Source organism: Thamnophis elegans, chromosome 4 (genome assembly GCF_009769535.1).
Source record: "Thamnophis elegans isolate rThaEle1 chromosome 4, rThaEle1.pri, whole genome shotgun sequence".
Taxonomy (NCBI): domain Eukaryota; kingdom Metazoa; phylum Chordata; class Lepidosauria; order Squamata; family Colubridae; genus Thamnophis; species Thamnophis elegans.
In genome coordinates this window covers 15,034,659-15,178,837 of record NC_045544.1, presented here as the reverse complement: position 1 = coordinate 15,178,837, position 144,179 = coordinate 15,034,659, and the positions used below count along the sequence as shown (strand labels likewise).

Sequence of the window (144,179 nt, the reverse complement as noted above, 5' to 3'; positions counted from 1 at the left end):
TAGAAATTACTTTTTTTATATATTCCAGGGGTGGGTTTCAACCGGTTCGCGGCGGTCCCTGCGAACCAGTTAGTCGGCAAACCCGGAAGTAAGTAACTTCCGGCAACGGCGAAGGGCCCACCCGCCCGCCCGCGCTCCTTACCAGTCTTTGAAGGCTTCTGAACTTCCACGCAGGCGCATGGCACATACAGCACCTGCGCGATTCTCCGCGAGCAGTTGGATGGTAGATACAGCGCCTGTGTGATTCTCCGTGAGCTGCTGGAGCATCGCGCAGGCGCTGTGACGCATGCGTGAAATGCGCACGTGCATGAGGACGCCGCCGGCCCCGTTCCAACCGAAACAACCCACCACTGATATATTCCCAGAATTAGTTTGCACAGTGAAGTCTTATAACACCCTTATTCAACAGTCCAGAGCCCAATGCACCATATATCTGTTTCCAAGTGAGACTAAATTAATTTGGCCATTAAAAAGCCTACTTTAAAAAAAAATACACTAGTTTTTTTTTTCTGTGTTGGTATTTATAAAAGATACATACAAGGCCCCTTTTCTTTTACTGGTCAGCCTACCGCTGCTGTATTAGAAACCCTCTTTGAAAACTTCCAGAATTTTAGGAGTTTCCCAGGGGATATGCAAAACCTGTTAGAAAAGCAAAGCCCCCTACCCCCCCCCCCCGTTTTTGTTTTCATTTTTTATAAAAAAATATACAATAGTTTTTAAAAGATTGCACACTAGGGGGAACTAGAGGAAACTAAAGATTACAATTAGAGCATATAGACCTGCCTTAAAATTGCAGAATGAATTGGATATATTTTTGGATACACATTGGGTATATTTTTTCACATTTTTTAAAAATTCAAAACATTTAAATACAATCTCTAAAAAAAATTATACAAAACAAAACCCAACTAAGCAAGACTTACACGAAAAATAGAGTGCATAAAATAAATAAACAAAACAGACATATACATAATTTCTCCCCCCAGTTGAATACTGATAAATATACTTCAAAGATAATAATTCTTTCCTCCTTGTGAAGCAGGCACATGATTTATACATTTATATAACAATATTTACCCAACCCAGTTAGCCTGACATCCATCTATCCACTATGGAAACATAGTTAACATATAAAACTAACAACTAAAGTTAAACTTCAAAACTTCTGTTAACAATCTATTTATTGTACAGAAAGGAAACACATTGGACATATAGAAGGATATTTTTCAACAATGGAGTCAGAAGTTAATTTTAATAATGTCAATAGAAATGTCTGCATTTAAAGACTGTGTCTAAATGATGTTATAGAACAGTGATGGCGAACCTTTTCAGCACTGAGTGCCCAAATCAGAATGCACATGTGTGTACTGCCCATCTGGTCTTCTGGTTTCCAGCGTGCGCATGCGCAATCACCAGCTGGTCTTCGGGTTTCTAGGGCTCCGACACTTGCAAAGATCAGCTGGCCACCGGAAATCAGAAGAGTAGCTGGCGATGGTGTGTGGGCTCACAGAGGGGGCGCTGTGTGCCACCTCTGGAACGCGTGCCATAGGTTCGCCATCACAGTTATAGAAGAAAAGAAAAAAGAAAAAAACATGACATATGCAATGAATAAATCAAAAGAAATACTTGGATACTTTTTATATATTGAATTTATAAAAGAATTGTGAAGAATCTTGTGGGAAGCGACGAAGAAGAAATGAAAAGAAATCAAGTTCTACAACATCATGTTTGGGAGATAAAAAACAGAATAGTATTTTATTTTTCATCTATGACATAAAATTTATGGATCCTCCAGCTCCATCTTCCAGCTCCATGTTCTAGGATGGTCTCCTAGAAGAACCTGAGACATTACTTTTATCCAGATCAATGCAATGCAGTGAACCCTTTTGATTTAAATTGTATTAACTATTGCTGATCTACTATACTATAGATATATTAGACTTCAACTCCTATCATCCTTAGCTACCTTGGCAAGAGTCATGCTGGCTAAATAAAGTTTTAAAGCAGAATGTAACTAATTATGGCCTTGAATCCTCTGTCCATACATTCTTCTTGCAATAACTACAGTGATTTATACAAAGTCACCAAATTATTAACCATTTGACTTTACAATATTGCATGAGTAAAGACATCTGATAATGAATCATCAGTGTTGACATTAGGAGTAGTAATTATTGCAAGCAAAGCATGGTTTCCTTTTTCCTTTTTGTTATTGTTCATTCCCACAGAAACATACCCCCACAATGTATATTTACCACTCAGGTGCCTGGCTGATAGAAAGGAATCAAAATTTTGAAAGCCAGAAGAATGTGGCTGAAACGAAAACAAAGGACTAGGAAGTTATGTTGGAGCAACTGGGGAAACAATCACTCCCCAATGCAGAAGTCACTGCAAGGAGCCATTCCACACCAGTTGGTTGGCTTCTGCCATAAGGAGAAATGAATAGCAGTTAAGAGTGGGCAGGGAGCACAGAGTGGGGAAGGAGAGAACAGTTCAAACTCAGCAACTGGACCAGAACCACATTAATTTCTTAATAATGCCTAAGTGAAAAAACTGTTGAAGGGGGTAGAAGCATTTGTTTCAATTTTTTTTAAATTTTAGTGCTTTACTTTTTTTCTAATTTACCGTATTTTTGGAGTATAAGACGCACCTTTTCCCCTTCAAAAAAGAGGCTGAAAATCTGGGTGCGTCTTATACACTGAATACAGCATTTTTGCCTCCTGAACCCCACTGTGCAGGGCATGGATAGCCTCTAGGAAGCTTTTGGAGAGCTCCTGGGGGCTGGGGAGGGCAGAAATGAGCAAAAAGCAGCCCATTTTTTGCTCAATTTCCCCAGCCCCCAGGAGCGCACTATAAGCTTCCTAAAGGCTATCCATGCCCCCCCTTTTTTTTTACAAAAAACAGGTGCGTTTTTGCAAAAAACAGGCCATTTGTTGCTCATTTTTGCCCCCTCTAGCCCCCCAGAAGCACTCTGCAAGCCCCCTAATTTTACCCCCCCCAGCCCCCACCAGGAGCATTCTATAAGCTTCCTCCATGTCTTTTTTGGGGGGAAAAGAAACAAGCCTGTTTTCATGAAAAACGGGCCGTTTTTGGGAGGTTTGCAGAGTGCAAAAACTTTTTTTTTATTTGCCTGTTCAAGCTGAAGACGCACCTATTGGTGCGTCTTATACTCCAGTGCGTCTCATACTCCAAAAAATACGGTAATTGTTCTCACTGTTAGGAAGTGTCTCCTTAGTTCTAGGTTGCTAAGGGAGAGAAAACACTTCCGGGGCAGAATAGCAAAAGGCTGTTCTTGGGCTTAACCAGCCACAGAGTAACCCTGGGATGCAAGCAGATCTTTAAGGACAAATGTGGTACACATTATGAGTGAGCTGCCTTCAGGAGTGGGCAAAGGGACCATATGAAGCTGGCTTCCTTAGCCCCTTGAAAATGCATTAATGTTACTTTTAGACTCCATCTCTGCATCAAAGCACATGTGTACAAAAGAACTCACAAAAATATTACTGCATGTTACTCAGTAACTCTTCCCAGTAGAAGCAGGGCAGTTTTAGTGTATCTATTTTCCTTCGTAATCCATTACCTGTCATAAATAATACATAAATAAATACAGAGCTATTTTGGCCCAGCTTTATTGCTGAAATTTTACTCTAAAGAGCCACTTACATGCGATCCCTAATGGCATTTCATATTGAAAATGCAATAAATAAATCCATGTCAAATTCAACACACCAGGAAAAGTAAAAGTTTATCATTTTTATTTCTCCATTACTTTCCTCTCCACTCCTATTAGTCAGCTTTCATTAAAAATTTACCAGGGCAAAGTATCACTTTTCTCTCTTTGAGGTCCAGAAGAAGGAACCTGGGCTAGCGTGAGCTATAATGGATGTTGAAGAGCTGGGCTAGGACTGGGAGACATTCCCCCACTGCCTTTCTGCCAGCCATTGTCAGCCCCATTCTACCTTACAGGGGGAAACTGGATAAGCCATTCTGTATCATCTGCCTTGGGCTCCTGAAGAAAAACGCAAAATATAAATCTAGCAACAAATTAAAGTGGAAAAGAAAATGAATAACCAGATAAGCTAAGAAACAGCTACTAACAGAAATTATCATGCATCACAAACATCTAAAAGAAGGGGGGAAGCAGCAACAGACTGTCAGCTCTGAAACAATTGGTGTTAAATTTCTACTATGACCACTATCAGACTCTTATTAAGAGAGCCGTTTAACCTGACTGGAGAGAGTGATTAAGGCATCAGGCTACAGATAGGGGGTGCTTAAGCTGTACTCCCATCTTAAGCACAAAGCCAAGCTTTTGGGCCAGTCACTTTTTCTCAGCTTTAGAAATTAGGCAAAGGCAAACTACTTCCGTAAAAAGAAAAAAACCTTCCCAAGAAAACTGCAGGGACTTTTCCAGGGAGTTTCCAAGAACCGGACACCATTGAATGGAAGAAGAAAAGAATACGCTTGGCAGGCTTGAGCCAAAGATTTGCTAAGTCAGCAAATAAAACGGCAGTGCAATGTTACATGTACAAAAAGAAAAGAAAAAATGTTGTAAAGTGCAGCACATTCACAGGGCCACTCTCCATGTAGAATGTTTTCAAAACATTTCTCACAGATGCATTGGGAATTACAGTTTCCAGAATTCTCAAGTTCACCCTGGCCCTACAGTAATCACTAGGCAGGAAAAGCTTGCTTTACATTCAAGCCACACAGTTTTGCTATGAAGAAATTAGGAGGGGGGAAATTGTCTTTGATCCCTGGCCGAAATTTGTTACTGAACATCTTCAACAGATCCTTGTCTACTGAATATGAAACTTTACACCAAGATAAGAGCATGGCATGGATCCGTGATGACGAAGGGCATGCGGAGCCATATCTGAGAGCACGCAATGCATTGCCCTATGTCAACTCCAGGACGCTTATGAGCCCTGGCCACCTGATTTTCAGCATTTTGGAGGGTGTAGGGAGGCCGTTTTCGCCCTCCCCACGCTTCAGGAAAGCCTCCTGAAGCCTAGGGAGGGTGAAAAACATGCCCAACAGGCCCACCGGAAGTTCATTTCTGAACTTCCGTTGGGCCATTTATCTTCCTCCCCAGGCTCCAAGAAAGCCTCTGGAGCCAGGGGAGGGCAAAAAATGGGCCCACCAGAAGTCAGGAAATGTGCTGTCTCCTGCCTCCGGAGGGCTTCCAGGGGGAGGGGGAGGCCATTTTTGCCCTCCCCAGGCTCCAAGAAAGCCATGTGGCATGTGCAGGGGACAGCAAGGGGGTCACACACACATGCACAGGTGGGGACAATGCAGGGGGGACATTTAATTACAGGTGTGGGCAGATTTTGGCATCTGAGAGAAAACGGGTTCGCCATCACTAGCATAGATCAACCCAACTACTCCAAAGGAGAGGTCAAAACAGTGTCTTTTACCTACTACTGTTTCAAGTGAAAAGTACAAGCAAGGGCAACTTTCAAATACTCAGACCAAAATCAAATGCAGATTTACCAATTTTAAATCCCCTTATTCGTGGTTCTAGAATGAATTCTTATTAAGAGCTGGAAGATAATACAGTAAATTGAGATTGGCTACTGGAGAAACCAACACACCATCAAAGACTTGCTAGTGCCTAAATTTGCAAAGCAAACCAAAGCCACCACAACTTGATTGCAAATCAAGTTCAAGACATGTAACTGTCAGGATTAAACAAAACCTTATTACAGCACAGCAAATGAATGAGTGTTACAATGCATGAACTCTTATCACACATCACTGCCCTAACTCTGAAAGGGGAAACATTCCTATGTACCACAAAACAGGCTAAAGAATTTTAAGGAATGAGAACTGTGATTGATGTTGATTCTAAAGGTTGCTTTTTTCAAGTGGCAACTTGGACATTCTGGTTTTTCTTTGAAAACATTTCACTTCTCATCCAAGAAACTTCTTCAGCTCTGACTGGATGGCGGGGAATGGAAGGACTTCAGCTCTTGGATGAGAAGCGAAACATTTTCAAAGAAAAATCAGAATGTCCAGTTGCCTCTTGAAAAAAGCACCTTTGGGACAACCATGACCTGGATGACTCAGAATCTTCATAGACTGATGTTGCTATTACTTAACTACCAGATGCACATTTACCATTAACTTCTTTCCACTTACACCAAACAGGAAGCTTGTTGCAGACAGTGCACAAAAACGGTGATCAAATCCCAGGTTATGATGTTCATGCAAAGCAGCTAAATAAACAATATGCTTCCAAGCTGCTCAAAGGAATGCATAGTCTGCAGCTGTGCCTGTTTCAATAAAGTTTTTGTCAACTGTTAAGATCTAGAAAGAGAACGATGTAAACCCTTCTTAAATGAGGCAAGTCAGGTTTTTTAAAGAAAACTTTCCTCCTATCCTCCCCCCTGCACTTGAGAAATTGACTTAAAATCATCCTAGAAATATTTCAAATATCTTCAAATATACATGGATAAAGAAATGTTTTAGGAACCCTTCTTCGATATATTTATTAGCATTTCTCTCTCTTTTTTTTCTTTTTTCTCTTCTCTTTCTCTCTCTTTCTCCCTCCCTCCCTATTTTTTGTTTCACTTGTTCCTAGTTTTTGAAGTGGACCACAAATCTGAATCATCTTTTTCTAAAGAGGAAAATAAAGTGGTTAAGATTGACAAGAATATCTTTCTAAAACCACTTCTGCCTCTAGAATGTCTTTGTGTATTCCTACAGATTATGATCCCCCTCATAATATTCATATTTCTTCTAAAAGAATATATTCTTACAACTCTTACGATCATTTATGAAATGTTTAAGTTTTAAATTTCAGTATAAACTCTATTTTGTTATCCTTTTCTCCCATGTCTAAGAAACTTAAAATAAGTCATGCAAAGTAAGATCATGCAAATTTACAGAAATTATATAAACTACAGACACAATCTGGCATCTCTTGTTGTAGAATTTGGACTTATTTTAAGCCCAAAAGATCTTGACCGAGAATTACAAGAAAGAACTACATCACAGTGAGGATTCCCACCCACCAGCAGAACGCATATCTGTCTACTGTTTTAACATATAAACAAATTATTCTTTGGAAACTTAATTCTTGGTCCCCTTCATCTTTTTTCCCATACAATCCCAATTTGAAGCTACATTACATTCTAAGTTCTTCAACCTTTCCTTCTTTATATGGTTGGTTATTTTACTATAACATCTAATCCAATGAATTTTTCAGAATATTTAATAATGAAACAAGTATGGAATTGCAGATTGTTGTGCAGCAGAGTACACTTCTTTTTCATTTTTCCTTTTCTGTACACTGAGAGCATATGCACCAAAGACAAATTACTTGTGTGTCCAATCACCCTTAGCCAATAAAGAATTCTATTCTATTCTATTTTATTCCATTCCATTCCATTCCATTCTCTCTAAGCAACCCGGGTTAGTTTCTATGCAGGCAAACTGGAAAAAAAAGGGTTGGACAAAAACATAATATAAACTATTTTAAAAATGAGCTCTGTACTCTTCACCAAAAAAAGTGAGCAAGGTTTTAACATATGTTAACCATGGCATACCATATTTTTCAGAGTATAAGATGCACCGGAGTATAAGACGCACCAAGATTTTGAAGAGGCAAATTAAGAAAAAAAGGTTTTGCACTCTGACGACCTCCTTTCAAAAAAAGAGCGTGAAAAGCCTTTGGGAGGCTTATAGAGTGCTCCTGGGGCTGGGGGGGGGGCAAAATTGAGCTCATATCTGCCCTCCCCAGCCCCCAAAAGCACTCTGCAAGGCTCCTAAAGGCTACGCATGGCGATTTTGGTGAAGATGGCGGGGGTTTGGGAGGCAAAAAAATGCTGTATTCAGTGTAAAAGACGCACCTAGATCTTCACCTTCTTTTTTGCAGGAAAAAGGTGCATCTTATACTCCGAAAAGTATGATACCTTTGGACCACCTACAAGCTATTTAGAAGCTATTTTGCTCAAGAGGCAATACAAGCTTGCCTGACTTAAAAAACCAAGTCTTCCAAGAGGCTTGAAGTTGCAACAGAGTTGCCTCCTTTTTGTACATACATCAGCACATTTTTATCAGTCCTTTCATTCGATGGAAACAAAACCTATCCCTGTCCCTGTGCCCATAACTTTATTTCCAGCTTGCAAAGATATCCTTGATAGCCACACGACCTTGTCTGAAAGATATCTGCCAAATATGTCTTATCTTTAAAAAGGAATGAAGAGAAAAAGATAAAAGAGGGCATGGCAGTGTGGCTCTTAATTAAACTATTTCCTTTTCTAAAGAAGCTGTTCTTTACCTCCCAGGTTTTCAAATAATGCCTAAGGTAAAATCCAAGTGGAGTTTTCCATTATTAGGAGAGCATCAACCGATAGCAAAGGGAAGAGTTATCACATACAACAGAATAGCTTCTCTCAGCAAAAAAAAAGTGGGGGGGATGGATGTTAGTGATCCAACAGGGACACATTAAATCACCTCTATTGATTCACCATTTTAATCAGTTCTGTATGGGGGGGAAAAACAGTAATACAGATTGACCCGAATTATGCACTGAGCCATGATATGGCAACTTTGGCTGTTAGCCAAAGTAGATGCCTTGATGCCTAAGCAGAAGATAGCAATAGCAATAGCAGTTAGACTTATATACCGCTTCATAGGGCTTTCAGCCCTCTCTAAGCGGTTTACAGAGTCAGCATATTGCCCCCACAGTCTGGGTCCTCATTTCACCCACCTCGGAAGGATGGAAGGCTGAGTCAACCTTGAGCCGGTGAGATTAGAACCGCTGAACTGCAGATAACAGTCAACTGAAGTGGCCTGCAGTACTGCACCCTAACCACTGCGCCACCTCGGCTCATATTTAAGATGTTTAATTAAAGAAAGAGGGGAGCAGTAGAAGTCTAAGCAGATCCCATCCTGCCACCCTCTGATGAAGAATGGAAACATCTATAGCCAACATGATGATGATGTTATCCATTCAGTCCTGTCTGATTCTTGGCGATTCTATGGACCAGGTCTATTCACATCTTCCAATCTTGCACTACTTCTTTGAGTTTCTCTATGCTCCTGTTGGGTGTCAACTTTAATAGTGTCCATCCATCATGTTCTTTGGCAGCCTGGCTTCCTTTTACCGTTAATTCTTCCAGACACAATTGCTTTCTCCACTGAATTCCCATGCATAACATGGCCAAAATAAGCAAGATGCAGTTTGCCTTCCTGTGACATGTCTGGTGTTATGCTGGTCCAAGGAATACGCAAGAGCCTTCTCCACCACCATCACAAATAAAAGCCAACATTATAACAATACAGAATCCAATGAGCAGAACAGGCAGAACTTCTATGCCATCCCTTTGATAAGGGTTGGTAAGGATTATCAGATACTCTGAACATCTTCCAGCCAATGCTTCCTCTTAACACATTGTCCAAAACGAACTCTCAAGGAGGGAAAAGGTAATCCTCACTCAACAACTGCTCTGTTTAGTGACCAAAACTATGACGGTACCAAAAAAAGTAACTTTACAATCAGCTCACAGCTTACAACCAACTCACACGACTGTTGCAGCATCTCCATAGTCATGTGATCAAGATTTGGTCACTTCACAACCATCACAGCATTCCACAGTCACATCATCACCATTTCCTTGCTTCATAACCAGCTTCTGACAAGCAGAGTCAATGGAGAAGCTGACAGTAAAATAGAAAGTCATGATCACATGATGTCACGCTTAATGACTATGATGGAAGTGGGGTTGTAAATCCGTTGTGGTCATGTGATGTCTTGTTTAACAGCCATATCACTTAGGAACATAGTTGCTGGTCCCAATTGTGGTTGTTAAGCAAAGTTAGTGATTTTGATTCTGTTTGGATCTCAGACTTCAGAGTAGGATTATGGATAAACATAGATATGTCCTTCTATTTTTCAAGACTGAGATAGTTTCTGCTTACACCCTAAGTTTTTTGCTGCTTTTTTCCCACCTTATTAGTCAGTAACAAGAGTCTCCAATGCGTATCCCTCTGTGTTAGGCACAGTTTACACAGTGACACTTCTATTAAATCAGTTTATTTAACCATAACTTGCTAAATAAGGAACATTTGAAAAAGATCAGAATGAGAAACTTAAATAACTTTCCTGAGAAAGTTATTTAACGGTTCCGTTTTAAGCAAAACATATTTCAGAATCATTTATTCCCTGTGGAAATCGAAAAAGGTCACTAAGCCTTTTTAATTGTGTTGTTTTTCAACTTTTACAGTTACTGGTTTGGCCTCTTGGATAGTCAGCAACTTAAGAGAGTTTTGTGGTTTTTTCATGTAACAAACTAAAATATAGAATGCAATAAACTGTCTAACAACCAAGCCACTTCACAGATTCTGTTGTGAAAGGATTCATACATCAAGAATATTAAATCAGCAACTCTTTGTCTTAAAGCACTAAATGCATGTCTTTAAAAAATATTTGCAATATTTTTCCCTAATTTCAACCTAGAGGAAAAAGTAGCAACTTAAATGGTTTATCATCCTTTCCATTGTTTCCACTGCTTTACTTCCCAATAACGGCACCTCTGCTATTTTTGAAAAATCCATTTTAGGAATTGTGATTGAAAATAATGGTGCAATTCTATAAAAGAGGGAGAGGGAGAAGGAGAGAGAGGGAGAGAGGGAGGGGGGGAGAGAGAGAGATATCAAATAGCCATCAAGAATTTATAACAGTATTCTGCAGTTGGGAGATCTTTTGTTCCAGAAAGTAGATTGGAGAGCAAAGTATCACTTTTCAAAGGCCTGTTAATGTGTCATACTTGCAGCACAAGAAGACTTCATTCAGTTGTCAACCTTTGTACTCTCCTGAATTTCAGCTCAGGTTCACGGATCATTTTACAACTTAATGGTTTCACGAGCTGTGTGAAAAATTATCAGAAATGGCTTTGTTTTCTTTCTTTCTTTCCTGCTGTATGAATTGCAAATTTAGAGATCAGATGCTGAAGTTGTGGTTACAAACTGAACAATATTTTATCTTCTAAATCAATTAATGCAACATATTGATGGCAGTTGTTTATTTTCTTCTGTCCAAAAGAGAAAAGCAATTCCCAGTCATTTTACCACTGGGACCTGATTGCTGGAACCTGTATCTCTAGGGAAAATTCTGTATGTAAGTTTTTTTTACAGCAACAGGTGTTTCTTGCACACACCACTCCCACCCTGCATTAAGAGCCTTTTTGGATCTTTGTGCATACATACAAAATATAAGACTTCTGTCTAAACACTTAAAAAAACCAAGGGAAGATTATTTGCAATTTCTATAAATATAAAAAGCAGCCTTTCCCAATCAGATGCCTTCCAGGTAAGTTGGAAAGCAAATGTAGATTCCAAAATTTCCAAATAGAACATTCAAAGTTGGGTGACTTATAAATGTATTTTATCATCATCCAAGATAGTATGAATATATCACAATGGAGAAATCTACCCCAGGGGTATCACATGGAATACGGAGAAAAGGTGGATAACAGATGTCCAAAAAAAAGCAATTGTGTTACCTTTGAAAGATAGAGAACTGGTTTCCTACTCCTTTAACTCCAAGACAACATTTCACGATCACATTTTATTTACTGGTATAAATAATTTTAAAATTACCAAATTCAAAACTAAATAAGATGGTATGAGAAATTTGTTTAGGGAGGTAAGGGAATTTAAAGACATCAACATCAACAGAGTGATCTTGCCACAGAAAATACAAGAACTTACTGATATGTTAAGAAGCCCCAATTTCTATGTGGAAATCAAAACTTCACACACAAAAATCCCATCAATTTTGGAAAACAGAATTGTATAAACTGGACTAAACTGTTAATACCAACAAATGCAAATTATTACCTGGTTCATTTTATTGTAAATACTATAAATTTAAGATAATTGTCAGTTTTTTCTTCATTTGTCCAATTCAAAATTATCTCTGCAGTTTAAAATACAGTTTCATAATTTCCTGCTGTTGGTTCTCACCTTGTCAAGGGTGTGCTATACAACAAATTACAATTGTCATGTAAAGACCTCATATTTCAGCCTTTGACTTCAGCCACTCTGCCTTTTAATTCCAGCAGATAGACTACATTAAGCAGGTGCAGTGAGCAAAGGGAAAAAAAGCACCATTCATTCAATGCAAGCACATCTATTTCTAAATATTTTGAGAAAGTCTGTGCTCTAGTGGCACAAAGATAAGAAAGTCTTATCTTTTCCCTGACTGCAATAAATCCCATAGCATTTCCTCTTTCCCTTTTTTTCTTCTTCTCTGTTCTACCTTTGGTCAAGGCTCAGGATTTTTCTTCTCACACCAGCAACACAAGTTACACACTAATCAGCATATTCTGAATTTGTTCTCAGATGGCATGTTGGTTTAGGGAACATGCAGGTAAAACACCATCCCTATGAAGAAATCACCTTTGAATAACTTTGGCTCCTCACGCTGAAACTGTTTTTAATATTTTGCAAGAGTTTAAACTTAAGAAGCACCTAATCCTGGACATGAGAAAACATTTTTAAAAAATCTCTCCACCTCAATTGCAAATACCAGTTAGTTGGTAAGGTTAAATAATTCTTCCCTTCTTTCTTAAATGCCTCCCTTACCTTATTACTCCAAGGAAGCAAACTGAGGGAAGAATTGGAAATTATTATTTTTTTCAAAACGGAAAGAACTTCAACTTTTTCTCTCGGGGATTAAAAAAAAAAAGTTTTGCAACCTCTCCCAGCCCAATCACTTCCCTACCCAGAACAAATACTCCATTTAAATGCAAAAGGTGAGTCATTATTTTTCAATAATTGCCACCCTTGGCTTCTATAATCATATATAACATTCATATATACTTATGTGCGTCAGTTTCCTTGAACCTGATATTTTCCATACACGTTGAACTGCAACTTCCATCACTCCCACCCAACACCTTGAATAAAGAGAGGAATGCATCGGGGGAAGACTGAAGACAAGAGAATAAAAATCCATTTATTTCACAGTCTGTAACCAACACCCCTCCAGGGCCAATGAATAAAACGCGTCCACACCTTCGAGGATAGAAAAAAAAGAATAATACGCTGGCTACAAATGGCTTTTGAAGATAAAATACTCCTTTCCAGTGGATCCTCCGTGTCATGAATCAGAATAGCGCTGGAAGGGACCTTGGGAGTTCTTCTAGTCCAACCCCGTTCAAGCAGGAGACCCTATGCTATTTCAGACAAATGGTTGTCCCATCTCTTCAGGATAAGAATAGCAATAGCAGTTAGACTTATATACCGCTTCATAGGGCTTTCAGCCCTCTCTAAGCGGTTTACAGAGTCAGCATATTGCCCCCAACAACAATCCGGGTCCTCATTTTACCCACCTTGGAAGGATGGAAGGCTGAGTCAACCCTGAGCCGATGAGATTTAAGAAGAGACTTAAAAGCCCTGGAAAGTGCGGCGACTAAAAGCAAACAGAAACTTCTTCGAAGCTTTTTAGAAGACCTCCTTAAACTTCTTTTTTTGAGTGGGGGGGGGGGTTTCCCCAACCTCCCACCTGTCCAAACATCAAACCAGAAACTCCCCCGGGGGGCAATATCGAGGGGGGGGAACATCCAGGGAAAAGACCCGAAGAAGCTCAAGAAAGAAGGAAAGAGACGCGTCGGCCGGGAAAGAGGCGGGCAAAAAAAAAAGAAAAGTCGGGATGCAAAACGGGACGAAAAGGCAAGACGCACCAGCGGGTCAGTCGGGAGAAAAGAGAGAGAGAGCGGGGAAGAGGCTAGTAGTTCCCGCTGCGGCTCCAGCCCGGCTCGGCCGCCCTGCCCCAAAAAAAGTTTTACCTGCCACGACCGTCGCTCCGTCCCTCAGCTGATGCCGCCTCAACTCCAGCGCTGCGCGGCTCTGGGGTTTCTCTTGGCTCCGCCCTCGCGGTCTCTAGAGCAGGCTTGCATTGGGGCGGAGCCTCCTCTGACCTCACGGAAGACGGGGAGGGAGGGTCAGAGAGAGAGAGAGAGAGAGAGGAGGGGTGGTTTTACTCAGGACTAAATACCGAGGATTGCTGGGCATGCGCAGACAGAGGAGCGAAGTTTAACGCGCGCGCCTCCCCCCCCCACCCACGCCCTTTTTTTTCTCTCTTAAGCCCCGTTGTTGGACCGCTGATGGGAACTGCGCGCGCACAGCGAAGAAGTCTGGATAGTGCAAGCGCTGGAAGAAGGGGGGGAAGAGGGAGGCGGGGGGGGGGGGAGTATGCGATGGTTGCCGGGCAGAGCATGCGCAGTCGGCTTGGCTACCGTCGGCCTTGCTCAGAGGATGAGAATATGCGAGCTCTTGTAGGGCAGTGTTTCTCAACCTTGGCCACTTGAAGATGTCTGGACTTCAAGTCCCAGAATTCCCCAGCCAGCATTCGCTGGCTGGGGAATTCTGGGACTTGAAGTCCAGACATCTTCAAGTGGCCAAGGTTGAGAAACACTGTTGTAGGGCTTAGTTGTGCCGCCCCCCCCCCGCCCTCGCCTGTTCTTGATGATTTTTAATTCGCGTTTTCAAGACTAGATTAGATATTCGTTTGCCCGGGCCTGGTAATATAGCAGAGGGTTGGACTAGAAGACCTCGGAGGTCCCCTTCCAAGCCTTGTGGTTGTAAGACTTGTATGACTTCTAACTTAAAGACGCCCGCCTGAGCTCCCTACTGAGAATGCAAAACTTTTCCGTTCCATTTTCCCCTTTTTTGCGGGGAATTCTACAGGCGTCGAGGTCGGAACGGAGAGCTTAACCGCGGAAAAGAAAAGAGACGCAAAGTCGGGTATTTCTCTCCACCGCTCCGGTCTCGTTTGCCTCGCGAGGACGTGCAAATACTAAGTTGCATCGCAATTGAATGGAATTCTTTCTCGGCCAAGTCTGGTTGGACCCACAAGGAATTTGTCTCCGGTGCAGGAGCTCTCAGTGTTCACACAAGCAACAAGTGATAAACCATCCTCATAACCATCATGATTGTGGACTGTCATCTGTCAGAAATGGTGTAGTGGAGTCTCCTGCTTGGGGAGGGGTGGGGGATGGACTAGATGACCTACAAGGTCCCTTCCATCTCTTATTATTCTGTTATGCTGTCCCTTAAAAAGACAGCCAAGAAATGTTGAGAAAAAGCCGGCTTGCTTTGGCTTTCTTCAGTTTGGAGAAGTCTATGAAAGCAATAGCAATAGCAGTTAGACTTATATACCGCTTCATAGGGCTTTCAGCCCTCTCTAAGCGGTTTACAGAGTCAGCATATTGCCCCCAACAACAATCCGGGTCCTCGGAAGGATGAAAGGCTGAGTCAACCCTGAGTCGGTGAGATTTGAACAGCCGAACTGCAGAACTGCAGCCAGCTGAAGTAGCCTGCAGTGCTGCATTTAACCACTGCGCCACCTCTGCTCTTTGTTGCATGGTGAAGATTCCTCTTAATCCAGCTATATCTCTGTATAGTTTTGTAGGAACTGCAGGAAATTGTTACTGCAAGAATTAAGGACATCTCTCCTTAATGGGAGAGGGGACGTACTCCAACGGGACCCCAGCCAGACTTAAATGTGACGGGAAAGTAAGTTCAGGACCTCCAAAAGATGTACAGACTTAGGCTGGTGAACTTCTGCAGTATTGAACAGAATGCCTCCATACCTCCTAATTTTTTTTTAATGGGGTCAAATAGTTAAAGAGTGGTATCTTGAGAACACATTATTAAATTGAATATTAACCCCAGCTGATTTAAAAACATAAATGGGAGCACCCAAACCTTTCTTAGTCTATTATTCCTGAGGTGGCTTACTCTATTATTCCAGAGGTGGGTTAGAGGTGATTAAGGTATGGGATAGAGTGCCCAATTTTTTTTTCCCTATGTGCAGTCCATAAATAAGCAACACCCATTCTAATAATGGTCTTGAAATGTACTTGTTCTGTTTAGCCTAAAATTAAGGTTCTCTACATCCTGTTTTGTGGGGACCAGGGTCATGCTATATTACGTATTTATTTATCCATAGCTGCTCAATTCAACTAAGTGACTCTGGATGGCTTAACAAGTCTAAAATCATAAAGCAATTTAAAAGTCATTAAAACAATAAAAATATACACAAAGTAAATAAGTACAAACAATAGTCATGATGATTAACCAACTAATAGTAAGGCCAAATAAAAGGGGTCTGAATCCCAGCTTGGGCACATAATCAGGTTTTCATAGCTTTGCAAAAAGTCGACAAAGTTTGGGCCATTTTAATCTCCCAAAACAGAATATTCCATAAGGCAGGGACTACAGCAGAGAAAACCCATCTTCTCACAAGTCAACACTCTTGTTGATGGATCTGCAGTGTGGCCAATCTAATTGGATTGGACCAATAAAGTGTTTTAGAAAAAGACAGTCTTTTAGGTAACGCAGTCCTACACCCTGTAGAGCTTTAAAGGTGATAACCACCACTTTGAATTGCACCTTAAAACACAACAGCAGCCAGTGCAGCTGACAAGAGTAGTATCAGATACATATGTCATGTAACTGGCTCCATTTATTATCCATGCAGCTACATTTTGTACCAGTTAAAGTTTCCAAATATTCTGGAGTACTTTATTGTTTCCGAGTGTCATTGTTTTACTCCAAGGACAATTAATGTTTCAGGTAGATTTTGTGGAATGAGATTCATTTGGTAATAACGCTTGAGAGCAACACATCAACTGACATGTTCTAACTTGTGTTTATGTTAATTCCATAAACATATGTATGACACTATGGTTTTCCCAGTTGTAATACATGACTGTGAAAGTTAGACCATAAGAAAGGCTGAGGAGCATCAAAGAATTGAGGCCTTTGAACTATGATGCTGGAGAAGACTCTTGCGAGTCCCTTGGACTGCAAGGCGATCAAACCAGTCAGTCCTAGAGGAGATCATCCCTAACTGCTCCTTAGAAGGCCAGATCCTAAAGATGAAATTATAGTACTTTGGCCACCTAATGAGAAGGAAGGACTCACTGGAGAAGAGCCTAATGCTGGGAAAGATTGAGAGCAAAAGAAGAAGAAGATAACAGAGAACGAGGTGGCTGAATGGAGTCACTGAAGCAGTAGGCATGAGCTTAAATGGACTTCTGAGGATGGTAGAGGATAGGAAGGCTGGAGGAACATTGTCCATGGAGTTGTGATGGGTCGGACATGACTTCGTGACTAACAACAACAACAACATGACTCTACAGTTAAGAGAGAAATAGGAGGTCACTGTAAAGCCAGTTAAAAAAAAACACATTCTTTCCTGCAGCGCAAGAATGCAGGTGGCTTTGTGTGGAAAAATAACATCATCAAAACATCATCCTATCTCAATTGAAAAGTTTTTCCTTTGGCGTAAAAAAAAAGTTGGTGATTGTTTTAACACCACTTTTACTTACATTATCTGTAAGCAATTTGGTACATATAGGAAGTACATGCACAAAAGAAAAAGCTTATTAAAGTAAGATTTTATTAGGGAGAGACAGAAGGCTGAAATTTAGGAGAAATGACAAAAAGAAACCAGTGAAATGCAAGCAGAGTCAATAATTGCCTAACTCAGCCAATTCTATTTTGGAGAAAGAAGCTGCTATGAAGCTTCTTCTGGTACCAGTTACTCAGTCAACATACAAATGCACCAACTCCATGTCAGCGTTCCAAGTATCATGCAGAATTAAATCAGAGTCCAAGGCAAAACGATCCTTAAAGTTCCAATTTAATAAGTCAGACATCTTAGCACATCTGTGGAATCCCAATTCTGGAAGTTACCTAGGATTCCCACCCAGTGGAAAGTTCATGATCTTCTCCCCACACCCACAAATCCATCACATGGTCCAATCTTCTTCTTCCATGCTGGCATCTCCACCCAGCTGGTTCCGGTCAGGTGCCGAGGTGCGAAGAAAAAAGATGACCTTGGGCTTCTAGAAAAGAATGACAACAACACATTCTACAAGTCTACTCCTTTCTATTCCCCACTCCCAACTACTACACTAATGAAACAGCATAATGAAATAAGAGAAAGTGTGGCAGGCCAAAGATTCTAAAAGGGATATAATTGCAGGCCTGACACTCCAATCATTATGAAGGGAAAAAAATTAATGTTCTCAAAGCATCTTCCAGATTTATGATCTCCTTTTCAAATGTCCATGTGTGTGCAAAACTCTCCTTCAGTCAGTCTTGACATCTGATGGATACCTTCTGCCGTTCTCTTGCTAAGATTTTCAGAAATGGTTTACCATGCTTTCTTCCTTATGGCTGAGAGAAGTGATTGGCCAAGGACACCCAGCTGGCTTGGTGTCTTAAGGCAGAACTAGAACTCACAGTTACCTTAACATGAAACTAACCACTATATCAAACTGGCTCTCATGCCTCCTTTTATATCCAAAAACACCAATTTAATTAGGTTCTTTGGAAAGATCTGGCCAAAAAATAGAAACCCACCACTGAAGCCGACAATGTACATAAATTGCGAGCAGCATCTTCTGATCACAAGTGTAGAGCCTGGAAACAGCTACAGAGCACATTCTTTATAGTTTCTTCCCTGAATAGATATTGTAGCTATAGATACATAGTACTTGGCTAGTTCTTGTGACTTAAAATATCACAGAATATATTCATTATATCAGTTATGTTGGTTATTTCAGAGACCATTTCTTTATCCTCCAAAATATTGGGGGGGGGGGGAGCTTGTTGTCACCACCAACATTTATTGTTGTTGTTGTTTTCAGTTCAGCACGATAGATAGGTCTTCCCATTCACCTATGTGAGCAGGATAATATATTGCCAAATTATTTACTTAGTTATCAAATTTATATAGCTATTCATAAGAAATTACTCTGGGCAAGCTCCAGAAAGAAATAAATAAGCACAAAAACAATATGCAATGTAAATATTTACTAGGGAGAGAAAAGGGAAGCCGATCCAAGTAGGTGGTTAATCCTGTAGTACAGGACAGCCAAGAGGGTGATCAATCCCGACTGCTCAGTCCAGAATTTCCTGTGCTGTTCAAAGGCAGCCCTGAACAAGTTTATTTCCTTTCCATCTTGGCACGTGACCCTTTCAGCTGATGTACATTCCTCAGTCCTTGTGGAGAAAGGGATTTGGGGATCTCTTTGTCCAGGGACAGAAAGACGAAGCTTAAAACAATGCCTCCCCCCTCAGATGGCACTTTTCCAGTCACCGTAGAAGTAACATCATTTATATGGCAGCTCTAAAACCAGAGACAGCCTATAAAGTTCACCTTTCAACTCTGGAGTTTCACTTCAAGGCATTCCGTTTTCTTTCACGTTTCAAAGGAACAATCGGGACAAAGTGCCAACAGTAGGCCAGGCCTACGTAATTCTTGAGGTGTGACATGGGTATGAGGAAAAGAGCTCAAAGGATTCTTCTAGAGATGATTACAGTTAACAACTTGGCTGCACCCATGTTTATTTTTTTAACTCTGTTTTTGGTGACTGCCTTATTTCCTTGTCACTTAGCAATAGCAATAGCAGTTAGACTTATATACCGCTTCATAGGGCTTTCAGCCCTCTCTAAGCGGTTTACAGAGTCAGCATATTGCCCCCAACAACAATCCGGGTCCTCATTTTACCCACCTCGGAAGGATGGAAGGCTGAGTCAACCCTGAGCCGGTGAGATTTGAACAGCCGAACTGCAGAACTGCAGTCAGCTGAAGTAGCCTGCAGTGCTGCATTTAACCACTGCGCCACCTTGGCTCTTCATTGGGGCTAGCTGGGCTGGGGACTGGGATGGGAGAAGTGGGGGTTGCATTCCAGCAATTAGATTTATTTGATTGCCAGGAAAAAAAAAAGAGTTTTTTGTGGGACTTTATTCTGACCTGGCCAAGCAAATTTTCCTTCTCTTTTCAGGCCCTCCACTCTGGGAACAATGCAAGTTTTGCCACCCAGGAAGAGCCTCCTGGATAGTGGAAGCCAAGTCTACTCTCATCTCATCCATTGTTCAGTGTGTTGGCAGCGTTTCCAAGACTTAAAACCTCTCTTCCCTGTGAGCGTCCTTTTTGTGTGCGTTTGTGTGTATTGTGCCTCTTATTTTGTGTCTGTACTCAAGGGACTTGATCTTTAAGAAATCATAAAAGTGTTAAGATTCTCCAGAAGCTCAAAATAACATTTGCGGTGTTTGTAAAATGATTTCTACATCTGCACACCTTTCCTTTTCCTTTAACAAAAGCAAGCTTAAAATTAGTTTTCATTTATTCAGCGGAGACTAACGTGAGCTGGCAGGAATATAAATAAATCAAAAAAGGATACTAAAGAGGCTTTTGGCAGCTAATGCTGTCCAAAGAAAGAGCCAAAAAAAGAACACATTAATTCAGCTCTACTTTTGCTTGTGCTAGCAATAAAGCACATTCTGGTGCACACTGGCCCCCATGTGTTGGCAAGGAAAAAACTTTGAAGGCGGCTGTTAAGACTAGACTAGTACCTTAAATAATTTTCTATCCCTTGCTTTTTCCATCTCAGAAAATGAGTAAGACCTCATTTACCTATTCAATTAGCAAATCTTAAGAAATTCCACTAAAAATCTGTGATACATTATTTCTAACTATAGAACCATTAGACTTCCCACCTTATTGCTTCTTCTTTCCTGTACCTGCAGGCAAGATATGGCAGTGTAGGATGGTCAAGTTTTAAGAATGAATTTTTACAAGAACAAGAAACTTTCTTAAAACAAGGAAGATACATGTTTCCTCATTCCCAATAGGTTCTGGGTGACACCCAGCTAGCATCCCTGCAGCAGCAGAAAGATGTGGCAGACAATAATATGTTTTTGTTAATCATTTTCCACCCAGCAGTCTTTCACCCTGAAGAGTCCTTCTCTCCTGAAAAATCCAACCACTACAATATGCTTTGCAGGGTAGGAAAACAAGTCTTTGCAAAATGGGCTGTCGTCTTCCTGGTATGATTTGGAAATGGTTTCTAAGCACAGATGAAATTTTCAAGTCTCGAAAGGTTTAATGTATTTTATTTTATACCTACTATTGTAAAAGAGAGAAAGAGAAAGGAGAGGGGGGAAGAAAGAAAGAAGAAAAGAAAGTAAGAAAGTAAGAAAGAAAGAAAGAAAGAAAGAAAGAAAGAAAGAAAGAAAGAAAGAAAGACTGTCCCAATGAATTGTGGAGCATAAGGCTACATGGCCGACCCATTATATGAACCGGAAGGAGATGGCAAAATGATCCCTAAACTTCTTGTGCTTGTTTTGGAAGGATGCTGTTGTATAAGTCTCTGTTTTACCTACTTGAACATGTTGTGGAGGAAAGATAGGAGGTAGCTTTATGTAACACTGGGAAAGTAATTGCTAAGACTTTTGTTGAAAAAAATGTGAAAGGCATGCAAGCTGCTTTGAAAGTGGAAGTAATCAACATACTTCAATCACAGCATTCATGTATATAGATTCATAGCATGAAGCAACAATGTCAACAGATGCCAATAATGTAAACAGATACCTGTATTGTGTGTATTGCTGCTTTGGTGTCTCAACTGGGACAAAGGTTTTTCCATATTTTGTTTCTGCATCTCCTACCGTAATGTTTCTTGTTTGACTCCTTTGCTCATGTTCCCAGTATTGAATATCATTAACTCAGGCAACCCTACCAAAACACATGGATCTTGACAGTGGCAGCCCCTCAGTTTAAAAACCATTATCATAGGGGCTCAACTTTGTCACCCTCTGAATTTATAGGACTACCATAACATTGTATTTTTGAGCTGTCTGCCAGGCATGTGTATGACATGCCCACTTGTATTTTAAGTGCTCCTTTGATTATTTGGAGCTGGTTTTGCAACACATTTTTACGTTTCAAATTTGATTCCTGATTATGTTCTTTAGGATTTGCCTCTCTCCATCACACACTGCATTACTTGAACATTTATCTGGAAAGAACAGGAACTTGTGGTAATACCTTTTCCAACTATTGCAAATGTTCTATCCAGAACCCATTAAAGACGAGCTGGAGGCTTCAATTAGTATAAAACATCATGGCTGAGCAGTATGGACCATTGGACACACAGTAAATTCACTTTCTGTGTCCCACATTTGATTTCTATTGACTTCTAGGAGCAAATTAAGGAGCATTCTTGAATGACTTACCATTGAGTCACCTGCTTCCAGAGTTTTGTGGCCTGATGCTTGCACTATATTGGGGGTTTAATTATGTTTATATTTCATTATATATTCATACTTTTGTGAACTACTGAGATCTTGTGATTGTAGCAGGATAAAATTGAGGAGGGGATGTCAATGTCCAAGAACATTTTAATGAAAATCTCAAGGTGACCGTATTGAAAAAATGAAAATTTAACAATAGATAGCAGAACTCAATATGAAACAAAAAGATAGTTTCAGGGAATACAACAATTGCTTTACATACTGCAGTTGCTAATTGGTAGTATGCTTGCAATTTGTTCTATCAGATATGTCATTTCTAGCTACCATAGATGTAATACAGCTTTCCTCCCACATTGTCTGGAAAGAGGAACTGATATTTCTTAGGTTTGTATCAGGATAATAATCATCATTATAAATCTTCATGTGATAACATATTCACGACCACGGGTAATAGAGGAATGGAGGATTTTATATTCTCCAATCAGTACATTTTAAAAAAAGATGTGTACAGGGGTGGGAATTATACTCTGGATAAGTTATTGTAGTGTTATTTTTTTTTTGAACGTATAAGCATTCTTTGGTGACTTAGTCAAGGTTCCTTTCATTTGTAGCAATTTATAATAAAAGAACTATCATCTTTTACTGAGTCTAAAGAAGCTATCATATTGCATACAACCTATATTGTATAATACGTGTTTTATTTTGTAAACCAGTAGTTTTAATAAAGTGATCTGAGGAGTGTTTTGTGTTTGTGTGGGCTTGTTAAGCATGTTATCACTCATTTACTATGTACAAAGCATCCACATCCTATTTCCTGAAGCTCTGGTTTCTGACCAAGGCTACAGTTGAGGAGCATTTATGATAGAAACTACTATTTGAATGGAATTCCTAAAATTGTAGTGGAAAGTCCACATTTACTTAATTGCATGTCAAGAATTTAATATATAAAAATTAAGTTTGACATCACTATTGGTTCTAGCCCTAAGGAGAAAAAAATAGGCTGAGAATGTCTCTTTCTAGTAAAGATTTATTTAACCACAGAAAAAAATGCAGGGAGTGAAACATAGCTCTTGGCTTTCCTGCTGAAGAAGAACAATGCAGCAAGATTAGCAATTCAATAAAGTTAGATTTCCTGGGGGAAAAAAACCCTAATATTTTGCTTGCAGAGCTGCTAATGCACAGTGTAAAACAAGCTCAACCATGAGAAATCACAGATGAGTAAAAGAAAAGCTTCATTTTGGTGATCATCTGTAAAAATAGGAATAAGATTATTATTGGATTATACTGCTTCATTATATAAGCATGACATTCTTTATATGCTTCCTGTCTCAAAGCTGACTGCATAACGAAAGCAAACAGGAGTGAATGAAATAAATTAGTATAGGGTCCACGTCCTCCACACATTCTATAACCAGATTTGAGACTGCAAACTCTGTATTTGAAATGGATAAATTTAAAATAACGTGCATCACATTATTCCCTCCCCCTATGCTTTAATGGATAATCTTAGGGAAATGAAGCAACAACATTCAGCCTGCAAAATCCCAGTAGTAAATGAATATGGAAAATGTGGAGTTAAGACACTGAAAAAGAAAATGCTAGAAATATTGTTTTAAGTCTTTTTATATAGCACTAAAGGTAACTTTTACAAGACAGGATGTTATTTTATCCATTTGCAATAATTTTTTCTTCTTTGAAAAGAATGAATTCTTAGGTAGGAAGATACAGACATCTAAAGAAGAAAAATATGCTGGTACGCTGGGATAATATATTCTAGATTTAGAATACTCCCTTAATATCCTGTTCATGTGAGCTAGCAATCCCTTAGCAAGAAAATTAAAGAAGACCACAAGGGAATATTAAATGTCATCTCTGCATCTGCTACCAGCAAATGTTTACCAGAGAGTCATACATTTTTCATGCTAAGTAACCTAAAACTTTTATAAGAATTCTTGACTGCTATTCTATCCAACATGAAAACTTACACAAGATATATATCTAATTAGGTTGCCACTTGATATTCTTGTCTAAACATTCATTTATTCATATTCCTTTTAGTGAACTGAACTGTGTCCTTGCGCCATCATAAAAATAGATACACAGTAACTTTTAAGAAAGAATCCAATCAAATAAATCTATTCAGAAGGCTAATATTTAACAAATCTTTCTCCCAAATATAAGATTGCAAAAAAGGGAAGATGGAGGAGAGAGATGAAATCTGAAGGTACTAGAAAAAAACAACCAGCCCAATGTTTTTAAATTTAAAATTATCTTTTATAAATGTTAAGTATAATGAATGTATTCTACCATAGGTAAATTTTAAAATGAGAAGGGAAAAAAAACAGCTCTAGAATAATCTAATACCTGAATTTAGGTGCTTGTTAATCTCCAATGGACAAGTTATATTTAAAGACTGTTATTAATAACACATCCATATATACTTAAACAATATGTATTACAAATACTCATGGTCATTTCAATTGTTTTTAATGTTTTATTAAAAAAATAAATCTTTGTCAACATATTTATCAGCTTGCTGCATGAATGATCCTTTACCATAATATTAAGAGAGAAACATTGCATTCTTCACATCTTGAAAAGGAATACAAGCTCCAGGCCATTCTCAGGAACAGAACCAAACAAATAAAAACTAGGATAGGCCACAACCTATTAAAAACAAAAGCAAAATCTAATTTCATATAAATCCAAATATTGCAACAAATAATCTTGCACGAGAATGTGCATTTTGCTATGTAAAATTTCCCTACAATGTGTTCAAGTAACACTAAAAAAAATATCAAAATAAGTACATTACATTTGTTATCAACCCATTGTTTACTGTTGCTTCTCTTTTCTACTGCTACTTGGACAAATGTTAGACATGGACTGGAGAATGTAGAATAAATGTTTGTCTGTCTTTCTTAGTACCAAGAATTGATTTTATGTTAATTTGTAGGAACAAATAATCTCAATTCATTTATTTTAATACTGATAGTGTTATGAGAGCCCTACTGTTGTGCATCTATTAAAAATAATTTATGGAGGAAAACATGGAAAGCTTTGCCACTAAGTTACAATCCTATTATTGTTACATTTAAGTCTATAGGATTTAAACAAGGTAAATGCAGGGCAGCAGACTAAAGCGATGTATTCTTCAGAATTTTTCTTTGGCAAAGCAATCTCTGATCCTGTACAAAATATGTCTATTGTGTAGGTGACATCAACATAATAAAAGTAAAAATTGGGTGCAAATATAATACTTTCTACATAGAATGTTCTACCGTGAAAAGGATTGTATGTTGCAATGGCATATTGCCTGTTTCATCTACAATATTTTTCATTTATTACATCAAAGGCATCTTCCTTTCCAACAAGAAGAATTTCTTTTTAACAAAGGCATTATTCAACACACATATTTGCAAAAGTGTTTTCAGTCTCCTCATTTGAGGACAATAACTTGTGAGTATTTTTAAAATGTAGTAGGACCTAGTTGTTTCCTTTTGGATTTTTAGAGGTTGGTAGAAGAAGGCTATTGTCTTTTTATACACTTTAAAAATAAAATTACATCATGGAAATAACGTCAACAAGATGACTTAGAATTATTAGAGACTTCTAGTTAAGTAAGAAGCAAGCAAGCAATGACGTCTAGCAATATTTTGGTTTTTCTGTGCATTACAAAAAATAGTACTCATACATTAAAAAAAGTTCAGATAGATAAAGCACATATGAATGCAACATTCAGAATTCTGGCAGAAAATTTAAGGTGGGCAATTTGCTGCTACATTTACCAAAAATACAATTTTATAATGAAAGGATTGTGAAAATACATTTAAACAACATTCAGAAACCACATAAAATAATAAAGGAGGATCTAACAGAAATACTCAAGCCAACCTTTCAGACTCTATTTAAATACTGCTTGAGTAAGACTTGCAATCAGAAAGCAGCATTTCCTAAGTACTTGTGAAGTTACTTCTCCCAGTATCTGAAGCATTTGTTGCTGAATATTGCATTGCCTGCACTTGGTTTTAAATGCAAACCACTCACCTTGGAAACACAATGCATTTAGACATATTCTTAATTTTTTTTTTGCACATTTCTGAAGCATCTTGTAATGGCAATTGTAAATTAAAATATGAATTTGATTACCTTTCTACATAAGCATTCCCCATGCAATATAGAAGTCTTACTGGGAAATATTCAATGATCATTTTACTTAACACAGAAAAAGGTTAACCAATTTATCCTGTAAATATTTTATTTATTTGTGTCTAAAATTTGCTATTAAGTTCTATAAACGGAAACACATAACAAAGGTTAAGTAGTGAAAAACATAATTACAAAGATTGAAAAAAGTTGGCCTAATCAACATATATACAGATTATTCTACTTAATACATTGGGGGAATTGGATTTATATCCTTAACAGTAAGTTTACTTACTGATAATACTAGAAGTCCTTTGTTTTGGTAGAGACAAGTAAATTTCAGAGTGTTTTTTTCCCTTTTTTTTAAAAAAATTGATGTATGGCTAACATATGACAAAAGATTCAGCTGCTGATAAATTCTGTTCGTTCCGGAAAATATTTCTCTGTTAGATTACTGTCTTTCTGCCCCTTCTTTTCTTTGTTTTGTTGTTCTTGTAGATTCAGGATTATGTTTTTTATTTCTTTTCGTTTTGTTTTCATTCTTGGACGTGGAAACCAGTCTGTTAGATTCATTGGTAATTCAAAGCTTAGAATAGGAGTCTAGGAGAAACCAAACAATAGTGTCTACAATAGCATCTACAAGGAATTTCTACACAATAACATTGTACAAAGTAGTTTAAAATCTTGTCAATGTTACATTTGAAACTTTTCCCAATCCTTCATGCACATTTATAAAGTTTCAATGATAGTGTCTTTCTGTGGATCCAGCTCTATCCCTCAGCAGCATTTCACAATAGTCTTACTCAACAGTCAAGACTACTAAGAAGTCTTCCCATACAGCTACAACTAAGATAATATTTTCATACTTTTCTCCTTTTCTGGGGATTACCTTCCTACCCTTCTATGAGCTTAATTCTAGAAAACAAACTTTTAAGTCACTCCACACGCCCAAACATTATTTGACTTCTTTAGAAGCATGAAACAAATAGAGAATGCATCTAAGAATGCATCTGCACAGTTCTATTATTAAAAAAATCACTATTAATAAACCAAAACTCTTTCACTGTTTGGGCAGACATTACTGCATTTATTTTATTCACAGTTTATACTGTGCTAATTTTACATGTCTGTGTGTATAATTTTAATAATTACTTGCCATTTTAAAACAATGCAAAATATAAAATATGTAAAGTAAATGAAATATTGAAACCAAATTAAATAACCTTTTTTTTTTAAAAAAAACACCTTTTTGTTAAATCAAAAATCCCAACATAACATTTCAACAACCAAGAAATTCACCTCAAAAAAGCTCTCCACATACTGTAAAACATAAACTCCACAATCACTGAAATTGTTCTGTTGTGGCACTTTGGGGTTTGAGCCTTTCATGACGTCTTTGGAGAAACTTCGTCTGCTCCCTTTCCTTACTTCCCATTCTACTTCCAAATACCTGCAACACAAAAATCAAACAAGCACAAGAAGAAGACCATTTTTATTGAGCATTCCAATATGGAAGTGTTCTGACCCAGCTCCCCAAACACAACAAACCCTATGATGTGAACTCAAAAGATTCCTTTAATAGGAATGCCGGCAGCCTGGCAAAAGTTTTCTCTCGCAGGCTAACAAGTCCATCCATCTGAAAAATGAATAGTTGTCTGCCATATCCATTCATCTCTGCCCGCTGCCTTTTATTCCCAGAACTAGGGTGGGGCCTCGCTAGCAGCGATGGCTCTTCCTTCCCCAGGATCGGCCCACGGATTTCCACTGCTCTCTTCTTCTCTGGCTTCCGCGCAGCCACTTGTGAAGCACTGGACCCAACCGTTCCTCCTCTTCTTCATCAACCACCTCCAGACATGGGGGCTGTTGACTTTCCATCTGAGGGCTGATGAACTGCTCAGGCTCTGCACCCCCCCTCTCCCTCCCTCCCTCCCTCTCTCTCCCTCCCTCCCTCCTTTGTCTCTGCCCCCTCAGAGCTCCCAAGTTGCCCAGATGCTGACCCTGAGTCCCACACCTCCTCCTCCTCTGATTCGGCTGCTGGAGGGGCCAGCAGACACAGGCCACAATAGGAAGATACTTCAATATTATAGAAACTAATTACTTACTCCCTTAGTGTTCTGACAACATTTGATCGGGAAGGGCCTCTTAGTGAATCCATGAGCAGAATGCAAGGCCTAAAAAAGATATAGTATGTTTTCACTTCTTTACTATACTGTCACATTAAATCATTTTGGTTACAGATATGAAGAACCTTTTTCTCTTCACATTATGAATAAATATGGTACTCAATTTTGTTTTCATCCCAATATGAAGTCTACAAAAATTGCATGATGATCTATAACTAGATTTAGCTTTTGATTAAATTCAAGACTGAGTAGGAACCTTTGTTATAAAAACAGGTCCAAATAGAACAAAAATAGGTACACTGAAAATAGCTCTGAAATACTACACATTTTTGGGACCTGTGTTAGTTTAAAAACATTTTTTTTTAAATTTGTTCAATGATATTTGAACAATATTAGAAAAAAAGCTACATTCAACATTCTTCCCTATAGAGCAAGAGACTCTGTTACTATTTATTAAGCTCTTCCTGAAGGAAAAAAAATAGTTGAATATTACAAGTTGGCCTGTATTTTATATAATATTTGAAAATTAATGCTTAGAACAGTGCTACAGACTGGGCTATGTATGTTTCAAAAATGGTTTTTGTGGAACTTTTGCAACATTGAAAAAATTAAATATATTGCTTGATTAAAGTATGTCTTATATAATTCTTCAAGCAGGGACATCTTTATTCAGACTTACAAGGAAACCTGTAAAAAAGATACAGGTATTTTACTACATAGCAGAGAGACTGCTACTCAATAAAATAAAAATTCTGATGCACTTCTTTAAGCCATTTTTTAAAATATGTACATCTATGACATGAAATAATATAAACAAATGAATAAATTGTTTTTCCACATTATTCTAAGAGGACAGATGCAATTTTAACTTGAAAATTCTATATATAATTTCACTTAATGAAATCTGGAAAAATAAGACTTCAGAAATATACTCTGTTCTACATCCAGTTGATTTATTCAAAACTGTAACAGCATTATTCTTTTCTCAGTCAGGGAACTACTTGGATTTAAGGGGGCAATTCTATTGAAAATTAAAACTTCCTATTACAAAAAAAAATAAGAAACTGATTACAACATAAAAACATTAAAGTGATAGCCAGTTTGAGGTAGTAGTTAAGGCATCAGGCTGGAAAACAGGAGACTGTGAGTTCTAGTCCCTGCTTAGACATAAGGCCAGCTGAGTCACCTTAGGCAAATCGTTTTCTCAGATCTAGGAAAAAAACAAATGGAAAACTCTTCTGAAAAACCTTGCCAAGGAAACTGCAGAGACTTCTCTGGGCAGTCTTTGAGAATCAAACACAATTGAATGGAAGGAGTAGGGGGAAGTAACATAAATAGATTTGAGGTAAAAATCTTGGGACATTGAAATAATTTCCCCCCTTTTCAAAGAAAAGCTGGCATCTGATCTAATAATCCATGGATCACCCATTCTTAGATGTCAGCCAGGGAGCAAGATAATGAACAACCAGCTCTCAGAATCAATTTGGGCCAAGGTCTAGCTTAAAGACATAATAGTCTCACGGCAAACATAATTCACCCCTTATCAAACAATAATTATCAATTATGTCTGTTTTTTCTGAATTTAGCTCAGTTTGATGAAGAACATATTTACAATGGACACATCTAATCAAAATTGTTAGAGAACTTAGATTATTATCCCTCAGAAGACTACAATTGGATCCGGGCTTCTCTACTGAAGCACAAGATTTAGTGAAGGTTTTCTGTCAAGAAAATAGATGGAACAAATAGTTGGTCCAATTTCCCCTTCAGACTAGTATTCCAAAAAAGACTTTGAAAGCTAACAATACAGGTAGTCCTCTACTTACAACAGTTGATTTAGTGACCGTATGAAGTTACAATGGCACTGAAAATAGTGATTTATAACACTTTTTCACATTTGCAATCACTGCAGCATCCCCGTGATCACATGATCAAAATTCAGATACTTGCCAACTGACTCATATTTATGACGGTTCCAAGGTCATGTGACCTTTTGTAACCTTCTGACAAGCAAAGTCAATGGGGAAGCCAGATTCAATTTGACAACTGTAATACTAACTTGACAACTGCAGTGATTCACTTAACAAATCTCTCACTTAGCAACATAAATTTTGGGCATAAGGCAAGGACTACCCGTAATACAAAAGTAAATTATAAAGAATTTTTAAAATGACAGTTTGGAAGCGAAAATTTTAATAGTTTTCAAGATGGCATTTCATCTTTATAGCTGATCTGAAGATGTATATAAGTTATAAATATCTTAATTGAAAACTTACTGTTTGCATATGGTCGGCTTTAGATGCCACTGTCCTAATTCTGAATTACAGTTATCGTCAGCAAGACCATCATCATCACTACTATTCTCCTAGAAAAAAAACACACCTATTTTAATATGTCTGAAATCAGAGTTATGAGAAAAACAGGGATCTACTACATGATTTGAAGTACAAAAGCAGAAATTAAGTTTCCCCAAACTTTAACAACAGTAGCAATTAAATGTTACCTTCCAAATATACCTTTGAGATTTTTAAAAATTGGGGTAATCATATGTATGTATGTATGTATGTATGTATGTATGTATGTATGTATGTATGTAAAAGCATAGTAATCTCCATTTACTTCTGATACTTTATTCAAAAGAAATTTCTGAAATCATTTACCATATTTCATTATGTCTTTTGCATCTGCTCTGGGAGAAGAATCTCAAGTTGCTAATACAAATAAAGTACCGTGGATTTTGCGATCCTGGTATCTGCTTACTCTCCATTTCTAAAAAAGCTACATTGGAGCATTATTAAACAGTATAAAAGTAACCCAGCATATTTATCATCCTCTAACTTTTCTTAATAATGTTAATAATTGTAATGTAACGGTCATCAAAAATTGACCAGTCTTTAATTTCCATAATGAATTTCTTAGCATGGAAATAATTATTTCATTAGTAGAAACAGCTATTTTTTTAAAAAGTGTTTTCGCTTTTTGAGGTTAAGGAAAAAATAAGCCAAAAGTTCATTTAAGGTATTCAAATGCACTGTTGAAATGCCATCTCCCAATACACATAGGATTCTACCAAGTAATTTCACGAAGTCTTTGGGGACATATCAGTTTACACATCAAAAACTAATCTTGGAATCAGTGTTTATCAAAATGCATATTTCTTCATATACATGATTAAATTCTAATTTTAAAATTATATCATAGTACAGCATTAACTTTACAATCCTGTAAAATATTAAAGACACCTCTTTCACTCTTTTTCAGCAGTTAGAAGGCATGCATGCAACTCCACAGCTACATCATATTTTCTCCCCATTGATCCAATTAGAGTTGCAAAAAGCATTTGAATTAGCCCTCTTGTCTTTGGTTCATACAAATATCAATTATTTATTTGACCTGGAGGATACCCCATTCCATAACAATTCTGGGTGGCTTACATCTATCATTTGGAGGTGCACATAAATATGATTATGATAAAATAATTCTTGCACCAGCTCGAAAATGTATTTCTTCCTTTCAGAAGAATGACTCTTTCGAATTAAACACTGGATGTAAGTCAACATTGCACACTTATTTCATCAGTCAGCTCATTTGGTTGTAGAAATTAACATGATCAATGTAATACAAAACAGCAGGGACACGGATTGCCTTGAAACTATCTAACTATGAAATTGAAGGTTTGAAAGGTGGAGGAATCAAGTGAGAAACCAAATTTGCTGTTTTTGTCCAAGCATGAAACAAAATGTGGCTGTTTTGAATAGTATTATTTGGAATGTCCCAATGGCTATTTCTTGACTTATGACTGAGTTGTCCTTTTTCAGTTAGTTTCCAGTATAGCCAGGACAACAGTAGGTCCTAGTTAATTGCTCTAGTTTAGATAGGTTCAGATGGTGCTGGAGAAAAATTACTGGGAGAAAAGAAGATAGTTGCAGCTACTGTATCTTTCGGAATATAAGATGCACAGGAGTATAAGACGCACCAAGGTTTTGAAGAGGCAAATTTTAAAAAAAGTAGGTAGGTAGGTAGATAGAGAGATAGAGAGGGAGAGGGAGAGAAATACAGTAGGGAGAGAGGGAGTGTGTGTAGGTAGGTAGGTAGGTAGGTAGGTAGGTAGGTAGGTAGAAGGATAGAGAGAGAGAAATAGAGAGAAATACAGTAGATAGGTAGGGAGAGAGAGTAGATAGGTTGATAGGTAGAGGGATAGAGAGAGAGAAATATATAGAGACAGACATACAGTAGATAGGTAGGGAGAGAGAGTAGGTACGTAGGTAGGTAGATGGAGAGGGAGGGAGGGAGGAAGAGAGAGAGAGAAAGAGAGAGAGAAATACAGTAGGTAGGAGAGAGAGGGAGTAGGTAGGTAAGTACATGTTTCCAGGGGTATTTATCCATGTGCTGAAGAAGGAAATCGCTGACAATCTGCAGCACCTAAGACTTTGTTTCTGGTGGCACAGCACTTGATCAATGCAATTCTCATCAATCAGTTAAAGAGCTTTCCAAAAGGGGGGAAAAAGTTTTTGCACTCTGCAAACTTCCCAAAAATGGCCTGTTTTTCACGAAAACAGGCCCATTTTATTTTTAAAAAAGGCATGAATAGCCTTAGGGAGGGGCTTGCAGAGTGTTCCTGATTGGGGGGAATAAAACAAGCAAAAAATGGGCCCATTTTTAGCAAAAACGGGCCCGTTTTTTGTCAAAAAAATTGCATGCATAGCCTTATGGAGGCTTGTAGAGTGCTGCTGGGGAGGGGGCAAAAAATGCCCCATTATTTGCTCATTTCTGCCCTCCCCAGCCTTCAGGAGCTGTCTGAAAGCCTCCATAAAAGTATGCACAGCCATTTTGGTGAAGGGGCAGGACTTCCGGACGCACAAAATGTTGTATTCGGTGTATAAGACGCACCCAGATTTTCAGCCTTTTTTTTGAGGAAAAAAGGTGCGTCTTATACTCCAAAAAATATGGTATATGCCTCATAAAAACTAAAGCAGAGTAACTTTTGTTGCTTTGGGGAAAATAGCATTCATTTGATAAGTATTTTCTGGCAATTTGGGATAGTTTTTTTGAGCTTTGGATGCGAGTACATGCTGGGCATATTGGTTCTCTTGTAAAGATTAAACAAATAAAAGGCTGCTGTTGTTTTTTGACAGCATGAATAACATTATTTATGCAATCCAAAAAGCAGTGGTAGACTTTTATTTGATTATTTTGTTGCTACCAGCTACATCTATGTGCTAACAAAAGCATCAGCATAGAAAAAAGAAGTTGCTTTATTGAATAAATAATCTGAAAAAGCCAAAAAGAAAACTTGATCAAGATGACTTGTTTTCCAGTTGTTTCTTTTATTTTATGCTCTTATTTATTTGTTTAAAATCAAGCCCTTCACCAAATCTGTAATTGATTAATATTCAGCATGGACTACCACTACTTTTGTGAGCTTAGAGTAAAAAGAATTAAGAGCAGCTAGCTGCACATCGCCGTTTACCGAGGTCACAACTCCCAAAACATTATGCCCCAAAAGCTGAAATCAAAAACATTTTTTTAAATTTTGTGCAAATCCTTAAAACATAGCCTTATACTAAAAATCTTTGCGTAATGAAGAGCATAAGATCACATAGAAAAGCAATCAGGGTACATACAGTTGCAGAAAACATATTTAAGCCTTTTATTGTTGTTGTTGTTTGCAAACTGACAAAAACTGATGATCTAGATGACTTTTAAAACACAATTTCCAGCCTACAGATGCAATTTATAGATGGAGTTGACCTTCTGCTTTCATTTGTATAAGGTGAAAGCTGGATTTTATTTTACTGGATTATTTTTTCCTTAAAAGATCAGATGTTTCAAACTACAAGGCTTTGAAATTTTTATTATCTAACTAGCTGTTAGTGAATTTCATTTTAAAAAGTACATGATTTAAAAAACTAAAAGTCAAACAATTGTGATTTTCAGTCCAGGATATTGAAGCACCTTTGACTTCAATTGTGAACTTCCAAACTAAACTCTTTGATAGTTAAAACAATTAATGTTGAAACAAAAGTTGACTTCTTAATTACTTTAAACTAAAAGAGTCAAAGCAGATAGTGGTATAATGCATTTTGATTTGTAGACTTTGGTAATGCAGAATTAAACTTTGTACAATTACTGAAACATTTATAAAGCAAACCAAACTGTGAGAAAGACAACTGAGAAAATGAATTCAAATTCCTTACAACTAAATTCCTTTTCCAAATATTTAATTTAAGCATATATCAGCAGATTACAGCCAAATCCAAGAAGCCTTTGGGCTATTACTGCCAGTATCTTGTACATTATTATAATTATTCTTGCAGATAAAACTGAGCAGCTGAGATATCTATTAACACATAACATTGCAGTAAGGAATCATTAAATAACTATTAGGAAGGGAAAAAAATGTAAATTCACATGCTTAAAAAAGGTGGTTAATTTTGCAGTAATTCTCTGGTTAGCAATATGGTTGACAAACTGTAAATGGTGCACACAGTTTAGCCAAAGATAACATCTGCTTTCTGGCTGCTCTTGGGAAATATATATAAAAATCACTGCTATATTTCCTGAGAAAATACCAAACCAAAGGAAACTGAGATACTTTCTGTCTTTCTGCAGATCGATGCATATATTTCCTCACCTCTTTGCTGTATAGAATATGCCTAGACCCTATATTGTGGAGGCTTCCTCAAAGAACAAAAAGCAGAAATTTCCTTTTCTTTGAATCTTTGTGAAAACTGATTTGAACAAAGCTTACATGAATGAAAAAAAAATCATATCTAGCAAATTTGAAGAAATATAATAAAATCAAACCTTACAAGTAATCCTAACTTTCTCTTGACAACAATAACTGTGTAGTAGTCTGTCTTTATGGAAGTACAGTACTTTTTGTGATCAGAAAAATGGGTAAAGCTTGCCTTCTAGTGGATAGTACTGGAAATATGATTATGAAAGTGCCATCCAGAGAAGAGATTAGAGAAGATTGTAATATTTTTAATGAACATATGGCAGAGATACAGTAAAAAAATTCTAAGCATGCTTGCATGTGTCCGTGCACACACACACAAAACATTTCCACCAATGTACTGTATGAAACAAAATATCAATTGTTATCTTGCTACTTTATTTTAAAACAGTAATCAAAGCACTTGTCTGTTTGCTAATTTAGAGCTTGTTTTACCATGGTTTATTGAGTAACTCATTACAGATAGTCCTTGACGTATTAGCACATATTGGACTGATACTTCAGTCACTAAGTGATGGGGCTGTCGAGCAAGTCGTGCCCAATTTCATGACCTTTTTGCATGGTCATTAAGTGAATCAAATGCCCATTAAGCAAATTTGGCTTCCCCGCTGACTTTACTTGTTGGAACTCCCTTAGGAAGGTTGCAAACGGGACACTTGCAACAGTTACCAAGTGCCAAAATTTTTAGCATACGACCATGGAGAAGCTGCAATGGTTTAACGTGCAAGGCCCCTTTGTAAGTCACTTTTTTCAGCACCATCATAACTTTGAACAGTCCTTAAACAAATGGTCCTAAATTGAAAACCACCTGTACTGGCTTCTTTGCGATTTCATAGAAGTGTCATCAGTGTATCACCACCACCACCCAGAAACCTGACATACTGCACTCACTAACTAATAGCAAAGGCTTTTAAATACATTATGTTGATAAAACACTTTTATTGTATATATTAAAAAGTCATAAAGGCCCAGATGATCAGCCTACTTTAAACTGAAATCTCTTTGCCTAGTGTCTGTCTGTCTGTCTGGTCTCGGTCTCCTCTCCCCCTCAGATCAAAGGTTAATCCTAGGCTTTTTTCTCCTGTCTTTTCAAAACAATGGATTCTTAGTCATTTCTCTCATCTTTGTACATTGATATCTATTCTGTATTTACACAACTGTTCCATGTAAACTTGGTTCCTGCCTTCAATCCATAAAGTTTCCGAATGACAACTACAGCAAAAATTATTTACAGCTACTTAATATGGCTATATACAACATGATAATTCCAAACCAAGCAAACCATTTTATGGACTAGAAACATATTTGAACCCAGCCAATTACTGCAAGCTTGTTTAATGTCCTCGTGTATATCTCTCAAATTCACAAACTGAAATCATCTCAACTTTACCTATACTACAACAAACAATATTTTAAAACACAATCATTTTAACAAACTGTTCAAAGAATGATTATTACACTCATTATACTTGTACTGTATTCATTGTGCTTGTTTTCACTGTTTTTAAAACATTGTTGGAAAAGCTTACTCTGTATACAAAAATAACAATTACCTAACCATGTTGTTTTAGATGTTTTACCTGGTTATCTTGGTCTTCTGAAAAATCTATGAGCTCATCTTCATTTAGTTTATTGCTGTCAGCAGATTTTTCGCTACAGTTTAGCCTGATTTTCTGTAAACCATCTGTATTAATCATGATATTTAATGAAACAATATAAAGAAAAGAACATAAAGAAGCATTATCATAACTAGGCCAAAAAAGGTTAAATCTCCAAAGGAATATTACTTATTTATTATTATTATTTTTTAACATAAATCATTCTTCTTAAAAAGGATTCAGCTTTGTTTTGACAACTTTAAACTCCTTCCATCTTTGGTTGATATTGTTTGAATAAGTTACTATCTGTTCAGATCAGAAAAATATCACAAATCTAGAATAATACTATAATAGCTTATGAGCAATCCAGAGATCTTCTAAAAGACTTTCTTCAAAAAAAAATGTTGCGAAAATGAGGAAAGCCAAATAATATGCAAAGAGCTGATAAGGGATGCAAAATACACAAAACAAAATCATTGTACGTGACAAATAAAATTAAAGCAACAATGAAAAGTTGAAATGCATTTGGACAAGGAAATTGAACATGGAGGCCACTGGATGTCAAAAACTATTTAAGATATACTAAAGGCAGATAGGGAAATAGTAAGAAAACGGAATTTTCTGTTACTAAGGACACAGAAGAGATTTTTCAGGAGAAAGGTCAGATGAAAGGGGTATTAGAGTTCCTGTGAACAATTTAATGAAAATATCAATCCAATGTGCTACAATAAAAATGGTAAACTGAATACTTAAAATTATTAGAAGGAAAATAAAAATAAAACTGTTGCTACAATGGTCTTATACTTTTCAATGAATTGATTCAGTTCCCCGTTAAAAGCATCCAAAGTGCTTAATAGTATTTCAACTGCTGGCAGTAAATCCCATAAATTTCACTATGGGCTGTATATAAACGTCTGTTCTTCTGTTGGCTCCAAATTTCCTTGCATTTAACTTCAATGGATTCCAATATTGCATGAGAGACAATTTTTCTCTTTCTGTGTTACCTATGTTATGCATACTTTTATATGACTATCAACTATCTTATATCCTTTTTTGTTCCAGGCTAAATAAGACCCTATTGCTGCAATCTTTTTTCACAACAGGCCTGTTCTGACTGCCTAAATTTCTTGATTGCCTTGTTGCATCTTTTCTAGCTCTGAAATATCTTTCTTAAGCCTCAAAGACTGCACCAACTGCAATCTCACAATAGAGTTTCGGATGATCAGTGTCTAGTAATGCTGACAACTATTTGCTGCTTCTTAAACCATAAGCAGTATTTCTTAAGTTATGAGGAGCAACAGTCCTTAAGGTGCATCCAGCTGGCTACTTTGTGATATAGAATGATTGACTAAATATTTACTCTAATTCACAGATGGTTTTCTAGGATTCTCAGGTGGAAGTCCTCTCAATTAAGTTATCTCAGAAGCTTTCAATAAAGCTTTGGATCTTTTGTACTTAGAATCCAACATGAGGTCGACCTGAACGTTGCTTATAAAGATAACCTAAAATAGTTTTAAATATATAAATCTACCAGTACAAAAACAAATTATGTTAATAATTTCTGACTTAAGCACACTTCAACATTATAGTGGTTTGTTCATGAAATGTAGTTATGAGTACATACCCATTAGTGTCTCATCTACAATCTAAATACCATGCTCTAAATTACAGTTGTTCCTAAAGTACAACATTTTTGTACTTTTTAAAATTCCCTGATACTAAAACAAAATTAAATGGATAAGACTACATACCACTAGCTTGGATATGAATTTTATGTTCATTTTGCATTCCATTTGCCTCTGAAGTTTTCGGATCATGTTTAGGACATATGGGTTCCATAGTCCTGAATTCCTCTACAGTGCTGTTCAAATGATTTAGTTTTTTAAAGCCACTTTTCTCAGAAGAGTTTCTTTTGCAGTATAATGGTTCACTCTCCTCCGAATCCGTGTTTGTGTCAGTTAATTCTGCCATATGTTTTTTGCTGAACAATTTCCTTGTTAGAGGGGACTGCGGCAATAGATCCATTTCCGCACATACAGGAGATGAAGCACTTCTATCTTGATCTAAAGAAGACGACTTAACCTGTGGAGGTACATTTTCCTGGTAAAACGGGTTAGCCTCATATATTGGCTTCTCTAAACCTGGAAAACAGATGACAGCCAAGAACCAGTGGGCACTGCAAGTGAAAAAGAACAACAAAGGAATTTAAAACATGTATCTTCATAACATGTTCTTAAAGTATTCAATACATTTTCACAATGCTACCCTACCTCTTCTTCCTGATATGCTATATTTCTACACAACATCAAGCAAAAAAAACCCCACCTGCTCATTTGTCTTGCTCTAACATTAGAACTAAAATGGGAGGCCAGCAAATGAGGCCTGCCTATTCAGAGATATTTTGAGATATTCTTTCTATTCTGATATTGATATTGAATCAGTCCCTGAGAATAGAATTAGAGCATGTATCCCATTTAATTTCTTCCTGTTAAGAGCTGGAAGAGAAAGAATATGGTCTACTCCTTGCCACAAAGATGTTTAGAGCAGCTGTCAGGTATATTGAGGCATGTCACTATACCTCATTCTACCCACCCCACCCTCAAGTTTGAAGTGGAAAAGAAAAACTTTGGTATTAAGAATTCCCTTTTTCTAGGTGAAAGAAGAGAAGGGGAAGCCTGTGAATGCTTTTGAGGATCTCTCCATCATAGGTCCCAGTGGCATACACACCATATTACATCAGAATGTGTATGTTTGGTTCTGAACATAACCACAGTAGAACCTCTGGTCACGATCATCATTCGTTCCATAACGTTGGTCATGAACCAATTTGGTCATGAACCGAACCTAATTTTGGAAATTTGACAGTTACAAAAAAAATGACAGGGAAGGGGAAATTGGCTGCAAAAAATAATTGTGAATTTTTTGGACGGAACCCGATTTGGTCGTGGTCAGAAGCGTTCGTGACCAAAGGTTTTACTGTACCGTGATTTGTAAACTATGTTTTATAATTTACTTTACACATATATTATATAAATTAATCTTAAGTATGTTTTAGTTATTTTCATGTATTATGCTCAATAAGTAATTACTGTTAAAAGAAATAATATACAATGTGTGGATTCTACCAATATAAATGAAATTCTAATGCTCTAAACATTACTTACGCTTCATTAAGAGGAACAAAAATAAAATCTTTTTCAAAAATATCAACATGTCGTGTCCATGTTTTTACTCGGCCATGCCGTTTCTGCTGAATTCTGTGAATAAATTAAAAGGAAATGAAATGTGTTTATAATTTTTCAGAAGATATTTAGGGGATTAAGTATTATTTTTCTATCTATAATGAGAATTTATTAATTACTATATTGTAATAGTATCCATACTTCAAAAAGAGTTATTTTACAGTATAATTAGATATGAAAGTTGAAATAATTTGTCAAGGTATGCATGCTAGCTATAGCATATGATTGGTACCCTTCATTTATTGATATGCTCATTTCCATACTACTCAATTTAAAGTAAATAAATCCTAAGATGCTGTTACAATCTAGTTTATCATATATATATTTAAAGTCACAACCCCTGGTATGCCCAAATATGGGAGGAAGGTCACACTTCCACTCTCTGTCTTCGGCTCGTCACAAGAGACCATCCAGACAGAAACCCAATATTTTTTACTGTTGCCTTTTTGTTACATTTGTTATATTTATGCTGATAAATAAATAAAGGGAGACTAGTATAGATCTATTTCAAGCTATTTAGCTCTCATCAGCTAGCCACACCCTTGTTGGGAATCTAGCCACACCCTTGTTGGCAATAGAATCTAGCCACACCCTTGTTGGCAATAGAGCACAGGTTCGATTCCCAACAAGGGTGTGGCTAGATTCCCAACAAGGGTGTGGCTAGCTGATGAGAGCTAAATAGCTTGAAATAGATCTATACTAGTCTCCCTTTATTTATTTATCAGCATAAATATAACAAATGTAACAAAAAGGCAACAGTAAAAAATATTGGGTTTCTGTCTGGAAACCAAACATACATACATACATACATACACACACACACACACACACACACACACACACACACACACACATATATATATATACACATATATATATATACATACATACACACACACACACACACACACACACACACACACACCCCAAGAACACGAAGACCTTCAGTTTTTCCCAGCTAACCCAAGACTTGCATCTGTTTGTTTGATTGATTGATTAATTTTCCATCTTCCATACAGGAACTTATATTAGCATATTTATCTAACCTAGAAGCTCTAGATGTTATTGGATCCCAACATCAAATCAACATCATATTAAATTGTATGTGTTGGCTACAGGTAGTATTTGACTTACAACAGTTCGTTTAGTGACCGTTCGAAGTTACAATGGCATCGAAAAAAGTGACATTTTAGCAACCCCATGGTCATGTGATCAGAATTCAGATGCTTAGCAACTGGTTCGTATTTACGATGGTTGCAGTGTCCTGGGGTGTGTGTGCGTGTGTGCCATGTGATCACCTTTTGCGACCTTCTGACAAGCAAAGGCAATGGGGGAGCTAGATTCAGTTAATAACTGTGTTACTAACAATTGCAGTGATTCATTTAACTGTGGCAAGAAAGGTTGTACAATGGGGCAAAAGTAACTTAACAAATGTCTCATTTAACAACAGAAATTTCAGACTCAATTGTGGTCATAAGTCGAGGACGGCCTGTTTTTCTGTTAGACAAAGCTTGTCTAACTGAAATTTTACAAATATCTTTCAACTAGACTTACGTGAGCTTTGAAGTTTCTTGAAGGTTCCTTCTCTCTCTTTGATTAAGGCGTTTGTAAAAAAAGGAACTGAACACATGAATCCTATCTGCATCTTCTTTTTTTAACCTTTCTAGCACCAGATACCTTTATTTTGAAATAGAGAATACACACATATTTGGCACAAAGTTAGAAAATAAAACCACAATTTGCAATTTGCTTTAAATGTTTTTAAAAGTAACATTTCAAATCTTTTATTTGAACCATCTGAACTATTTTGCCTTTGCGTTCCAACCAGAACATGGCCTCTGAAGTGACATTACTAAATGAGGGGGAGCATCCAAATGCAGTGAAACTTTGAAAGAAGTTTTAGAACATATTTCCAATACTAGTTTAATGTAATAATTCTCAAAAATGATCTGCTTCTTAGATTATTATTCAGCTACAATAATATCATGATACATTTGGGGAAAAATATTTAAAATAATGTTTTTTAAAGGGAACCCAAATCTTTGGTCTTTACAACAACAATGCTGAAAAAGCTAAATATATCAACTGTGGTAAGAGATAAACGGAGAGCTAATATTTTGCTTCTTCAGAGTATGGGAAAGTAACCATTCGAAACACTCTGCAGAAACTACAAAATCACTAACCAAAAGATATGCAAAAAAGTAAAAACTTCATTTTAGGACTAATGAGAGGCTTCTGACTTCATGGCTGGATCACCATATTTCATTTTTAAATACCCCTGTTCTCCCCTATTTGTTTATTCATTTAATATTGTGCCAGATAAAGAATTCTGGAGAACGCAAAACCTTAAATCCTCCTCTGTGTTATTTTGACTACTTCTAACAAAGGTTTTACTTAGCTCTGAATGTTGAATTTTAATATTTAAGGGATTTTTCAATTAACTTTATATGAAATGGACACTACACAACTTACTTTAAATAAAAATCAATTATTACGTCATTTAAAAATTCTCCTTCAATTAAACATTGAAGATCTTCATTGGTGACAGAAATACCCCCTTTTGCTGGAGGAGGCGGATAAACTATCAACCTGCAAAGAAACAAATATCAAGTAAGCTGAAGTCATATAATGTTAAAACATTACAAAAAGAAGAACCAAGTCTTACTTTTCTATGGGACCAATGAAGACGGTATGTGGCTCTCCACTTTCATCATCTTCAAAGAACTGGAACTGTGTTGCATTTTGCAGCTGCATTTTAGAATCAGAGACAACCTTAAGAAAATTAAGAAACAAGTGTCATAACATATATTTTTTTTTTTTATTTTAAACACATAAACAGATCCACAAAAACAAACACATGACTTAAAACAACATAGGAACAAGAAGTTCCATCGTATATCATACAGCAGTTCCGTATCGGTTTCTTTACAGTTAGTGTTTTCCCTTCTATACATTTCTATCTTGCATTCATGGTCCCCTTATTCGTTATCCATTTTTATGTACAATTCTATATTTATTTATACTTAGCTATTTATAACCAAATATTGTTTACCTATATTGTGCTTTATATTCTTACTATCATTTATTCTCTTACATACAATTATAGGTATACATTCACATAGTTATTCTTTTTCTTTGCCATTCTTATACTTTTGTTATTCCATTTAAAAGGTTATAATGTACAGTTTGAGTTGCTTTGTTTACCATCCCTAGCGCCTGTTGTAACACAACCTTATTATCCCTTTCTTTTCATAACATATTTAAATCCTTGCTGACAAAGGAACAATATTACACAACTCTTATTTTTCTTAAGCAATTATTGAAATACAATAAAACAAATTGTAATCATAGTGGATCATTTGGATATCACTTTAGGCACTATTTCCAGCTTCCTTGTCAGCTTTATGTACTATTGTTTCTAAAGAATCTGCTCCTCATTTCCTTACTCACTTCACACACTCTCCAGATCTAGCTAATAATCTTACTTACTCTGTTTAAAACAGTTCTCTATATTATATGCTTTTTTTTATAAAGAATTTTTTTAAAGGGGCAGTTGAAATATTTGGCAGTCCATTCAGATGCTATCACCACACTTTTAATGTAATGGATGACACTGTCCTTAATCCCATTTCTGTTGTGAGAAAAGGCTGAGTCTTTCTCCATAGAGACTTGGTGAAATGTGTGACTTGCAATCATTATGTCTGAACCCTAAATCCTGGCTTACTCTTGGTTTATATGACAAAGCAAACCTCCCATCAATTCACAACACCAACCGTCAACAGAATCATTCCTCTAGTTTAACTGTTTTCTTCTCTTCTTTTCCCTCCCTCCTAGCAGTTCCTCCTCAAATATAAAACAGAGATGGAGATCTACTTCCAAATGTCAAATGGACTTCAGAAATGTAGCATAAAACACAAGAAAAATTATCTTGAAAACAGAAAATGTGTGTATATGCACGCATACACATACACGCACAGACCTCTTAAATAAAATATCCAGCTTCACTGCCTTCAAATACAGTTAGCATACTAGGACAGGCAGATAAGCACAATATATACCCCTCCTCCCAAATAACCACCAAAACAAAACCAGAAAATAAAAATACAGATAAAGTATTAAAACGAAAAGATGATCACCCTCATAATAACTCGCATGAACAAAACACTTCATCCCTACACAGGAACACAATGCATCACATCTGATTAGGGTGCTGGCCTAGAAACCAGGACACTTCTATTCCTGCCTTAAGCATGAAAAGCGGCTGGGTGACCTTGGGCCAGTCACTCTTTTCCAGCCCAACCCACATCATAGGGCTGACATTGTGAGGAAAACAGGAGGAGGGAAAAATATTATGTATGTTTGTCACTTTGAGTTACTTATAAACATAATCAAGGCAAGATAAAAAAAAAAATCTAACCCACCTCACAAACAATACAAAACAACAGTAGCAACCCTATCTCTAGATTTAAAAAATTATTCCATGAACTAAAACACACAAACCCACAGACCTAAACAGAAACCAAGCAGGAAGAACAACCTTGTATTACTAGCATATTACTAGCATACCAGTAAAACAAACAAAGGAGAAACAAACCAGGAACGAAGTGTCATGTGAATACTTCTCTCCTGTGATAGACTAGCTCTTTCAGACTTTGCTAGCTTTTAAATATCTCCGGACGCGCTTCAAGGTGCTGGTTATTACCTTTAAAGCCCTACATGGCCTGGGACCTGGCTATCTGCGAGACCGCCTCCTGCCACATACCTCCCAACGGCCGATAAGATCTTATAGGCTGGGCCTAATCCAGGTACCGTCGACCAGGCAATGCCGACTGGCGACCCCCCGGGGGAGGGCCTTCTCTGTAGCTGCTCCGGCCCTGTGGAACGATCTACCCGCAGAGATCCGGGCCCTTCGCACTCTCTCGGCCTTCTGAAAAGCCACTAAAACCTGGCTGTTCCGGCAGGCTTGGGGCTGTTGACTCCATAAATGAGGTCCAGCCCCATTTAGGTTTGAGTGCATGGTGTGTTACTTTTAAATCTGTTTTTCTCTTTTCTCTATATTTTAGTTTTTTATTTTATTCTTGTATTTGTAAGCCGCCTGGAGTCCGACGGGATTGGGTGGCATATAAATTTATTAAATTACAATTACAATTAAATCTTCATAATAAAAACCTTAGTCTTTACAATAAAATATTTTACATTTTTTCAGTTTATACATAATCTAAAAATAGGTTTGTGTTTTCTTTAATGGAATATTTTAGACAACATTATATATAAAATAGTGGGAATAATAATAATTCTTTAAAAGAGTTACATGTTTTGTTTTGCTTTCTTTAGGGACACTGCTTCCTCTAGTATCTTCAAAAGATTTTGTAAAGGCCACAAGCCTACTGTTTGCTTCTTCAAACGTAATTTTCACAAAAAATTCAGAAATGTTGTTCCTGATACCAATTTCGGTTATTAATTTTTCAAATATTGCATTTGCATGAGGATCAAGACTTGTCTCAAAAATTAAAATAATGTATTGTTCCTCTGGATCTATGAAAAAAGAAAAAAAATGTTAAAAGCCCATGAATTTATTATAAATTTAATATTGTAACATACACTGCAATCAAAATTCTTCTTTTAGGTTTACATATTGTTCTGTAGAAATAGATAATTACAAGCAAGAGGCCTCGATCAATATATTAAAAAATCTCCACATGAAGAGACTATATGTTGGAGCCATTGATATAGTTATCTGTGTGTTTTGAACATAATATTTGCATGTTGATCATCTAATTTATTTGAGTAAAAAGGCAGCCTGGGGTTAATACAACATGTCCACAAACACATTAGTATTGTATTCAAATATCTCTGAACTGAAGTGCTGGATGAAAAATAATTTTAAAACTATTGTCTTAAAGACAATAGTTCTTAATCTAATGTTGTTCCATTGAAAATGCATTCAATTTCTGTAAGTTTCAGAATGCTGAATTCACAAATGCTCCTTTTAAATAGAATAGTTTAGTTTGCTTTTACTAGGCTCTTGCCAAAATAGTTTACATCATCGGACAATTTTATTACTCAAAAATAAGAATCTCTACTAAGAATGTAAAAATAGCATATATGCGTTACCATTATTTACAGCTAAACTTGTACGTATTAACCCAAAGAAATGAATTATTTTTGGCGTTAGTAAAAAGGAGAAATAGTCTAGAAATCTAAAAATTCAGATTCCAAAGGTGCTGTTGCCATGATAGTAAAAAATAAGGTTGTTAGGGCATGATAATGCCTAATGTGGCATTGGCTACAAAGCACATGTGGATATAAGGATTATTGCCAAGGATTTTATAGGCTCGAGAAAATTCCAAAGGGGCTCTGCGAAAATGCACAGCCCCCATTTATGAATCACAAAGTGACAATGAACCTTGTATTATTTATATATTTTCAGAAAACAGCATGAAAACTAATCTAGTTTACCATAGTCTAGTCTGCTCATAAAATTCTAAAAAAAAAAAGATCATAACAACATTTACTTACTTGCTCCTTTACAATCATACCAGACATTATCTTTTTCCCTATTCATCTTCAGATGTGATCTTAAACTTTGGCAGGCAGCAGGTACAGTTTGCAAGAAAACCACTGGCAATTTGCGTACACCACACCATTCACACTTTGTAAGTTCAGACGTTTTTAAATTAATATCTCTAGTATCATTTTCTGACTCTAAAAAAAAATAAAAAATATTCAATCAAAATTTCATTAGTACTCATTCAAAATGATAGCAAACTGTTATCAGAATAAACCAGTAACATCCAAGGTTAGTCTATATTTGTACAGATTAAATGATAAAATATTTCCTAGTCAAACACATTTGAGTTTTTGCCTGACAAAATGAATTTTAAAATGATTTTTTTTTAAAAGGTAAACACAGAAAGAATATTGTTATTTCAAAGGTTATAAAAAAAACAAAAGTCAGATTACAATGTTAGTTATTACTTCATTTTTTTTTGGGTCCATCCAATATTACATTGTGGGGAACAAAACCCATTATTCTCTGAAGTTAACTTCAAAGCTTTAACCATTAAGAGATTGAACTTTGGAAGGTATCAAATTAAAACCTGTTCTACAAACAGAATGGGAAGTGGGCATTTTTTTCAAATTTATTCCAAAGGGATATTCTGTAGGAAGTTACCAAGAAAGTCCAAATATGAAAGGAGCAGTCTACTAATACAATGCTAGGCAGTATGTTCATCAGAAAAGAAATGGGCTTGGATAGAAGATTATCACCACAGTCCAGGCCTTCCGCACAGCCCTGAAGACCTGGCTATCCCGTCAGGCCTGGGGATAGGATTACTCTCACCCCGCCCGAATGTTGAATGAATGTTGTGTTTTTATGGATAATTTTCTTTTATTCACGATTTTTTTTCCTTTAAGTCTTGTCTTGCACCCCCTTCCCCTCATTATTGTAAGCCGCCCTGAGTCCCTCCAGGGAAAAGGGCGGCATATAAATTCTTAATAAAATCTAAAAAAATCTAAATCTATCAACCTATGTAGGAGAAGCAGCTGAGTCCCCCCATTTCACATCCTATACTACTCTGGAATAGCTTTAGGGCCCAATGTTTTTTTTTGGGGGGGGAGTTGGCTAGGAGATAGAGTTCCCCTTCGGGGGAAAAGGGCGGCATATAAATTTAATAAATCTAATCTAATCTAATCACAACTGCAAATCCCTAATTTTTCTCCCTAGAATATTTCTAGTTTGCTCATACCTCTATGAACCAACTCCCTTGCCTAAAAAGAGGCTACATAGTATGGCCTCTAAAACTATAGCTCTGAGATTCTATTTTCACCAAAAGAAGCAACATACATCTCATTTGTAATGAAAGCATAGAGTTAGGTTGCACACATGCATTAGTGAAGGAGACTGCATTAGTTTCAATATTTTTATAATATGAACACGATTATGATTTTGTATGAGCTTCAAAAGTTATTTTGTGACATTTGAATTATTGTTTTGCATATCCATAAAATGACATGTGGCTTAAACCAGAAGAAACATAAATTATTTTATTTATTGAACAAATTTGTATGGCCACCCTCATTATTATGATTAAATACAATATTTAAAAAATTCAAAGCATAAAACCCATAGAGTTTATTTCTTCAACCACTACCTAAATATTGGTACTGCACTTTGAACATTAAATACTGGAAATTATTGCTAGTATCTATGAAAATCATTTCATTTATTGTCTTGAATTGGTCTATTAATATCCTAAAAAATGTATTTCAAATGTTTGAATTTGCCTTGGTATTTAATATGTTATATATAAGCAAGTCAATTCCTGATTAGTTAAGAATACTGGCATATTAAATATTTTATCCCAACAGAATAAACACGTACAAAGAAACAAATATGTAATTTCCAACTAATATATTTATCACATACAACAATATGAAGAAAAATTATAACAGAAAAAGAAAAATACTAACCTTCCAAACGTATCTCAATATAGTCTAAACAAAACTGAAAAAGAAAATTTATATTACTACAGGTATAAGTTCTCATTAACAACCCATGATTTGAAATTATTCACAATAAATTTAAACCAAGACCATACAGAAATGTACTGTCCTATGTCTGCTTCAGTGTAAAGACGGAGACTTGCCAAATTTTGTTAATAATTTTTTTTCAAAATTTGGGACATAAGCATTCTTCCATGAGTACATAATCACTTTTTTTTGTTAACAATCCAAATTCATATATCCAAACCTCTTCACAGACTGAAGGATTTGATATTTTTGGAACAGTTTAATAATATATTAACACCTTTCACTCCCAATTCTCAAGAATACAGCTAATTATATAGGTATCTTCAAATTACAACTGGGCATTTAGTAACCGTTCAAAGTTACAATGGTAAAAATGAAAAAATCACTTATGAGCGTTTTTCAACCTTACAACCCTTACAACTCCATGGTCACATAATCAAAATTCAGACACTTGGCAACTGACAATACCAGATTCTTCTGTTCCAGAAATCACAGGATGACAGCAGAGTTTTTCTTCTATTCTTTTTGTCACCACCTAATTTCCCTGCAGGTTCTAAAACCCAATATTTGCTACATCTAGCATTTTAGGATCTGCTCCAGATTCTGAACTAACAGAAGCCAGAACAGGGAAACAATAATGGATCTTATTCAGTTTGAAAACTGACTGGCCCAGGTCAGTGACAGAATGCATGAGAGACAACCTGTTTGCTCTATGCACCAAACAAATAGAAACATTTTCTGTGCATAACTCTAAAAAGTACAATTCTATCACATCTGCCTACTCCTTACCATTCTCAAAGATCCACGCTAATTTCAAATAATTTTTAACTACATCTTTAGATTCTCCACTGTTATAAAACAGAATTGACAAACCCCAAATCTATTACTTTACTTACAATTACAGGATCCATCACCATTTTTCGCAGAGTTCCTATTCTTATACTCCGACAGTTTAATATGACACTTTCATAAGAGTTCTGATATTTTGAAGGTATTATGACATCAGTCACAGCTTCTTGGGGGAAAACTTTTCGACGCTTTATAGGAGCGTTGGATACAATGTTGCCAAACTGTAAAATAATTAACATAATCATCATAATTTATGAAAAATAATTATAACATGCTTTTAAAACATATGGGCTATGCAGAATTACTGAAAACTGGCCAAAATATTCGCAAGTGAAACTTTTTTTTTAACTTTCAGAATATTTGTGCAAATAATGTAAATATTAAAAAGTATGTCAGTGGCACACTCTATATACAAATTCTGAATGGGATCTGTATGCAACTCTTCTGAATTTGAATTAACTGCTCCCATATCATACACATAATTTATTTAAAGGTATTTTCCACATAAATAATTGCAACACAAAGCAGGATAACTCTAAAGTCATAAGAAAAGTATAAAAATAAAGTCATATAAATGTTTTTCTTTAGTGTTTTTCTAATGTTCATGCAACATCTCTTTATTACAAAGAGCCCTAAGCAAATAGATGTATCCTTCAACAGACGTCAAAATATAGCATCAATAGGCCTTCATTTGGGTAGAAAGAAGATTGCTCCAGAAGATAAAAGACGGAAAATCCCTTTCTTAGATTATCATCATGTGACATCTCCAGAAGATGATGTCACCAATATAATTTCTATTACTTACTAGAATGATATAATAGGCCTATAATTACAGATGCAATAGTTCAGTAACTTCATTCTAGGCTGTGTTTGTGTTTATGAGCCACAGTGGCCCAGTGGTTAGAGCGCAGTACTGCAGGCTACTTCTGCTGAATGCCGGCTGACTGCAATTTGGCAGTTTGAATCTCACCAGGCTCAAAGTTGGCTCAGCCTTCCATCTTTCTGAAATTGGTAAAATGAAGATCCAAAATTGTTGGGGGAAATATGCTGACTCTGTAAACCGCTTAGAGAGATGGCTGTAAAGAACTCTAAAGTGGTATATAAGTCGAAGTGCTATTTCTTCCTTCTTTTCCTTGTACTGTCATTGTAAACTGAAAATCTCATTTAATTTAGTTGTACAAAATGCAATGACAATAAAGTAAACTATTGCTATGACAAAGTTTCTCAACCTTGGTAGCTTTAAGATTTGTGAACTTCAACTCCCAGAATTCCCCGGCCAGCATGTGTTAGGGTTTTAAAACTAGGTTTGTCAACATACTATCTATGGACATCAACTCTCCTTAACACTCTAGTACTTAGTACTGGAGTATTACAACTTACTCGCACCTATTAATTTAAACCTAATAGGTTTTTTTTTTAAATAAAACACTGACCCAAATTTTATGAGGCTTTAGAAAATCTTTCAAGATTCTAAAGCATAAAAAGAAGCCAAACTCTCACGAAATTCTTACATGAATGCTAAAATCTCTTAAGTACTTGGGTGCACCAATGAGTCAATGGGCAGGAATGTTCGGTGCCTTTAAGGCATTGTTTATTTTGGGTACAGTTCCTTTCTGGATTCTTGTGCCTTACTTCTTTTCTTGAGGGAAAGATGGTATCTCCCCACTGTTATCACCCTAAGCATTAATAGTCAGGAAGCATTGTTATGTATAAGCCATCTTTCACAAAAGATTCTGTGTGTTCAAAATGAAGAACTCGTACATTCCATTTGAACTGACACAGGTAAGGGTTTCACAAAAAGTGGCACATGCAGATTTTACATATAAGATATATCAGAGTGAGAAGAAATACTGTCATGAAAAATATCCTACTCATGTACATCTATCCGAACTGAATATATAAAATATACGAGCTGACAAAACATAAAACCAGTGCCAAAACAGTTCTAAAAGTACATTACAAGCAGTACAGTATATTTCAGAAGCACTGAACACAAAGTTAAAAACAACAGTGATGCTGAAACTGTTCCATTGATTTTAATAAGAGGTTTATTTTGATTTAATCACATACCTCCCTCCCCTCCCATGTACACCTTTTAAAAAAAACCAGGTACAAGGCCTATAAAGTGGAAATAGAAGGCCAATGTAGCAATATTGATACTTATTTAGGACCTACTCTATTTAATTTGGATTCTTAATTCCATTATAGAGACACTGGACAACAACACTGTATTTGAAATTACCAGATTCTATTTTCATCTCATTTTGTATCAACTCTACAGTGTTAGTCGTTAAATTATTCATATACAGTAGATGAGAGATTATGGCATTTGTGTCTAACACTGTGTGGACTGTATAAATATTATATTATTTTGATTCATTTTACCTAGTGGATTGCTGTAAAGCATATTTGCATATTTTTAAACAAGTTCATAACTTAGAATACCCCTACAGAGAGCTGCTGCCATGACTATTAAGTCTTTAGATTAACATACCGTGAAAGTTGTCCCCCTTGACAGCACTCAAGGAGCCTGTTCATGGTGCATTTTTGTCTTTGTTTATCCAATTCTTGCAGTGATGCTCAAACTAAAAAACAAAAATCCCCACCATGAAATCCTTACAGTGAAGTGCTATTAATTGGGACAATTTTCAATGTATTTTAATTTAAGGATGCTTTTCCTTGTGGAATCAATTTATCTCCTGAAATTGATTTACACTTATCAACAAAACTGTTACAACCACTCCCTTGGGCTGTTTTCCATGTTTTTAATTCTACAGGAATAGAAGCAACACGGAAGTGATGGGCAACATGGAGATAATATCCTCTTTGGTCAATTTAAGTGTTCCATCTTTGAAAACGATGTGGTTGTCGGTCTTTGATTTCATTCTTCTTACACAGTTCCTGTGATTTCAACAATCAAATTTAACATGGAAAGCAGTACAGAAAAGTGGTTCTCATTCTATGGAGGCAGGTTTTAACTAATGTCCCGATCCAGCTAACAGCTTTAATTACATCAAAGGACTCATTCATATCCAGTGAGATTTCATTTCTTTGTGTTTATAGTGGTGCCTACACTTGATCTTCAATATTGCATTTAATAGTGTTTTGTTTTTTTTAACATCATTCAAATTTCAAAAATACTTTGACATACTGTTTGGGAAACCTGAAATTTTTCACAAAGCCTAGTAGTTATTAACTGTGCAATTCTTCACTTTGTGTTTTAGGGAGCCAACATGCATATCTGGTAAATATCTGATTGATATAAAAAAAGATAGCTATACAGTAATCCCATTGAAAGATAATTGGTTATAGATTAGAAGAATAAATGTACGCTTGACTCTTGAATTCTATTCATAAAGAAGCAAGCGCTTTCTTCCTATATTCAGAACCACTGATGTACAGGAGTATTTTCCCATTAAGATAACATGATGTATATTATGCAGTCACTATCCTAAGTTTCCACTCACACAGGGAAATCACTGATAAGCTTACATATTCATTTCACCCTGCATATGGAGGAGCTACCTGATCTTTCATTCTTGCTTTTCTTGGTAATGCTACTGTAGATTCGGTTTCTGCTGTAATGGCAGTTAGCCTTTGTTCTAGTTCACAAGTATTTTCCTTCAGGGCTGCTTCCACTTTTCCTGTGGAAGGTGCAGGAGAAGAACAGGCTAAATCTGCTGGCCGTGGTGATATGCTCTCCATTCTGTTAGTGACACCAATCTGATCTTCTTCTTCATCACTGGAGAGCACAACTGAAAACAAAAGCATTTGCCTGATGTTTATATTTTATGATAATATCAAATTCTAAATAAGAAGTTTAAGACAGGGAAGAAGTATTTAAAACAAGATAAAATTCTAACCTAACCAGCGTCTTGATGATCTCAAAAGTAGAAATGACAGCTACAACGGACAGGACATACTATTCATATGTAGGAATCTAAGATATAAATGCAATTTGAATTCCATGTAACTTTAAAAGACTACATTTTAGAACTTAGAACTGAATGTGTGCTTCCTAGATTGTCTCTATGAAAGCATTAAATACACATAGAACTCCTATACACATAGAACTCTGCTCCATCAGAGATCTTCAGAACATACTCCAATATTATTAAGTACCGTATTTTCACCCATATAACCCGCCCACGCAGATAACCCGCCCACGCATATAACCCGCGGGTTTTCTGGAACGTGTAAAATGTTTCCCGTATACCCCGCCCACGCATATAACCCGCCCACGCATATAACCCGCACACGCATATAACCCGCCCACGCATATAACCCGCGGCGAGTAAAAGAGAAGGGAAACAGCTGAGATGGGGGGGGAAGAAACGGAGAAAGAAAGAAGCCTGCGCACGCTGGGGAAGAGGAAAGGAACGAAGGAGAAGGAAACAGCTGAGATCGGGGTGGGGGAAGAAACGGAGAAAGAAGCCTGCGCACGCTGGGGAAGAGGAAAGGAACGAAGGAGAAGGAAACAGCTGAGATCGGGGTGGGGGAAGAAACGGAGAAAGAAGCCTGCGCACGCTGGGGAAGAGGAAAGGAACGAAGGAGAAGGAAACAGCTGAGATCGGGGTGGGGGAAGAAACGGAGAAAGAAGCCTGCGCACGCTGGGGAAGAGGAAAGGAACGAAGGAGAAGGAAACAGCTGAGATCGGGGTGGGGGAAGAAACGGAGAAAGAAGCAAGCCTCCGATCGTGTAAGCCTCCGATCGTGTAAAATATTTTCTGTATACCCCGCCCACGCATATAACCCGCAGGGGGGCGCTGTGCATGTAAAAACCGCATATAACCCGCGGGTTATATGGGTGAAAATACGGTAACTCCAGTGATATATTTCCTCTCCAAATTAGTGAAGGTTATCATTTTAATTTTTACCTAGCTTTATTTATTTATTTTTTTAAAAAAGACATACTTGGATCATTTAACTCAGATGCTGTTGTCTTCTGCCGTAAATGTCCAGTCATTTTAGAACCCACTTTTCCATTTGGCCGTAACATAGCAGGGCCTATGTTGCGCCTCACCATGAGGTCCGTAGAAACTGTACCAGGAGATGATCCATAAAACTTTTTTGCATTTAATCCTGTGTTTAAAGAATGTTGCTCTGTTGAACTGTCATGTATCGATTCTCGTGCCAAATTATCATGTAAAGGCATGGTTTGCGTGGATTGTCTTGGCAAGCCTTTAAAAACTCCAGAAAGCTGGCATTCAGTCTCACTTTCATTTGTTTTTCCAATGCATAGGCAAATTCTGGAATAACTATCCAAGCCCTAGGGTTAAAAAAAGATATTTTTGTGCATATTTTAAAACACTATTATGAGTATACAACAGTTGTTGAATAGTGTTTCTATATAGATTCAGAAATCTAATTTTTAAAAAAAAAAATAGAATTAAGCTGTTGTCATAAGTTACTATCTAATTTAAATTACCAGCTAATTCAACTGTTCTTTTCCTTTTTGTCAGGTTTTGTCCCTGTCATTATTCTTCCAAGCTTTTCCACCTATATTTTAACACTTTACTTTTAGTGTCACAGCTTTTATGTCTTTTACTTCTTATCTCATTTCAAAAAGGTTCTTGCCACTTACCTGCTCATCTCTTAAGAATAACCACTGAACATCACTTCAAATATTTAATCACAGATTTGTTGAAAGACAATGTTTTAAAATATTTACCACTTTTATATGCAGTGAAAGGACAACAATTCAGGAAGTCCACTACTTTACAACTTGAATATTAATATTGAAATATCTAGTTTATTTTCTAATGGAGTCTGTGTAAAAGAAAATAATTTTAGATTTAAAAAAGCAAACTGTTACAACAACAGTATTAGCAAAGGGATATGCAGCCTAACTACAACAATTATAAAAGACTTTATAACCAAAGCTTTGAACTGTGGTTTTACCCTTTTAAGAAATGACACTTCCTTTAACAGCAAGTAAGGAAAATTAAATATATGACCCACCTCTATGTGGGTTGCATTAGTTTTGGTGGCAGGAGATGGAAGCAAACCAGCCTGATATTGCCGTTTCTGTTGTACCCTCCTTGTAATTACTGACTCTGACTCTGAACCAGACTCATCTCTGTTCTCCATCACTCTTTCTATAAAAAAATGAATAAAAAGAGGGAGATCATTACTAATCACCACCAAGTATCTTCACTTGAAGAACAGCAACTCTAGTTTATTCTTTTGCTTTTCATCAGGATGAAGAAAAAATAATTATTAATTGCTTCTGTCCAGGCATCTATGCCCTATGATAATTCAAGGGGGGAAAAGGCTGTGAAGCTATTCATTCAAAACAACTGCTTCTCACTTTAAGCAGTGTGTAGCTAAAATTTCAAATGGAAATTGATGTAACAGTACAAAGACCTAATTTTTTCTAAATATGGACCGTAACCTACAGACTGGATATGTTGATTTCAATATATTAAATAACTATAGTAGGTAAGTAAGTCAAAATCCGAGAGTGACAAGTTCTTTAAGAAAATATATATACCGTATTTTTTGGAGTATAAGACGCACCTTTTTCCCTCAAAAAAGAGGCTGAAAATCTGCATGCATCCTATACACTGAATACAGTATTTTTTGCCTCCCTAAACCCCACCCCTTTCCCCAAAATGGCTGTGCAGACCCTTTAGGAGGTTTTCAGAGTGCTTCTGGGGGCTAGGGAGGGCAGAAATTAGCAAAAAATGGACCAATTTTTGCTCAATTTTGCCCCCCCGCAGCCCCCAGAAGCACTTTATAAGCCTCCTAAAGGGTATGCAGCCCCTTTTTTTGACAAAAAACCAGGCCTGTTTTCATGAAAAATGGGCCGTTTTTTGCTCGTTTTGGGGGGGGCATCCCCAGCAGCACCCTACAAGTCTCCTAAACACTATCCATTCCCTTTTTAAAAAGGGGGGGGCATTTTGGGAGGTCTGCAGAGTGCAAAAACTTTTTTAAAATTTTCTTCAAAATCTTGGTGCGTCTTATACTCCGAAAAATACGGTAAGTGTAACAACACAATGGTAAAGTAGTCAAGAGAATGGAGACTAAGAAAGCAACATAAATATAATTCCTGCTACTGGATAGTTAGAAAGGGATTTGTTTTCTCACTTCAAAACACATTGTTATAAACTGACATTTCTATATCACCAATTAAAAATGCAATTTTCAGCCCTATTAATTCCCACCTTAAATAAAACGTGCAAGGTTTATTCTTACCAAAAAGTAATAAAACAGAGAAACGGGGAGACGGGACGACGACAACAGAAAACTAATTTTTAAAGATCAAGCAGAACAAGAATTTTCTTCTTTTGTAATGAAAAGGGCAAACATATATTATTTCTTCTTATTTAAAATATACAATTAAATCATTTTAATATTTTTTAAAAAACTTTTTTTAAAAAAAACACATACTCATCTCCTGAAGCTGAGACCATTTATTGCAATTGTTATCCACCTTTGGAATATTATCGGGGTATTCTTTCCTAGGAAAAGTCAGTAAAAATTGTATTTAAAATACAGCATGTCAACAAAATGTTAAAAGGCATTTATATTTTACATTGTAGAAACCTAGAATATTAAAATCTACAAGTTTCTAAACAGTGTCAAAAAGGCTATGTGAAACTTCTGAACCTTTTATTTTTGACTCCCATTACATTGTCTAGCCATGCTGAAATTTGTTGAGTTTTTACCAATTTAAAGTAGGAATCACAGAAAAGCTTATCATAGTGAACACCGATACACACACAAAATTCCTCACTCATGTACATCTATCTTATTCCTTTAAACTTCTAAAAGAATATAAAGGTGATTTTAGCCACTAAGATTGTCTACTTGATTATTAAATGCTATATCTAGGCATTTAAGTTCCATTCCTTGGTCAGTATACAGGTAGTCCTTGACCTACAATCAGTCCATTAGCAACTGTTCAAAGTTACAGCAAGCCCCAAAACTGGGACTTATGACCTCTAACATGTGCCTCCCCCCCGCCAGTCATATGAACACATCTACAATTGGTTGAGCTGATGACTGCCATGTTCTCTTAACCACTGCAAAAAAAGTTTACAAAATCATGTGCAGATACACAGTGACCGGCTTTATGACCTTCGTGACTTATGACCAAAATTGTGGGCTTAATGATAGTCTTACGTCAAGGACTACCTGTAAAACAAAAGGCTATGAAATAGAAAGTTCCTAACAATATTATCTTTGACTTTCAATCACAACTTAAGCGCTGTTTCATATTCCATGGGTTCTATCAGTCAACTTCATAAAATAAGTATGTAGTTATTGCCACTGTCCTGATAAACTCTTTTGTGTGAGGAGAAAAGCATATTATTTCCATATTGCTGGGGGGGGGGGGACATGAATTCTCATTATGCAATTAAGGTAAAAGTATCCATAAAATAAGGAGATATTGACATTTTAAAGATATTGATAAGACACAAAAGGTTTGCAGCAGTGCAATAACTATCTGTTCAGAAAAAAATTCTGATTGAGAGAAGTGCACTAAGCTACTTGAAATAGTAAGCAGAATTCTATGTTACAATAGATAATGGGGAGAGAGAGGGGGAGGGAGGCGGAGAGGGAGGGAGAGAGATTACATCTCAAAATTACAAGGTGTCTTTTGCTATTTATAGTTCTGGCAGTCAGTTTGTCCATAACCACCTGAGCTATTATGAATTTTAGCTTATAAAACAAATCAGACATTTTATTGTCTAACCATCCCTTCTGTCAGCATGCCAAACTTAACAAAACCAGAAAGCTTCCATCTGACTTGTTCAGTACATGATCGAACTAGACTTTCTAACTTGTTCTAAAGTAGCAAGGAACCAAATGCTAAGAACAACTGTTGTTTAAATTTCTGGCTTGTCAAGAGAACCACCATTTGGAGTAAATGCTGAATAAACCACAACGTAAATCTTTTTGGTTGGTTTAGCTATTTCTTCCAGAATAAAAAGCGCAATAGAAATGATCTGAAAAGAACTGACGCATAGGTTGATCGCTATCAATAAAGCCAGAATTCTCAACAATTTAGCATATTGTTGTACGTGAATAAGATTCTCTTTACTAAGCTATTATTAGATGCAAAGCACATATTTTAGGATAAAATGGAACAGATAGTTGATACTGCATGCTATATTCTTTAGCTATCTAAGATTTACTGTTATTCCTTATAAGTGTAAAATTTTGAAGAGATAATCATGAATACTTAACAAAGATCTAAATGTTCACTTGCCACTCTTATTTATAGGAAAAATATCAATCTTACAAACAAACAACTTATTATTTATTTAATTTTATCAGATAAAATAATAATTGCCCAACAATAGAAAACTTTAGATGGCAGGAACCATTACTCTATTGAATTTTGATTAACTTTATATTTTATCTCAATTGCAATTGACTTATTGCAGGCAATACTTTAGATGTATGATGAATAAAACAATGTATATTTTCTACCTACCTACTTTTTTAAAAAAAAATCTCTATGCATCATGGATTTATGTCACTTAGTTGCTTGATCATGTTTATTTATCAGTTTGATAAATATATAGAAAATAAAAAGGTGACTATTTTTTTTAAAAAAAACTGTTCACTTTAAGTAGATCACCATAAATTTCTGTTTTATCATTAACCAATGACACTTTGCAAATACATTTTATATACTAGACAGTTGTATCACTTAAAGATGCAACAAATGAAATTCTATTTAAATATCCCCCACAAATAATGGGCAAGTCAGTTACATTTTGCTTAACTTTAGAAAAATTTAATTAATTTAAATTTTACAGCAATTCCTGTTAATGTATTAAATCTTTTATTATATAAATGATGTAATTTGCTATGGATTAAAATAAATAAATTAAATTTGAAAAATTGAAGGGTATATTAAAAATGACACTTGCGAGGACTTAAGATATTTTACTGCAGACTAAGGAAGAATACAGTATCTCTGTAGCTAATTGCATGCACATCTATTACTTTTCAAATATCCAAAAAAGAGAGACTTATGTTCCCTCCCCAAAATTATTGTGACATATTCAATGGCTATAATAAGTCACAATGCAATGCTTCTAGCCCTTACAATCGTATTTTACTATTTTTCTTAACCTTAATTCCTTTGGTAGAAGGCAGCTAATAAATTGAAATAACAACAGCAGTAACACAACACACAATGGGCATTAGAAATCTGGCTGCTTTAATTCAATGGTGGGTTGTAGGTGGTACGCCCTGGTACGTGTGTATCGGTGCCTTCCCGTTCCGGTATGGTGTTCCAGAGGGCCCACTCGCCCCGCCCGAGCTCCTTACCTGTATTTGAGCTCTTTGGCGCTTCCGCACATGCACACAGAGCACACAGTGCCTGCGTGACGCTCCTCCGAGCAGCTGGAGCATCACGGAGGCTTGCAGAGGCGCTGGAAGAGGTAAGGATGTGTGCACATGCTGTGCACATGTGCGCGCACTGCACACATTCATGCGGTGGATGCCAGGCCCCATTGCAATCATACCGGTTGCAACAGGATCCAGAACCCAACACTACTTTAATTGTTTTATATTATTTACAGTTTCCTATGATTATTTATGTCATCTCAAGCAAACAACAATAGTGGGTTAAGCCATGGTTGTTGAATTTAACACAGAATGCTTAATCAATTGCACTTAAGTTATAAAGAGAGAGTGAAGCTTCCAATCTTATTGCATTGTACTAAAGGATAAAGCATATAGGGTTTGAAATCTTTATGATTCATACCTAGCAGTAAGGAAGTATGGAGATGGCATTCAAGAAGAAATTCAACAGTCATTAAAATGAAACACCCATATGGCCCAGAAAGGGAAAAGGGGGTCGAAAGAAAAGATTACTCCACCTGGATTCTCTTTGGTATAATATGGGGAAACAGAGACTCTCTATCAGGTTTTTGAGATTCTGTTATTATATTCTGCATCAATAAAAGAGAATTCCAATAGTTCTTGTTGGAAATTTATTTTCCAACCTAGCCTATTCAAAGAGCTGACCAAAAAGTAAAGATAAAGTTTCCCTGGTTTAGTCACGTTCCCTACACCAACTCTAGGGGACAGAGCTCATCTCCATTTCTTAGCCAAGGGAGCCAGTGTTGTCAGAAGACATTTTCATGATCATGTGGCCTGAACGACTGTAAGGCAAGGCCCACAAAATGCCATTAGTTCCCTACCGAAGTACTTAGCTACTTGATTTATATGCCTTTGAACTGCTCAATGAGTAGGAGCTGGAGCAAGTAATGGGAGCTCACCTTGTCGCATGGTGCTCGGGTCTGGAACGCAGGCTGTAAGCTTTACAGCTAAACTCAGCATTTTTAACTGCTGAGTCATCGCATCTCCGAAAGGGCTGACACTATAACCATTCATGTATGTGTGCGTGCATGTATGTGTATATGTATGTAGGTATATCAATATCTGTAGCTCTCCTAAAGGTACTAAAACATGAATATATAAAAGCCGTATTTTTCACAACACGAGGACACTGCAGATCAAAATGCATAAAAGTAAAATGTGGTCAATATATATTCATACTGTAGTACATTTAGGAGAGCTATGCTTACTATGAATCCCCATGGTTATTTTGAATGCCCTATTAAAAAGAAGATTGTCTAGGAAGAATAGCATAATATAATTTAGCAAAGCAGGAAAAATTGATCTAAGATTTTTATCTGCCCAATTGGCAGAGATATTCTGGTCTGCAGTATGACATGAACTATGGAAGAGTCTACTCTATTGATATTTGAAAGTATCACTGTAGTTTCTATTAAAATTGCGATTGTTTTTTTTTCTAGATATGCTTCACAGAGCAGAATTATTTCATAATCTTTAATTTATCCATTAGATTTGTTTCTAATATTTATGGATGATGATGATACATAATTTTGCATAGTATTTTTAAAATATAAACCAGTAAAAAAAGGTAAAGGATTCCTGTGGATTTACTCTTCTAGTCATTGCCCACTATAGGGGCTGTGCTCATCTCTGTTTCAAGCCCATTGAGTCAGTGCTGCCTGAAGACATTTCCGCAGACATGCTGCCAGCATGACATCACACTCAAGTGATATCTATTTATCTACTTGCATTGCGTGCTTTCAAACTGCTAGGTTGGCAGGAGCTGGAACAAGAATAGGAGCTCACCCATCAGGTGGCACTCAGCCTCAGGCCTCGAACCTGGTTGCCAGCTTTCCAGCCAACAAGCCCAATGTCTTAACCACTGAGCCATCATGCCGCCCGTTATGCCAGTAATGGAAATAATGTCTGCCTGAAATCATATACTACTTTTCCAAACGTGTATTGTACGGTTTTTCCATATAGATAAAATAGGGGGTGCCAAATTTTTCAACTTTCAATTTCCAAACATTTGGGGTGCTGAAAAGTTGTGACATCCCTTGGGAATTGGAAATATATTTTGGTTATTTTAATATAATTTAGATGTGCTTGGTAAGTAATTACATAAATATCAGAACTTTTCGAAACTTGTTTGCTTCAGAAACTAATTTTATTTCAATATCCACAGCAAATGATAGGATCATTCACAAACTTGGATAGGAAATAGAGGTTTTCAGGTATCTGGGTGCTTTAGCAGTGACACCTTTCTTTTAGGTAAAGAATTAAATAAGAGGAATACTTCAGCATTAATCTCTAAACTTTGTTATTACTGCTGGTAAGATAGGACCACACTATTAGTTATTGTAATGAGTTACGAGAATCTGGTAAAATTAATTAAGAGTCTGATGATATTAAAGAAATAGTATTACCACAAAACATCTTTTTATCCAAAAACTTAATTAGCTAATCAGGACACATTACCAGAAACACTCCCCCCCAAAATATTCTACCAGTGAGATCTTGTTGGCTACAATTACATGGTTGAAAAAACATGATGATAAGAGGCTAATTAAAGATGTCTTGCAGTATGACGCCTTGTAATTTATTTAGTTAAATGAAAAGGATCTTTTAAAAAGAGCAGTAGATCAAGAAGTAGGGGGGCATCAACAGAAGTTTGAGGCTGCACTGCCCCCCCCCCTTCCACCTCGATGCCCCAGAGCCTGCAGACTGTCATATTTCCTCCCGGGCCTAAATGTATATTTTGTATGCAGAATTGCTAAGTTTATAACTAAGGCAATGGTCCCAAAAACACAATACATTGAACAAACTGGATATCTTGTAAGGGTCCTTCATTTAACTGATTGCTGATTACTTATTTTAACACATTTCATTTCCTATCTATCTTATTCTGGAACTAGACTATGCACCATATTTATTTTATTATTTTATTTTAGTTGATAGAAGTCACAAGATCAATCATAAACTACTACTATTAAAAATAAAGAAATAATTTTAAAAAAATTATAATGTGTATAATTGTTTTAATTATAAATTAGAATACATTAGTTTATTATTTGTTTCTTATAATTTTGACTTTTATAACAAATTAAAAAATCAAACAATTTAAAAATTGATCCAAATAATTTTAATTCTTCTCATTCACTATTTCTATTCTGAAAATAATGCATGAACAGTATTTGATCAGGCCAACCTAAGTAGAAAAGAAGTTCAAATGCCTTAAATATATAAAAATTATAACCAAATACTCTGAATAACTGAATCTATTTGTCATGATCCTGACCATCATAATTCGCCATATCCCTTTCCAAATCTCTTCTCTGCATCTCATACTGTTAGTCCTGTTAACTAAGTAATTGGGACTTGAATTTCTATCACTAAGTGATGTAGTCACAATATGCGACATGACCACATTGCTTAGCAACAGCAATCTTATCACTCCCTACTGCCATTGGTAAGCAGAGTCATGGAGGTCCCAGGTGGGTTGCAAGCAGGCCAGTGGGCAGTTAAGGTGTGATGCAAATGCGTAGTGCAATGTGCAGGAGACCACTGATGGCTCTTACAGGTGGGGGAGAATGTATGGGTGGCTCATGAGCCACTGTGCAAGGAAGGCAGGGGTGGATGATTCCAAGTGAGTTGCCAGAGCACTTGTGACCTTCCCTCTTGGTTTCTCAACTGATTTTGAGAAGCCAGGAAGGAATCTCACAAATAGCTATCAAATGACTACATGACGCTGCAACCATTCTAAATGGTCAGTTGGTTGCCAAGAGTCCAGATTGTGATCATGTAACTCAGAGATGAGTTGCTCCCAGTTCAGCCGCACTGGTAGTGGCGGCGGGAGGTTCCGCCCATCTGCCTGAGCGCTTCTATGCATAAGCGCGAGCATGAGCGAACCAGTAGTAAACCGGTTAGTAACCCACCACTGATGTAAACTTCAGGAGTGCTGGGACAGCCAGAACTTTGAGCACCAGTCATAAGGACCATTCATTCAGCTTCATCATAACTTGAAACAGCCGCTGAAGGAGTAGTTCTTAAACGAGGTCTCGTTAACTGTAAGACCTAGAGAAGAAAATCCTCCAATATAATAGAACTTTGGAAGTCATTTTGTCCAGCTGAAGTGCACTTTTACCAACCACCTAAGCTTTTCATGATTTGGATTCTAAATTATAATCATCTCCATCACATTAAAGATTATTTCTTACTTCCAATGTCATATATCCTTCAGATCATCTCATAACTAATGTCACTAAGTTTTGTGTCAAGTTGGAGTCTTGGCTTATATTTTCCATATCAAGGCAGAAATATAAAGGCAACATTTATTCTTATTTCAAAATCACTTACATGCTTTGACTAAAAACAGTAAAATGGGGCATATGAAACCGAATGTGCACTGATACACTTGTCTTATTCAAGATAAGCCGAAAGCAACTTAAACAACTTAAAGCTATGAATAGAAAATGTAACAAGAGCTGATATCTGTTTAGATAAGCCTGTCCTCAGTTACTATCCAGGTAAGAAAAAAAGTCATTCAGGAAGTGCCAGAAAACAATACTTCTACAGTAATTCTCATTATCATGGCCATTTCCCTTGTGCTTACCTTCGTTTAGATCCCGATTGCTTAAAATATGAAAGAGAGAAATATTGTAAGATACAAAGCCCTTCAATATGAGTTCTTTAAAATGTGCTTTTAGAAACCTAAAATTTTAACATTTAATATCAAATGCAGAACATTCATTGGTAAGTAGCACTAAACCTACATGTTTACAATAAGGGAATTTAAACCTAAACTACAACCAGATGCAGTGTATCAGCTGGTTGCCTCATTATTTTCAGGTAACCAACACTTATTGAAAGCGTATTAAATAAGGACCTGCTTCATAAGAAACTTGGAGTTACCAGCTCCTCCTCCGCAAGGCTGGATTAATACAGAGTATAGCACATTCTTTAAAAGGACTCCATTGATCAAGCAGAAGAGCCCAATACAAACTCTGAGGAAAAGGCTAATATGGGTAGGATAAGCTAACCTTCAAATCTAAAATTTTATTCAGGGTTTGTCCTTTGGACATGAGATTTTACAAGGGTGCTGGATTAACAGTCTGGTAAAAAAAGGAAAAAGAACGCATCTCATTCCAACACTATTTTGTCCTATTCTTCTGCCCTTGTAACTATCCCCCTAAAATTCTGCTTTATTACAAGAAAATAATAATAATAATCTGCTCTCTGCCACCAAGTACAATCTCATCCACTGGAATGGGTCTGCAGTATATAGACAAAACATCTGAAAGTTTCCCATCTATATAGCTCGAACTTATTTATTAAAAAAATGAAGTAATTTTAAAGAAATTGCCAACATAAGCCAAGCAAGCTACCTTTAATAGTGATAGTGGAAAACTAAACTTTCCTTTTATGTGTAAAATAAACTCTGCTGGATCGCCTTAAAGGATTCTCTGAAGCACACAGTAGGGACATGAGTATGATTTCTGGGTAATAATAAATTGTTTTCTAATACTGCCAAGTGTTAAACAAGGCTGAAAATAAAATGGCCAAGCAAACTTTAGAAAAATAGTCCTGTATTAAACACATGTCCAGTAATGAAATAGCAATCTGCCACAATCAAAATGCCATCACTGTGTCCCTATTATAAAATTAAAACTGGAAACAACTTTCATAACATTCATTCAAAACATACAAATGGAAAAAAATTCAGAACCACATTCTTGAACAAGCTCTAGTCATATAGCATGTTACAACTTCAAGTTCACGTATAAAGTTATAAAAAAAATCCAAATCTTTAAAGTCAGACTTCAACCAACAAACATAAACACGATTTTTGAGAAGATCAGAATTAGAATGAATATAGTAAGGAGCTTGACAAGTAAATGCAGGATTAGAAACCAACAACCCCCAACATCAGACATAGCATAAGATACAATTTTCAAAAGGTCTTAACTAATTTTTGCTGTAAGGAGAAGTTAAAGTACTAAAATTGTCCAAGATATTCAACAACTTTAAATGCCACAGTTAGGATTCTGAATACTTCAACAACTAAGGCCTCTATAGTACTCTATTGGTTAATACAATGACAATGGAAACATTGCCATAAATGTCCAGTCATTTTAGAACCCACTTTTCAGGAGAAACTAATAGAAAAAAGGAAAGTTTCCCCGAAAAAGGAGATACTAAAAGCACAATTGAAAATATAAAATGCCAAACTGATGAAGCCAACACGATACACAAATAACTTATGATAGCTGAATCAAAAAACAAAATGGCTATATAGATGAATGTCACAAGAACAACACAAACAGCTAGCACAGAACTATAAAGAAGCTGGCAAACAAAGCTTAAAAATCACATACAAGAAAGCCTTCTTCAGATACACTCAACATTAAAAAAAAATACAAAAAGAGATCAATTGCTCAGTTAAGAAGGAAAAATGCTAAAAAGACCAAAGGGAAGGCAGACCACTCAACTAGTATTTTGCTTAATCTTCTGACTAGAGAATATGTATCCTATTGAGAATTATGAAGAACAGGATGAGAATGGAACGGAACTTTGAGATAGAAATGTATTTAGTGATACTTGTCAATCTTGAATGAATTTAAAATCTTCCAGTTCAAAGGAAATACATTTTAGGATAGTGACTGAACTTGCTGATAACTTTAGGGTGACTCCTTTAATAAATCCAGAATAACTGCAGGTGCATATTATCCCTATCTTAAAAAAAGGAGAACAATTGATCCAAGAAATACAGATCTGTCTGTCCGAGATTGTTTTTTGTAGATAGAATTCAGTCATTCATAATCAAGAGCACGTACTTCATGAATAAACCTTGCTGGACTAATCTTTTCCTCATTTTTGATAAAGTAAGTTCCTAGCAAGTTGTAGTAGTGCTGCAGACGTTATGTGTCTTTTTAACAAAGGCATCAGACAAAAAACCTCATGGCATTCTCATTAACAAGCTGGTTAAAGGGAAGGCCGGTCAGATGAATTCTAAGTGGATACATGCCTTACTGAGCATTGCTGTAGGAATGCTCATCAATGGTTCTTCACAAACTGGAGTGCGGTAACAGATGGTATCACTATCCCAAAACTGGCACATTTGATCTCGAGCAGGGGTGCCAACTCACAGTCTGCGGCCGGATGCGCCAAGCCATCCCCGGTTTAGCAAAGGGGGGGGAGTTGCAATACATCACATGATGACGTGAGTTTTGACACCCCTGGTCTACAGAGAAATGATTCAAGGGAAACCTGATATCAGTGTTCAAATATCTGAAAGGCTGACTCAATTCTTTAAGTTCTACATTGCCCCAAGAACAGGACCACTATCAACAGATTACTATCACTATTAAGGAAGTAGGCTCAAACCACATATTAGAAGAACTTACTCTAAACGATCAGTTTTCAACAAGAGGAATAGATTGCCATGTGAAGTGGTTAGTTCCCTTGTTGCTAAGGTTTTCAAACAGTGGATGGATTATCATCTATCATAGATGCTGTAATCATCCTGCATTGAGCAAGGGGGAGGGGGTGTTGGCCTAGATGACCTCAAATATCCCTTCTAAGTCTCTGATTCTACCAATAGCAAATCACATTTAAATACTGAGTATAAATTACACAGAAGACAAACCTAGTAAAGTCAGACTGGGGGTCTATGACTTTTAGAACTTACTTTTGTGCTGCTGTTTTTACTCGTGTTTTGTGTGTGAGGACAGAAACGTCTGGCCTTACTTCTGATTCTGAACAGGATCTATTTTCAGCATTTACACTGAAACATAATAATAAAATACGAAAGAGTATTATTGTTATTATTCACAACAGGACCGAATGTTCAACTTATTTTAAATAGTCTTCAATCATTTTATCTTTAAATGAATGAATGAATCAGAGCTTCCACAACACTGTCTAATCATAGCAATTGCTTAAGTGCTTAATTAATAGCAACTGGCAGCCAGTAAAACAAATAGGAAGGATCCACATGTTCTACTGCTAGTGCAGCAGGTGAAAAAGCTTCTTAAAAAAGTGCAGTGTTTTATTTTCTCTCACACCCATTCACACACAAAACAATCTGTTTCACAAGTTCATTATTAATAACTGAATAACAATTGGAATTCAGTATTATTGGACATTTGGGGCACTTAGAGCAGAGATTTAAATTTTTACTTACACTATTTAAGGAAGTTAAATGCAACTTAAAGTTAATTTTTAATCAAATAAATGCTAAGCATTATCTGTACAGGATATATAAATATATATATAGATCATTTTTTATTTTGCTTATTTGTTTTCTTTTTCTTCTAAAACAGTAAAGAAAAAATTAAAGAAAAAAAAATTAAAGAAAAATAAAATTCATTATTGAAACAATTTGTCCCATTTCAAAAATCTAGTTAATAATTTCAGTGATGATGATCACAGCAAATATATTAGGAAATACTGTTGGGTAAATGGGCAAAGGAAATTAAAAATGGTAAAAACAAAGAGTTGACAAAGAATTAGTTATGTTAGTTTGTGATAACTATATTACACAGGTTTTACTGGGTATGATTTTATTAATATTGTCTTTCCATCTTGATAACTAAAAATACAAAATTGCAGATCCTCTCCAAAAAATCTGAACTATGAACTATTTGAATTTATCTTGTTCACCTGAAGAATATACAAAACTAACATTGCTTAATTTCACAGTGCAAGGGAAATACTAAAACTATAATTTTCAATTGGTATAGATTTCCGAAGCGGAATTTCTTTTCTTTGAGATGTAGAAGGTAAAGCCATAAATCTATTAGGATTTTAAACACGATCCTAATCATCCAAGGGGAATCTGCTGATGAGATTAATATAATGACGTAGGGATAAGCCAAATTTATCATCCAAAGAATTTATATTGATGCAGAACATTGTTTCCAGAAACCACAAACTGCTACCAAATTGGCATAATTTGAGAGTATATTTGTGGCATGGTTTGAAAGGAAATGCCAACATTCCATTCCATTCCAACATTCTCTACATATGTGTTCCTACATAAGATAAAGTTTACAAATTCTTCTTCTGAGGCAATTGAAGGAAGAAAGAAACTGATAAAATATAAACGCAATGGGCACAAATATGCTAACAGTACATAAATGAAGAATCATTTAATGGCATAGTAAAACAGGAGGTAGCCCAACAAAACATAGATATAACACAGAGTAATTCTGAAATAGATTATTGTCAGCATATTACATATAATTTTGGAGGAATCCTAAAATGTTATTTTATCAAAAATTTTCAAAACAACTTGATTTTTATTCTAATTTAAATAACATAAAGCAAGGAACAATTGTGTTTAAGTGTTTACATCTATGTAACATTTACCATGATTTTTTGGTCTCAAATTTTAAGCCAAATACACAATGATAGATTGCAATAATTATAGTTTTAAAATTTATTAAAGTCAAGGAAAAAATAATTAACTCATTCGCTAGATAGCATTTCCAAACATCTCCCTTTCTCCTCCAACTTGGGCACTAGCAAGATTGGTGGCTGCTGTGGTTGGAGGAGAAAGAGAACAATTAGTTGAATGTTTGCTAAAACAGTTTTTATTTTTATAGGAATTGGCATAGGTGCAAAGTTTAAAAAACAATGCTCTAAAATAAAATAAAAAATGATGCACAAAAGCCCAAGTCAACATTTTCTGGAAAGCAGATATCAAACCTATAGTATATATTCCTTTGTTGGAAAATAACTTTATTTAAAAGCACACGACAAGCAGTTAGTGTAGCATAATACTATCATTGGAACAGATAGTCTTCAGGAGATTAAGTCTAATTTTGTCCCTTGCATTCTGTGATTTTCATCGTACAACTCAACATAGCAACTGAAATACTGGCAACAAAAGATATATGCACAGGCATTCTTTTGCTAATAACCAGACGTCATTGGGTTTACTGTAAGCTTTAGCTGGAAAGGGGAAATTTTTCTCTCTTGAGTGTTCAATAGCAACAAATAATGTGCTCCTATCTGTTCGTTCTGGTTCTGTAAAGTTCTGTGTAGTTGGACATTTTTATATATAGTTATATATTCCAATATGTATCTAAAATAATATTTAGATATTATAATAGATGTATTTTTATACTTGCTTAAATACAATCACTACAGTGGAAACAGACAGCTGAACAGTGTTAGCAGCACTCTAACTAACATTTCCTCCAGACATACACCACATATTAAACAATTTTGAGATCATCTGAAAAGCACACCACCATATATTCTTGCCGCTTCCCGATATGTTAAGTCCAGTTGGGGTGCTTTTTAAAGTTCCAGGAGTGTCACTTTTGTTTCGTCTGCTGTATGTCCTTAAGGCATCATTTCTGGCTCCAAAGCGATGGCGACATGGCTGAAATAAAAGAACATAAACCATCATATCAAAAGAGGAAATTACATTTCTGTCACCCTTTCAAATACTAAAACATTTTCAGGCCTTTTCATACTGTCTCAAATGTCCCCAAACTGGAAGATCCTGCTCAAATAGTAGGATTAAAATTTTCCAAAAGAAATACCTTTCTACACCTTATATTTTAAATAAATTGTATGCTGCTCAGGAAACTGGGGGTGGGGGGGTTGATTACTGGACATAGTAATCAACTTACAATCACAATTGAGTCCCAAATTTCTGTTGCTAAGTGAGACAGTTGTTAAGTGAGTTTTGTCCAAGTTACAATCTTTTCTTATCACAATTATTAAGTGAATCACTTCAATTGTTAAGTTAGAAATACAGTTAAGTAAATCTGGCTTCCCCATTAATTTAGCTGGTTAGAATGTTGCAAATGGGAACCACATGATTCCAGGACACTGCAACCGTCATAAATATGAACCAGTTGCCAAGTGTCTGAATTTTGATTATGTGACAATGAGGATGCGAGAATGATCGTGTGAAAAATGTCATGTCATTTTTTTCAGTGTCATTGTATCTTTGAACAGTAACTAAACAAATGGTTGTAGCAGAAGACTATCTGTATTTGAGAAATTAATTTAAAAAATAAGTCCACAAATTTAGTCAACTTTTAGGTTGGCATGAAATGTAAAAATAGTGACAACTCATAAGCTACAATCTACAAAATACATTGGATATATTCACATATTATCATTACTTTTTACTGAAGTCAAAATAAGCTACATGATGAGCTAGTGCTATGTGTAAACAAATTGTTGTCAAGTAATCTGGCATTTTTGATAAGACAATGAATTACTGATTTCTCAACATTACCTATTCCACACCACAAGCATATGTACCCATTGTAAACAAACATAACAACTGTTTCTCAATTTCCAAAGAAAATAAGAGTATATAATTATCAGGCTGCTAATAATTCGATACTCTTCATGATATAATATATACTGCATACTGTTTGTCCTCATGCTTATGACTTCATCCCCACAGTTATAAGATCAAAATTTGGGCATTTGGCAACTGGTATATGTTTACGATGGTTGCAGCATCCAGTGTGTGTGTGTGTTCATGTGATTGCCACATGCAACCTTGCCAAGCAGCTTCTGACAAGCAAAGTCAATGGAGGAAGCTGGCTTCACTTAACCACCGCATGGTTCACTTAACTGAAGTGAATTGTTTAACAACCATGGCAAAAGTGATAAAATCAGGCATGACTCACTTAACAACTCCTTGTTTCATCATGGAAATTCTGGTCGTTAATTGTTCTTGTAGGTCAAAGACTAAATCAGAATTAGCTTGGAGTAAGAGAGCTTTAAGAGAGCTAAGTTCAATTTCAAGAGAGCTTGGGAAGAATTCCATGGATGAGAATCCTCAAGGGGAAAACAACTCAAGAAGCTTGGGAAATTTTGGAAAATGAGATTACAAAATCCCAATCTAGCACAATACCAATGAAGAAGAAAAATAACAGCTCCTAAAAGAAACCAGCACTCTCTGACAAACTGAAAGACAAAAAAGATAAGTATATAAAGTGGAAAGATTGGGACATAACTAAGGCAGAATATCAGCAAATAGCCCGAGCATGTAAAGATGAAATGAGGAAACCTAAGGCTCACAATGAAGAAAGGCTTGCCACAAAACTAAAAATAACAAAAAAAGCTTCTTCCAACATGTTAAAAACAAGAAAAAGGTTAATGAAACAATTGGTCCATTGCTGGGAGAAAGTGGCAAGAAGGTGACAAGCAACAGGGAGAAAACAGAACTATTTACTGTATATACTCGAGTATAAGCCTAGTTTTTCAGCCCACTTTTTGGGCTGAAAAAAGCCACCTCGGCTTATACTCGAGTCAGTGAAAAATTTGCCCGAAATGGAGGAGAAAAAGGGGCGGGGCCATGCCGCTGGGTGACACTCGTGAATGGCCCAGTGCCCCTGTGAGTTTCCCCTCCCTCTGTGTCAGTTTGCCGCGCAGCGCGCACCGCACCATCCCCCCTCCTCACGTTCTAATGTAATGCAGGGCTGTCTTACGATTCCCCTTCCCCCTCCTGCCGCTCTGCAACGATGTCCCACCTCCTCCTTGTTATGGCAAGCAGCCACATAGCGATGTCCCACCTCCTCTGGTACAGTGATCCAATGATAGGAATCACTGTGCCGTGTGTCATAGGAGGCGGGACATCGCTCCCGCGGCTGCACGGGACATCATCATCACAGCGGGACATCAGCATCATGAGGTGAGTGAAGTATTTCATTGAATACACCGCTAGTTTACTGTTTTTCTTTGAAATAAATATTCAAAAACATTATTGGTATCTATTTTTATTTTTGAAATTTACCGGTAGCTGCTGCATTTCCCACCCTAGGCTTATACTCGAGTCAATAACTTTTCCAGTTTTTTGTGGTAAAATTAGGTGCCTCGGCTTATATTCGGGTCGGCCTATACTCGAGTATATACGGTAACTCATGTTTTGCATCTGTCTTTACACAAAGGGATAAAACAGTCCAACCTATCAAAAACAGCACCACAAAAATCAGATTAGGAACACAAGTTGAAATAGGGAAGAAAATGGTAAGTGAGCACCTATCTACCCTAGACGAGTTCAAATCACCAGGACCGGATGGATTACACCCCAGGGTTCTGAAGGAACTGGCAGACGAGATCTCAGAACCACGAACTTTCTCTTTCGAGATCCTGGAGCACCGGGGAACTGCCAGAGACTGGAAAAGAGCTGATGGGTTCCCATCTTCAAAAAAGGGAAAAAACAGATCCAGGAAACCACAGACCTATCAGCCTGACCTCAATACCAGAAAGATTCTGGAAAGATAATCAAGCAATGAATTAGCAAACACCTAGAAGCAACAAAGTAAGCCAAAAGCCAACATGGTTTGTCAAAAACAGATCATGCCGACTAATCTTATTGCATTCTTGATAATGTGACAAAATTAGTGGACCAGAGGAATGCCGTCATATAGTTTACTTGGACTTCAGTAAGGCTTTAAGATACCATAACCTACTACTAGATAAAGTAGAAGAGTGTGGGTTAGACAGCATCACCACCAGATGGATTTGTAACTGGCTGACCAACCGCACTGAACGTGTAGTCCTCAATGGAACTGCATCTTCACGGAGGGAAGTATGCAGTGGAGTACCCCAAGGCTCTGTTTTAGGCCCAGTACTCTTCAACATCTTCATCAATGATTTGGATGCGGGAATAAATGGGAACTCATCAATTTGCAGATGACACAAAGCTGGCAGGAATAGCCAACACTCCAGAAGATAGGCTAAAGATACAGAAGGATATTGACAAACTTGAACATTGGGCACTATCTAATAAAATTCAATGGTGAAAAGAGTAAGGTTCTACATTTAGGCAACAAAATGAAATGCACAGGTACAGTATAGGTGGTACCTTGCTCAACAGTAATAACTGTGAAAGGGATCTTGGAGTCCTAGTGGACAACCATTTAAATATGAGCCAGCAGTGTGCAGCAGCTGCCAAAAAAGCCAACACAGTTCTAGGCTACATAAACAGAGGGATAGAATCAAGATCACGTGAAGTGTTAATACCACTTTATAATGCCTTGGTAAACCACACTTGGAATACTGCATTCAGTTTTGGTCGCCACGATGTAGAAAAGATGGGAGACTCTAGAAAGAATGCAGAGAAGAGCAATGAAGATTAATAGGGAACTGGAAACTAAAACATGAAGACGGTTGCAGGAACTGGGTATGTCCAGTTTAATGAAAGAAGGACTACGGAAGACATGATAGCATGTTCCAATCTCAGAGGTTGCCACAAAAAGAGGGAGTCAAACTATTCTCCAAGGCACCTGAGGGTAGAACAAAAGCAATGGGTAGGAACTAATCAAGGAGAGCAAGGGAGAGAAATTTCATGACAGTTAGAACAATTAATCAGTGGAACAGCTTGCCTCTAGAAGTTGTGAATGCCCCAACACTGGAAGTCTTTAAGAAGATGTTGGATAACCATTTGTCTGAAAGGGTATAGGGTTTCCTGCCTAGGCAGGGGGTTGGACTAGAAGACCTCCAAGGTCCCTTCCAACTCCGCTCTTATATTATTGTATTAAATAAATATAAATTTCATGTGATATGGCATTGGTAAAATGAATAAATGTACATTATATTTTATATACTCACTTTTCTTTCACCATTGGGACTGCAAGTTCCATCACTTTCATCAAATGACAGCAAATTGGCTTCACTACATAGAAAAAATATATTTAAACTTTCACCAACTGACTTAGATTAAGACAAGAATCAAGTTTCACCAATCGTTACAAAATCTTCACATATCAAAGAATATTTCCATTTGATTTTTTCTCTCTAGACTAACAGCACTATTTTCTTTAAAGATGAAGTTTATATAGAATTTTATTTCAAAATAGGGCTTATAACATTCAACATTTTAGCATTGGAGACTTCAAAACTGCAATGTATATAATACTCTCAAATCTACTTATTTGACAAGTTTAATATTGTTGCTAGATTATAGTCTTTCAATAAAACTCAGTGTTTTTTTTGGGGGGGGGATCTTCTGCAATTGTCATTATCCGAGGGCAAAGTATGTATCTGGTACAAAGTCACCTACCTGGTTTCCAACCTAAGTCAATATTAGAACTCAGTCTCCCAGTTTCCAGCCCAGTGCTTTTAACTCTACACCATATCTCTTTAAAATGGTTTGAGGGCAATAATTTAATCAATGCAATCCAAAACTGAAAGCTGAAAGTTTTTAGAGAAAAACATAAGGAAGCAACAGCAGGGGGGGAAAGAAAAGCAGATCCTTCTAGTGACCTGAGAAGAATGAAATGTGCAACCATATGAACTACCAGGGACGAAGAATGCTGAAATCACTGTTAGCATTAGGCCAGTAAGATGCAATGGCACAACCCTAAGATAGCAAATTCAGCTAGGATCCTGAGAGAAAGCATCCAAAACAGTTCGTTCGTTCATTCATTCATTCATTTTCATTCATTCACACACACACACACACACACACACACACACACGTTTCTGTGAAGAAACGTACCTGTTATATCAAAATCGTAACTGAATTCTACCTTCATATGGTTTGCAAGCATGACCAGAGAAAAAGTAATTAGAAATGATCAGAATGAATCAATAAGGTTTTGAGCAATCTGGTGCTGTATAATGCTAAAAAAGGAATTTGACTTGTATAGTACTTTAAATAGATTGTCACATTTTCAACTAGCCCAACTCTTTGTGTCACTCTCAAATACAGCATGTCACAATAATTGTGTTTCTAATATGTGCATTTTGCTACAATGTCTCATAGCTTTCACTGTTAAGGTACCAGATAAACTCTCATTCAGTGAGTGTTTTAAGAGCTATTATTATATTACCCTTATTTCTATTCTAATAACAAGCAGCTATACCCTGGAAAAAGAGTGAACCCCTGGAGTTCCTATATTACATATCAATATGCATTAATAACAAGCTGCCTTCGAAGAGCATTTAGAGGCTATAACAGACCCAGAATATGGCAAAGCAGGTAGTGACGGGCATGGTCTGTTATGCCATGTGATTCCATTGCTCTATGACCTGTACTAGTTGCTAGGGGCATATAGGGACAATTCCAGATGCTCATTATTATCTATAACGGACTTTATGGCATAGAACTTTATTTGAGAATCTGTATATCTCCCATTGTTTATGCCCACCCAATAAGATTAGGGAAATGGGCACACTCTTGATCCCTTCTGTTAAACATCATTTGTTGACATCTAGGAACAAGCTTTCTCTGTCCTAGCACCTGCCCTATAATATTTCCCCCAGAAATCATGGCTGCCACCTTAAATGATGTTCCAAATATCTCTGGAACATTTAACTGTTCTTCCAGGTAAACATAGGATACCTGCTGAAGTCCAGCACTATAGTCCTTGACTTATGATTGGCCATTCAATAACTGTTACAATGGCCTCAGGAAGGATGCTTTGTGCCCCACAAAGCAATTCTGGCCATAATAAAAGGTCCCTCCACAATGGTCATGTGACCTCATTTTTGGTGCTTGGCAACCAGTTCACAGTTATGACTGGTTGACATGTGATTGCTATGTGCACTTGGAGGCTATAAGAGGTCCAGAATACAACAATGTAGGTAGTGTGGGACATGTTGTATCATGTAACTATGCTGCTCTGTGACCTGCACAGGTTTCTAAAGGGCTTATGTAGACAATTCAAGATGCCGAACCAATTGGGAAATTCCAAAATCAAATTCCAAAGTCCCCTGAAATGCTGTCAGGGAAAGTTGCAAGTGGAGAGAAGCAAGAAGAGGTGAAGACTCTTCAGTGAGTTCGAGAAAGTTTGAGAGTGAAAGAATTGCCTGCTAAGAGAATTTTAATTTCACACAGAGCTAAAATACTTAAGCAGGCAACTCTTTTGCTCCACTTAACAACCCCGGAGATCCTCACTTATCAACTGCAACTGAGAGTGATGGGATTGAGCAAAGCAGTCACACAGCCATCTCATTAATGCCCATCTCACTCAATGACTGAGATTCCAATCCCAACTGTAGTTGTTATTGAGGACTAGCTGTAGAAATGTTATGCTATGCTTGGTTTTTCCCCCCTTAGGATCTGTTTCTTGATTTTTTATTCTCGCTTTTAAAGTACAAGCTACCCAGAAGCATGCGTATACTGTATGTATGTATGTAGTATGTATGTATGTTGTGTGTGTGTGTGTGTGTGTGTGTGTGTGTGTACACATTTATAATTTTTTAATATTTAGTATAAAACTAACATAGTATAAACACACAATTTACAGTTGCAAATACATTGCAGTACATATCCTCTAATGGATGTGTTTTGTTCAATCATTTTTCCAATACTGCAGGACACTTCATTTTCACTGTCCTTTGAAAACAAATGTTTAGGTGAATATTGCTGAATTTAGTTGCAAATACATGTTTTTAAAAACAAAGGAGCTTTGTGAAACCCAAATCATTTTTTTTTAAAAAAGTTATTCAAAAGGTTGATCAGATTGGCATTGATCCTGACCTTTTTTTACCCAGGGGTATGACATCAGCATTTTATTATATTAAAGAAAAATTATAGAGTAATCAGTACAGGAATTAATGGCAAAAGGTTCTATGATCACAAGGCACAATGTCCCAGAGGATAAGAAAAAGGCAGAAAAGGCTCTTCTCTGAACTCCGCCAGAGAGAATTCCATGACAGAAAAGATCCGCAGCATGTTCCTTCTATTGGAACATGTGGGGCTGGCCAAACCCTTTGGGGTGAGATAGTTCCTCAGTTAATAATTTGCATTTAAGTAAATAGAATAGTCATTTTGAAAAGTCATATTAAATGTATTGCCAATGCCGGGGTTCTAACACGCATACACTATACAGGTACTCCTTGCTTAATGACTATTTGAAGTGGCTGGAGCTTAAAGTTATGGCCACAGCAACAGAACTGCACTCACATGATTAAATTCAGGTGCTTGGTAGTCTGCCTGCATTTACAACAGCAAGGTGCTATTCAATTCACTCCCCCACCCCATGTCAATTTCCCACTCATCTCTTTCTTTTAGCCACTACCACTGTTTTCTTCTTCCTGGTGTGACAAGGTGCACCTGGCCTGGCCTTTCCTAAGGTGGCTGCTGTCCATTTGTCTTTCTCATAATCACAAGGTACAGGTAGTCCTCGACTTACAACCATTCATTTAGTGACCATTTGAAATTACAACAACACTGAAAAAGTGACAGAGCCTTTTTTCACACTTATGACCACTGCAGCATCCCCATAGTCGCATAATCAAAATTCAGATAATTGGTAACTGTTTCATAATTATGATGGTTGTATTGTCCTGGGGTAATGGAATAATCTTTTGCGAACTTCTGACAAAGTCAACGGGGAAGCCAGATTCACCTTACAACCATCCATCCATCCATCTTTCATTCCCTCTTCTCTCTTGCTGTTTCAATACTGAAATATTCCATTGCTTAGAAAACATGACATATTTACTATTTATAAACATACAAATGTTAATTTGTATACATTGTACACATTAATATGCATTTACATATTTTATATTGAGGAAAATATCATGGATCAGAAGACTTAGTTCCTAGAGATATAAAATATTCATTGATTTTTTATATTCAAACATTTTCACATTTATAATTTCATTCTCCTCACTAAAATATATCAGGACATAAGGTAGTCTATTTTTATTAAACATTCAAAGTACTAATTGTTATCACATCAGTCTATTTATTAGGAAAAGAATGTTAATCTGTTCCTTTATTCTGAATCAATATAACTTAAAACATAAACATAAAATGCAATTCTGTCCCATATAAATCTAATTACAGAAAATGAACTTATGGTTTCAAGACTCTTCAATTGATCACATGTTATTAGTTAAGAATCTCAGACTTTATAACCATGGCAATATTTCTCAATTTATATTGCATGTGTAGGGAAAAAGGGAAAAAAACTACCTTTCCAATAGATTTAGATAGCATTCTTTTGATAATGTTTCTACCTGGTTTATAGTTTTCAAATATTCATAAGTAAAATGTATAAGACACAAAGTGAACAATTGGAAATATTATGTCTGCAGTATTTCTAAAATGAGAATCTCATTTTTAAAATCTAAATTAAGTACAGCCCTTAATTCATTCATACCTCTATTATAAATTCTAGGAATGTTAAAATGTTAATTTTAGCTATTTTTTGAATAAAGAATAGCATATTTTGAAAATTAGACTGAAAATGTACTGCATAGCATATAAAAATGATATAATTTCTCTTTGTTTAAATTGTGCATAAGAAAATCAGAATGGGGGAGCAGAAAACCTTATTATTACTAATGAATTATTATTCATTTAAGACGTCTATTACTATATTTTCCAACAGCCTAGAGTAAAATATCCTTACTCTTTCTCTGTATCTCCTTCACTTTCTTCTGAATGATCAAAGCTCCAGTTATTTTTAAAACCTCCATCCCGCTTGGACTGTGATTTATCCAAAGCTGAAAAGAAATAAATTAGGATCAGTTCTGGTTCCAAGAAACTCATAAATATATATCTATATATAAAATAAAGCAATTTTAATAATGAACAATCCAAAGTACAATTTAGGTTTATTCAATCTAGGGGAAAGGAGTAGACAAAACCAAACTAAATTTAAATGCAGATGCACTTAATGCATGTACTGTATTTCCTAATGGTGGGATCAGTGGTGGGATTCAAAATTTTTTACTACCGGTTCTGTGGGCGTGGCTTGATGGGCGTGGCGTGGCTTGGTGGGGGTGGCAGGAGAAGGATACTGTAAAATCTCCATTCCCACCCCACAAAGGTTACTGCAAAATCCCCATTTCCTCCCAGTCAGCTGGGACTCGGCAGAGAAGAGATGGGGAAGGGGCCAGTCATGTGTTATTTACTGGTTCTCCAAACTACTGAAAATGTCTGCTACTGGGTCTCCAGAACTGGTCAGTATCTGCTGAATACCACATCTGGGTGGGATGCAGGCTTGTAAGGCAGTCTCTCTATAGTTTGCACCATTCCATAAAATAACATGAGTATAAAATAAAAATAGTATGGATCCAACTAAGGTTAGTCTACACTTTTCTATTTTATTAAAAAACATTATAAGAAAGCTTTGATTGAACATATCATGATGGAAAGTGGATATTATTTGCTTCTCGTTCTTTTTCTGTGTGTGGGGGGGTTCTGCTTGATGTTGTTTACTACTAAAGGAAATGTATATGCATTATCATCTGGAGCATTTCTGGGGGACCATGTAAAATCCATATGAAGTTCTGAAGACTCAAACTATGTTCTCATGGTGAAACTGATAATCTAGGCAATTGTTCATACACAAGTTCATTAATTTTTTAATATAGCTGTCGTAGTTTAGTTCACATTTTTATTTTAAATGCAGTGTTATCCTATAAAGTTGAAGAGTACTATCATGATTTCAAAGTAGGTTAGCCAGCAAACAACAACATTCCAAAAATGAGCGTACCATATTCCCATTCAGCAGTTCAGAAATTTATTAAAATTTGGGCAAAATATTGTTCATGTATACCCTTATCATAAATGCATTAATTCTGGCAAAGGGTTGCTTCTGACTCCTTAAAAGTGAATGTTCCTTACTGCATTAGTTATGAACAACATTTGTACTTTGACTTCAAATGGAACGAGGAAGAAATAGAAACAGGGAACAGACATCAATCACATCTACTAGAGTATGGTGCTTAAAATTCCTCTTATAGTACATTCCCCACTTTCATTGTGTAAATGAAATCTGAATAGTAATTAGTTCTTTTCTGAATTCCATTCCTATTGCAGCCTGAAATAATTAAATAATTAAAACATCTCATTACCTTAGGAAATGATTAGTAGACAACATACAACTGAAGCGGTCTCAATTAAAAAGAAAATGTATGGTCACAATTGCACAGACAAGGTGGAAGCACTATTAGTTTGTTCCTTCTTTGCCTGGGAATGCCACAGAAGCCTACAGGAAAGGAGGGGAAAGCTCCATCCAACTTTTGACAGTGCTGATGTGCCTCATCCCTCTTCTCTACATTGCTTCAACAATAACCTGCTTCTGCAATTCCTAGTATCATTCTTTCACTACCTCCTCTGAGGTGCCACTGCTGCCTTAATTCAAGAGAGACATATTCAAGCACCACCCACTGTAAATGCTAGAAGGGGATTGGATAGGTCAGTTGGGTAGCCAATAGCTGAATAGAAGAGGAAGTTCCCCTATCTCCCTATTCTGCCATATGCCACCGGTACTCTTGAATTTAAATCACAAATATAGATTAATAACAGATTCAACCTTTCCCCTACTCATCCTACTCCATTCCCATCTTTTAGTCAGCATTGAGTTTTTACATCTTTATAGTATTTTCTTCATATTGTATAAAGGTTTTGTATATTTTTATCCTTTTAATATTGTAAACTCAAGAGTTATGCAGTGCTAAGTTGGGTAGCTAATATATTAATAGAGTAATACTATTGCACAAAATGCTTGAAAAATAGAAAACTTATTATATGCCATTTTAGCAACCAATAGAAAAATGATGTCCTCAGGGATATAATACATTTTTACAAATATATGCATTAAAAAAGATATATTTTGAATAGTACAAAGGAGCATCTATTTCACTGTCATCCTCCATTATATTCTGTATACAAACAATATGCAAAAGTAATATTTGCTGCACATAGCATTGTAATAAATGAAGTAAAATTAAATGACAATTAGAATTAAAACTATAAAAGCTAATAGAAAAAATAACGACGATACTTTCAAATAGCATCTGGCATCAACCCACATATACCCCCTGGAAAAACTCCTCTTTTAGAAGCTTTTGGAAGGCAAGTAGAGTTGGGGGGTCAAAGCACTGTATCTGTAAAGTGCCTTTAGCAGCTGTGAACTTCAGTGTTCCGGATTGCTATAGAAAAAAACATCCCACACTAACCAAATGCTCCAGTACCAAAATAACAACCCAACTTCCCATAAAAGGAGCTGTATTAGAATGTTATTCATACAAATTCACACTCAGTGCAGCAACCTGGAACAACAGAAAAAGGAAACAGATCACCTACACAACTTCTTCCAATAGAATGGATACACATGTAACTTTATTTTTAAAAAACACCTAGCTAAAACCCTCAAAACATCTTGAGTAAACCAACAAGTAGTCCATGAAGAAAAACTAGGACTTTCAACAACATATAGTATAACCACTACAGCAATAACCACTACATAGAACAGACAGGCTATTGTATACCCTTGACCGAAGATTGGTACACTCCTCCTCTCTGAGATGGTCATCCTCTTCCACCAACTGTGCAGCTTCAGGAGGGACACAGATGCAGCGGTGAGGGAGGATGGGGACATCCACCTAGCTAGCCAGATCAGCAAAATCAACCTTAGCAATCAATGGGGTGACAGATGTCGCAGCGAGATCACCCTCACATTTTATTCCAATCTCATTTTAAATCGTATTTTATTCCAATCTCATTTTAAATCGTATTTTATTCCAATTTGATTTTAAATTGCTTTTATCAAATTTTAGTAATTATTTGTTTCTGGAATTCTGCACTTTGATATGGCTCAAGGGCTAATCAATCAATAAATAAGGAAGATAAAGCAGGCAGGCAGAAAACTAACAGAGCACATAGATGAGTATGAATTAACAATCAGAAGACATGACCCTTAATTTCACAACACAGACTCAACCAAATTTCAACTGGGAAACTGAGTGCATCTGTGGACCAAGCTAAATCCAAAACCACTAAGGGATTCCTGGAAGCTGATTCAGACAAATCAGACATCAATAGATACGTAGAAATAAACAATATTTGCACACTATTCAAAAGGAACAATACAAAGGAAATTAAGAAAGAAACAAAAAGACCAGACTATATCCCCTCTAGTAGCCAGTGCCCAAATTAGCAGGTATTAACACCAGGCAAACCATCAAGCAGAAAAATATCTCAGTCAAAACTACCAAGAAGTAGCCCACTATTGAATGTAAACAGGGAGCAAGGCCCACACTCATTAGTATATTACCTAGTTGGGCAATAAAACTTCTCCAAGCAAACAACCAAGCTCAGAGAACACCAGACTGCATAGTTCAACCATGAACTATATATGTTCTTCTATTGGCATAGGGTTGTTGAAAAATATTTAAAAAAATAAAGGCTGTCTACATAAAATATGCACATATGCAATTTATTAATCCTTTAAAATGAAAGAATTAATGCAAGGCTAAGATATTTTTTTCAGCCTTACCTTATTGTTTTGATATTCTTACTTTAAAATCTGTTTTTTTTACAAGTTGTCTTTGCTTTTAGTACTTTGGTTTGTGTTCTTATGAATAAATATTAGAATAAAACCAATTCTTATTTAGTTTACAGTGCTCAATTTCACAATCTTATTGTCCTATGCACTTGTTGGATAAGGATGTCTTCTATGGAAAAATACCACAGGTTTTACTATATGAATACTTTATTACATGAAACAATTTAGTAGAGGATAAACAGAAATAGCCAATTATCTAGTTATATATCATACAAGATGGCAAGTGCAGAAGTTTGACACCCCTCCAGTTACTACTTTACAACATCTTATTTGGAAGATTAAAAAGGCTCCAGTGTTTCTTGTATGAAGCTAAGAATCCTTCTCTTCTTACTTTTGCATTTTTCTCTTGTCAGTACAGAAATTAAACCTGAAAGGAGACTGTGAATTTCAGCAATACAATGATCTGAAACATATCTCAAAATCAACTATTAAATACTTATAAAGACAAAGATTTTATAATGTCCTTCACAAACCTTAATTTAAGTACCGTATTTATCGGCGTATAACACGCACCGGCGTATAACACGCATCCCCCATTTTAACACAAAAATTTGAGTAAAAATTTTTTCATTAAAAATAAATGACTTGGAAGCTCGGAACTTAATGTTGGATTAAAATTTATAACATTAGAACATGAATTGTAACATTAACTCCTCAACATAAAGTGCCTTCCTTCCTTCCCTCCCATCCCTTTCTTTATGTTTTCTTCATGCTTTCTTTTCTTTTCCTCTGCTCTTTTTAAATCCCCCCCCTTCTTCTCCTCCTCTACATTTAGGTTGGATTAGTTTGTACAACGGTCATCAAACTTCTGAAGTAAAAATAAATAAATAAATCATATTTAAGAAGAAGAAAAAAGGAAGACGTTTTTAGTTAAGTCAAACGTTTTAATAAAAGTTTCATCTTTTAAGATTTGTCCAACACATCCAATTGTAACCTTAACAGTAAAGAATATCACCCCAGCTGCTAAAGGTTCAACCAGTCTGAGAACCATTGAAAAGACAACAGTGCAAAATCCAAAACACAACTTCCTCACCGCCATTGCTTTGGTACCAAATCTTTGAGGAAGGGGCTCCAGAAAGGAGAGGAGGAGGAGGAGGAGGGGGAGGAGGAGGGAACCAAAGAGAGGCTTTTACCGAGTCTGCGCCCCACAGCCAGGACCGTCCTTGCGCCTCAAGCCGCGTTTCTTCCCCGCAAAGCCCTTCGGGCAACCCGAGAGTTCCTTTTGGCGCCAGAAGGGCTTTGCAGGAAGAAACGCCGCGTTTCTTCCTGCAAAGCCCTTCTGGCGTCAAGCGGAACTCTCGGGTTGCCCGAAGGGCTTTGCAGGAAGAAACGCGGCTGGAGGCGCCAGGACGGTCCTGGCTGTGGGGCGCAGACTCGGTAAAAGCTCTCTTTGGTTCCCTCCTCCTCCCCCTCCTTCCACAGTCTGTGTGACGCTGCCGCCAGGCTGAGAGCTGCCGCTGAAACAAGTTTGGGGAGGTCCTTTGCAGGCAGCCAGTTCTAGCTGCCTGCAAAGGACTTCCCCACGTTTGCTTTGAAAGAAACCTCTGCGCGGGAGTTAGAAACCTCTGCGCGGGGGTTTCTTGCCATGTGCGCGGCCGTGCGGCCGCGCACCTTAGAGGGAACAGTGGACCCGGCGTATAACACGCAGTATCGGCGTATAACACGCAGGCAGGGTTTAAGCTTGCAATTTAGTTTTAAAACTGCGTGTATACGCCGATAAATACGGTATTCAAAATCTTGGATAAATCTCAAACATGAAGTGCACAGAAATAGATCTAAGAGTATTTTTGAATTACATGAGTTCTGCAAAGAGTGGGGGAAATAAAAATACTGTACAAAGATTTTTCAGTTGGCTACAAGAAATATATAGAAGCAGTTATTAGTGTTACAAAGAAATGAGTGAAAGGGGCTTCAAACTTCTCCATCTGCCATATTACCCTTTCTCTTCTTAATTTGGATCTGTAAACAACTTCACATAAGCATTGTTCACAATTCTAAAAAATTATGTTAGGTTTATTTTGACTAGGAGGACCTATTTTTTCATACAACTCTGTACATTATTAACAATGGGATTTCCCCTTTTTTCAGAAAAAAAATGCTCACAGGGTGTTTGTTTTTTAAGGACAAGTCCCTGCAGTTTTTCTTGGCAAGATTTCAGAAATAGTTTGCCATTGACTCCTTCTTAGGGGTGAAAGAGTGACTGGCCCAAGGTCACCCAACTGGGTTTGTGCCTATGGCAGAATTAGAGTTCAGTCTCTTGATTTCTAGTCTGATGCCTTCTCTTGCTACATCAAACTGGCTCTCTGAAATTTAGATCCTAATAGAACGTAAATTTTGACTTTCACTATCAATTCTGTTCAATCTTAAAAATAGAAAGGCCAAAAACAGTTTTTCATTTTAAATTCTGATTTAAAGCCATAATTAATTTTGTGAATTGCTTCCACACTAATTCAAATTTAAAGTGTTTAATAATCTCTTATCAATTTTAACAAAATTGCCCCTTTTCTATTATGATTACAGGCACAATTCCGAGGGCTGTTTTTTATTTATTTTTAACAACATTCTTCAAATTGGGACTCTCATATTAACTAATCCAGACTTTTAGTTTGGTGGCGAGTGATAAAACTGAAAACTTATTAGAAAATAAACGCTAATATAAGTATTCTAAATTCAATCTGAAATGAATTACTGAATGAGAATATTAAAAGTTCTCTTTGGAATTGGTCCAAAATGTATCAGCACTGCTTCATAACAGAAGTGTATGGAACAGCTTTAAAGCCATAGTTTTCAAAGTGAAAGGGCAGTTCTCCAAAAAATAGTTTGGGAAGGGAGAAACTATGAGGTATAGAGACAAAGGAAGAAAAAAATGCAAAAAATAAATCTTAACTTTCTTTCAGTTATAAAATCCACTCAACCTACCACTACCAATTGTTGGGATTCCACATAACCATGCATATTATCCACAGCTACTTCATTGAGATTTCTGGAGCCTTGCTTTTCTAAATATAATTTATCTTCTTGTTTCATGAAGTGAGCAAAACAATCAGATAGATGATGAAAAGACTCTTCATTCTATTGCTCCACTCCTATCCATGAACTTGTTTTTAATTCTGACGATGAGGGAGTATCAAAAACCAACTCTTCCACCACAATCTTAAAGGAAGATTACAGTAAGTTGTTATGTCTGCCAATGATACCACTAATCAGGAACAAGGTCACCCAGCATTAAAATGATTAGTCAACTTTAACTTCCTTCAACGTTGTCCACAAATAATTTTTTCTTCCCAATAAAGGAATGTTTATCAGAAAAACTAAATATACAAATGCAACTTCAAATTCCTTAGTATCATTCAAGTAGATTTAGTAAAATAAAACACATCTTAGTTTTATGCTTAAAAAACAATACAATATTAACTATATTGCTTTCATTTCTTCCTTCTCCTTTATGTATTATTATGTATTATTTTAATTATGTATTATTTATCATATTCTGTTCATGGTTTTAGAAAAAAATGTTCCTATTAGATATTTGTATTATTTAGAAATTAAAAAAGAGCTTTGTTGAATCTAAATAATATTCCAACTTTCTAATTTCTAAGTGATTAGTCAGTTACCTGATCTTCATGACTTGACACATTTTGACAAATCTTGAAGTTTCAATTTACCTTTATTTTAAAAATGGGAAGGATGCCAGAGTTTGCTGAATAATGCTAGAATTGTTCAGGTTTATATATAACACTACCCCGTCTACTATCTTTCAAACTGTAGTGTCTAGCTTCATGCAATACATGTTGACTAGTAAACATGAACATGATACATAATGTATCATAGTCACAATCAGAATTTATTGATACAATTCCCAAGTGTCATTAAGTTGCTTTTCCTCAATTTTGTATTGTGAATTAATACTATCTCTCCCATCTTGCAGCCATTGATCATGCTGATAAATATTTAACTATTACTTGACTGGGATGATGTATAAACATAAATACATACCAGTAAATAAATAAATGTGTCTACAACATATATGGAAAACATTATAAGGGTAAAGAGACTACCATAAACTGATTGCAATTATATACAACAATCAGTTTAAAAAGGTATTTATAGCTGGAAAACATAAACTATCTGATAACTATTGGTATGCCATAATGAATGAAACTATTCAATTTTCTTCTTTAAAAAGAATTTACTCAAGTCATCTTCTAGAGCTATAGCAACATGAGATCAATGTATCATTAATAAGATTAATAAAACAAGATCCTGCTTGTGGTGCAATGAACATAAGTAACCTGTAGAAGAGAATACAATACTCAAATTATAGCAGCAAGGAATGGTCCAAGCTTCATTTTCTATTTGATAGAAGAGAATACAATACTCAAATTATAGCAGCAAGGAATGGTCCAAGCTTCATTTTTCTATTTGATATTGATATGATGCAAATTCTGCTTTGATATGTTAACTATCTTTATCATACCAATACAGAAGGATATTTAACTTTCATTAAAATGTTTTAAAAATCAGTATAGACACTGCACAAAGTCATATACATCATGTATTAATTTGATTATATTTGAAGGTGACCCCTAAAAAGAACCATGATTGTCCATTAAAAGAGCCACTTTCTATTTGCCTTATGTTGATCTTGCTGTTCTACTACAAACTAGCCATTCACCTACAACAGCCATTTTGTGTTTCCTCCTTTTTTTATGGTAGCCTTTCTGTGACTGTCACCATAGCAATCTATAATCCCTATTCAAAATTACAAATGTCACTGCAGTTGTTTTATTTAGTACCATGGTTATTCTCTGTCATCAATGAAGACACCCCTATCCTGTTCATCTTGCCCTCCCAGTATATTCCAATAATTCAATGCTTCTTCCTTGTTCCTTATTTTCTGTTGGCCCAGTTCAGTCTTAAATTAGCTTGCTCCTGAGGACAGTTATAGACTGCAAACAGATTAGAAAGATAATATTAAAATGAGAACCAAATGATTTCTAAAATCTTTATAGAAAATGAAGCTTAGAGTACCTGGATTAAATTGTGCAACAAAAATAGGAGGAACACTAGCCATAATTGTTTTGAGATCAATACATGTGAATGAAACTATTATATGCAAATCAGATGTTAATATTTAGGAAATATTGCCCTTCAAGGTCAAAATAGCCTTGTTTTCCAAACTACTGCAGAGAATTTTACCCCATATATGATTTAAATAACAAACTTAAGTAAATGCAACAGGTTCATAATCCTGCAATCCAAGTAATAATTCATGTTCCTACACATTTATATACAAGCACATTTCTACTTGTGAGAAGTTCCAAAACAATGATAATAGTTAATCATTATTAATACTAATAAATATTAATAAAATGAAATAAATGGTTCAAGATCGATTACAAATCTATCTACTGACATGTTAAATGGAATGCTAGTTAATGTGGACTACACCCCTGTGGCTGTACTAAGATAGCACACTAAAGTACGCTTATTAATAGCAATTTGAGCCTAAACTGCATAAAAGCTTCTATGTCTGAGAAACCACTATTTATGAAACAACTTTATATGACATTATAGCCATTTTTACTTCACAAACGTTTGTGAAGAGGTATTACTATGATGTGGCAAAAACTGCCCAACCACAAAAAGCTGTTTCATATATACAACTTTCCAAATGAAACAACTGCCAATGTATTCCTTTTGTTTCAGCATGCTTTGATAGCGCAGTGTCATTTTCTGTCACCGCACTGCTACAACCCCTATACCACTAAATTTTAGGAATGATTCATATTTTCCTTTTTAGGTATACAAAGCAGGTAGGAAATGCCCTGATGACTCCTGTAAGCACTACTGCTGAATATACACATATATGCTATTCAACATATAGTCATAATAAGGAAAAGGTAATCTTTAACCTTTGCTGTGATAATAAATCCAGTATATTTCCAAATGTTACAAAGAAGTAACATTTGAACCTGCTTTCACATCATTCTTCCTCACATAATTTGAAGAGCTGGTATGAAACCTTATCATCTCATTTCATGGATACAAGAACCAAAAATCAAATTATCAATGTTAGACAGCACATTCAACATATGAACATATCCTACTTTCGAAATTAAACACAGCTAAAAAAAAATTTAACCTTGGAATCTTTTATTAAAAAAAAAACCTCCATTAAATTATTTTTGGAGAGAAAAGCAAGCTATTTAAGTCATCAAAGAAAATATAATTGCCAAGAGGAATTTTATTCTGGCATTTTATACTTAACTTTGGAAGGTACTTTTCATATATTTTTTGTGACCAGAATATATAGAAAAGATGAAAACCCGCCCATTTTGTGACTTTTGAGTTGGCCTGGAGTTAGTATATCTTCTAATATGGATGCTCAATTAAGGTAGCAAAGGCATGCCCACCTTCCTAGAAAAAGGCTTTACTTAGTAGTAAAGATAGCTATGATGGCATTGTAAACTTTTCTTACCAATTGATGTCCAGCAAGATTAGGGGGAAAGAAGCACATAAATTGGGCGGTGGGAAGGGGGGACACCATACAAACCAGGTATATAATAATTCTCACATCAGCATTTTCTATCGTCTGATTTTTTTCTCTCTCTCTCTCAATATCTTGAAGATAGCATTAAAAATAATTAATGCAGAAAAGGAAAAGCTTCTTTATGGGGTAAAAGGAACATTAAAGTAAAAAAGGGGGGGTGCCAGCAGCTGCCATAATGAAGGCGACCACACAAAAGTCTGACTCAATTAGCTTCATCTCTTATCGAAATATTAACCTTTGCCAGCCATCACCGCTCCCCTCCCAGTATGCAGGTTTTTTTCCCCTCTTGCTTTTGTTCGAATTTTTGTAAAAAAAGGAAAGAAAGAAAGAAAGAAAGAAAGAAAGAAAGAAAAGTAGACTAAACCGCTCCTGCTCCTCTTTTTTTTACCTCGCTCCTACAAGACTTGCCGATCCTATAGGATAGAAAATCCCCACTAGTGGAAGCCAAACGCGGAGAGGGGGGTCCAGCTCCCTTCCCGAGCTTCCTTTCGAGATAGGTTTACTCGGAAGTAGGACGCCTTGAATCCCCAGGGAAAAGGCTTCTTTTCATGGAAAGGCGCTTCGGCTTCCATGACCCCCCACCGAAATCCACTTACCCTCGAGAAGAAAGCCCGGCTGCCGGATATTCCCTACGTTTCTACCCCCGCCGACGCCGCCACCACCGGCCATCTTCGCTCAGCCGCTGATCTCGTTTCACACCATCGCGCCGACCAGCCTTTTTCCCCCCTCGCCGCCTTTCCTCCTCGGTCTGGCCCAGGCGCCTTCTCAGAGGTGCAGGGTACGGCACACTAGGCCTCTCCCTTCGGCCTGCACCCGCCGCCGCCGCCTTGCCTCCTCCAGCCGACTTCCCAGCGACTGGCTGGAGGAGCCGGGTATGATAGAGGGTGTGTGGGGGGGTGCCTTTTCAAGGGCCCCTCAGCCCGGCCGGGCCTACGAAGCGCGAAAGGGAAGCGTTGCCGGCTGCCTTCTCTTCACCGCCTCCTTTTATTGTGTTCGGCGGCGGCAGCTTCTCGGCCGCTCGCGGCAGACGAGAAGAGGCAGAAGAGGCCGCTGCAGTCCCGCCGGCGGGCTCGCTCTGGCCGCTGCGCTGCCTGCCACCCAAAGGCGGGGCGGTAAGGACGAATGAACCCAACCGAGCCAGGCTGCTCCTCGCCGCCGCCGCCGCCACCGCTACCCTTTCCCCCCCCCACCCTCCCGGCTGCGGGCTGTGCGGCGGCCAACGCTTTCCCCCTCCTTGCGGCGCTCCCCTCAATGGAGGCCCCCGAGATCAAGCCCCGCCGATCAGTACGCGACCCAGCGCAGCCTGCCTGCCGGCCTTTCGGGGGGCTCGCTCGCTCCCAGAGGCCGGCCCCGCGGAAAAAGAAGGTGTAGCTAATTTGACAACGAACCCAACACCTCTGCCTCCCCCTTCCCCACCCCGCCTCGCACCCATGTTTAAAATGGCCGCAGTTGCACGAATGTCCCCGGTTCTTTCGGCTGCTTTCTTATTACCCCCTCTCAGCTCTAGAGAAAAGGCCTCTCGAAGGAAGGGAGTGAGGGAAAGTTGGGGTGGTTAACTTCGAAATTGTTTAAAGAGTGCATGGACGAATGTGTTGTTGTTGTTTTAAAAAAATCCCTTCTCAAGTCATTAGGCTCAGGGATACTTTATTTTTTTTTAAAAAAACCCAACTCTTGAGAAAATAGCTCATTATTTTTACCCTGAATATACTGGATAGTGTAACGTTTTTCCTTGTCCCCCAAGGGGACAATTTTCTGACAAATATATAAAAATATAAAGAAAATTGCTGACAGTTTCAAAGGTAAGATGATCAATACATGCCCTGAAGTACATACATTGTATGTATACTTTGGGGTGATTTCAGTGTAATTGCTGCTGCAGCATCAGTATCTTTCAACTTGGCATTTTGGGGGATCTAACCTACCACAGTGGGCCCATAGTATCCCACCACCTCCTATCCCTTACTTATTAAATTCAAACCACACTTTAACTCTGGAAAACATTTGGTATTTCTATTACCGTATATCTTTAAAAGTCATATCTCATTTAGTCCCTCCTGTTAATGCATTGGTTGTGATCAATTATAAGCAGTAGGATTGGCTTAGATATTCCTTCATTTTTTAAAATTTTTGGCAGCTGACTATAATTAAGTATTACTATACTTAATAGGAGTTACAAAAGTAAATAAGTAAAATAATCCTGAAATTCAGCCTTAAATATAGTCAATAAAGGACCCTAATTGTTGCTACTTTTCTTTAGTTATACCATAGGCCTTCTAAAATTTATTTGGGAACTTTGTATATATATATAGTCACAAGAGACCATTCAGACAGAAACCCAATATTTTTTACTGTTGCCTTTTTGTTACATTTGTTATATTTATGCTGATAAATAAATAAAGGGAGACTAGTATAGATCTATTTCAAGCTATTTAGCTCTCATCAGCTAGCCATACCCTTGCTGGGAATCGAACCTGTGCTCTATTGCCTCTTAGGCAGGAGTGTTAACCATTGAGCTACAGGGCTTGACTCCTTATCAGCCAGGCCAGGGTGAAAGGTATATATTTAAAGTCACAACCCCTGGTATGCCCGAATATGGGAGGAAGGTCACACTTCCATCTGTCCTTCGGCTTGTCACAAGAGACCATCCAGACAGAAACCCAATATTTTTACTGTTGCCTTTTTGTTACATTTGTTATATTTATGCTGATAAATAAATAAAGGGAGACTAGTATAGATCTATTTCAAGCTATTTAGCTCTCATCAGCTAGCCATACCCTTGCTGGGAATCGAACCTGTGCTCTATTGCCTCTTAGGCAGATGTGTTAACCATTGATTCCCAATATATATATTGCTTTTCCAGTATAATTTGTTGCGATTTAAAACATAAAAACAAAATGTTCATAAGCTATATCCAAAATAGCCAAAGAAAAAGCTAAGATTAATGAAACATGCCAAAAATAAGCTTACAGGAACCAAATGATCATACCTTACGGTATTAGTATTATATAGCAACAATTGTATTTTTCTTCTTCAGAATCCCTGCTTAGATACTTCTGTACTCTCAAGAAGGTTTCATATTGCTGATAATGGCAAGAATAATGCTTACCATATCCCCACCTTTTCTTGCCTGGGTAATAATTTCCAAGGACAGTCTTAAAATCTCTCTTATTCTGTTGCTTACTTTTATGCATTCTCTCCTATTTTCAACCTTCCTAAGCATAATAATTTTTTCTAGTGCGTTCTCTAGTTGTAGCTCATTTAGAATATATGAGTTTATGTTACTGATCATTATTCTCAAGGGAAAATTCAAACTTTATTTGGTCCAGGTTCTTTTGCAACCCAAAGTGCGCTTACTAATCATTTCCAAACCCATCACTTGAAGACTACTATTTTTATATCTCAGTTTCATAGCCATACTATCATTGGAAACTGGAAAGACTCTTCTTCTAGCTAGCCACACCAATATTTATTATCATTTAAATGTCCTTGCCTTTCATGATCTTGTCTAACTTATTACATACAATTAGACATCTTCCTCCTTAGGATTAATTTACTTTTTTTTCAACATATTGCTACTATGACTTATTCTTGAGCTCAAGAATCAAACGTATCTATTCTCTTTCACCTGTAAATTCATTGGATATGCAAACTATTATACTTATCTCTTCGATATTCAACATTAACCAAGATTTTTCAATTTCAATTTTTAATTCATTTTTATTTTTAACTATTTTTTTTTTACTAATGTATTCCCTGCACATCTCAAATTGTTAGCGTTTTGCTCTCCAAATTCACTTCTGATGTTGCCTTCTTCTATTGGCGATATTAGTTAAATAAATATGAAAACAATATACTGTATATACTTATCTCCAATATTCAAAACAACACTATATTTGTAAATTAATTTTCAGCACAGGTTTCCATGATCAGAAAAAGGAAGAGGCCTAGAAGTGATACAACATACCTATTAGGTTTAATACATTCCATATTTTGGGTTAAATGACATAGTTAAAGGTCTTGCTATAATTAATGAAGCAAGGATAAGCTGTCTTGTGTTCACTCACTCTTTTCATTATTCATCTTACATTAAGTATCTGATCTCACATCTCACTTTTTTAAAGTGCCTAGTCATTTAGCATTCCTCTCATCAAATACGGCTCTAATCCTCATAAAAAGTTAAGCAAAATCTTCTGTGCAAAATCAGTGCAATGGTTCAATAATTTGCACATTCTCCTTCACCTGACATTTTCAAATTAGGCACCAGCAGCAATATTTTCAATTCTTTAACATAATTTGTACCATAATTTCAATGTGCCATCCAGAATTTTATGGAAAACACAAATAGGTCTCCATGTATGCTTTATACATATTCATGTGTGCAATGTGCATGTATGTGTCACAGTAATTAATTCTTTGAGTAAGGTTATGCCTTGATTTCCTTCTCAAGAAGCCATGCTGAAACCACCATATTGGACGATTTTCACCCAGTACCTAATCTCTCCTTTTTAGGGAAGGTAGTTGAGAAGGTGATTGTGCAACAGACTTTGGGGACCATGGAGGAAGTCAATTATCTGGACCTTTTCAGTCAGAATTCAGGCCTGGATATAGGATGGAAACAACATTGGTCACATTTTTGATCTCTGACACAAGCAAGAGGGGTGTGTGCATCCACTTCCCCTCTTGGTAGCTTTCAATACCATTAACCATGGTGGTATTCTAGATCAGCTGAGAGGATTGGGGAGTTGGAAACACAGTGTTGTGCTGGTTTGCCTCATTCCTTTAGAATCAATTCCTATTGGTAGTGATTGGGGAGGAAATGTCCCACTCTCTGCCCCTATTATGTGGGCTGCCACAATGTTTGGTGCTTTTCCCCTCCTATTTAACATTACACGAGGCTGCTGAGTGAGCTCATCCATTACCATAGAGCAGTGGTTCTCAAAGTGGGTGGTACTGCCCCCTGGGGGGCGGTGGGATGACTTAGGGGGCACTAAAAGGCAAGGGGTGCAGCAGGGGGATGCTAAGAGGCAAGGGGGGTGGCAGAGGGGCGCTAAGAGGCAAGGAAGGAAAGTGGTAGAGGAGTGCTGGAGGTGGCCCCCTCGCAGGGCACAAGACTTTACTTGGAATGACAGGGCCATAGAAGGGGATATAGTGTGTTTTCTGTAAATAACAACCCCCAGAAAGGCCATCCAGCCTCCAGCGAGAGCCTCATACCAGCGATAGGGAAGAAAACGGAGAAACGCACCCCTATGGGTGCATTTAAAAGCAAAGCAGAGAAGCCAACTCGTTTCTTTCCCAAGACTCTTTCGCCCCGCTTGGGAGCTCCTCTCAAAATCCTTATCCACAAAGCAAGGGCTTTGCCTGGCTATTCTGTTTTGTGCCCTTCCTCCCTGATTTATTTATTTTTTAAAAACCCGGATTGAAAAAAGCAATCCAGGGTCGACGTAGGAGCCGAGCTTTCTTCGGCGACTTGAGGCACCAAAGCCCGAGTGTATCGGCCTCCCGTCTGCTTTGCAGCCCGAATGTGGAAGAGGAGAGAGGCGGGTTCCTAAGCCCGGGAGGGGGGAGGGAGAGAGAGAGAGAGAGAGGAGGGCTGCTGAGTCTCTTTGCAAGAGGAGAGGCAGAGGATGGGCTGCCTCTCTTTCTCTGCCAGTCTGTGCTGGAGCAGCAGCCCTTGCCAGCCGGCAGCGCGGAAGGAGGGTGCCGCCCGTCCTGCCGTTAGAGCCACTATTTCTCTCCCACCCACCACCGCATGTCAGGCCTGCAGTGTCCCCGGCTGCTTCGGCCCAGGCCCCGCCAGTTTCATTAAGCGCAAAACAGACCAAAGGTGAGGCGGAGCAGGTTTTGAGAGAAGGCGAGCACGCAAAGGGGGCTGCAGGGAGACCTAGTGATGCAACAGCAGAGGCCTTCCTGCATGGCGACAGAGCTTTATTCTCCCCCAAAACCACGTCTTCCCTCTCTCCGCCCCGCCTCCCCCGAAACCTCTGGCCCAGATTTTTCTGCTGCTGCCCTTCCTGCCGCCGGTGCTCGGGCTGCTCCCTGGCCCCAGAGCGAAGAGCGCCCTGTTAATCATAAATACAGCAGGAAAGCTGAGGAGGCGGGTGGGAAATACATGGGGGGGGGAGGAGGAATCCGTCGTACCCGCAAGGGAGATTTGCGTGACAGTAAATGGAATGGTTTCATTGCAAGTCGGGAAGAAGTGGGCCATTTCAATATTTAAGATTTAAATCTAGAAATCCGGGGTCCTAGTTTTGGGTACCACAAATTCCCCCTGTGGCCTGTGCAGACAAAGAGAGGATCAGAGTCTTGAGCTCTTCCTCTGCCTGTAACCAGGTTTTTAAAAACGGGGATCCTCCGGGTCCCACATCCTGGAGTTCTGTCTACAGTTTAGGAAATAGCTGATTGCCACTTCCTTTGAAAATATATTTTTTCTGGTATCACTTCATCAAGGTCATCCATCACATTTAAGGATTTACTCAACAGTGAAGTAGCTACTAAATTTTACTGAGTTTACTAAGTTACTAGTTACTAAGGTTCTTGATAAATGACTATCAGACTTTGAAAACCTGGTATCACTGGATCATGTTCAACAATTTTGTTGAATTAACATTAACTAAAAAGGTTTTTGAATTGGATTTTGAATAAATATGCAATTAATTGTTACAGTTTTGAATTTTACTGTTACTATCTTCCTTCCGTCGTGCAAACTGCCCAGTCACATGACCCCCCAGCCACGCCCACAAAGCCACACCCACAGAACCAGTAGTAAAAAAAAATTGAATGCCACCACTGGGTGGGGGCACTGAGGATCAGTTTGTAGCACCAAGGGGGCAGTGGACTGAAAAAGTTTGCCATAGAGTAAGATATCATTGGAACAGTTATCCAGCTATATGTCGGTAATGGAATATGTGGGTGTCTATGGAGATTCCCAACCATCCAGGTCATAGTTGTCCCAAAGATGCTTTTTCAAGAAGCAACTGGAATTTCTTTGTTTTTATCTAAAGATGTTTCACTTCTCATCCAAGAAGTTTCTGCAGTTCTGATGTTCTGATCTGTGGGTGATTTTGGGGGACAAGGGAGAGAGATGCTGCCTAGGAAACAATTGAACAAGAGAAGTCCCCAGTGGCTTAACCGTCAGGGAAAAAAAAACCCTAAGATTCTGTTAATATAGTCTTACAATGAAGTAGAATTAGTTCATCTTGTCATGTTTCTGGTCTACTTTACCTGGAAGGATTGATATCAATTTTGCAAGTCTGAAAGTATAAATATCCTGTTGCCACTTTTTAAATGCTTGATCCATTAAGGCAACTCCTTTCTAAGATTTCTTTAGTGAATATGGATTTGAAAAATTAATGTACCAAAAATAAAGGTAGTTATGTTTGGCAGAAACATGGTGTAAATGATTGCAAATGATATATAAATGATGAAAAATTACAGCAACTAAATGAGTTTGTGTCTTCATTGTTCTTTCATCTAGGTGATATTAAGTAACTGATTCCAAAAGCTTATAAAATGTCCTGAAAGTCGTAATGGATTTTTAGTTTTTAATTTTTTGAGCTACATATAAGAGCTATATGATATAATTACACATTTAGGAATGTTTTCTCAGAAGTATGTATTAAGTAAATAAGAACAATGCATTCTAATTTACACTACAACTTGCGCAGTATTTTGGCTTTGGCCAAGCTACACTATGATGATGGAAATTTCAAAGAATAAGTTTTATGTGCACAAAGAACCAAAAAAAAGGGAGGGGAGAAAGAAAAAAATACAACTTTCATTTTCTAATCAAAACTTACATTTACTTATACAAAGAATTTGAATATTTATAAAGACAAAATTACTTTTTCAGAACAAAATTAATTTGAAAAATAATTTCTTTCCATTAGGGAGATACTATATGAGAAAAACATCATATGAATTGATGTTGCATTTTGAATATCAAATCTGTAAGTTAGATACATTGATCAGTGTTTTCCTGAAATGATAGGCATAAAATAATACTTCAGGTTGAATTAGCTGCAAATTTTAATCTGCAGAAATTTGCAAGATAGATCCCAGTAATAAATTAAAATCTATAACCTGTTTAGAACATTACGATGTCTACCTTGTTTAATTGTTCTTATTTTATCTGAATATTATTATTTGTGGTCAGATTGCTGTGTTAATATGTTGGTTCTCACAAATACAAAATTGATTCAACAAATGGAAAATAAATGGATTAGGACTAGGAGTTCTATTTTTTTAACTAAAAGTGAGGAAATCAATGATAGGACTTTGCTTTAAAGTAATATTTGTGGAATGGAATAATCTAGTAAATTAAGTTCCAATGGAACCTTTGGTCCAGCTAAATGTAACCATATAATTTTATTTTGTACTGTACTCCAACTTCCCAACTCACATCCCAACCTAACAAAATGCAACACAATGTTAAAATGTTTAGCTTTCAAGGCTATACCCTGAAGAAAATAATGTTTGTAATTGTAAATGTTTGCATTTTGTATAAGAATGATGTAACTCTGAATATAACTAGCTATGATCTGGGTTTGGAACAAAAAAAAATACATTAATGTGAAAGAAGGAATAATTATGTAAGCATAAACAGACTATTTCCAAAAATCATATTTCTACCAATTATACAAATATCACATTTATTTGAAGTAGATTAACCATGGTTTTTTGTGTCATGAGTTTAATAGTTGACATGGAGTTTTTTGGGGTGGGTTACTCAGCCTATTATATCCAATCCAGGTATTGCAAGAATACAGGTTCTTGACCTATTAGTGGTCATTTAACAACAGTTCAAAGTTACAACAGACTAAACAAATGGCATTACTTATTACCTGTCATTGAATTACCACTGCAATATCACACCCATGTCATGTAATCACACTTCAAATTCTTGGCAACCAGCTCACATTAATGATCAGTTACAGCATCCCACAGTCTGCAGCGGGGAGAAACCCATTCAATAAGTAGGATTTGGACATACAAGCATATGATTTGCTTAATGACCACATTGATCTATTTAATAACCATTATAAGAATAGACATAAAATTGAGTCTGGTCATATGACAATCACAGCAACTTATGACCAAAAGTATGGGCTTAATTGTGACCATAAATTGACAACTACCAAATAAAGGAGAAGTGTGGATATACCAGCCTGATTTTTTGGGAGGAAATATAGTATAGAATGAATGTACATTTTGTACTTTTGAACAAGTACTCCTTGTTATAGTTTATATATAACATTTGAAGGAAGGAAATTTTTACAATAATAGAACAAGCCCCAATAAACGTATATTGTGGTAGATTGGATTCAAACACCATTGTTTTGCTTGTGTATAGAGAAGAAAGTAATTTATGTGGCATGAAATGTACAATACAGAATTTTTAAAAATCAACTTCCTTCTTGTAGTTTATATAACATTTGAAGGAAGGAAACAAGGTCTTACAATAATAGAATAAGCTACAATAAACCTGCATTGTCATCGGTTGGATTAAAGTTATTAACTGCAGCATTGTTTTCTACGTTTATAGAGAAGAAAGTAATTTACTTTTCAGTTGGGTAAAAGCCTATTAGATTTCCAAACATACTTAAGAATTGAAATGCAGTTATCCTTCAGTATTCACATTTATTTGATTCTTGATATGTAATTATCTCACTAAAATGTATACAGCATGACTATTTTAGGAGGATATGTCCATTAAAATGAATGTATTATTGGAAATCAAATGCTTATCTTTGAAGATTTGCACACAAAACCTTTTAAAAATTGTAGGACTATAAATTTGAAAAGTGAGAACCTGAAATTTATTTGTGTTGACATGAATAAGAGGTGATTGCTTAAATTCTTAAATTGCTCCACTGAAGTTATAGTAATTTTTTTTCTGCCCTGGGTATTATTTCCCATTCAATCCAGAGGGCAGGAATTAATTGTTCTATCAAAAAATACTGTCACTGTTCTAGGCAGTATTGGTATTGTCAGTTACTTAAAGGCTAATTGCCAAGGAGGTATTGCCTTTATGCTTTACTTGGTATTCTAAGCACGCATAAAGGAAAGCGTAGTAGAATTACATGACATTACATGGTTTTCAAGAATATATCTAGCAGAGCAGAGCAGAGGAATATTTCACATTCCTATATACACGGCCAGGCATCAGTTACTGTTGATATACTAACTCCCCCACCTTCACACAGCAGAACTCTGGGATTTAAACCTTGCTTGCCATTTCCCAGGCTCCACTGTCACTTAAACATCCTGTGAGGATGCTGCAACTGGCAGATTTCCTCTTCGTTTTCACCAAAGTGAGAAAAGTAGATTAGCAGATGACCCTCTTGTCCTTCTTTTCTTCACCTATATCCTCAACCATAGTTACTTGATAACAGCAGTACTGTATTTTTTTTTAAAAAAATCATTTAAATGAAGGTTTTTTAAAAAATGAAACCTGGTGCAAGCTAAGTAAGAAAGAAAAAAGGCAAAAGCAAACAGCAAAAAGTGCGATAAAAGAAAAAAAAGTTGAAGAAAAATAGAAAGAAAAAACATGAAGACGTGACTTCTGATATTCTTCACAGCAGTTATAAGCACAATTATGTTTTCAGTTTTCTTTCTAAAGTTAAATCATAATATTTTACTTTCTCCAATCTATCCTATCTAATCATCAAAACCATAAATCACAAGTTCATTTTATTTATTTTTACTCAGAAAATCCAGTCAAGGTTTCCAGTCACAGTAGAGTGTCTTTCTGTCATCACAGAAGTTAATTAATCCATTTCAGCACAATTTGTCAATTTCACTTACCATTCTTCTACATATAGACGGTACTGTTGAATCTTTCCATCTCTGTACATCATGTATCAACAATACATCATTTTATAGAAATTCTGTTTAAGATCATAATCAATTAAATTTTAACCACATATTTTCCCACTGGTTTATCTGTGTATTGTAACTAAAATCCATAGTCCATTTTATCATACATTCTTTAACTTGCTCTTCCTCAGTTTCAAATGCCACAAAATTTAAACACTAGCTCATGTCCATCATCAGTTCACAATTTTACTTAAAATTCTGTCTTACTTTGTTCCAAACTATGAATATTTTTGCCTGTTTAGACTCTCTTAATAACTCTAATGGGAATTGACATCTTACATCTGTCTGTTATTAGCTGCTCTCTTGATTTAATTTTAAATTTCCCTCAATGTTTTTCCAATAATTTGCAATATGTCAACCATTTGTCTGCTGTTTGTTTTCTACTGTATGCTTCTTGAGTTGAAATCTATAGAAGAGTTTTCAGTCACAACCTTGTATCTATTCCATATTCTCAATATGGCTAGTTTAATAAAATGATTTTTGAAATCCACATCAATTTTAACTTTATAATACCATAAATATCCATACCATTCAAACCTCAGGTTTCCAATTCTAAAAGTCTCTTGTTTCTCAGCAACATCCATTGTTTCATCTGGACCAAACAATAATAACAGGAGCATTATAGGATGGAAAATTGAACAACATTTTGCTTTTAAACCATTATAACACTACCATTTAGAAAATTTGTTTGAGAAAAATAAGACAGGTGGGAGGGACAATAATTATACAAGGCCAATGGAAGGCAGGAAAGCCCAACTGCCAAGAAAACCAATAAATCAATTCTGTTTTTCTGTTTTTTCTGCTTTTTTTAAACTAAATTTTATAGCTAGTCTAAAGTCTTTGATGCATACTATTATGAATATTTTATAAGCTTTCTTTTTTACTAATGCTACTACTGTTAGTAAACTATTAACATATACCTAAAACGATGTCTGCAAGCTCCTACTGACACTACATGAAATGTTATTATATGCTTCTCTAAACTTTGTGGAAAAGAGAGATATTAGGCTGATTATTGAAAGTGTAACATACGGTTGATATCGTATATAGCCTGCAGGGCATAGGTAAGCATCAATGCAAAGATGAGAAACAATAGATTTCAATTTACGTGGAATTCAATGAAACCTTCTTACATCTACTTAAAAAGAAGCTTCCCCCCTCCACTCCAAAATATCCTGGAGCCATGCAACATATGAGCCGTGGCAGAGGTGGGTTCCGGCAGGTTCACTCGTGCACTTCATACATGCATGTGCATGCGCATGCCCAGAACCAAATAACAAGGTGGCGCCTTGTTGGTGGCGCCCTAGGTGGAGAACTGGTTCAGGGACGTGACTGCCGGTTTCAGCAACCCAGGCAACTAAACCACTACCGGTTCGGCTGAACCAGTCCAAACTGGTAGAAACCCGCCACTGAGCCGTGGTGGCGCAGTGGTTAGAATGCAGTACTGCAGCGCTAACTCACTGCTGACTCCAGGAATTCTGAGTGGCTCAAGGTTGACTCAGCCTTCTATCTTTCTGAGGTTGGTAAAATGAGGACCCAGATGGGGGCAATATGCTGATGCTGTAAACAGCTTAGAGAAGGCTGTAAAGCACTGTGAAGCGGTATAAGTCTTAAGTGCTATTGCTATATGGTGCCTTCCATTTTGCTTCATTGTTCTCACTCTAGCTTTTGCCACGCCCACAAACCACATGTCAACTTTGAATATAGGATATGCTGGTATGAAGAACAAATGATCCAAGACTCCAAATAAACACAGTACTTGAGAATTACTGAAGTGGTATCTTAAAAATCAGAAAGGGATTAACATCCTAACCACTTGGTTATTTCTCACGTGGATTTTTTTTCTTAAAATAATTGCCTCGGCAAGTTCATATCAGAATGAGAAAATGTCCATCCCAGAAATCTGAGAGGTCAACTGGATTCTACAAAGGGAAAACAATCCAGGTTCTGAGGCTTTTTGTCACTTTATTCTAAGCCACTTTCAATGCATTTTGTTAAATAAGGGACAAACTTGCTTTCCATAGAGGTAGGCCAATAAGTCTAATCAGCTTTTAAATCCTCTACAACTACACAAGAGTTTCCAAGACAGGACAGCTGCACAGTTTTTCTAAGCCCAAATGGCTCCCTTTTGTGTGGCATCCTGGGGCTATGTTCCAAAAAAAAAAACCAGGTGCAATAAAAGTCAAACTCTTTTCATTTACATTTAAATTAACTGAACTGAATTAGATTAAATATACTTAACAGGACTATTCCCCAGTCCTACATGAGTAGTTTTTTCTCTCACATTAGAATTATAAACTCATTGGGAGAGGGGATTCTGGGGAATTCCACTTTTAAGGCTTTGTGGAATGACTATATCCGTAAGGCCACACATTTTGCACTTCTGTTCTAAAATAAAGCTTGGAGAAGCATCTATTTTTTTATCCCTTTTGATTTTTCATAAAACTCTCAAGGCCTAGGACTGCCAGGGAATCAGATATTTGTCCCAATGGCTCCATTGCTGAGGGGACCGTTTTCATCTTTCATTTGTCCCGGGGTTAGTATTTTGTGTTTTTGTTGTTTATTACTGTGGGTTTTAGATTTTTGTCTGCTTTATTTTTGCTGTTTTATTTATTGTTATATGCCACCCAGAGAGCCCTGTGGAAAAGATGGACTACTATATAAATTAGATAAATAAAAGATTAAGAAGCACATATTTCATCTTTGTTCCTATGCTATGAACAAATCTAGTACTAACTTTTAAAGGAATGCTTAAATAATCAAGAGCCAGATAAATTGGTATGGCCAAGGCACAAGTGAGAAATTTTAATACTGTTTACCTGCCCAGTGGTGTAATTAAGTTAAATTTTGGGTCCAAAGACTAGAAGCAAGATAATCGCCTTCCCACCCTTCCTTTTCCCCATCTATAATCAACTGAGCGAGAGATGCATGTTTTAAAATATATCAATAAATTGGTTCACCGACAAATGCGCGCTCGACAAAAACGCGACCAACAAAACCGAGGTGAGAAAATCACCAGTTCTAAATCGTGCCAACGAATGAGCGCAGAAGCGCGCTGACAACAGCGTGCCGAAAAAGCCGCCTTCACAAACAAGTAATAACCGCGAGTTCTAAACCTAAACCTAAACCTAACCCTAAACCTAACCCTTACCTTAACTGAAATCCCTAAACCTAACCCTGAACCTTAACTGAAATCACGCTTTTGTGGGAGCGGGTTTGTCGGCACGTTGTTGTGGGTGCGTTTATGACATCGCGGTTTACTCAGCGCCGTTTCGTTGGCGCACTTTTGTCGTGCGCGCATTTGTTGGGTCACACAATAAATTGTAGATCAATTTCTTAATTGTATATTCAATATATTTAATGCATTATGTATGTATATGTATTATAAAATATCAATATCTTAATATCTTAATAAACCTTAATAATGCTATTAATCTTTCATAATTTTAAACAATAAAATTAGGCTTATTCTTATTCAGCATCAAGGTTCCAAATGGAAACTCTTAAAAGTTACTACATTCTGGTAGTGATGATGATGTTATGATTTCATTGATTTTGAAATGTGATGCTGATTTATTTTTTAAATCCCAGTTGGCAATTCTCATAGTCTTAGAAGAAACTGCTTGTAAGTCTAGAATGGCAGGAGAGGGCAGCAGTAAAAGAAAAATTAAGTGTCTGCTTTAAAGCAGATACAGTATACTCAATGGACTGATGGGGGAGCCTTGTAAATAAATATGCATTGGATCATAGCACAAAGCTTAAAGTACCATCTCCTAACTGTCCAATCCTAATATAACTGATGATTAATTGCAGTTACTTTACAATATAATAAGTTATATAAAATATATAAACACAACTAAATAAATTAATTACATTACTTGATATATCCATTACACTATTAATATACTGCTATCGTATAAACGAATACTTATTTATATAAATATATCTTATAACACAATGCAAAATAATTTATATGGTTATATGTTCTGCATTACAGATTAAAATATGCTAAACATTGTGGTGCTTTGTCAGTATGTGTTAATGTGTTTCTTTTCTTCTAACATCGCACAGGAAGCCACTTGGTATGCATTAGCATAATATCAATGTGAGATGAAGGCAAATTAAATGAATTTTCACTTCAATCAAACACAAACCAACGTATGTTTTCTTTATTTCAAATAAATCAACTTAAAGTTGTATTTTATATAACTGAGCAATGGGCTGGATTGATGGAATGAGTGTTACTTCATATGCTTATTTCAACATCCACCCACCCCCTTGTTTTTATGGCTACTTGGATGTTAGAGTCAAATGCATCTCAGCTGATAGATGAATGTCCATTTTAATAAGAATCCACTTATTCATTTATTTTATTTATTTATTTGATTGATTGATGACTGTCCAGACAAACACAGTAACTCTGGACTATGTGCAACAGGAACAATCAATAAAGTGAGGAAAAACACTAATAGATTGTTACACATGCTTACATTATATCTCCCATGAAGAACTTTCTATAGAAGGATTATTCAGAGTTGTGCCATTTTTTCTCTCTACAGCTTTAGAAAGGTGACTTTCTACTAGGTTATATGGTTGGGTGAGAGCAAGATCTGTTTTTATGTTTGATTCTAAAGTATGACTTATTTCACATTTAAACCCCCATTTTAAATGTACCTTTTCAGAAGGAAATTCTATTTTGATGGAACAAACTGTAAATTAAGTAGTCTCATTTTCTTTTCCACTTTATGAATCAACAATAGTTTTTGGTACTTCTAGGAAGGTATTTTGCTCTAACACTATCAACGTATTATGATTTCTAAGGGTCATATTTTTATTTTTTACTGTGGTATTGGTATTGGTATTTTATTATTTGTATGCCGCCCTTCTCCAGGAGGACTCAGGGCGGCGAACAATTCAAAGGGGAAAAAAAGGGGGAACATAAAAGACAAAATACAAATAATAAAAGTAGGCAACAGTCGTTGTGTTCTATAAAGAGCTGTAAATTCTTTATAGTACCTTCATTCTCACTTCTCAAACCCTCAGAAACAGTTTGAAGGTGGTCTGCAGTTGTCTTCACTTCTGCAGATTTGAAATGATGACGAGAACAAGAAGTTGCCCTGTAAATAATACATATAAATTAAAATTTAAAAATCTCCTTTACCCACCTCATACAAAAATGAAACACAGGCAACCTGGGACTTTTATGTCAGCTACGCAGCATTAAAGAAGACAGGGAAACTGACAAATTCTTTTAACATTTTCATGTTCACTTGCTCAATCTGGTTTATTGAATCAAGGTTGCAAAACCCTCAGATTAATACTTCTCTTCCAGCACTTGTTGTTCAAGAGGTGAAAGGAAGACTGAAGCAACAGTTTCCTCTAATGGGAAATGAAGTCATACGGTCTTAAACAACAATATAGTTTGCAGCTATTTCAGTGCCCACAAATGGAGTGGACATAAGTCAGCTGACCAAAAGTGCTGTGGTCAAGAGACCATGGAAGAAGATGTGGTTCTTCATGTTGCAATGCTCCAGTTGCTTCATGCGTCATGTGCCTCTTCTGCTGAAACAAGGTGCGCTGATGGTGTAGAAAGTGTTGTCTAACAAATAACTAAAGTTGTTCTGGAATTTCAGTCTATTCAGTAGTACCTCAGAGATCAATAAAGACTGTTTGACTTTCATTATCAAGATTGTTGTTGGAGTGAACATCTGGCTTTCTATCAGTTGTCCCATCTAAAAAAACTGGATGTTAATTTTATTGCACTATTCCTGCGATACTACAAATCAATCCTATAGCCTTTCATCTGCCACTTCCAGACCGGTTTCCATTCTTCCATCTTAGATCACCCTCCTTGCTATCCTTTAAAGCTAGAACACCCTCCTTGCCTGTTTTACAACTTTGTCCCAGGTAAAGGGAAGAATTATTTAAAATAAAATGTGTTTGGATTCTCTATTATTAGTAGCTTTTGCAATGAGTATTTAATTCATTGAACAGGCTACTTGGGCACAAAACATTCTCGGGAAGTGACAGTGGTGTACACAGCCTATATTAGTTTCATTTGCAATATTTTCAGAAGCCCAAACTGTCAAATTGGTCTATAATTCAACTTTTATACCTGATGTCAACTTGTAAAGCGTTTCCATGACTATTATCAAGTTGACATGGACGGGAGGGAGAATTCCATGCATATATTCGACCAGAGTCAGATCTCAGATTTCTACAGCAGGCGTGTGAGGGGCGAAGGTTCACAGCCTGCTGCAGCACCTCATTGGTGGATATGATTTATGACACAGACTGAGAGGAGGGGAGACACAGGGGTAAAGGTCAGACACCATTAACCGGATATCAGATTCAACTCCACAGAAGAACATGCCAAAATGTTGCTCCTAATAAATGACTGGATTTCTTTTGAACTTTGTCTCAAGGCTCGTAAATTAATTAGCGCATCTTTTGGAAACTTCACACCTGTGATAATTCTGACTGAGTGACTGGAGGACAAGAAGAAAAATATAAAACATTGCAGTCAAGATTGAGAAAACTGGATTGGAGAAAATCCCCGATAAAGTAGAAGAAAGTATAATGTTCCTCATTTCTGTTGTTTTACTCTGGAAGGTGATGTTGGAAGAAATGTCCTTCTGGGTTCAGCTCCAAGTGGGGAAAAAGACACTGGAGACATGGAGGCTGCTTGGAAAGATGGTTTAATGGTGGACAGGACCACATGGCTTGAGCTCCTGAACAGAAAAGGTGATCACATGCTTCAAGATGTCGGGTGAAGAAGAAAAGAGATGCCGAGATGCTGAAAGTCCCTGGTTTTATGCCCCCTCTGACCTTTGATCTTGTATTCTGATTGGTTGTCAGACTTCCATGGGGCAATGCAGGGGCAACTCTTTAGGCTATGCTTTGAGTCCAAGTTTGATTGCCTTGCTGGCTGATGTAATTTTCCAAGGTGCCTTGTGGTGAGTTTCTGTAGAAGGCTAATCCTACCTTTGTTTTGTAGAACAGACTAGCTCATGCTTTTTAATGGCCCATTGACAAATGTGGGGGCTATTAAGAGTGAGTCTGTTTCCTGCCTAAAAACATGTTTCTCCATTTCTTATCCAGAGAAATGTATAATATTCTGCCTTTTCAATATTTTCCAGGATATTACATTTTTTCTAGGAGAGGGCTGTGTTTTAACTTCCTACAGTGAGGAGTGAAGTGTTACTGAAAGAGAAAGCAGAATTCCTAATGATGTAAATGAGATAGAAATATTCCCCTTCCCTCCTTTCCCCTCTCCTTTCAGAAAGAAGTTTAGAAATGGTAGGAGTCCCTTACAAGGTAAAAGTTATAAAAATACTCACCTTAATGCTGTATTGAGTGTGAAGGAATGAGGGATAGAATAGCTATTTGCATCAGGAGTGTTATGTGCCTGGCAAAAGATAATCAACTGCTTTTTACAATTTGCATGAGCTACAGATTCTTCTCTACACAAATTCTTATTGATAGGACTTCTGCTACATCTAAGCAAGGAACAAAGCTAGGTTGGAAAATATCAAGAGATCAGTAATTTATTGGCAAGTCCTAACTGAGGACCCTGAAAAAATTACATACGGAGATGGCAAGGCCCTTCATTTCTACAAAGGATGAAAGCCATCCCATAGGGCTTACATCTCCACATTTTTACTAGCTATATATCAAAAAACACAGATCCAATTAATAATCTATATATAGCAACTGGGGTTATAGTTCTGAATGGAAACTTGCAGAAGCATGGTGGATCAATTAAATAAATGGATGGATGTGAAGTGAAGAAATGGTGAGAGAAATTCAACTGGATGTATCAATGAGTGGAAATAGTTTGGGCAATAATTTTGTTACGATCATACCAAAATATATTTTGTCAAGAAGCCTCACCCTGCAAATGCAAAATCATGGGAGGATAATCCCACATTTGGGAATGTTGCAGTGGTGGGTTTCAAAAATTGTTTGAACCTACTCTGTGGGTGTGGCCTCCTTTGTGGGAGTGGCTTGCTGCCCATGTGACCAGATGGGAGTGGCTTGCCGCCCATGTGATCGGATATGAAGATGCCGACGACACTTGTCAGAACCACCTTAAATTACCTCACACACAGCACTGGCATGCATAAGAATATGATGTAAACTTGTTTTTTAAAAGGCATCTTTGGTTTGCGTTAAAACAACTTCAACACACGCAATGTTCTGATTGCACCACAAACGCAGTAGTCATCCTTACCTTTCACAGAGGCACTGAGTTTTATCAATATGAGCATGATAGTGTAGAATAATCATATCCAAGGACCAGTGGTGGGTTTCAAAAAAATTTGGAATCTCTTCTGTAGGTGTGGCCTGCTTTCCGGGTCCACTGGTGGAACCTCTTCTAACCGGTTCGGTAGCTTTGACGAACCGGTTCTACCGAATAGGTGCGAACTGGTAGGAACCCACCTCTGGAATGTTGTTAAATGGAATAAACCTATTGCGGAAGAGTGAATGCTGACTACCAGGGAGAATTAAAGATAATATAGAGAAATAATTAGGTGTCAATCACAGGATTTCCTAACTGAGATCCTAATGACTAACCCTAACTCCAGTGACTCATCTGATTTGTGGAAAAATGAAGCAGCTTGAAATAATCTAAATAACTATTCTACGGTAATATAGACACAACAACAATTAAGGCTATAATATTGTGCATCACACAGAAATGAAAAAAAAATATATCAGTGTTTCTCCCATGCTTTCATGCAAATGTATCTTGATACTTAGATTAGAATATTATCTATATACTAGGTAAATGAATAGGACTAGGGAGTTGTCTCAAAGCTTCTTTTGTTCCTTCTACTTGCCAAATAACTTGCACACTAGGTATTTCCAATGTTGCGTAATCAGTTCACTTTTTTTCATCCAGACAAAGTGAAGGGGATCAGTTTGCTAAGCAGTATTATAAACTGATAGTGCGACTGATAAATTAGCTAGGAGTTGTTTTTTTAAGGATCCCATTATTAATCGTGTTGTTTAGTACATAGATGTTTCTCTAAATATCTGTAGCAAAATGAGGTGATGAGGAATCTTATAAAAACAAATAAATAATGCTAGCTCTTAAGTAATTTACATGTCCTGTATTGGTACTTTAACATAATGATGTCATTCAATGATGCTGCTACATTTTTCTCGGAATAATTGCCTGAAGACATGAGTAATCCTCCTTTTGGAGAAACAAGCGGTTAAAGTAATAATCAGACATTTGGGAGAAGAAGAAAGTTTTGGCACTTCTGTGGGTTCTTTAAAGGTAATTTTCCAATTCTGTTTCAATTGGGAGGGTGCATAAATCAAACAACGTTTTAAATATGTATTATGAATAATATTTTGTTTATTATGTTAATGGACAGGATAGCTTTGGGTCAGATGGTACAAGCAGATAAATTGGAGCAAATATATCATTGCTGGAAGTCATTATACTGTGCATATTTAAATAGGGAGCCGAGAAAGATTTTCAGGATTTGGGAAATGGCCAAGAAAACAATTTGTGATGTTTGGCCAATATTTTGCCTTTCTCTCTCATTGCATTGTGTTTTATGCATAGACATGAACTGTATATGGTTGTTGCCTGTGAATGTTACATGTAGATTTTAGACTCTTTGGGCATTGTAAAATAAGTGTTTTATTATAGTTTGGAGGATCACACATATCGTTTTATGTTCATTTTCTGAGTCAAATTAGATTTTACTTTATGCTTACATTGTAGACATTTTTAATTATACTTCCATGCTGGGTAGAAGTGTCCCCAGGATGGCAATACAGTATTAGAGGTCCTATATCTGGATGACAGAAATCAGGAGAGCCATCAGGATTCAGTTTTCTGTTCTGGCAGCCATAGTCATACTGTATTAGGTATTTTTCCTTGGGTTTTTACTACCAATAGAAAGCGAAAGGGTAGATTCCATTTTTATAAATGCAATAATTCTCCCCCCAATCATGCTTTGACAACTAGACGTGTCATAGTGAATAAAAGGTGGCTTTTGATGTGGGAAAAATATGTTATTTGCTCAACTGAAAAAGTTATAAGGTGTAGCTTAATGATCATTCAGAATAGTAGTTCTGTTTCATCTACTAGATCTTATAAAATCTGTCTGTCTGTCTAGCTAGCTAGCTAACCATCCATCCATCGCATCTTGGTTCCTCCAAGTCCATGTTGATCCCTGGCTATTGCCTGGACAAGTCGGATGGTATTATCCAAAACAGAATGACCTGGATACCGTATAAAGAATAAACATAGTGAGGTTTTTCTTCCAAGTGCTATAGACAAATAGTAAGATACTGCTGATATGTAATTCAGTAAAGCACCACAAGATGGCATTAGTTTATTACCTAATGTGCTTAGGGCACTGAAGTACCAATGAAGAACATTCTCCACAAGAAGTTTGATATACCCAAACCTGTGATTACTTTATAATTCTGCAACCAGCATGGGAATAATTGATTGAAATTAATGGGCCTGAAAAAAAATTAATGTGCTTTCCAGTTCAATCTAATCATCAGTCCTAATCCCCTGGATTCAGCTAACTATGCCTTGGATTGTAACAAGAGCAATGCAATAAAAATGATTTATTTTATTAGCACTATTTATTATTTAGCGTATGGCAGATATTTGGACTTATAGTGGTTCACATGTTAATGTCCAGTCCACCCAGTCTTTCAAGGACAGGGTGATCTATGTTGAAAAAATCAGACTTTGGACCGGTGTAAGCTCTTGATGGACATTCAGATACAATGTGATGGATATTTTGTTGAGTCCTGGCAGACACCATGTTGGGTACCGATCCTGTTCAGAGTTGACCAATGCTGGAGAGGAAAGTCAAAACCTGGCACCTTTTGTGTAGGGTCATCTATGTAACTGCCTGTATCTGGGCACTAAGCAACCCATTTGGCTTTCCACTGTGTGTTGATGTCAAAGTTGTTAGACAGCTGTTGAGCAAGTGCCAGAGAGGGCTTCCTGGATTTATAGATGAGGGAGATCAGCATACACAGGAAGAAGTGGGTTTCTCATAATTTCATTATGCTACTTCACTAAGGCTTCCTGCCTTCATAGAGCTGATGGTTCAATGTGAGTCAAGATGGAGAGCCAGCAAGTAGGAGTAGATTTTATGCAGCTGCTTATGATCCTCATTGTATCATTTAGTCTAGCATCGATCTTGCTAGTGTGGCAGCTATTAAGCCAAACAAGGGTACAGTCTTCAGCTGTGGAGTAGACCAATCCTAGTACTGATATTCTGAGAGTAGAGACTGAGGCTCCCCATTTGATCCTCTTAGTTTAGTTTAGTTTAATAACATTTATATGGCGCCCAATCCCGTAAGACTCCGGGCGGCTTACAGTACAAAAATAATCAAAAAAGAAAAAAGTAACATACAAGGAAGAAAAGTAGATATAAAATACAACACGTCATGCACTCCATTCTAAAAGGGGCTGGACTGTATTTTGGGGTCAACAGCCCCAGGCCTGCCGGAACAGCCCGGTTTTAATGGCTTTCTGGAAGCTGAGAGAGTGGGAAGGGTCCGGATCTCTGGGGTAGATCATTCCACAGGGCCGGGGCAGCCACAGAGAAAGACCCCCCCCGAGTAGTCGCCAACCGGCACTGCCCGGTTGATGGTACCCGGAGGAGGCCCAGCCTGTGGGATTTTATGGGTCGTTGGGAGGTGTTAGTTTCTGGAGTAAGTTGTTCCTAGGTTTCTTATATGAGAGAGTCCAATCCAGGGGTGGGTTTCAACCGGTTCGCGGCGGTCCCCGCGAACCGGTTGGTCGGTGAACCCAGAAGTAAGTAACTTCCGGGAACGGTGAAGGACCCACCGCCTGCCCACGCTCCTTACCGGTCTTTGAAGGCTTTTGCGCTTCCACGCAGGCGCATGGCACATACAGCACCTGCGCGATTCTCCGCGAGCAGCTGGATGGCACATACAGCGCCTGCTAGAGTCTCCGCGAGCAGCTGGAGCATCGCGCAGGCGCTAAGGCGCCTGCGTAAACTGCGTGCGTGCACGAGGACGCCGCTGGCCCCATTCCAACCGAACCGGTTGGAACGGGATTAGCAACCCACCCCTGGTCCAATCCAAAGTTACTCCGAGGTATCTGGGGCGAGGATCATAAGGGAGTAGGTTGCAATTCAAGTCGGCCTTTGGGGTGGCATTGGCAAGTTTGTTGTTGAGATGGAAACAGGTGGTCACCGTTTTGCTGACACTGGGTATGAGTCTCCAGTCAGCAAAGAATTTTCCCAGGGACTTCGGGTTCTCAGAGAAGAGGCAGTCCAAAATTTCCACGTTTTTATCTTGCACTATTAGGGCCAGGTCATCTGCATAACCAAATTTACATTCCCCTTGTAGCTGGCATGTCTGAGATATAAAGATTGAACAGTAGGGGAGCCAATACAGAGCCCTGTGGAAGGTTGTTGTTGAGTGTTTTTAACTTGCTAACATTGTCCCCCATAATGATCTGAAAGGATCTATCGCTGAGCGTGTTGTTTATTAGGCGGTGAAAGATTTTACAGGGGATGATGTGACTCAGTTTGTAAAGCAGACCCTTCTAGAGCTGAGGTGGCGCAGTGGTTGGAGTGCAGCACTGCAGGTTACTTCAGCTGACTGCAGTTCTGCAGTTCGGCTGTTCAAATCTCACCGGCTCAAGGTTGACTCAGCCTTCCATCCTTCCGAGGTGGGTAAAATGTGGACCCGGATTGTTGGGGTCTGTAAACCGCTTAGAGAGGGCTGAAAGCCCTATGAAGCTGTATATAAGTCTAACTGCTATTGCTATTTCTATATTCTTCCACACAGTATCAAATGCTGTAGTAAGGTCGATGAACACAGCTGTGGTTTTTAAGTCTCACTGGAAACCAGCCTCAATATGTCCTGTTAGGCTTAGCACCTGGTCAACACAACAGCGATTATGATGAAAGCTGGCTTGTTCCATGAGCAAAAATACCTAGAGTGGGTCCAATTGTGTTTATAAGTTTCTCCAGAAATTTGTAACAAGAACTCAGAAGGGCAAGGGGGCAGTAGCATTCTACTCTGCCTTGTGGTTTGCAAGGTTTCAGAAGTGATATTACTTTGGCTTTTTTGAATTCGGGTGAGAGATGTCTGCTAGAAAGTTAGTGTCCCAGAATGAATTAGAAATTCAGGGTGGATGCCATCAAAACCTGGTACTTTGCTGGACTTCAGACTGTTGATGGCTGTTGATGGGTGAATTCAGAGTGTGATGGAGCCAACTGTCAAAAGGTCGAGAGTGCTTTCTTGATAGTAGTTAAATGCCCTTGGGGCTTTAGAGAGGAGGCTACTTGATCGGCAGTTACCTGGGTGCTTGTCAAGCAGGCCCTCTGGCAGCTCCCAATTCCCTTAGTAGCAGGGGTGGGTTTCTCGCCCCGTTCCAACCAGTTCGGTTGGAACGGGGCCGGCGGTGTCCTCGTGCACGTGCGCGGTGCACGCATGCGTACTAGCGTCTGCGCGATGCTCCAGCTGCTCCTGGATGATCGCGCAGGCGCTGTATGCGTCCTGCGCATGTGTGGAAGCGCAGAACTCGTCAAAACCAGGTAAGGACCGTGGGCGGGGGGGCGGGCCCTTTGCCGTTCCCGGAAGTTACTTACTTCCTGGTTCGGTGACCAACGATTCGCAGGGACCGCCGTGAACTGGTTGAAACCCACCCCTGCTTAGTACGCTCCAGGCTTTTTTGCTGGATTTGCTGAATTTAATGAGGTTGTGAGTTGTTCCCATGTCTTGCAACGCTTAGCACTTATATACCACTTCATAGTACTTTACATCACTCTCATGGTTTACAGAGTCAGCATATTGCCGCCAACAATCTGGGTCCTCATTTACCAACCTCGGAAGAACGGAAGGCTGAGTCAAACCTTGAGCCAGTCAGGATTGAACTTCTGGCAGTGGACAGAGCTAGCCTGCAATACTGCATTCTAATCACTGCACCATCACAACTGCTACTCTATTGTTGTTTTATTCACAACAATAGAGTAATACAAAGAGTTTAGTGAGATGGGGAGGAGAACCTCTTTTTGACTCCCAAGTTGAAAACCATCTTACTGCATTAGAACCATATCCTAAAGGCCATAGAACAGGAGTGGAAAAGTGTGGTCTACAAGTGCTCTTTCGTAGCCCAGGAGGGATGGGATTCTTTTTCATTGTGGGATGTGGTGTACATTTTGGGGTTAAGGAATAAAATTTCTGCCTTAACACATTTCAAACTTCGAACCTCACCTCCACCTCCCAATCAGGGTTTGTTTGAAATCACTCTTGAATCACAGTCCTTGGCATGAGGGGAACAATGAAGCTCAAGAATATTACAACTAGAAATTTAAACAAAATAAAGATTCTAAGGAGAAAAGTATCCAAACTTAAACTCTCCTGCCATAGTCTAAGTCTTAGTCTAAGACTAAGCCTCTGAATTATTTTTCCTTATTAGTCACACTTTCTCTTCATGCAAGATACACACACACATTTATTTTGCTTGCCTAATGCTGCTTTCAAATTATGGACAAATCTTAGTGGAGTTAGCTATAATTCAGTCTGAGGAGCAAATGCTTATTGTAGCTTTGGAACAAAAACCGTTGTATTAATGGTGGGAAGTGGCATAAGCAGGGATAGACAGTGACTCAAGAAGAACACAATCAACTTCACAGTTTTCTACTATTCAATACAGCAGCGTCACTCCTTGTTGTTACTGGTTTCAACTGACCCACAAAACAGCAGGGTTCATTTATCAAGCCAGAGATGGAGTCATTTAATAAGAAAATTGGAAAGAAATGGAATGTTCAAGCCCTATCATTGATAATTGGTAGCTAAAACTAATATATTACTTATTATTAGTCATGCTTTATAAGTAACTCAAGATAGAGAACATTCATAATGATCCTTCCTTCTCCTCTTTTTTCCACGCCAGTATCCTGTGTGGTGTGGTGTGTTGGGCTGAGAGAGAATGACTGGCTCAGAGCATATTAGTCATGCTTTCATGCCTAAGGTGGGACTAGAACTCAGAGGTCTCCCAGTTTCTAGGCCAGCACCTTAATCACTAGGCTAAACTGGTTCTCAAGTTGTTTGTTAAACTGTAATTGTTGAATAACCCACAATTGCAGCTTATTCAAATATAAATAATGTTTTGTTGACAAAATAAATGAAAATGTTCTATGCATTTATAGCCATAAAACACAGTTATAAACAGAAAAGTGTGGGTGCGCACTATATGTTAAGCCAATATTGGAATAACTACAATATGTGTTGGTACAGTTAGTGAACCAATCCACTATTGCTCCTTATATTACCTGGACAGCTGGGCTAATGAGCACATTTACTCTCTCTGGCAATTATAAATGTCTCATAGTAGCTTTCAATCAGGAAGCAAATGTTCCTTTCTACCAGTGGTGGGATTCAACATTTTTGCTAGCGGTTCTGTGTGCGTGGCTTGGTGGGTATGGCATGACTTGGTGGGCGTGGCAGGGGAAGGTTGCTGCAAATCCCCATTCCCTCCCAATTAGCTGGAACTCAGGGGGGCAGAGAATAGATGGGGGCGGGGGCCAGTCAGAGGTGGTATTTACCGGTTCTCCGAACTACTCAAAATTTGCGCTACCAGTTCTCTACCACCACCACTACCAGCTAAATACCACCTCTGCTTTCATCTATCCTTAATGAATATTCATAAATATTTATAAGTATTTGAATTTCCCAGAAATCCCTTGGGTGCGTGTCATATATATCAAAAGCTTGTACAGCTGCTTAATTCATTGAATTTTATAGAGGGTTGAGATAATGCTACAAGCCATTTGTAATTAGCTTGTTGCATCTTCTTTTTCTAACCACAAAACATTTTATAGTGGGGAGTGGGACTACAGTATGCATTCAAAATCATATGCATAAAAGATACCGTGTTAGAGGCTCTTTGGAAGCTGAATGACGTGTTGAGGAAACTTTCATCGTAGGCTGGGAATTTTCAGTTGCACAGCCATTTCTTCCATGAAAAGCACATCCTTTTCTTTTTCCAATTCCTAAATTTTTAAAAGCTTATGAATAACACAAAACCTAACAAAATAGCACTTAGAGGACCTGAATGTAAGAGACACCCCAAAATGACCAACTTTCCCAAGTCCCTGGATTTCGCAATGAACACAAGACAAGGTTTAAGTAGATTCTTCTGACTATTAGGGATACCCAAATGCTGCTGGGATATACCGTATATACTCGAGTATAGGCCGACCCGAATATAAGCCGAGGCACCTAATTTTACCACAAAAAACTGGAAAAGTTATGACTCGAGTATAAGCCTAGGGTGGAAATGCAGCAGCTACCGGTAAATTTCAAAAGTAAAAATAGATACCAATAATGTTTTTGAATATTTATTTCAAAAAAAACAGTAAACTAGCGGTGTATTCAATGAAATACTTCACTCACCTCATGATGCTGATGTCCCGCTGTGATGATGATGTCCCGTGCAGCCGCGGGAGCGATGTCCTGCCTCCTATGACACACGGCACAGTGATTCCTATCATTGGATCACTGTACCAGAGGAGGTGGGACATCGCTATGTGGCTGCTTGCCATAACAAGGAGGAGGTGGGACATCGTTGCAGAGCGGCAGGAGGGGGAGGAAGGGGAATCGTAAGACAGCCCTGCATTACATTAGAACGTGAGGAGGGGGGATGGTGCGGTGCGCGCTGCGCGGCAAACTGACACAGAGGGAGGGGAAACTCACAGGGGCACTGGGCCATTCACGAGTGTCACCCAGCAGCATGGCCCCGCCCCTTTTCTCTCCATTTCGGGCAAATTTTTCACTGACTCGAGTATAAGCCGAGGCGGCTTTTTTCAGCCCAAAAAGTGGGCTGAAAAACTAGGCTTATACTCGAGTATATACAGTAGGTGTCCACTTCTTTACAATTTTTAAGTTGAGAAATGTCACCCAACCAAAACTTGCCCTGAATAATAAGAACAGTTCTGCTCTTCTCCTCCAACTTCTGTCAGACCTACCCTCTCTTGCAAGACAAAAAAAAAAGTACTATTGCTATTAGTAGAAATTATTGTTGGTCACACAGACAGTCAGATGTTTAGACTGGATTGGCATTTTATTCACCTATTGAATCCTTCCGAGGGGCTTAGGATAGGCAGATGTTCTTTGATGGTATCGTCAGAGGAAGTAAGTTGTCCTAAAAAAGCTGCTTTTTGCAATTGCCTTTTGTTGGTGATTTTGTTAATGCTGATGGTGTTCAATGGTACTCAGGTTGTTTTGGGATAGTTTCCCAAAGCACCTATTACTATTTGTACTATCTTCGTTTCTTTTTGCCACAGTTGTTCTACTTTTCTTTTTCAGATTTTTGTTTTGTGATTTTCTCGGTGCTTCCTCTTCTATTTGCTGTCTCCTTACTATAGCATCCACTATCCAGACATATTTCTTTTTCATCATCATCAGATGATGATTATGTTATGATTATGATCGTGATGATCGTGATGATCGTGATGATCGTGATGATTATGATTGTGATTGTGATTGTGATTGTGATTGTGATGTGATTGTGATTATGATTATGATAATGATTATGATTACTATGATTACTGTGATTACTGTGATTATTGTGATTATTGTGATTATTGTGATTATTGTGATTACTATGATTACTATGATTACTGTGATTATTGTGATTATTGTGATTATGATTATATGATTATTATGATTATTATGATTATTATGATTATTATGATTATTATGATTATTATGATTATTATGATTATTATGATTATTATGATTATTATGATTATTATGATTATTGCAACAACAGAATTGTATCCCAGCAGCCAGTTGTTTCACCGGATTTGGCATTGGTTACTAGTCAGGCCCCACCCAGGGGCCTAGGACGTCGTAACGTATTTTCGTAATATGCGTGCAGATCCAAGCAGTGCGGCTTTTTGCATTTGACTAAGGTGATTTTGTCAATTTTTAACTGTTTAAATGTAATTCCAGTGCTTTTGGAATATTATTATATTATTTATTATTATATTATTATTATACAATTGTATCACAACGGCCAGTTGTTTCGCTGGATTTGGCATTGGTTACTAGTCGGGCCCCACCAGGGGCCTAGGACGTCGTAACGTATTTTCGAAATATGCGTGCAGATCCAAGCAGTGCGGCTTTTTGCATTTGACTGATGGTGATTTTGTCAATTTTTAACTGTTTTAAATGTAATTCCAGTGCTTTTGGAATAGCACCTAGTGTGCCAATTACCACTGGAATTACCACTGCTGGTTTGTGCCATAGTCATTGAATTTCAATTTTTAAGTCCTGGTATCTTGCGATTTTTTCATGTTCCTTCTCGGCGACCCTGCTATCACCTGGTATTGCGATGTCTATGATTGTGACCTTATTTTTCTCAACCAATGTGATGTCTGGTGTATTATGCGCCAGTATTTTGTCTGTTTGTATGCGAAAATCCCACAAGATCTTGACCATCTGACCCTCGGTGACTTTTTCAGGCTGATGTTCCCACCAGTTTTTTGCTGTTTTAATATTATAATTTTTGCACAAATTCCAATGGAATTATTATTATTATTATTATTATTATTATCAATTGTATTATTATATATCAATTGTGTCACAGCGGCCAGTTGTTTCGCCGGATTTGGCATTGGTTACTAGTCGGGCCCCACCCAGGGGCCTAGGACGTTGTAACGTATTTTCGTAATATGCGTGCAGATCCAAGCAGTGCGGCTTTTTGCATTTGACTGATGTTGATTTTGTCAATTTTTAACTGTTTTAATGTAATTCCAGTGCTTTTGGAATAGCACCCAGGGTGCCAATTACCACCTGGAATTATCACTGCTGGTTTGGTGCCATAGTTGTTGAATTTCGATTTTTAAGTCCTGGTATCTTGCGATTTTTTCATGTTCCTTCCTCGGCAACCCTGCTATCACCTGGTATTGCGATGTCTATGATTGTGACCTTATTTTCTCAACCAGTGTGATGTCTGGTTGTATTATGCATGAGTATTTTGTCGGTTTGTATACGGAAATCCCACAAGATCTTGACCATCTGATTTTCGGTGACTTTTTCAGGCTGATGTTCCCACCAGTTTGTTGCTGTTTTAATAATAATTTTTGCACAAATTCCAAGGATCATTTGTGCTACTGAATTGTGCCGCAATTTATAATCAGTCTGCGCGATTTTTTTACAGCAGCTGAGTATGTGATCAACAGTTTCATCAGCTTCTTTGCAAAGTCTGCATTTGGCATCATCAGAGATTTTCGATTTTGGCCTTAATGGCATTGTGTGCGGATAGCTGTTCTTGCGCAGCCAGGATTAGTGACTCTGTTTCTTTCTTTAATGTACCTGTTGTTAACCATAACCAAGTTTGTTCACTGTCCACTTTATCTTTTATTTTTTCCAGAAATTGGCCATGCAGTGCTTTGTTCTGCCAACTCTCCATTCTTGATTTTATCACATATTTTCGTATTCTTGTTTCGTCTGTTGGGCCTTCAGTAGATTTTTGTTCTTTACTTCGATTAATAGATGTTCTTGACTTTCTTTTAAATAATCAGCCAATCCATGTTTTCTTCTTCAACGTTTGCTTCACTTGTAATAATCCTCTGCCACCTGATTTTCGGGGCAGGTACAGTCTATCAGTATCACCACGTGGATGTAAACTGTAGTGCATTGTCATTAGTTTCCTGGTTTTTCGGTCCAAAAGGTCCAAATCAGCTTGTGTCCAGTTAACTATACCAGCTGTGTATCTTATAACTGGTATTGCCCAGGTATTTATGGCCTTGATTGTATTTCCACCATTCAATTTAGATTTTAAAATTTTCCTAACTCTGTTGGTGTACTCTCGCCTGACAATAGTTTTACTTCTCCATGCTTGATGTTATCCAACTGCAGAATGCCTAAGTATTTGTAGGCTTCATTTTCATTGCATTTAATTAATTGGCCATTGGGCATTTCAATTCCCTCACATGCAGTGATTTTGCCCCTTTTTATGGATACAGTGGCGCATTTTCCATGCCAAACTGCATTGAAATATCGGTGCTGAATATTCGGACTGTTTGTCAATGATTGGATTTCTATTTCTGACTTTCCATAGAGTTTCAAATCATCATATATAGTAAATGTGAAATTTTTTCAGCTTTTTGGCTGTTGGTAGCCTAATTTCATTTTTTTAAGATTACTGATGTGGGATCATTGCGATGATGAAGAGAAGCGGTGAAAGTGAATCACCCTGGAAAATTCCTCGCTTGATATTAACCATTCCGTAGATCTCATTCCCTACTGCCAACTCAGTTCTCCATTGTTTCATCGCCTTTTCAGTAAAGGATGTAATATTTTGCTAATGCCAGTTGTTTCTAAGCATTTTATGATCCAACTATGTGGCAGTGAGTCAAATGCCTTTTTGTAATCAATCCAGACCATATTCAAGTTCGTTTTTCTGTTCTTGCAATTTTCTAATATCATTTTATCAATTAGAAGCTGATCTTTTGTGCCCCTGCTCCTTCTTTTGTTGCCTTTTTGCTCTACTGGCAAGATGTTGTTGTTTCCAAATAATCCATCATGTTATCTGCAATAATGCCTGTGAGTAATTTGAAGGGTGTTGGCAAGCATGTTATTGGTCTGTAGTTTTCAGGTGTTGTTCCTTTAGTTGCATCTTTCTGAATCAAGTATGTTTTTCCAGTTGTCAACCATTCATCAATTTGGCCCTTTTGTAAAATTTCATTCAGTTGCCTGGCCAATATTGCATGTAACTGGTCAGATATTTGAGCCAGAAACCATGTATTGGTCCTTTCCAGGTGATGTCCAATTCTTTACCTTTTTAACTCGATTTTTGACCATCTCAGTTGTTATTTCTAATACTTGCATTTGTTTGTTGCCAATGCTTTCTCAAAGTCATGTATCCACTTTGCTTCCTGTTGTAGTCCTTTGCATTTTCCCACAATTCTTTCCAGAATTCAACTGTGGCCTGTTTTTCTGGTTTTTCACTTTTGGTGTCACCATTCACATTAAGACTTTGATAAAAACGCCGTTGGTCTGATCGAAATTGCTGATTTTGTTTATATTGGATGATTCGTGCCTCATATCTTTCACTTTTTCTAGGTTGCTGTTATCTGCTGTTTACAATCTCTACAGCTTCATTGATGTTCTTGTATCCAATCTATATCTCCTGATTAGCCAATCTATGATTTGTTGTTTTTAAGCCGGTTGCATGCATGTTCTTTAAGTTACTAGCATCTGCCCTTAATTTTTGATTTTTTGTTCTAAACGGATTTTCCACTTTGGCTTTGATGCTTTTTCTGTTGTGTGACTAGGTACTTTAATTTTAATGCCTAGTTCATTAGTGACTATTACAGCTGCGCTGTACATTAACTGGTTTGTTTCCAAGATGGATCCCGGTTCAATTGTTGAAAACACTGCATTAACCATTTTCATGATAGGGGCCAAAATTTTCTTAGGCACAGTTTTTAGTGATGGTAAACGTTGCCTTTCCTCATTAAGCAGAAAATGCTCCATGATCTTATCCTTCAATTCTTTTGTTTTGAGTTAGTTCATCAGTTGGTTCAGTGATAACTGGTTCTAGTGGTGGTGATGTTATTTCCTCCCAAGAGCTTCTTCTGGGAGTTCTACTATAATGTCTTTAGTTGTGTCTTGAATATCAGTATTTCCGCTTGTGATATTGTTTTTTGGGTTTTGCAATTTGCCTGAATTTCCTCATGTTCAACTTCACTAAACACTTTATTCCGTATAATAAATCGCCTTTGATCTGCTAGTCGTTGTTCACTAACATTTGAATCTGGATATTGTTGTTTCCATAATTCATACATTCACTTTAAATAGCCTCTTTTTTCTGGCTCTGAGTTGTAGTAACAGGTCATTATGGCACGGTTTTCATCTGCACTATATTTTTGTCGTTTGTTGGCTGGTCCACTTGTAGCCCACTTGTCGACGGATGTCCAGGGACCCCAACATCCGCCGCGGCCTTTGTTAACCCGCGCGACGACCGATGCGGTATGGAATTTTATTTGTTTTTTCACCATATTGTATGGGTTGGCGGGGGTTTTTTTTACGGGACCAGATGCCAACCTGATCCCAACCTTCCTCCTTTCTCATCCGGGCTTGGGACCGGCAATGGCGGAGTTGGACCGGCAATGGCGGAGTTGTGTTGTTGGTGTTGTTGTTGTTGTTGTTATTTATTATTATTATATTATATTTATTATTATTATGTAAATCTTTGGTGAAATTCACAGCCTTTGGGGCTGGTTGGTAGCTCAACAGCTCGAGTCCTAACCAAGGACCTAGGAACTGTTAAGGTAACGTCGGAGGATATAAGCTGTTCCAAGTAGGGTGGTTTTTTGTAGAATCAGAATGTTCAAGTCTGAAAAATTTGAAATTTCCAAATAGCGAGGTAGCCCTTAGGTATTGATTACAGACAAGGATACCAAGGTCAGTCAGAGTTTTTCCCCCATGCAATAAAACCTGAATAATGGTGCTACTACTTCAGCAATTGTATAAACTGATTATTAGAGGCAAAATTTGTTTTTAATAATGCAATTGCAAAAGAAGGCAAGGAAGCGATGTTGACTGTCATATAAAGTTCAGCTACCACATTTCCAATTTGAGGAAATAACACAGTGATTTAAAAGGAGCGTTTGGTTACACTGAAGATATAATGAACTCCAGAATTTTCCAACTGTTGATTTCAAACTTCAGATTGAAATTCATAGAATAAAGCAAACTTCCTAGGGAGATTGCGAAACTGACAAGAAAAATCCAGACTACTCAATTCTATCTTAAATTGGGAACAAGGCTGCTAGCCAATTGTTGCTTATTTAAACATAAACAAAAAAACATAGTGAAATGGAATGCAGCAGCTTACAGCAGGGATGTCCAATCTTGGCAATTTTAAAACTTGTGGATTTCAACTCTCAGAATTCGTCAGTCAGCCATACTGGCTGAGGAATTCTGAAGTTGAAATCCAGAGTCTTAAAGCTGCCAAGGTGAACACCTCTGGCTTAGAGTTGGGCAGACAGAAATTACTGAAAAAGGATTGATATACTTAAACCGAACCATCAGTGGAAATATACCAGAACAGCGGTAGCACTAAAAGCTCACTGACAGAAAACACCCATAAACTCTCCATTGATATTTATCTTTGTCACAATATTTTCCTGTGTTTTTCCTAGTTTTTCTATCAAAATTTGACACTCCTTTGGTCCATTCTCTCTCTCTTCTCTCTTCTCTTCTTCCTCTCTCCTTCTCTCTCTCTCTCTCTCTTACTCTCTCTCTTTCGCTCTCTTTCTCTCTCCCTCTTTCTCTCTTTCTCCCCCCTCTCTCTTTCTCTATCTATCTTACTCTCTCTCTCTTTCTCTCTCTCTATCTCTCTCACTCTCTCTCTCTCTCTTCTCTTCTTCTCTTCTACTCTCTCTTTCTTCTCTCTTATCTCTCTCTTACTCTCTTCCTTTCTCTATCTCTCTACTCTCTCTCTTTCGCTCTCTTTCTCTCTCCCTCTTTCTCTCTTCTCCCCCTTCTCTTCTCTATCTATCTTACTCTCTCTCTTTCTCTCTCTCTACTCTCTCTCACACTCTCTCTCTCTCTCTTCTCTCTCTCTCTCTCTACTATCTCTCTCTCTTTCTCTCTCCCTCTCTTTCTTTCTCTCTCTGACTCTCTCTCTTACTCTCTCTCTTATCTCTCTCTCTCCATCTCTTTCTTTCTCTTCTCTTACTCTCTGTCTCTGTCTCTCTGTCTCTCTTGTCTCTCTGTCTCTCTCTGTGTCTCTCTCTCTCTCTCTCTCTCTCTCTCTCTTCTCTCTCTCTCTCTCTCTCTTACAATTCTCTTCTAGGATTCACTTTCCAGGAGTAATTATGGGCAAGACTGGTAGAGAAACTAGAGCAGATTCCTGGTGGCTTTTAGAAATTAGATCAGTTGGTAAGAACAGGCTAGATCCTCACTCTGGAGCAGGCTATTTTACTCACATGTTTGGCAGCGAAGCTAATGAGTACTCAAAATAGGATTGACCCTTCAACGTATCATCTCTTTGTGGTATGTGCCAGGCTGTCAGCCAATTAAAAGAACTGAAGCAAACTATCCATTAAAAGAAGTGTGTTTTCTTGTAATGGTAAAGAAGTAGAAGAAATTTTAAGAGTTCACACTCATAAAAAGCCTGTATTTAAGCTGTTCTATACAAATAGGCCATTTACTACCAAACTAGCCAAAACTCTTACATTTTCCTGAAAACATTGCGTTGAACATTTTTGTCTCTGAAATAGTTACAGATTTAATACCGGCAGAAGTGGAGTACAATGACAGAGTTCACAGATTTTAAGGAGCCATATATTTGTTTTGTTTTAGCTTAGAAGGGTGCGGAACTAGCCATTCCAATTTGTAAATCTGGGTTCATGATTTTGCATATAGTAATACGAACAATGTGTCTTTATGAATAACCCTTGTAAAGCAATCACAGTCCCTCCCCAGAGACAGCAAGAGAAATCAATCCAACTTGTAAGGGTTTCCTCGGGTCTTTCTTAGCCACGATCTATTAGCTCTTGAGCTAGCAGAAAAAAATAGACCAACTTAAAATGTACTGTCCCCTGTGCTGATTCCTACCCTGCCTTTTTGGGGGGTCAATGTGCTTAGAGAACAGAACGTAAAAGAATGGGTGTTTTCTTCCCATTTTATTAATCAAATAAATTTGTCACCAATTGCTTCCAATTGGAGAGAAAGCAACCACCTATCATTTTCTTTAGAGAGTGGGAGATTGGGGTTTGAAAGCAAATTTTGACACTACTAGATAGATTGCTAAACTCTTGCCCGACTTCTGCAGAAGTACACTCAAAAGGAACTCAACTGACAGATGACTGGTAATGAAAAAGGAGCTGCATAGTGATGTGGTTGAACATAGGTTTAAAACTCTTCTGAACGAATATTAAACCAGTTTAACAGCAGCCCAGATAATAAATGATGAGGGGGCTATACCATGAAGCTTCTCTGCTGCTTCATCAGTCCACCCCAGTGGTGGGTTTCAAAAAATTTTGGAACCTACTCTGTGGGTGTGGCCTCCTTTGTGGGAGTGGCTTGCCGGCCATGTGACCTGGTGGGAGTGGCTTGCCGGCCATGTGTTTTCTCTCTCTCTCTTTCTCTCTTTCTCTCTCTCTCTCTCTTCTTTGTCTCTTTGTCCTTTTTTCTTTTTTCTTTCATCTCTCTCACTCTTTTTCTTTTTTTTCTTTCTTTCTTTATTTCTTCCTTTCTTTCTCTTTCTCTCTCTGTGTCAGTCTGTCTGTCTGTCTCTGTGTGTGTGTGTGCGCGTGCGTGGTGTGTGTCAGTGGTGGTTTCAAAAAATTTTGGAACCTCTTCTGTAGGTGTGGCCTGCTTTCCGGGTCCACTGGTGGAACCTCTTCTAACCTGTTCGGCAGATTTGACGAACCGGTTCTACTGAATAGGTGCGAACTGGTAGGAACCCACCTCTGGTCCACCGCCTCCCATCACGATCACATATCTCCAGGGGTGGGTTTCTCGCCCCGTTCCAACCGGTTCGGTTGGAACGAGGCCGGCGGCGTCCTCGCGCACGCACGCGGCGTCCTCGTGCACGCACGCGGCACACGCATGCGTACTAGCGTCTACGCGATGCTCCAGCTGCTCCTGGAGGATCGCGCAGGCACTGTATGCGTTCTGCGCATGCGTAGAAGCGCAGAATTCGTAAAAAACGGGTAAGGAGCGGGCGCGGGTGTGCAGGGCGCGTGAGCGCGGGGGGGGCTTCGCCGTTCCCGGAAGTTACTTACTTCCGGGGTCGGCGACCAACTGGATCGCAGGGACCGGTGCGAACCGGTCGAAACCCACCCCTGCATATCTCTGCTATTTGGACCAATCCATTTTACAGAATTCCATCATGCTGGTTCAAGAATTCTGAGAACTGAAGTCTACTTATCTTAAAATTTACCAAGTGTGAAAAACACCGCACTAGAGGTGGCATTCAGCAGGTTCTGACCAGTTCTGGAGAACCAGTAGAAGAAATTTTGAATCGTTTGAGAACCGGTAAATACCACCTCTGACTGGCCCCGCCCCCCATCTATTCTCTGCCTCCCAAGTCCCAGCTGATCAGGAAGAAATGGGGATTTTGCAGTAATCTTCCCCTGCCACGCCCACCAAGCCACACCTACCAAGCCATGCCATGTCATGCCCACCAAGCCACGCCCACAGAACCAGTAGTAAAAAATTTTGAATCCCACCTCTGCACTAGATGGAATACATGAAGTTGAGAACCTTGGTAGCAACGGCATCTGCAGGCTCTTGATGCCTTTGTTGGAAGAATAAAATCAGCATAAATGCAACATCACAGTGCGTATATGAAAGGGGTGAGGCTTGCCTTACCACCGTTGCTTATTTATATGACTGTGACCTTCATTGCCCTTTCTTGGAAGAAAGTTGGCTAAAACTTGGAAAATGAAGGTATTTTAAGGTTTACAAGTGCTAATAGAACAACTACATTGTTCAATATATTGTCTGTTGCTAGGGATTAAGGTTGATCAGAACTACAATGACTATACACAAGGGTATACTTCTGCCTACTTTGTTTTATGAAAGTGACAGTGGGAAATGTTAAGAAAAACATAAAAGTAAGTTTAACAATGGAAATCTGATGCTTAAGTGATAGCATGCTGTGTATATGTACAGCCAGTTTGGGGTAGTGGTTAAGGCATCAGGCAAGAAAGCAGAAGACCATGAGTTCTACTTATGCCTTAGGCACAAAGCCAGCTGGGTGTTCTTGGGCCAGTAAATGTCTCTCATGGCTAGGAAGCGGGCAGTGAAAAACCATGTCTGAAATCTTGCCCAGAAAACTGCAGGGACTATTCTAGGTAGTCAAAAAAAAACATGCAAATAGCACATAACATGCTGGCATATGCAAGAAATAGAGGGTTTTTTTTTGAGGGGTGTGTGTGTGTGTGCCTTCAAATCAGTCAAGCAACTATACTACTGGTTTCCTCTGATCTTTCCCAAATAAATTTTAAAATAAAAGTTAACATGATTCAGATAAATATAATTTAGAATGTGCACATTAATCCATGCTAATATAGAAGTGAAAGGCCAAGTTAGAATTCTGCAAAAAATAATATATATTTTTAGTGTCAAGTGACAACTCACATGATCATAGTTCTACAAAGAATTGGTGTATCTCTTTATTATATAATGATTGCAATGGCAATAATAAATGCATTTCAACATTTTAGTTCAAATTGATCCCTTGTGATTCAGATAGAGAAAGAAGCAATCCGGAACATTTCCGTTTGCAGTGTCTTCAGATTTTAAGTGGTTCATTAACTGATTGGACCTTTAACAAATATTTATGGAACTTAACCCTCCTTCATCCAATATACTAAATGATATTCTCAAATTTGTTAGGAAGTACATTTTTGTTTTAATAGCCCATGTCTGTTTGAATAGCAGGCTAGATAAATGTTTCAGACAAAAAAAAAAATCAATGCTATGTGGAAAACTTGTTTTGGTTGACATTCAAAGCATACTTACATGGAAACAAGATCCATGGATCTCCATGGAACTAACCTCTGGGTAAACATGCCTAGAATAGTACATTAATCCACCCTGTTTCCTTTACTACTATCTGTTTTACAGTGCATTCAGCTATGTTTAGTAGGAACACTGCTAGGAAGGAAGGATTGCAGTGAAATCAATTCTATATTCAAAGCTGTAACACAGGAAGTGTTGAAATATTACGGCTCCGTGTTACTCCAAACACTTGATAAAAGTGGATCTTAGAGATAGAATTTATTTACTTATTAAATGTATACACCACACATCTCACTATCCAGCAACCCTGGGCTCTGGAATTCTGGGAATTCTTGGTTTTATTACCGTAATTTATTTATTTATTTATTTGCAGAATCTTTGCTGCAAAGAACATTCTGAATTAAGAATACCCTAAATGAGTAAATTAATGTATATCATTCTTTCTATACGCCCATTGTCTTTTTATACAAAGGTTTATTACTGTACCAGTAGTAACCCCTTCATATACTTCCAGATAAGATTTTCACCGTGCAGTTGTTCTGCTTTAGAAAAAGTAGAATTTTATCAGAGAGTAGGAATTCCAGATGTAGAGATTTAGTTTCCATCTGAAATGGCTCTGTTTTTCTTATATCTATCGTGTATTTTTTTAATATTGAAAAGAATTGTGAGGGTTAACATATGCATATAGCTACTTAAAGATATGATATGACAATTTCTTTAGAAACCTGTTTACATTTTGCAAGAAAAAAATATTGTTCAGATAATTTAGAAATGAATCCCACCGTTACCTTGTTATAATAATTTCAGTATTGTACCAGATATTCCTTGTTATGCTTTCTGGTTCCTATTTCCCTAAGAGGGACGGATAGATGGTGTCAGCACCTCTTCATTGAGTAATTAGGAAAGAAGACCACGAGACTCCATAGGTAGAAATCAAGTGTATTTTACTAATTATAAATGATTAGAGGCGTAGCAAAGCGAAGACTGATTATTTAGGCGCGAAAGCGATTGATATATAAAATAACCCATTCCCCACCCCTTGGCATCCCAGTTACAGTCCAATCATAATTCTCCTAAGTGTCAGGTGTGAGATAACTTCGAAAGGCATCACCAAGATGGAATGTCGGTGCCGTTAGCCTTGGCGGGAACCTCCTCCGCATGCGTAGTCCGACAGGCAGCAGAACTCCAGAATCTTCCTCCAGCACAATTAGTATCCCCTCCCAAATACCATGCCCTCCCTCCCCGTTTCATGGCAGCCGAAGCAGCAGCAAAGCAGAGGCTGACAGATGGTGCCTTCATGCATTTTCACTTGATTAGGTGGATGCCTAGTGTTGCTTAAGAATATCAGCGTCTTAACATCTTTCTCTGGAACAATCTGATTTCAGAATTAAGATGATTAAAACATGGTGTTTAATGATAGGGTCAGGTTAAGAACAGTTTGCAGCCATCAGATTTCCTTTACACTTTTCACATTATCTTACTCATTGGGTCACAAGTTTCCTGTGTTGCTCCACAGGAAACATTGCAGAAATTAGGCCCTAACCACTTACCCATTTCTGATTATTTGCAACAGTGAAAGGAATTATGCCTGAATAAAGGCAGGACATGATCTAACTAAAGCCTCACACCAATGTTTCATTCAGAGAGGTTGATAGTGCTATCTTATGCATGTATATACTCTGCAATAAATTCTATGGAATTCAGGGAGTGGATACAGCCTAAACTGTGTGTTAACCATCCTAGTGAAGTAAGTGGGATATGATTGAAATTATAGCAAGGTTGCTGTGTTTTTGGGCAACATATTGGAAATTGGGTAGTGTAAACCACTGCCTTACATGCTATCATACTCCCTGCCCCCACCCATTTATTGCATTCATTTCTGAAGGAGAGAAAAAGAGAATGCTGTTGTTGACTACAATTCTAAACATTATTATTTGGAGTAAATACTGCTGAACTCAGAAGATACTTATTTTATTTATTTGTTTGTTTATTAAATTTTTGTTCCATCTACCCTACAAGGTGGATTTTGGAGATGATATATATTTCTGTACTGCTTTGATGCATCACTTGAGAAAGATGGTAATAGTCTGTGATAGCTAAGCCAATCAACATAAGGAATGGTCTGATTGATTTTGATATAAACTGCTAATTAACTTGGGTTTTGAAACATTTCTGTTTCTAAGCAAGAAAACAGCTACATGCATAGAAGGAATTCTATTATCGAGAGCCATTTGAAGGCTAGTCTTCCTTTAGCCCCTGAGAATGTTATCCTTGCATGGCTGCATTGCTTCTGAACAATTCAGTTCGGTAAGCGGATGTCAAGATACCAATGTCATAACCAGGGTGTACGTATTTATAGATTAGGAATAAGAATAGTGAATGAGTTCCAAAAGTAAGCATGGAATCAGGGTGATTCTTTTCAGATAATCCCAATTATCTGATCTTGAAACAGGAGAGGGGAAGCTGTGGAGATCTTGTTATCGGAGAGTCATGTATATAATCTCTGTCTTTTAGTTTTAGTGGGTTTGATATCATTGCAAATGGGTTCCAGCAATTTATGGAGAGCCACAAGCCAGTCTGGTTTGTAGTACTAAGCTTTTGTACATCAGGCAGCATATTTAGAGTGACCTTAACTTTTATTTATCAGTTGTAGAACATAGTATCAACTGACTTTTTCCGGTTCTCAAAAAGCTAAGCAGAAATATACTAGGCTAGTCCTTGGATGAGAGAGCAGCATGAAAGTGGGACAGGGAAGTTAAGAACTTGCCTTTGGACATAATGTACAGAGACAACAAACAATTTACTTCCACTGATCTCATTCGAACTATATCTAAAACATCAATCCCCAAAATATTTACTTAGAAGGGCCCATAAAAGGTCTCTGCTCCAGAATAAGACAGCGGTGTCTTGCAGCCTGTTGAATACGGTGAAGAGGCCAAGCAGAACAGTATGTGGTCAGAGCTGCTTCTTTATTCCACGGAGGATGGAAGTAACAATCTCTTTCCAAAAGATAAAGAAAAACGAATGCGATTTCAGATTGGATAAGGATTAGAAGGCCTCTAGTCTTTAGCCTAGCTGTACCTTTTCAGGAGACCTCTCCAGGCAGAAGGGACTATTAGGGCTGCTCTATAGACAATGGTCTGAGACAGTGGTGGGTTTCAAAATTTTTTAGAACCTCTTCTGTAGGTGTGGCCTGCTTTGTGGGAGTGGCTTGCTGGCCATGTGCCTGGGTGGGAGTGGCTTGCCGGCCATGTGACTGGGTGGGAGTGGCTTGCCAGCCATGTGACTGAGTGGGAGTGGCTTGGCAGTCATGTGACTGGATGGGTGTGGCCAACTTGTAAAATGTGGTGAAACTCACTTAACAACGCTCTTGCTTAGCAACCAAATGTTGGCTCAGAAACTCTGGCATTTGAAGCACGCAAGTCTTAAAGCTGTCAAGTTGCAAGACCCTTGCACCCCTAACCCTTTATAAAAAAAACCCAGGGGTATTCAAACTTGAGAGCTTTAAGACTTGTGGACTTCAACTCCCAGAATTCCTCCTCTCGCTCTTCATCTTAATGATGTCCGGAAGGGTGGTGAGAGGGAGCTGGAACCGGTTCTAAACGGCACTGTAGATTTGTGGAACCTCTTCTATAGAAGAGGTTAGAACTGGCAGGAACCCACCCCTGGTCTGAGATCAGCAACAGGGAGTAAAGAATCCTGTAGCCCCTGAGGAGGCCATAAAGACCTTGTTCGTTCACTGGGCCCTGGAGTTTTGTGGTATGCTACAACTGCTGTAATTTTTGCAACTCTTGATTATGGTTTGCTACTTGCTTTTTATTTATTGTTGTATTGTGGTTTTAACTTGTCCTGTACAGAATCTTGAGTTTTACAGTTAGGTGATCTTACAAATCCAATCGATCAATCCATCTATCAACGGACAGAAGTGCTGCACAGAAGACTTGGAATCAAGGGACCACAGTGCAAGTTCTGGCCAAAACCAGAATATAACTAAAGAACAATCATGATGCAGGCTGAAGAGTCCACCTGAATTCAGAATCAAAAGAACAGCAGCACACCAGACATATTGACCTGGTGTAAATAGCAAGGACAGAAATCCATTTCATAATCCAGACGTATATTCGCGCAAATGCGCGCATAATCCAGACGTATATTCGCGCAAATGCGCGCACGTCAAAAGCGCACTGACGAAACCACGGCGAAAAAAACCGCAACGTTATACACACGTCCACAACAACGTGCCCACAAAACCGCGATTTCACTTAAGGTAAGGGTTAGGTTCAGGGTTCTGTTTAGGGTTCTGTTTAGTGTTAGGTTTAGGGTTAGGCTTAGGCTTAGGTTTAGGGTTAGGGTTATTCGGTTGTTATTACTTGTTCGTTGAAGGTGCGCTTTGTTGGCGCGCTGTTGTTGGCGTGCTTATGCGCTCATTTGTCGGCGCAATTTCAAACTCGCAGTTTCTCACCGCGGTTTCGTTGGCGTGCTTTTGTCGAGCGCGCATTTGTCGGTGATACTTAGTATTCCACTCAGACAGCTTACTTATAACCCTCCAGATTCTTTTAATAAAAAAAACAAATACAATAAAATAGAAGGCTGGCAAATTGCAAAACAAACATTAGCCTCTATGTCTTTGGACGCTACAAAAATTTATCTGAGAGGTAGATAACATCCTGTGGCACTTATCTGGCTATCTGGTAACTGCGTATTTTGTGATAGGCCATGCCCATTGTGGCAGCCATTTTGTGAAATCCCCCACTACATGCTCTCAAAATTCCTTATGTGTTCCCAGTTCAACATATCTATCTTCATGTCTTCTGTCTAAGTAAATCTTGCAATTTGCACTTGAGTCATTAGTTTGGTGGCCACATAGATATGCGAAAATTTTCAATTTGAGTCTTAGCCATCACGCCATCAGCAAAATCAGTGAAGTCTATATTTCCTCAAAACATACTGTCCTAAGAATGTTTTTGAACAGATAAAAAAACCAAATGTACTTCCTTGTAAGGAGGAAGTCAGAAGTCATTCATCCAGAAACAATATGCACCATGGCCTCAGTCCAATTATGTTGATTCTTTTTCAATTGGCTTCTAAAGACTTAAAAACTGAGCATGTTAGCAAATATATCATTCTGCTTTTGTTCACTTTCACGAATTGCCAGCTTTTATTGATATATTTCTTCTTAGTCTTCTAGTAATAAAAGCAGAGAATGTTTGTCATTACATTTTATTCTTTTTACATATTCTAGGAAGCTCCAGTTTGGTCAAAGAAATAGAGCTGAGTATCTGGGAGTAATTAAGTTTTCCCCTGCAATATGTTTTAGATTCAATTTGACCTTTTATCTGTAGTTACACAAGCCACAACAGTTTTTCTCACCATGGGATTACCACGATTTCCGGATGTGATTTAGGCTTGAAAATTGGATAGGCACGTTAAAGATATTCTGGATTCACACATTATGCCATATTATTAGGCAGTTTGTTTGGCTTTCACCAATCTAAATGCTGCCCAGATGGAGATCTATCCCAGAATTGTAAGTCATCGCTATGCTGACCGGGAATTCTGGAAGTGAGTGTTCACCAATCTGGAGGGCAACCAAATTTGTATATTAATATAATGCACAATGCCAGTCAATTGTGATTACATTAAACTACAGTTATTTTAATTCTGATGCTGAGGGTTATAAGCCATTCAGCGCACATTTGCCTTTAGTAAACTAAGATAATGTCTTGTTGTTCCACATAATCATTAATCCCAGATTGAAAGCAAATCAAATCAATTGTTCCTGTTAAGATTTCTACTTTTTCTTGAATTGACTTTGACCCACTTCTCACCTATAATGTGAAAACAAATCACGACTGAAGCTGATTCACAGATTAGTTTTTCATAGAAGCTGTTTAAGATTGGTTTGTCATAGTAGCTGATTATGTAAATGATCTGCTAAAATGCCAAGCTACCTCACAGATGCCTGGTTAACATGTAATGCACCAATTTTATTTGCTTCATAACAAGGCAAATTTATTTAAACATGCTCTTTATGTGTCACATTTTCTCCTAGTAAATACCACTGACCTTTCAAAGATAATTCTCTTTTCTGATTTTTTTTGTTTACATTTCAATTAAAGTAGAAATAAATATGACAATGTCTAAATGGATGGTTGTTCCTTTTTGGAATATTGAACGAAATCCAGTCATTTGTTTTGTTGATTAAAGTGCAAGTCAGAAAGGGAATTATTCTTATCCTTAATCATCCAACTCCAATTACCTCCACTAGACCAATTAGATCCCACAGATTAGGCCTCCTCCGAATTCCATCTGCCGGCCAGTGCTGACTGGCGACTACCTGGAGGAGAGCCTTCTCTGTGGCTGCTCCGACCCTCTGGAACGAACTCCCCGTGGAGATTTGAACCCTCACCACCCTCCAGGCCTTCCGCAAAGCCCTTAAAACCTGGCTGTTCCGACAGGCCTGGGGCTAAAGAGCTGTTGCCCCCGTCTCGAATGGTATGACTGCTGTGTGTTTTAAATTATGCATTGTTATGTTTCGTTTTTTAATTTTTAATTTTTTGTCTATATCCCCCTTCCCTGGTTTGAGTTGTGAGCCGCCCTGAGTCCCCTCTGGGGGAAAAGGGCGGCATATAAATATAATAAACAAACAAACTCCAACTCTCGAAATCTGCAGACTAGATTTTGGCAGCACAGAATTGGGAGAGAAAGTAATATTGATCAAATAACTTGAATGTCAAATGATGTTGCCTATGGGGGAAATGGTCAACTAATGGTCGTTAGAGATGCATGCAACCTTCAAGTTCCTTTTTATGGGAATTTTAGATCCCCTCTTGACCACATCTCTGAGTTTGAATGCTGAAAATTGGTAGCCAAGTTTTCTGCTAATTGGAAAGAAGAAATACAGGGAAAATACAATATAAGCCCTAACATATTTAGGTAAAGGTTCCCCTCGCACATATGTTCTAGTCATTCCCGACTCTAGGGGGTAGTGCTCATCTCCATTTCAAAGCCGAAGAGCCAGCGCTGTCCGAAGACATCTCTGTGGTCACGTGGCCAGCATGACTAAATGCCAAAGGTGTACGGAACGCTCTTACCTTTTTATCAAAGTGGTCCCTATTTTCTACTTGCATTTTTACATGCTTTCGAACTGCTAGATTGGCAAAAGCTAAGACAAGTAATGGGAGCGCACTCTGTTATGTGGCGCTAGGGATTCGAACTGCCGAACTGCCGACCTTTCTGATCAACAAGCTCAGTGTGTTAGCCACTGAGCCACCGCATCCCGAGGTGGCGCAGTGGTTAAATGCAGCACTGCAGGCTACTTCAGCTGGCTGCAGTTCTGCAGTTCGGCTGTTCAAATCTCACCGGCTCAGGGTTGACTCAGCCTTCCATCCTTCAGTGGGTAAAATGAGAACCCGGATTGTTGGGGGCAATATGCTGACTCTGTAAACCGCTTAGAGAGGGCTGAAAGCCCTATGAAGCGGTATATAAGTCTGCTATTGCTATTGCTAAATACAGCACTGCAGGCTACTTCAGCTGGCTGCAGTTCTGCAGTTCGGCTGTTCAAATCTCACCGGCTCAGGGTTGACTCAGCCTTCCATCCTTCCGAGGTGGGTAAAATGAGGACCCGGATTGTTGTTGGGGGCAATATGCTGACTCTGTAAACCGCTTAGAGAGGGCTGAAAGCCCTATGAAGCGGTATATAAGTCTAACTGCTATTGCTATTCCTATCCCTGTCTAAAATATTTACCTTGCTGATAATCCACAAGATCCCAGGAACATTCCAGACCTGCCATCTGTATTATTATTATTTTTCCTACAACACTCCAGATTTTCCAGCCTGAAAAGTTGTGCCTACAAACAGGGCCCTGCTCTTATGTCTCATTCTCTCCTCGGCTCCATAGTAACTCTCCATCTATGCCGATTGTTTATAGCCACAGGAAAATAATGCTTAGGGAGGGTGAGAAACGCTTCCTTTGCCTATACTGAGGTGAGCCACTGAACAACACAACTCCATATCCACTGATAGCTCGGCAGCTGAGGAGCTAGGCAGAGCCTGCTCCAAACTTCTCAGCTGTTGACAGGCTCGACTTGCTGAGAACACTGGATAAATATAGCACCAGCGAGCTCAGCTCCACAAAGTCATTGCTCTGAGCAGCCTGCGAGGAGCCCAGGAGAGGGGAAATGCAATCTCAGAACTTCACTGCCAAAGCTTAGCTCCCACAGAGCAACAGTTGTGGGTGGGGGCAAACAACCAGGAGAAAAAAAAGTCTTTCTAACAAAAGCCTGGGTGAAACCTAAGAGAGCATTTGTAGCTCCTCTTTCTTCTGACCGGTATCTCTCAGAACAGGAACTACGTTCCTCTTCGGCTCTCTGTTTCTCTGTTTCCTGCATGACTTCAGTCCCTGGTAGATGCAGAAAGAGGAGAAAGATTAAAATTTGCCCAGTACTATTCTGGGCCTGGATACTTTTCAATCTTGGTCATGTAAGCTACGTTTCTGAGGTCTTCCAGGAACATACATCCTTCTACAGAACTGGCATCTAAGTGCTTGTTTGCAACTGGCAGGTAAGAACTGATATTCTACCCACCCCAATGATTGGTATGTTTGTTTTCTTGCTTTGAAATGGCTCCCTAGTTCTTTTTACACCCCTGTCCTGACTCCAATCTGTTTGCCTTCTGTTCTTAAATGTTCTGTCTAGTTTGAAAAGTTGAGAAAAGAGAAAGAGAGAGAGAGAGAGAGAGGACAGGCTTTCTTTAGCTTTTAGCAATATAGAGAAATCACCTTCGCTGAACTTGCTCGGCTAAGGGCAACAATCTAAAAACAGAACTGAAGACATAATGACAGGAGATAGGAGACAAAAACAAGAAGATGAGAATAAGATACATGGCTTCATGCTGTCAGAAGAGATCTTAATGTCCCTCCCTCCACAGAACTCACAGGGACATATACAGACGGGATTCACTCTTTCCCCCCTTTTAACTATCTTTTTGAAAGCATCCTCATAGTTAGGAAACCTAGGAATGAAATCAGTAATAGGGATGCAGAATTCCTCTGACTTAATCTTGCGCCTTGTTTCTTATTTCTTTTCTTTTCGTTTGTGCTTTAGTAGAATTAACTACGTTTTATTTTGCGTCTTTGATGGTTGCCTCACCAGATTAAAAAAAAAAACCTCTATCACATTAAATTACCATCTGAATGTTTATCATGCATGCCAATCCAGGAGCCTGCTCCCTTGGAACTCACAAACAAGATTATTCTGAGATAAAGCAATGACAACCAATATTTGTAAAACTTAAATATCTTCATGGAAAGATTACAGTTCATCCTTCCCTGACCTTCATCTCTTCCCCCTGCTAGTCCTCCCATCCTATTTGTGAGCGTCTTGGAAATATTCCTATCAAAAGGCACTTATCTGCAAGTAATTTACACACAACGCTATAAAATCCAGTAGAAGAGTGATAGACAGGAAACCTTGCGTGCTTTTATAAAATGACTCAGGAAACATTAGTAAGGCCGGGCCGGCAAGCATCTCAAATGAAATAATAAAATAAATAGTGATTAGACTTTTAGTTTAGACTTGAATCAAAAAGTAGTTATGGCAACAAATGCATAAATAAAAGCAACTGCAATACATAATTTATTGGAGAAAAAGGCTTGCAAAGAGGCATACTAAATCTGATGACAAAAAGTATTCAAATGGAATGCCAGCATGATATGTTAGCGTTACAAGAATGCAATCACTATGTCTTCTTTCATATTTCTAGTTCTGATCAGTGCCAAAACGGGGAAATGGGAATGTATTGCTTTCATTCGGTATTTTTTTAAAAAAATAGGCCTATCAAGCTGGATTATAGAGTAACTAACAGTATACTTCTTTAATTATTTTTTTTTAAAAAAAAAAATCCCAACCTTATTCTATCTGATTACTTTGAAGTAAGGTCAATGGAACCCAAGGAAATCAGCCTCTGGGTAGATTGGCAAAAGGTATTTGACAAGTACAAAATGTGATTATGTCACTAAGCTGCTATCAAACTGCTTTCTTTGATATTAGTAACTAATTAACTAATAACTGCTGACATAGAAATGGAAAATATTATATTGTATCTCAAGAATGATATAGAGAAAAATATGTTCTAGAAATTTATGAATTGCCTATTTAGAATCAGTACCATCTTCTAGGGCAGTGTTTCTCAACCTTGGCGACTTTAAGTCCTGTGGACTTCAACTCCCAGAATCCCCTAGCCAGCTAAAGTCACCAAGGTTGAGAAACACTGTTCTAGGGATTTTGGATTTCTGGTATTTTCAATCCATTTGGGGGGATACATCATTTTGCAAACTGCCCCTGTTCCAAAGAAGAATCAACCTCTGGTCTCAATGCAAATACAGAACTCTTGTCCATTCAGTGGAGTTAGTAATGAAATATATAAATATATTATTTACAGTCGCCAGTACATCACTGAAAAACCACCACAATATCATTTTCTTCTTAATAAGGATGAGAATTAAAGATTTCATAATGTCTGATGGAGAAAAGACTGGCTGCAACAAATAGAAAATTGAATAGAAAACAGAAAGGCTTTAATTTGATTGTTCCATGCTATTTTTAATGCTGAATGCTGCCCAGAGTTGTTATGGAGTCAAGCTAATGATAGATAGATAGATAGATAGATAGATAGATAGATAGATAGATAGATAGATAGATAGATAGAGATAGATAGATGATAGATAGATAGATAGATAGATAGATAGATAGATGATAGATGGATGATAGATAGATGATAGATAGATAGATAGATAGTAGATAGATAGATAGATAGACAGACAGACAGACAGACAGAGACAGACAGATAGATAGATAGATAGAGATAGATAGATAGAAAGAAGATGGATAGATGGATGGATAGATGATAGAGAGAGAGAGAGAGAAGAGAGATGATCGACCAACCAACTGACTGACTGACTTTTTTTTATAGTTTGAGGCGCTAAAATAAAATAATTCCATTATTTTACTATAAGCCCCAGAGGAGAAAAACAAAATTTTGTGGAGTCAATTTATTTATGGGGAATATTATTTCTTATTTTACCACTATTGGCTTAATATTTATTGACATTTTGAATGACTTCTTAATATTTTTCTAGACACCCGTTTGAAGATATTTTTCCAACTAGGCAGCTTAGGAATCTTTGTGAAGAGATCATTTGTCATGTGTAATAAACAAATATTATAATTTTGTGGTCATGTACTTAGCCTTATTCAAGAGTTATGCTAAAATACAATACATAAACATGAGATAACCAGGTCTATCAGAACCAGCCCATAGTATTTTGGCACCTAAAGCAGGAAGCTCAAATGATGCTCATACATCTTTCCCCTTGGCCCACAGCAATGAAGTTACTGGATTCTGCCTCTCCTGTCCATGTGTTCTCATGGTATTAGTCTTGTATCTACATCAATAAGAGAGAATTAAATATTTTAAATACTTCTTCAATCATTGTAATCATTTCAACACATGAAACCTTTCTTGCCTGCATAGTAAACGTTGATGTATCTACTTGAATAATCAAAATGGCGCTTTCTGGGCTTCCTTACTCTAAAAGTCTTAAATGATTTCTGATGGCCCAGAGTCTGGTCTAGTTTTTAATCCAGTGAAATGCTGATGAAGGCCAACCAGCCTCTTCTGAGTGCTTGTGAATCACAGATACATTTTTCATTTCATCTGAAAAGATGCATCTCCGCTAATATGGGTTACGGGTAGCATAAAAAGTATTCAACAAAAGCATTTGTGGAAATAGGTGCTCATCTTATGTGTTTATGTATTCCAGACCAAACTTTTAAGTTGATACTGCTGAATGTCAGCAGGGCTGCTTCACTCAGTAACCAAGAAAGAAACCACTCAACTCCATTTTGCAGAATTAAGAGTACTTTTACTTTTATGAGTAGATAGTAGTTAGGCAAAGCAAGATCTGAGGCAAAAGCCGGTGTAATCATAGATATCAATATGTGACCCAACCCCCTCCCCTTGGTAACTCCAACCCATAGTCCAATCCAAACACCCCATAGGTGTCATGTAGGAGACATCTTCAAAAATCATCATCAGGTTGGTATGCCGGATAGTTGGCCTTGGCAGCAACTCCTTTCTCTGCAGTATGCGCAGTAGATGGTGAGAACAACTCCCTTTTTACAGTCACTCCTGTACTGACACTTCCCTCACCCAAATACCATGCCCCCCTCCCCGTTTCAATGGCAGCCAAAAAGCAAGCAGCAAAACAGAGGCTGACACTGAAATATATCTTTAAAAAAATTTCAGCTCATTACCTAAACTATTTGCATCAATATTGTGCATGCCATCATATATCCACAATGTCTCTGGCACCCTGCATTGTTAGTATATAGGGAGAAGTTTGAAATATCATATATTTTTTTCAAAAATTTCCATCTCAAATATTTTTCTACAGAAAAATATAAGGTATAATACAGAATACATTGCTGATGAAAGAATTCATCTCTCAATTATACTTTAGGGTCTCTTTTGGGATTGTTCCCTGCCCAGTGAAATGTCTTCTGTGATGATTCTTTTCTTCTTGAATGGCTGGTAAAATAATTTTGCCGTGACTTTCTTCTTCTAACTTCTAACTGCGCATTCTTCAGATTTTTTTTTCCAAATCCTACATCTGATTACTAATATTGCAGGGATAATGCTTTTTATTACTCCAGGTACATCAAGGTCAACATTTGGACTTCCCGGTTTATAATATTTAGTTCGATTTTTTTGGTGGGGTTGGTTGGTTGTTTTTTTAAACAATGTCATGCTGCCCCCCCTAGCCAGTGTTTGCTTTGGTGTGCATTTCCCCGGTCACTACTTCCCGTCAAAGCAGTATCCTCAATAATGGCAATTATACATAATTTATCTTCTCAAGCGTGGGTAGGCTTTACTGTACCATTCAACTTTCTATCATGTTATTGCAGAGAAAGCCATTTGTGTTTTGAAATACTTTAAAAAAAATCAGCACCAGCTCATAGAAGTTGATGAAGCAACAGTGAACAAAAAAGATTGAAGATTTAGTTTTCTGGCCAGCCTGCTACAATTCTAGCCTTTTTGTTTTACTCATTTTATAAGTTAAAATATTGTGTCAGTTACAATCCCATGTCTTCCAGATTTTTAAGCAGCTTGTTTGTCAGACTATCCCTGTAGTAGTATTTAGAACTGTTATGTGTCACCACTGGAGTAGTTACCCTGCAGTAAGATGGGCAGCCTCCTCCGGGTTCCATCCACCAGCCAATGCCATCTGGCTACAACCCGGGGGAGGGCCTTCTCTGTTGCAGCTCTGGCCCTTTGGAACGAACTCCCCGCGGAGATTCGGACCCTCACCTCTTTCCCTGCTTTCCGAAAAGCCATTAAAACCTGGCTGTGTCGGCAGGCCTAGGTTGATGAGCTCCCTTCCCCTCTCGACAGGTGCGGTTGTTGGTAATTTAAAGTGTATATTTGTACTTGTAGATATTCCCCTTCCCGTTAAGTTGTTTCGCGCCCTGAGTCCCTTTTAGGGAATAGGGCGGCATATAAATAAAATAAAACTTAAAACTTAAACTTAACTTAACTTATTTGATAAATAAATAAATATTTTCGTGGAACCTTTGTATTTCAATAAACCATGGCTCAGTTGAATCAGAGTTGTGAGTGTATGGACATAACCACTGTCTGTTCTCCTGAAAGGAATAGTTTCTTCTACTGTATAAATAGCATTGCAGAAGGTGAAAGTTTCTATTTCATTCTTGGAAAACCTTCATTATTATTGTTAGCTGCTCTGCAGCTATGAAGGTGAGGTTTATTTACTTTTGAGAATTTACATGGCTGCCTATCTCACCTAAAGGTCCTAGATGTCTCACTATTTAAAAAAAATACGAATAAAAATAGGACCACCCTTCCCACTGGGCTCCAAACTGACCAAATTTTTATCCTCCTGACTTATCCCCAATCCTTGGGAAGAACCAGGTCATCGTAGCCTTCCAGAAGGTAGGAGCCTCTCAAATATTAGATGAGGGGTTTTTCCAAAGGGAATAAGAAAAAGCATGTTTCTAAGATCTAACAAATGACAGAATTTATGGAAAGGGTCCTGTAACATCCCCACAAAGGCAATCACTCAAATAACAATAGTAATAACACTTAGGCTTATATATAGCTTTACAGTGCTTTACAGCCCTTTCTAAGTGATTACAGAATCAGCATATTGCCCCTAACAATCTGGGTCCTCATTTTACCCACCTTGGAAGGATGAAAGGCTGAGTCAATCTTGAGCCTGGTGAGATTTGAACTGCCAAATTGCAGGCAGCCGGCAGCCAGTAGATGTAGCCTGCAGTACTGCACTCTAACCAATGCGCCACCGTGGCTGAACGCCATATCCTGGGCTTTTGCTATGTAAGCCTTAAAAAGTAATAACCAACACCTTGAATAGTGCCTCAGAGCTAGTGTGTCTCATGCAACAGTGTGTAACTGAGGGGAATGGTCCCAATTACCCATCTGCAGTTACCAAAACATTTGTTGGTAAGATATATAGTATCTATTCCCTCCCAGCAAGAAGACCTAAAGACAAAATCCCGGAGGCTTTGAGATCTATCAAGAATTTGAGGCATCCATGAACATTGAAGGATCTATTCAGTATTTTTGCTTCCTGTCAACTTGTCATTCTCTCTTTTCTCCATTTTTAAAAGTGAAAAAAACATTAGGTTGGATGAACTCACAAATGAAGAATTCCTTCAAATACCATATCTAGAATCCGTGCTAAATATATTAATCAGGCTATTTCTGTATAATAATACCATCATGGCATTTCTTCCATACTTCTCTGAAAACAAAGGCCAAGCTTATTTACATCTCTTTGAAAACTTCAGGATATACGCTCATACCACAAACATGTTTAGACATTTCTAATGTCCCCTGATCCTTGAGAAACTCAGATGAAGAGCGGTAGCAACTTGCTTTCAAGGTGTCTACAGCATGTTATTTTTCCACTTGTCACTCAGTATTTGCAATATATGCCAGACGTTAAAGAACTTCCTTTAATATTAGGATTGCTACAGGTTTCCCACATTGCTTTCTGTGGATCCCAATCCTATACTCAAATAGCTATGTGGTTTCCTAGCATTGCTCAAAGACCCTGTTCACTTTGTATCTGCCAATTGTTTGATTTTGCAAGAATTTGCCCTTTAGTTTTAAAGCTATCCTGCAGCAAAATTATTTCCCAGAAAGTTCTGGATTCTATATAACTTTTATGAATAGACACTAGCCCTACTTCCTATCAGGGAGAACTTGCAGTGGCTATTAGAGACAGGTTAAATACTTGGAAAAGAAGACAAATTAGAATGTAATGGATAAATCATTCAACTTTTATGCAACATGAATGTGGAACATATGATTGGATAGTGTTTTGCATAAAGAAAGAGCTAAGAGTTAGGCTATGTCTGTGGATTTCTTTAATGGAAGCTTATTCAAAACTGTAAATCTAACAATGCCTCAGCAATTTTAGCATTGGACAAGGCTGGATTGAAGGAAATAAGAAGAATGTTTGAGCAGTTCCAATAGCCTGGCTCAGCATGCAATATTGATTCATTTATTTAAATTATATTCCACATTTTCAGCCATAAATGATTGCAGTGAGTTACAGTATTTAAAAATACAAATTATAACACATAAGGATATAATAAAATTTACAAAATCAAATTGGCATTTTTTTAAAATCCTAATAATTCAACCATGCAGTGAAAGAGATGAGGCTATTCCTCCTCAGTAATAGGGAAGTGGAGAACAAGCAAATCTCCCTGAGGCCCCACAAAAGACCCTTGCCTATGTATGGTGTGCGTGCGCATAGTGTGGTCGTGGTTAGTGTTATATAACAAGTTTCTAGAAGTTGGAAGTTCTTCAAAAAGACTTCTGCCACTGGTTTTAAGTAAGTGACCAATTGTAGAATGACAAAGGTAAAGGTAAAGTTCTCCTCGCACATATGTGCTAGTCATTCCTGACTCTAGGGGCAGTGCTCATCTCCGTTTCAAAGCCAAAGAGCCAGCGCTGTCCGAAGACATCTCTGTGGCCAGCAGGACTAAACACAATGGTGCACAGAATGCTATTACCTTCCCACCAAAGGTGGTCCCTATTTTTCTACTAGCACTTTTTAACATGCTTTTTCGAACTGCTAGGTTGGCAGAAGCTGGGACAAGGGATTCGAACCACCGAACTGCCGACCTTTCTGATTGACGTCTTAGCCCACTGAGCCACCGTGTTCCTATAGAACAGTGTTTCTCAGCCTTGATGACTTTAA

The 144,179-nt window shown here is 37.6% G+C and overlaps 3 protein-coding genes across 9 annotated transcripts in view; 1 reads left to right on the top strand and 2 right to left on the bottom strand.

Moving 5' to 3' along the window:
• Window positions 1-13,894, bottom strand: part of MYO6 (myosin VI) — a 121,579-nt gene extending 107,685 nt beyond the window's left edge. The window contains exon 1 of the mRNA XM_032216291.1: window positions 13,800-13,894. The gene's annotated coding sequence lies outside the window, so the exon portion shown is untranslated. The remainder of the gene's footprint in view (window positions 1-13,799) is intronic.
• A 10,651-nt stretch (window positions 13,895-24,545) lies between these two features.
• On the bottom strand, window positions 24,546-90,913 carry SENP6 (SUMO specific peptidase 6). 4 transcript variants are annotated; one of them, XR_004255178.1, is made up of 25 exons: window positions 90,066-90,913; window positions 78,972-79,065; window positions 74,212-74,275; window positions 69,873-70,009; window positions 67,307-67,402; window positions 56,686-56,756; window positions 55,255-55,391; window positions 54,208-54,562; window positions 52,820-53,049; window positions 49,342-49,515; window positions 48,386-48,419; window positions 46,433-46,618; window positions 45,225-45,448; window positions 42,579-42,685; window positions 42,386-42,502; window positions 41,468-41,590; window positions 39,836-39,928; window positions 38,423-38,847; window positions 36,654-36,757; window positions 30,611-30,699; window positions 29,521-29,544; window positions 28,314-28,382; window positions 27,511-27,661; window positions 26,507-26,811; window positions 24,546-24,732 (listed from the first exon to the last, which is right to left on the bottom strand). XR_004255178.1 is itself a non-coding variant. In XM_032215286.1 (24 exons), exons 1-24 carry the CDS (start codon window positions 90,136-90,138, stop codon window positions 26,614-26,616), a joined length of 3,375 nt encoding a protein of 1,124 aa, XP_032071177.1. In that variant the 5' UTR covers window positions 90,139-90,913; the 3' UTR covers window positions 24,546-26,613. The 4 variants fall into 4 exon arrangements, 3 of the variants coding, with proteins under 3 accessions (XP_032071177.1, XP_032071178.1, XP_032071179.1); XM_032215286.1 differs by having other exon boundaries at window positions 24,546-26,811; XM_032215287.1 differs by having other exon boundaries at window positions 24,546-26,811; window positions 69,876-70,009.
• Window positions 90,914-135,964: 45,051 nt separating this feature from the next.
• The window catches only part of FILIP1 (filamin A interacting protein 1), a 100,079-nt gene continuing 91,864 nt past the window's right edge, over window positions 135,965-144,179 (top strand). For 2 of the 4 annotated variants that reach the window (XM_032215920.1, XM_032215921.1), the window contains exon 1: window positions 135,965-136,432. The gene's annotated coding sequence lies outside the window, so the exon portion shown is untranslated. The remainder of the gene's footprint in view (window positions 136,433-144,179) is intronic. The other 2 variants (XM_032215925.1, XM_032215922.1) reach the window with 1 other exon arrangement.

Coding starts and splice junctions, on each gene's coding strand:
- SENP6 (XM_032215286.1), bottom strand. CDS start 90,138: ATGGCCGGTGGTGGCGGCGTCGGCGGGGGTAGAAACGTAGGGAATATC. Junction 49,516..52,819: donor AAGCAAGAATGAAAGATCAG/GTAGCTCCTCCA, acceptor ATTATTTTACAG/TTTGGCAACATTGTATCCAA. Junction 30,700..36,653: donor CAGAAGACCAAGATAACCAG/GTAAAACATCTA, acceptor TTTTTTTTCTAG/GAGAATAGTAGTGATGATGA.